This window comes from Spea bombifrons, chromosome 1, assembly GCF_027358695.1.
Source record: "Spea bombifrons isolate aSpeBom1 chromosome 1, aSpeBom1.2.pri, whole genome shotgun sequence".
NCBI lineage: Eukaryota > Metazoa > Chordata > Amphibia > Anura > Pelobatidae > Spea > Spea bombifrons.
Window position 1 is genome coordinate 110,330,415 of NC_071087.1, and position 120,654 is coordinate 110,451,068.

A 120,654-nucleotide genomic window follows, 5' to 3' on the forward strand; every position below is an offset into this window, starting at 1 on the left:
TTGTCAAAGTCGCTTACATCCTTACGCTTACCCATGGTTCCTGCTTCCAACACATAACATTTGAGAACAAAATGTTTAGTTGCTGCCAAATATATCCCACCACTGACATGTGCCATGATAACAAGATGTCAGTGGTCATAATGTTATAGCTAATTGGTGTAAGTGCGATAAGAATGATAAGAATGCAAACACATATAAGACTTTTTTTTAGCTTTTGGTAACTGGTATTTTACTGTATGTAATAATTATTTGATATGCGATGAAAAAGCAATGAATGGTCTATAAACTCTGTGTTCTTTCGGTTGGAGCATTGTGTATGATGGGCAGCCACAAAGGGACTATTAAGTATTCCCCTGATGGTTTCAGTAAACTATATGAACAGGATCCAGAGGTAGATTATGTACGGCATAATGTTGCAGCTTGATAGACTCAGACTACTACTGTCAATTGCACTGGGTAAGCAAGACAAATCAATGCAATCAATCAGGAATGTGATACAGATATGTGTTTTATGGTGTATTATGATTTCTCCTTTTGAGCAATATTGTGTTAAATTTGTGCAGGTTTATTTGACATAGTTATCATTTGGTGAATAAAAATATCACTCTATATTAGGTCTATGTTGTCTTGTTAAATGATATAGGATAAACATCCAAATGTATCTAATACTTACCCACCCTGTAGTTTTGTAGCCTAAGTAATATCAACATATGAAAAGATGAAATGTAGGAAATAAGTACGGGGTTATATTACTCTTCTATTCTGTTGGTTTACTTCTCAAGTGAAAGGATTTGATCTGCAACACCGGCGACAATAAATGTAGTGAGTTTCATTGTTGCTGTGCATTTGAACAATGGCCAGTTCCGACCTGATCACTTCACAATTATGATAACATTTTCCTGCAGCTTATTTATGGAAGACAACAGGGAAGAACTGGTAGCATTTAATTTGGGAGCAAGCCCACCTAACCATCCCAATAATATAATAATCCATAACATATGTGGCAGATAATGTGCCCAATACACAACATTAAAACCTAAAGGAATCCATTCATGATGCAAATATTCCCTAATGCCCAATTACTGTGTGGAAAATTGCATGTTGCAAAAAAAATCAAAAGCATTTCTTCAAGCACAGTGATGGTGAATGTTTTTGGGCCCAATTTTCTGCATGAAACCAAGTTGCAGACCTCACAGTACCGAGACAGCATGTTAATGTCTACCCCTGGTGTAATGCGCTTACATGCATTCAAGCACAAATTATCCTCCACACATGTATACTTACACATACACATACATACATGCATACGCAAATTTACATACATCACTCAGCTTGACAGATACAGTTTATTTTGGCAAATTATGTTGAGGAATTATGTTGAGGAATGCAGAAATTTGAAGAATAATCTGCATTATATAACCCTTTGTCATGACAAAGGGTAGTGGCAACAGCACCAAAGCCACCAAATACTTTGCACCAATCCTATTTAATCTAAATACATATACATTTGGATGCAAGGTGTTTGATGGCTTCTCAGATGGAACCCATCTGCTGCTGCCAATATCTCTCCCCTATCATCATATCCACTTGCCTCACTATCCCTTCCCTTTATCTCTCTGCATTTTCTTACTATCTTCCTCTTTCTCACTATCTATCCCCTTTCCTAATTCTTGTCATTGGCGCTCAAGATCTGTTCATACAGACCTTTGTTTCAATGCTCCATCATGATGCATGCAGGGGGACATGAACAGACCTCACACTCCCTTTACTTTGGGCTGATTTAAAAATGTGACCAGTTAGTTGTCAACCTGGCAAGGTGCCTGTTGTGGCACACATGCCATAGATTCCCCATCACTGTTCTAGCAGTATCTCAAAATCAGGGCTACCATCAGGGCGCATTGCCTAGAACAGTTACACAGCATCAGTTTTGTATGATGCATAAAGGCACATCATTTGGTGACAAACAAGGGCCATTTGTCCCCATTACTTTGCTCATTTTTGTTATATGCCTCCAATCCTCACTTGGTCTTGTCAGAACAACCTTATTTCTATACATGCTTAAATTCCTTTGCTGTATTAAGCTCTATCATTGTTGCTTTAAGGCCATTTCACTTACCCCTAATTATTTATTATAGTTATGAATACTACACAGATGTGAAACTAGTGCAAAATGTACACCAGCAATCATTTAAGATATAGATATATTATAGGAAGTTATCAAATATGCAGTTCCAATGGGTTGTTTACTGTAGTAAAATGAGGAGGCTTATTTTGCTTAACTTTTTTTTGCTTAAATTTCCTTTCAATACCTTGTTTGTATAATGACTTACTTAAACATGATCAAGAAACACTGTTCTGTGATGTTGTGGTTGATGCTGAAATCGTAAACGTCATGTATCCACACATACTGTACCGTGTTTAATGTAATACTAAATATCTAAATAAAGCATTACATACATCATTCCTAGCAATGCTGAATGGCAAAACCCTTCCCATATTGTTTTTTGAATCATGTAAACTTAAATACTTAATTGACATCAAGGATGTTTTTAATGTGGGATAAAAGGGCCTGTGGCAGGTTTCACTTGGACCGACTCAACATTTACCAAGGAATGTAGGTCTATATAGCCACCAGCACAGACTTCTACAATACTGACTCGTCTTTCCTTCTTCCTGTAGTTTTTCACATTATATCCCAAAGCCTGACATCAGGAGATGCACAAACTTTGAAAGAGGAATCAATTGTGTAGAAGGTCTGTGCTGGTGGCTGTATTTACCAACAATCCTTGGTATTGTAGGAGGCTGCCCAGATCTCCACTTTACTACAACGGCAGCACAACTGGGCTGGAGTGGCCTACTGGGAAAAAGCTTCTTAAAAACCTTTGGAAATGAGTGGTGAGATACAGACAGCACCTCAGCAATGGACAGCTGGAGAAGGCAGAGGAAGTGAGCATTGATAAGTAAGGGAAGGGGAGAGTGTATATAAGTAAAGTGTTAAGGATTTTCTTAAGAGCAACAACAATAAAAAAAGCCTTAGTTATTTTAACATACTAGAGAGTATAATTAATGTTTTGTTATATGGAATAGTACCTTCAAAAAAACAGAGCTAGGAATATACTATCAATAAAGTTAGCTTAATCTAGCACATGATTTTTTTTTGTAGTCCTCGAAAAACAATTTGGGTTGCCTTTTTGACTACTCTGGTGTGAAACGTAATAGTTGTATTTTGTCACAGTGTACTGAATCAGGTGACAAATACAGCAGTAGACAAACAGTGAATTTAATGTCATGTACATGGATTGTGAAATGTTATCTTACATCATACTTAACCTTCTTTATGAAGCAGATACAGAAGATGGGAATATGGACTTACAGAACACAACAAACATCCCTGACTTTATTTTGCTGGGCTTCCCTTTGCATCATGAGATAAAGAAACTTCTATTTACAATTGTCTTGGCTTCATATTGTATCACATTGGTAACCAATATGCTAATAATCATAGTAGTGAAGGTGAATCCCAAGCTTCATATTCCTATGTATATTTTCCTATGCAACTTCTCAGTGATGGAGATTGGTTACACTACCGTCATTATTCCCAAGATGCTGTCTGTGCTGTTGATTGAACGTGTCACTATATCTATGCATGGATGTCTGACCCAGTTCTACTTTGTATTCTTTTCGGGCTCGATTGAAAATGTACTCTTAGCTATTATGGGCTATGATCGCTACCTAGCAATTTGTAACCCTCTACGCTATTCATCCATAATGACCCATCAAGTTTGTTGTTGGTTGGCTGTTGTGTCCTGGATAAGTGGTTGCCTTATTCCTATAATGCCAACTGTTTGGGTCTCAAAGCTGTTGTTTTGTGCTGAACGAGAAATTGACCACTTCTTCTGTGATTTTGGTCCACTGGTGAAGCTGTCCTGCTCTGATACCTCAAAAGCAGTTACAACTTTCTTTGGCCAAGCTTGGATCTTAATCTTGAGTTGCTGTATGGTAACTGCCATATCCTATACCCTAATTGTGTCCACAATTCTGAAAATTCCAACAGTTAATGGTCGACAAAAAGCCTTTTCCACTTGTGCTTCCCACTTTACTGTGGTTAGCATTTTCTACGGAACTATAATTTTCACATATGTGAGACCATCAAACATAAACACATCTTACTTGGACAAAACTGTGTCTGTTTTTTATTCGGTGGTGACACCACTGCTTAATCCTATAATATACAGTTTAAGAAATGTAAGTATTAAACAAGGTTTGCAGAATATGGTTCAAAGGCATATTAATATACATTAGCATTTTTAAATTAGTTTGTATTTCTCAGAATTACTGTTGACGCCTCTTATAAGGTGAATTATGAGTTCAAAAAAGTAGATCATTAGTGATACAACGGTTGTATGTTGTCAATGTTTTTACAAGTACTAATAAAAAGGACAAGTATACACATAAATATATATGATGTCAGAGCTGGAAAATATTGGTGGTCTGTCTTGCTCTTAATACGTCTTTTCACCTCATAGATCTTTATGCATGAAAACGAGACATGAAACAGACCTAGAAAAACCAATGTTTTCTATTAAACTAATAATAAACCTACCCAAAATCACATACACTGCTTGGGGCACTGTATTAGCCATAATGTCACTTCTAACTACTAAAAAAAGAGTAAAAATAAGCAGTATTAGCTTTCTATGTACAAAAAAACTACTACTAAATGAGTTGTCATTGGGTGTAATGGGGTAGTGTTACTTCCTGTGATCTGGAATGAGTATGTAATGTTTTTAAATCTGAAAATGGATAAAGCTACTGCTGCTTCGGTCTTCTACCTCTTTTCGATTTCTCTTTTATCTTTTTTCTTCTATGTCTGCAGCTCCATGGAAATAACCTGGTGCGAACTTCTGCCAAAATGATGGTACTTCTGGTGACATGCTCTCACCTGAACCTTCAAATCGAGGGGGGCGTCACCAAAATCAGAGCAATTTTGGCTAAAGGTCACCTTAGGTCACCGCCAGTTTGGCCAGGTTATGTCCGATACTCCAATCGGGTGAGAGGGTGTCACTGAAAGTTCTGTCATTCTGCACTCACACGAACTTCTGCCAAAATTGTGGAGTTTTCAGTGATGTCCTCTCTGATTGGAGGATCATGCGAGAATAGGTTCCTGAAAACAGTTTTAGGTAACTGGATTGGCAGAGCTTGTAAAACAAATAGTAAGTGCAGCAATGCATTTGTTCAGTGGCATACCTTAAGGGGTTGCAGAGGTCGCAATTGTGGCAGGGCCCGCCTCTCTAGGGGCCTGGGTGACCCTGCAACCGCTTGTTCCCATCTCTCCGTCCTGCTGCAAAATTGTTCAGAAAGGGCCCTTCTGACCTAGACCAGTCAAAAGGGTCCTTTCTGAATAATTTGGAACTGGCACAGAGAGAGAGACAGACACGCATTGGGGTCACAATACGCCGGGTACCCCCATAGTGAAAGAAAGGCTGCTTGCACAGTGAGATGTAAGGAGGTTTGGGAGTGAGTGAGGAGGGTATGTATGTTTATATGTATATGAGCATGGATATCTATGTGTAAGTTTATGTGATCATGCATGTCTATATATAAGTGTATCAAAATAGAAAAAGGCTCCAGGCACTCAAGGGTTCCATCAGGCAGATTTATTGAAAGAGACGAACAACAACGTTTCGACCTCACGATGAGTCAGCACTGAAGTTAAAAGGTGGTCATTATATCATGCTCAACTGAGCATGTCTCTTGCAACCTTAGGAGCTGGAAGGGGAAGGAGGCAAATGCATGTGGTGGGATTATATAGAATTCTTCCATGCATTTGCAAGGAGAAAAAAAATTAAAGGGACCACTCAGATGTTTATGCATTAAAAGGCATATAATGGTTGGAGTAACCATTATATGCCCTTTAATGCATAAACATCTGAGTGGTCCCTTTAATTTTTTTTCGCTCGAGCAGGGGGTCTAGGCGCATGCCCAGTAAACATTAAAATACTTACAAACTAATTTAAAATGTATCCTTAGTTGTTGGGGTTCCTGGAATTTCTTTACTGGGAGTTTTCAGCTATTGTTCAAAGGGCCAAGGCCAAGGTAATCAATGACCAAGCAGTCACAGGTAAGGTCACCTGCTAAAGTTTTGTGATGGTTCAACATTTTTGTTTCTGTTTTTATAGCCATTATTTGCTTAAAAATGAATAAAAAAATAAGTTGCAGCCAAAATGGGCAATGACTTGCAACCAGCCCAGGACACAGGGTAGGTCAGCCACAAGAAATGTATCTTATTGTACTATTGAACGTGTTTAAATAGTTCCTGTCCTGTTTTCTTTCTTTACAAATGAACATGATCAATGTTGCATATATTTTTTAAATTGAACACTAATGTAAAATGTTTAAAGGACTTTTTTGTTTAATCTCATTCAATAAAGAGAGCAGTGAATTGCGTTCTTGTCTGTAAAGACAATATTATTGCCTTGATTAATGCCAAAAATGAACTTTTGTCACCATAAAAATACACATGCATAGTAGTTACATTAAATCCCACTGGCGAAGGCTCCAGGTCCACATATATGTCTGCGGTAATTCCTGACTTGTTCTCAGGAGAAGAAAGCTGCAGGAAGGCCCCAGAAGGGACACTGACAAGTATCCCAAGAGTTACAATCATCCTCTTTATCTCTCCTTGCCAGTCAGCCTTGCTTCCCTTGTCTAAGAGACGTGGAGAGAGGGGTACGATGTGTCAGAAAGGGAAGGACACAACCAGAACATGCAACTGATGAAAACAAACAGATCATACAATGCCATATTGGGAGTAAAACAGGTAGTGACGTATCAGTGGAAATATGAATGCAGATAAGGTTTTGTTGGAAAACTGAATTGCAAGCAGTCTAGCAAAGTATGATCTGTTTGACCCAGGTTCTAAGCATTGACAAGGTAACAAAAAATAAAAAAGTATAATTATAATAAAATTGCTTGACTTCTGAAGGAACTCATTAGTTAAACCTTTCCCAGGTGTGAGAACAGCATATATAAAATAAAAGGTAAATGCGCATTTTAAATATACTTCAGGTGAAATGTAAGCAGGTTCATTACATAGTTGGCATTACATGTTAATAGTTACTAGCAAGCATTTTAGGAGAATTGGTAAACTACAACTATCATAATCTTCACTTAACTAATCCAAACCAAAATGTTTAGTGAGGACCATAGGACTTGTGGTTCATCAACAGTTGGACAATTGTTACTCAAGTTACTTTAGTTACTACTTTTTTATCATTTTTTTTAATATATAGCCTGCTTGATGTTCATACATTGTAACTTAACATCACAACATCATTCATATAACATATTGGTATATGCAACACAGGCAGGAAATAAAATGTTGTTACTCTAATCAAGTCTATCCACAAATGTAACAAAAACATTTTTTTTCACTCAACACAAATATTTAATGTACAAACTATCTGCTTGTAATGTAACAAATTGTATTTTGACAATGATAAATATCATACAGCACTTGTTCAAATGGGTTTTACATTACACTGTGTTTCTCAAAAATGTGTTAGGTCAGCTAACAGCTATTTATTTTGTGATGGATATCATAATTCTTTTTATTTCTTGAATTTGTATATAGATTGTATTTTGGCTTTAATTAATAAATAATAAATTAACTATTGAAATACATTTAGTTAGGGAGACTAGATGCAACCAACCAAATAACTTGCTGTGGACCAGAATGTTATGTTGACATCCAGGTCACAGAAAAAATGCCTACTAAGCCTTGTTTTTTTAATTTAACCCCTTAAGGACAATGGGCGATCCCTAAACCCATTGATAACTATATACACCCACATGTATATTATGAAGTAGCTGTGCTTCAGCAAGTTTAATAATTATCAAGATATTGAAGTTTGTCCTTTTGCTATATTCTTCTTAGCAAACCTCAAAGTCATTTGTGCTATTGCCACCAAATGAGTCATGTGTAATGCTAAAGAATTATCTGAAATAACAAGAAATAAGGCCACCACTGGCAAAGAAATTTAGGTATGTTTTTATATTTTGATTTTAAACACAAATAATTGTTTTGGTTTTTTTTATTTCTTTATTTGACTGTGTAAACACATGTTCTGTAAAACATAATATAAACTGAAAAAGCAAATCAGTGTTTTTTTTTTAAATTTAACATATGTTATGGGTGTTTTTAGTTTAATTTTATCAAATATTCTGAAAAGGAAGAATTCAGCTGAGGGAAAGCGTGTGGAAACAAATTCTAAGGGTAAAATCAACTGGATTGCTTAATGACTCAACATACAGAGATAGAAAGAACAAAACAAGGGTATAAGAAATAAAGAAATCCTGGATGAACCATTGAAAGGCGAGTGTCATTTTTTACTATTATTTTTATTTTATTATTATCTGATATATATTATATATAATATTCTCACTCTACAAGGGGTAAACAGGACATACAAAAGTTGTGTATCATATAACAAGATGTGAGGAGGGCCCAGCTCAAACAAGATGCTTACAATATAGTGGATTTATATTATACAAGAGGCAAAAGTGCAATTGCTTGTTGATGGACCAGCCACATACGTGTTTCTCAGGGTAAACAGAGCATAGGATCAGCAGATTGACAAGGTAGGTGTGTATTTAGAGATAAATAAGGAAATGTAATTAGGGGAACTGCTATTAGGCACTTTGTAGGTGAAGACCAAGATTTTAAGCTGAGACCTGTCCAGCCAGCAGGCAGCCAGTAAAGAGGTCAATGGAAGAGGTGCTAGCAGAGCGATAAGCTTGGCAACAGCATTCATAATGGATTGTATTGGGAAAGACAGGCATGAGGTAGACCAATAACAACTTACTGCTAGAGCATAAGTTGCATCTTGTGTTAAGACCGGTTCAATGTGAATAGTTTTTGGAAACTATGTGAGGGAAAATGTATGTAATGCTGTACTATACTAAGACCGTTACTTCAAAATGATCTTTAGGTAAATGAGTTGCATCAATAAAAAATATACTAAAAGGAAGTTAGACAAAAATAAAAGATTAGAACATTTGTATATTTGATATTATTTGCTGTTATATAATGATTGAGCCATTCTATGTTTGAAAGTTTAAATTAGTTTTGGAAGAATAATTTAATAAGAACTCATCTAAACTTCTGCCTGTTAGAATATATTCTACTAGAACCCTTCCAATCTTAAAAATTGAAACAATACATTGGCAATCTTATGGATCAAGTATTTTTTTTGTTATTTAGTATAAGTGGCTGAAAGAAGATTTATTTAGTTTAGCATTTAGCAATTTAGCATTAGCTAGAATAGAGAATCACAGGCAAATTTTAATATATGCCTTAAATTATTTGTAAGGGTCTGTTTGGAATTGTTTGACTTATGGTAGACATAACCATGCTGACAGGAAGAAGACAATGGATAAACAGACCAATGTGACACAGTTCCTCTTGGTTGGGTTTGCCTTCTCACCTGAAATGCAGTTTTTTCTCTTTGTGGTCTTCTTTTGTATTTACTTACTGACTGTGACAGCAAATGTTGCCATCATTAGTTTGGTCCGTGTGGATACCAGACTTCATACTCCAATGTATTTCTTCCTTAGCCAACTCTCTTTTCTGGAGATATGGTACACATCATCCATTGTTCCCGGACTGTTGGCTAATTTGGCAGGATGGAAGTATGTTTCTTTTTTTAGATGCATCACACAAACATATTTCTATTTTTCTTTGGGTTCAGCTGAATTCTTTCTCCTTGGAGTAATGGCCATTGACCGTTATTTGGCTATATGCAATCCACTACGTTATCCCTCCATCATGAATAGTAAAGTATGCATACAGGCAACTTCCACCTGCTGGTTAATAGGATTTCTCTCTGTATTTTTTCTTATTCTTTTGATATCAAGACTGACATTTTGCCAACCTGCTATAATTAACCATTTCTTCTGTGACCTCCCACCTCTTCTTAGGTTGTCTTGCCAAGAGACTTTTCTAGAGGAGATTATTGTTTTCTTCTTTGCTTGCAGTATCATTCTCACTTCTTTCCTTCTTACTGTTGTGTCCTACGTGCTCATCATTTCCACCGTCTCTAAGATCCCATCTACCAAAGGCAGGCAAAAGGCCTTTTCTACCTGTGCTTCTCACTTCACAGTGGTAACTATTCTTTATGGAACTGTCATATTTATTTACGTAAGGCCTAATGTGTCATACCCAATAGATGTAAATAAGTTCTTGGGTGTCTTCAACACCGTGGTGACCCCCCTGCTGAACCCTATAATTTACTGTCTGCGTAACAAGGAGGTGAAAGACGCTCTGAGGAAAGTGATGAATCCAAAGTCATCATTAAGGAATGGAATTCACTCTGATTCTAAGTGATTTTGCGCACAAACTAATTATGAAATGATGAGTAGCATGGGAATAAAGTTTTACAGAAACTCTTCTTTATTGATATTGTTTCTGCTCTTATTCGATTCATTGCTTCTTATTTGCTAAAAACACAAATCATATGACAAAGAAAACAGAGATACAAACAGAATATTTATTAAACATTATACTATATTATCATACAATAATAGTTGCAAAAACCTGTAATGGGATAAATCTAGATTTATGTTTGATTAGAAACCATAGAACCGCCTGCAAGGATATATGGCAGGGGCATCCAACATGCGGTGTGCGGGCCAAAGGTGGCCTGCTGGACATTGGCATAAATTCTGCAGTGGTAGCCGCACTTCCAACTATTGGCGGGGCAATTGCATCCCATCAAGGTAGCTGGAGCAATGCTCCCAGAGTAGAAATAAAGAGGTAAGTCCCTGGACTCGGACTTACTGCCTAATTTCCAGGAAGAGACGAGGTCGAGTGGGCTTACGCAACAACACATTGAGAAACCTGCAGGAGTAGCACAGTAAACTAGATCAAAGATGGGATGAGGCTTTGCAAGGTAAGCTGCATGTGTGTCTTTCTTGGTATGCTAGTGTGTGTGTCTGGGTGTGTTAGTTTGTGTCTGGCTATGTTAGTATGTGTGGGTATGTTAGTGAGTACCAAAAACAAAAACTGTCTGCGCTTCTCACCCTAAAAAACTTTTTTTGTATACATTGTACAGCCAATACACTGTATTTGCAGCATGCTCATGCCTGTTTGGTAGGCCTCATACTACACATTTATATTATTTGAGCTTGAGACTAGCTTAGCGCACTGACATTTATTTTCGGTAGGCCTCATACTACACATTTATATTATTTGAGCTTGAAACTAGCTTAGCGCACTGACATATTTCTTTTCCCTGTTTGTTAGAGAGTGAACATGTGTTTTGGGGTATGTTAGTGTGTGTGTGTCTGGATGTCGGTGGCCCACCGACGTCAGCGGGAAACAGCCCCATTGAAAGGGAGCAGGGTATTGACACACCCTGGTCCCGCGACCCGGAGGATTCAGATCTTGTTAGTGTCTGTGAGAAATTTTAGTGTGTAAACATTTCTTTACCCAAGCATGTTAGTGTGTGCGTCTGGGTATGTTAGTGAAAGTGTATGTACGTTATTGTGCATGTGAGTGTACTTTAGTGTGTGGACATGCGTCTTTGGGTATGTTAGTATGTTTGTCTGGGTATGTTAGTGTATCTGTCTGGGTATGTTGGTGTGTGTCTTTAGGTATGTTAGTGTGAGTGCTTCAGTATGTTAATGGGTGTGTGTATGTGGTATTTTAGTGTGTGAACCTGTGTCTTTGGGTATGTTAGCGTGTGTGTGTCTGGGTATGTTGGCAGTATGTCTAGGTATACTATTGAAAGTATGTGTCTTGGTATGTTAGCAAACGTGTGTGTCTGAGTATGTTAGTATGTGTGTCTGAGTATATCTGTGAGTGTGTGTGGATATTTTAGTATGTGAACATGTGTCTTTGGTTATGTTAGTGTGTGTGCGTCATACTGCATATTATTGTGAATTGTGATACACACAAACATCGCACATTACTGTGAGCTGATCTAAAAGCTGTTTGTTGACTGCTTTTGCATTATTGCCAAATTAAACCTGTATTAACATGCATTACACAGCTAAAAAGCTGCATCAAACTGTCAGCATTTTGGACAATGCTATGCTTCCAACTTTGTGGGAAGAGTTTGGGCAAGGCCCTTTTATATTCCAGCATGACTGTGCACTGTGCATAAAACAAGGTCCATAAAAACATGATTGGATGAGTTTGGTGTGGAAGAACTTGACTGGCCCGCACAGAGCCCTGACCTCAACCCCATCTTTGATTGACCTCAACCCTACCTTTCGGATGAACTCGAACAGAGATTGTGAGCCAAGCCTTATCGTGCAACATCAGTTCCTGACCTCACAAATGCACTACTGGATGAATGGGCAAAAATTCCCACAGTGGAATCTGTTATGGCTGCAAAGGGGGGACCAACTACATAATAATGTCTCTGTATTTAGAATGCAATTTATAAATTATAAAAGTATGTTGGTGTAATGGTCAGGTGTCCCAATACTTTTGTCCATATATTTTAATATAAAGTGCATAACATTCAAAATCATAAAAGTCAGTAAAGTTAGAGTTAAGTCATGATTTATTATACTCAATCACCTTTATACTGGTGTTAGAATATTAATGGGTTATATCCAATTGTCTTATAGATAGACAATGCAAGAAAAAGCTACTGAGTTCTCATGTTACTATTTGTGAAAGTTCCGTTTGTATGACTCACAATCTTCATAATTTTTATATAATCTCCAAGTCAGGCTCTAGCAGGACTGGTTGGGAGCGTAGAGCATTGTGGCCAAGCAGGAGGCCAAGTACAAAAAGCGATGTCTGGGGGGCAAATCCGAATCAGGGCAGGCGGCAATAGGAGATAAACACGAAGTCCAGAAAACTATGCCAAAGTCTGGTGCTGGGAGGTCAATTGAATAGCATGAGCTGAACACGAAAGGGGCTGGGTCTGAATGAAGGGTGTGCAGGGTTTTTATACTGATCCACAGGTAGAGCTCCTCCCTCTGACTCCCAGGTGCTCCTGCCCTCCCCTGTGTTGCTATGCAATTCCCCTAAGGCATTTCCAGCCTCTCTCTCCGCCTCCCCTATCTCCACCAATGGGATAGGGTCCACACAGGCCAGTGGACGCCGCAGGTAAGAGGTGAGGGGAAGGATCTGGAGCCTGACACTCCTTCATATAAGCGTGCCTCTTCAATAACTGACCCTCTTTTTAGGAAAAGATAAAAACAAGTGTACATAGCTATTGGATGCCTGTTTATGGCTGCTTTTAACTGCCACTAAAATGTTCTGATATCCTAAAGCATATTATAGCATAACACGTTTGTGAAATCGAGAATGGGTCTATATACACCTGCCTCAGAGATGTACAGAACTATATTATATAGCCCTGTAGTTAAAATCAACTCATATTGATGGCTTTAAATTTACTGTTTCCTTTTATTCACTTTCACTAGTTGGAATTTTAATAAAACTTAATAAAGTAGCTAAAATCTTGATTGAATTTTGCACACTGGGCTACCTATAATAAAAAAAATCCTCACTAAAATTATCTACCACTTCTGGACACAAAAATACTAGACTTGTGCATTCGAACTCGTACAAACTTGCTTTTTTTAACGTAAATTGCCCATTCAGTGTGTTTGTACGAATCTCCGATAACGGGGAGAGACCTGAATAAAACAAAGGAAAACGAATGGCAAAAGTGCTGTTTTCTAACTTTGGTTCATTTGCTCACCCATGTACAGGGTCAGTTGCCAGTAATTACAAGATGCTACATTTTCTGGGGTGAAAGTTGGCCTGATTACCGTTTCTTGACATTTTAGAGCATTTTCTATACAATCATGTTACCATTATTTCCGTCAATAAAATCTGCATACTTAATTTACACAGATCTACACTTATTTTGGCTTGCTTATCAGATTTCTCATCTCCCCATAAGACAACAACTTTTAGCCAATAAGAATAAAGAATCATGTCATTCTAAGTAAGTAGCAATATATATATATATATATATATATATATATATATATATATATAGCCCTACAGCGGAAGCTGAAATTACATTTATTGTTCTGCTCCTAATCCTGATGGATGTTGCAGTACCTTTGGGATGTGACATGCTGAAGGGATAGTGAGAAGGTGAGAAATTATCTCTAGTTATGTTAACTCATTAATATAAGAAATATATATATATCTGTCTTACCAGTTATATACGGTACCTTGATATCAGCTCATGTAAATATGAAGTATAATACAAATTATTGCTAAAATGCACATGTAGGCATATCTGTGATATTTGTCACACAGACAGATTTAGGGAATTTATGTTAGGAAATCATGAATAATATAAATCAGAATAGAATTTCCAGAACAGCTTGAACTCCTAAATGAGAATAAGTTTGGCGTTTAGTCATCATTTGAAAATGAAAAGTTTAAGTCCCTTTTGGATCCAGTAGTTTATTGTTCTATAGTCTATATTATTAACTTTGAAGAAGAGGTGCCTTTCTTCATTTTGGTACCTTTTTTGTTTGATGACGACCAGACATTGGCAGAATCACAATGATTTTTTTTAGCACTAGTATTCTGCCATGCAATCTTATGCAAGTGTTTTTTTTTGTCTAACTGTCTGCCACAAAGAACAGCATGAAATAATCAACAATAAAATGCCACAGTAGTAACATAGCCAACATCCATTCAAAACCTTCTGTGGAATCTTTAAAAACAACAGGACACTTTTTGGACAATGGTGGAAAAAAGCAACATGACCAGTGTGATCAATACATTCCTTCTTTTAGGATTTCCAACATCTCGACCTGTTCAAATCCTGCTGTTTTTCATCTTTTTAGTTGCTTATGTTTTGATTATTGTGGAGAACATTTCGGTCATTGTCATCATCTGGACAAGTTCCAACCTGCACAAACCTATGTACATCTTCTTGGGACACTTGTCGTTCTTAGAAGTGTGGTATGTTACGGTTACCGTACCCAAGCTGCTCTCCATCTTTCTGACAGAAGGCAAGGAGATCTCACTCGCTGCTTGCATGTCACAGCTTTACTTCTTCATTGCATTGGTCTGCACAGAATGTGTCTTACTGGCTGTAATGGCATTCGACCGTTATGTGGCAATATGCAATCCCTTGCAATATGTCACCATCATGGACAGAAATACCTGCTTTACTCTGGCATTATGCTCTTGGGTCATTGGCTTCCTAATATCTTTGATTAAAGTTTATTATATCTCTAGTCTCAATTTTTGTCTTTCGGGACAAATAAACCACTTCTACTGTGACATCTCCCCTGTCCTCAACCTTTCCTGTACGGACATGAGGGTGGCTGAGCTTGTTGACTTTATCCTTGCTTTATTTATTCTTCTAGTCCCACTTATGACTACGTTCATTTCTTATACTTGCATCTTGACCACCATTCTTAGAATCCCAACCTCCACTGGTCGCAGAAAAGCTTTTTCCACCTGTGCTTCCCACTTAGCTGTGGTTGTCATTTTCTATGGGGCCACTTTATTCATGTATGCAAGGCCCAGCAGAGCACAGTCTTCTAATTATAACAAGTTGATATCTGTTATTTACACAGTGATTACACCATTGCTTAATCCAATCATCTACTGCTTGAGAAACAAGGAAGTGAAGGAGACTGTAGGGAAGTTACTTTTAAAACTTGTTTATACCTCACAATGCTAGATCATCTGCGCTAATCTTATTTTTTCTAAAAGCAATTTTCTATCTATATCAATGCCATAAACTGCTTTTGATCTGTTAGTTTCATGGGTCTTTCAAAATTACTATATTTTGGTAAGTAATACAAGGATTCTACAAAACATGTGCAGATTTCTCATGGTTACTCTTTATAAATTCATGTTATTAAACCTTTGGCATTCTGTGTTTGCCTGAATCATTTTTATTTATCTAGTTTAGGTCTTAGTTTTGGCTCATTCATTTGCATTTTATTAACCACAGTGCTTACACATCAACCTGGGATTTCAGTTCCTCTTGCAACACCAAATTGCAATGGTAAAATCAAAACATACCAATCATCTGGAGAATGTTTCACTTTGGGATTATTTTAGGCATATGCATATATAAATATAACTTAATATATTTTAACTGGGTCCAGACTGCTATGTGGATTCTAAAGTGTGGAATTCTGGTATGTATTAAATGGTCTTAAAAAATTATTTTTAAGGAAATTTAGAAAAATATCTGATGGCATCAGATAACCTTCCCAGTCCATATTTTTATTAAAAAATAACTATTATCGATGCACTTATCCCCTTAATGACAAAGCCGCATTGTTTTCAATGGGTTTTGGGACCGCCCATTGTCCTTAAGGGGTTAAAAAACAAAATGTTCATTGCCAGCTGCATTTTAATCCCTTCATGACACAGCCCCTACATGTACGGGCTCACAATGCATTGTTCGTAACGGGTTTAACGACAACCCATTTTCCTTAATTAAACTAAGCCTTTCACTTTAAATACTATTTGTATTTTTGTTAACGTTTCTCTTAGATTTCTTTGAAGTATTTTTAAAGGATATTCAATTTGATACGCCTCCTTCTCTTTTACAAAGGTATCCATAAAATGTAATAAACAGTTTTCTTATTCTGATGACTGATGGCAAATTACAGTCTTAAGCAAGTATTTTAGTTCAGAATAAAATATTCTAACTAAGCTCATAAGAAAAGATAAATGAATAAACACAACCTGATCAATCGTCTTTTTTATGAAAATAAACAGCATGTCTGCTGTCTACATAAAAATATGTAAATTATTAAAGGGGATGTTTTATTTTGCCAACTAAATGTGTATTACATTTCTTTCCAAGAAATAAATTAAGCAATATGTGTATTATAAATCTCTTTCATATGTATACCTTTAATGGTGCACTTTCTGTTCTCTGAATCCGAATGATTATTCCTCCTCAAAAAGTTATTGTTAAATTGCTGTTTTTTACATTATAATAGCATTGACTAAGACGATTAAATTGCAGTTACAGGTGGCCCCAAATATTTTCATACACATGATTATGAGCAAAATAAAACAGATTTATTATAACCCAACCTCTAGTAAATATATCAGCGATTTTGACTCTTTTACAAAGTAAAATGTACATTTGCATTTATGTGCCATCCCCAGGGATTACTTATTTTGCCAACTCTAAACAGAAAAAAATAGCACAATACAAACAATATGTGATACTTGAAAAAACACGATGACTGCGGATATAAGAATGCATTTCAATATCAGATGTGGTTTTCCTCTATATTAAAGTAGGCCTGTCATGCCAAATATATGTTTTTAACCCCTTAATGACAAAGCCCATACATGTACGGGCTCAAAATGCATTATTTTCAAAGGGTTTAGGGACAGCCCATTGTCCTTAAGGGGTTAAAATGGAACTCAAAGAAATACAATGTTTTTATTGAAAGGGAAAATGTATATGGTATACCTTCTTTAATCCCTGTCCTGCATGGGACCTTTGATGATATAACTAGAAGACTGCATGTATGCTTTTATGAATATCACTAAACATACAAACATATATATCAATGTGTGTATTTGTGTGCATGACCTCTCAACAGCACCAGTGTTGCCAAGACAGTGCCCATCCCGGTTAGAAGCCCCACTGTTCTATTTTTGCAGAAAGTGAGGATCATGGGTCAGTTGGGAAGATCATCTTATCTCCCTTGATTGGCTCAGGCTATCAAGGGAGTTAGGTGCTTTTAAAGCACAGACCTCCATTGTTGCGACAAGGTGGCTCGTCGATATGTTGAGAGGATGGCCATGCTTTTTACCCTGTCCATCCTGCATGTAGCTCTGGCGAAGCCCTTCTATAGCAGATTCACCAGCTGCCAGAGAGAAGAATCCAGGTCTCCTGCAGCGCTGCGGAGAAATCCTCCTCCTCCCGGTAAACATTTGCGGGATGCGCATAGACAACCTCCACTGCTGCCGCAGGTGAAGCAACGGAAGGTCATGTGATGGCGCTCAGTCATAGAAGCCCCGGCAGAACTGCCGGCAGCAGCAGAGGTTGTCTGCGCGCATCGTGCAGACGTCCACGGTCTGTCAGAGAGGAGGATCAAGGTCCCCTGAAGCGCTGCGGGGGATCTGGATGTTAGTCTTGTAGTCAATCCTCTATTTGAGGTCTGATTATAACATGAGGAGCATTTTCTCTGAAAAAAAGTGTCATATAATCAACCAAATACGATGTATACATATGTATATATATATATATTAGGGCTGTAACAGCTAATAGATAAAATCTATAATAATCGATAATGGAAAACATTGCAAATGCTATGAAAAATACCCCTCGATTTATAATCCCACCTCAAATAGAGAGCAGCAAGGCATATAGGGGTTATAAGGCATATCAGGGGGGCACAGATGCATATCTGGGGTATAAGGCATATTTGGGGGGGCGACTGGCATATTTGGGGGGGGCGACTGGCATATCTGGGGTAAAAGGCATATCAGAGGGCACTATGGCATATGGGGGGTATAAGGCATTTCTGGGGAGGAAGGAGTGGCATATCTGGGGGTATAAGGCACATAGGGTATATAAGGCATATGTGGGGAGGGCACAGTGGCATATCTGGGATATAAGGCATATTTGGGGGGTGACTGGCATATTTGGGGGGGCGAGTGGCATATCTGGGGTAAAAGGCATATCAGAGGGCACTATGGCATATGGGGGGTAAAAGGCATATCTGGGGAGGAAGGAGTGGCATATCTGGGGGTATAAGGCACATAGGGTATATAAGGCATATGTGGGGAGGGCGGAGTGGCATATCTGGGGGTATAAGGCATATGTGGGGAGGGCAGAGTGGCATATCTGGGGGTATGTGACATATCTGGGGGTATTTGACATATCTGGGAGGCAGTGTGACAAGCCTGGGCTCAAATGTGCATAACTGGGGGGGACAGGTTGGGAAATAAAAACAATAAATGCATTTTTCTCAAAGTTTTTTTATTCTGCTGTTTGTTTTTAACATCCTGTTTGTTTATTAAATTATTTTAAATAAATGAGAAATTTACATTTACCGTATTTCCCCATGTATAAGATGCATCTTTTTTCCAAAAATTTGGGGTGCAAAAACAGGGTGTGACTTTGTTTTTCATTTTTCCAGCTTACCTCTGTGTTGCTCAGTAGCGTCTCTTGTTCCGTCGAGGAGACTCAGGAATCCAGTGGAGTCACGTGAATGTACATCACATCACATGATTCCACTCCCTTCCTGCTCCCCTGGGCAGGACAAGAGAAGTTCACTCGGAGTTCGAGCAACACAGAGGGAAACAAAGTCTATGAGCAGCACCGGAAGATCTGCAGTTCAGGTAAGGGTGGGTGTATGAGTCTGCGTGAATGGGGGAATGAATGAATGAATATGTGTGTGTGATAGCTTGGCTTTGTAAGTAGGGGGGGCAGGGCACAGGGAGGCTGAAAGTTATGTACATGTGTTGGCTGCTTGTGCTTGATAGGAGTGTGATTGCTATATTAAATATACATGATTGCTGACAGCAATAACACTCCTATCATGCCCAGGCATACCCAAATTCCAGCACAGCTAACATCACACTCATCCTGGAACCTAGGCATGATAGAAGTGTAAAAATTAAGGTGCGTCTTATACATAGGGAAATACGGTATTTTTTTAATCTGATTAATCAATTAATTGAAAAAATAATCAGCCAACTAATCTATCTAAAATAATTGTTAGTTGCAGCCCTAGTATATACCGTATTTGCTCGATTATAAGACGAGGTTTTTTTCAGAGCAAATGCTCTGAAAAATACCTCTCGTCTTATAATCGAGGTCGTCTTCTAATAAGACCTCAAAATGTCCGCTGGGGCCATGCTACTTACCGGGCTTTGGTCGCGAGCAGCAGGAGAATAGGAAGCTAGAAGAGTGTCACATAACTCTGCCTCCCCCCTCCTTCCTCTGGGGGCGGGGACAGAGAAGTTGCACGCACAGCCGGGCCCCTGCAGAAGTCTTCGAGTGAGAGATCTGCAGTTCAGGTAAGGAGGTGGGGGGTTTGAGCGTGTGTGTGTGTGTGTGTGTGTGTGTGTGTGTGTGTGTGTGTGTGATTAATGGAATGAATGAGTATTTAAAGGTTTGTGAATGAGTGTGTGTTAGTATGGATGTGTAAGGGTGGTGGTAGCATGGCATAGGGAGGCTGTACTCACACTCCTATCATCCTCAGGTTCCAGCATGTACTGGCTGCCTTGGCTTGATAGGAGTGTGATTGCTGTTAGCAGTTTATATATATATATATATATATATATATATATACACCTCCAGAAATGCCTTTTAACCCCCTATATGCCACTCTGCCCCATGATATGCCTTTTAACCCCCTATATGCCACTCCGGCATATAGGGGATTAAAAGGCATATCATGGGGCAGAGTGGCATATAGGAGGGTATAAGACATTTCTGGAGGCAGAGTGACATATAGAGGGTTAAAAAGCACATCATGGGGCAGAGTGGCAAATAGGGGGTATAAGGCATTTCTGGGGGCAGAGTGGCAACCCTGGGGGCAGATGTGCATAACTGGGGGGGGCAGGTTGGCAAATAAAAGGAAATAAAAAAAAATATATTTTTCTCAATCATAGCTTGTATTAAATATGAAAATATTGTTTACATGAATTAATATTTACTAGTAAAACTTTTTTTCCTATAGGGTAGTCTTATATTCAGGCTTTTTGGTTTTTTCCTAAATTAATATTTAGATTTTGGGGGGACGTCTTATAATCAGGGTCGTCTTATAATCGAGCAAATACGGTATGTATGGATGTGTACTTGTGAGCATACATGCGTACTTCTGTGTGTGTGTGAGCATACATGTGTAATTGTATGTGTGTGAGAATGGATGTGTAATTGTGTGTTTGTATGAGCATGGATATGTAATTGTGTGTGAGCATGTATGTATAATTGTGTATGTGTATGTGCATGGATGTGTAATTGTGTATGTGTGTGTGAGCATGGGTGTGTAATTGTGTATGTGTGTGTGTGTGTATGTGAGCATGGATGTGTAATTGTGTATGTGTGTCAGCATGGATGTGTAATTGTGTGAGTGGGATGAGATGGAGTGTATGTTATTGAGTATGATTAAGTGTAATTTATGTGTGTTTACATATGTTGTATGTTGGAAGGGGGGCAAGGGGCAAATAAGGAACAGACCAGCTGTTGAAGTTGGGAGGCCTTGGTTTTGGTGATATCTCTGACTCTACAACTAAGATGAGTGACATCTCAAATGCCAGAATCTACATTTTCACCACATTTGTTTCATAACAATTGGGAAATTAATTAAAGTATACAAAAAATGTATTTGATAAGAAAGAATAAATTTTACTTCCTATTCTTCGAGAGATAACTTTCTGGATCAGAATTATTTTTGTATCTAAGAGTTAAACATGTGGCACACTCATTGAGGGCACACAAAATACTGGGTCAGCCATACAGGAATTTCTCAAGCAGTTGGATAGAAAATCAACAAAAGGTCTGATATTTTGTTGTTATGATATTATATTGCAAGCAAGGAGTTTATCAAACTATCTTATATGGCGTAATGGGAAGTGGAGAGGAGTACTATATTTGATGAAGCTGCATGCGGTGGATCTTTAAAAATATGTCTGGGATGTGTAGATCTGTAAGACATTGGGAGACCAGAACCAGAAGGTATTGTACAGATGGTACCTGGTGTATTGATAAGAATTACTGTATGCAGCAATATATATATATAAGATTTGCTGCAATCTAACTAAGCCAAGAAAGGTTTGTGATGGCACTGGAGAAGATTTTACAGATTTGGTGATATGGAAACACGGTTATATATTCAATAGGGATGTTCCATCAGATTGTTGCATATTTCAGGATAGAGACATTTTTAAAAAGAGATCATGAGCTTAATAGAGGATCTTTGTAGGAGTGGGGATATATTGAAATGTTGAGAAATAGGTGAGGTGGTAAGCGGTAAATGAGAAGTCTAATAGCAGTTTTTTTTGTGGAAAGAAACACAATACAGAGAATATTTTTTTGCTACATTTATTCTACTGTTGAATGCTAAAAGACGTGGTTAGATGAATTAGATAAGAAGACCAGGTATTGGAAAATTACAAAGAATGAAAAATGAGAATAAAATGCAAACTGTAAACTTTTATTTTGTTGTTTTTATCTCCTTTTGAACATTTCAGGCCTTAGGCAAAACTACAACCTCACCCACAACTAGTTTCCTGTCCTGAAATTATCTCTCTTCCTCACACCCACTTTTTTAAAGGATACCTGAACAACAATCAGCAACTTAACAATACAGGAGATAACTTAATGCAGAGGAATAATTATTTGACCCGTGAGATGAGGAAGTATACATATAATCTTGTTTTCACACTTTAGAACAAATGTAAACAATAACAAACAAAAAACAGACAATTTGAGGAGTTTACTGTGGAATCAGGCCAAACAAAATCATCAGTGAAGTACATTTTTCTGACCGGTGTCCCATTTACTAGCAGCAAGGCAGTTGTCTAGGTTTCCTTCAAGATAATACTTATTTGATGCTACCACACAATCACTTAAACACACAAAAACTGCAACTTATACACAGATAAAAATATACCTCTTAAAAATAAACATTTACTTTCATCTCAATGGTATTTTATACGCGTGATACCTCATTTATTAACTTGGTTACGATAAGGAGATAATTTATATATATTTGTGAATCCGTGATGTTTACATGAACAATAGCAGCCTCAAGGTTCACATTTTCTGGTTTAGCTTATTTATATGGTACCTGCCACTTGGACACAACATAAAAGATTTTACTTTCTTTTCAACCTTATTATAACCTTTCCTAAGGATTCCTTCATCTCCTTGTTCCTTAAACTGTAGATTATAGGGTTTAGCATTGGCGTCACTACAGTGTATAGTAGTGAGAGCACTTTATTGACATCTAACGGAAATTTAGACATAGGTTGCATGTACATGCAGGTAATAGTACCATAATAAATTATAACTACAGTCAAGTGAGAGGCACATGTAGAGAAGGCCTTTTTCCTTCCGATGGCAGAGGGGATTCTTAAAATTGTGGAGATGATAAAGATGTATGAAAGAACAGTTAGTACGAAAGAGCTGAAAATAAGACCAGAAGCTAATATGCTAATAGCCACTTCTGTAAAATGTGTATTGCTACAGGACAATCTGAGGAGAGGTTGAGCATCACAATAAAAGTAGTTCACTTTGTTGGGGCCGCAGTATTTAAGCTTAGCTATCAATACTACTGGAAGTACTGGTGAAATAAAGCCACCCAACCATGAACCAGAGGCCAGCTGGAGAGATGTTGCATTGGTCATCCGTGTGGAATAGTGTAATGGCTGGCATATGGCAAGAAATCGGTCGTAAGCCATGGCTGTGAGCAGATAACACTCAGATGCTCCAAGAGAGCTAAAGAGGTAAAGCTGAATCATGCAGTTGTTAAAGGAAATACTATTACCATTTGTCACAAAGTTTGCTAACATTTTGGGGACAATGACTGAAGTATACCAAATTTCCATAGCAGAGAGATGGTTGAGGAAGAAAAACATTGGGATTTGAAGATTGTAGTTCATAAACACTGTTAGAAAGATAGCAATATTACCTGTAATAGTAAAAATGTAGATACATAGGAAGATCAGGAACAGCACAGGATAAAGCTTCTGAAGGCTAGGGAATCCCAGAATGATGAATTCTGTCACAAGTGTTTGATTTAGATCTCCCATTATGTTTTCTGGCAGCTGGAAACAGTTCACCAATAAGATGGGATTTTTTTATGATACTAGACAAGTTTATAATAATAAACAACCTGCACAACCACAGGGATAAATCTATCTTAAGCTCTCATCCCTCCAGTTTTCATTTTAAAACCATGCCCTTCGCCACATGACTATACAGACAGAATGTTGTGATTTGGCTGAATATCAGAGAGGAGTTGCAGCATGCATCTAGACTTCATGTGATATCATGTCCCTGCACAAATGCATTGTATTGCAATGCAGGAGATCAATGCAGAGCAGTGATGGATTTCCTCATAAAGCTAGCCCAGCAGGAGTAACAAATAAAATTGATAAGTGGGTTTGTCCGTGTACTGTACAAGTGAGGCTACTACAGCATACCCTGTAATGATGAACCACATTGCAGTGCCAATACACCATATCATTTCGATAATGCCATGCCCCATTGAAATGGATGGGTCACATTAGCCTCACCCATGCTCCATCTATTCCTTGTCTGTTGGGGCTTGTTAGGTCATCTATTCCCCTTGGTAGCCCTGTATGGCCAAGTATAGCCTCAATTTACATTCCAGGGTCAGATTTTACAGATTGGAGGATTGGGGAGAGTTTGTCACCGGACACGCAACCATATTGTCCCAAGTTGACGTAAGAGCAAAATGACATCTTCTCTCTCCCAATTGGAGGATTGGGGAGAGGACGTCACTGCAAGTGCACCCATTTTGGCGGATGTTCCCACCGGGTTATGTATATATATGTGTGTGTGTGTGTGTGTATCCTATACAAAGCAGGAGAAATCCAAATTATAATTAACATTAAGTCGCATAGTCCTGAGGGGGTGAATCCAAAATCCATCCCTCTGGCATAGGTTTTGAAGTCGGTTTCCTCACATTTACAGGAATTTTCTCTATTCCCATAAAAATGAAACTACTACAGTTGTTACAGTATATGGATACCGGTTGGCCACTCCTTTTTTGTTGTGTCTTTTAAAGGAAGATACAGGTGGAAACAAGACAATATGAAATTATTATGTCAGTAAGTTGAATGGCACACATCAGCACTGGTTTTTCAATATATATATGAAATATATTCATTTATGAATATAAAATGAAAAACTGAAACGCTTACCTTATCAGCAGAGAATATTTTGTGGACATGTTTTAGTGGGTAACACCCTTGAAGGCTTGTCTTTTCGGTGACTTTCTAGATCAGTAACATGGAAAATTAATGTCATATCAGTTAAGATTATTAAATTATGTTTGACCTTAAAAAAAGTATTTTTATACTAACACAACCTTTGGTTTGATCCAGCTTTAATTAAATAATTTAAAAAAACTATTTCTGCTAAGTGACTCAATTGGAAGTGCTCTTATAAGGATAACTTTTTGTATGTACTTTATATGCCATAAAAAACTTTCGCAAGACACCTCTTGTAAGCCCCCGTGAGAAGCATATATACACATTATATATGCACAGGTAGGAAAACAGACACAATATACCAGTAATTTAATTTAACTATTCCAATACCGGCATAGGGATTGCATCATAAAAGAAAAACCACATGCTTAATCCTACCCTAAATTATATGCTACTAAATTACTTACAAACATTTTATTACCAAATTAAGTTCACCATTGCTTTCAGAGATGGCTATATATATATATATATATATATATATATATATATATATTTATATATATATATACACATACTGAGAAAATCCAAAAAAGGTTGAAATATGAATTTGCTACCAACAGCAATGTCCCTTAGAATTAAACCCTTGAAAGAACATTATAATACTCCACAGTCTCCAAGACACGTTCATCAGAAGTACTCCTGGTTAAGATGCCAATATCTGATGAATACATTATTTATGTTATTACGAAAAATTACTGCAGTTTTTCTGAAGTAATACTGCAGTTTTTTGGACATGAAAAAACTGCAATACTGCACTTTTACTGCAGTATTACTGCACATTTACTGCAGTTTTACTGCATTTGTACTTCACTGTACTGCAGTATTATTGCACATTTACTGCACTTTTTTTTTATATTGCAAACCTACAGTTGTACTTCAATGTACTGCAGCTTTATTGCATTTGTACTTCCGTACAAAAATAACTGCAGTAAAACTGCAGTACAGTGAAGTACAAATGCAGTAAAACTGCAGTAAATGTGCAGTAATACTGCAGTAAAAGTGCAGTATTGCAGTTTTTTCATGTCCAAAAAACTGCAGTATTACTTCAGAAAAACTGCAGAAATTGTTTCGTAAGGGTTTGTTTAAAATCATAACTATTAACTATATTGGTGGATAGACTTTATTAACCGCAAAAATATGCATTTGACACACCGGGAGACAACAGAAATCAAAACAAACATCAACAAATATAAAAGTATTCAAACAACTGCCACTGCTTGTTGTGGCAATGGACTGCCCCAATGTTTTTGCTAGCAGTTTTTGGACTTTTGCCCTGGGAGCCGAAATGCTTACATGGTAGTATAATTTTCATGTGTGCTCTCCATTATTAGCAAAAGATTTTAGATGATTCATTGCAATTTAACAGTGTATTGGTCTGCGCCGTAATATAAATCAAGTAAATGAAAAAAGAAAACAAAGAAAAAATCAAGAGAGAAAAAAAAAATCCCTGCAATTTATCAAGTGCATATATGGAGTCTTGAGTCACTCTTGCTTTTTCAACATCCTTTTTTTAGTTTTCAGCTGTGAATTAAATCAAAAAGATAAAATATTTATCATTCATTATATATATATATATATATATATATATATATAAATTAATTCACGTTTAGTAAACACATCCCAACTTTAGGATCTTCCTTGCATGAGAAGTAATAAAATGAATTACTAAATTTATCTTGCTTCTGCGACTCACAGTATTCAGTCATTTTTAAATAGATAAGGACAAATGTTCTCACTGGCATCTATAACATTTTCAAGGGGACATAACATAACAAGAGTAAAGTATTTGCCTTGTACAAGAGATGGGGCATAGGCTCCAGCCCTCTCCTGTTGATGCCCATGGATGTCCTCAGTAAATCAATCTTCATTATCCTGGGCTGTCTGAGTACTTTCGCAAAAGAGCTCAGCCCACTGCGAGGGAACATTGAAGAAGAGGTCTGTTTCTTCCAGCACACAGTGTTAGAAAACTCTGAAGCAGAAGTCTGAACAGACCTTGTGCTCCCTTAATTTTGGGGAGGTTAGAGGGAGATCCGAGATCTCCCCAACAGCCCCTACACCTACAACTGCCCAGACAGTTGGCAACTAGGTTATAGCCTTCATTCATGTAATGACTTAGCACTATGTTTAGGCATTTTAAGGTGTATAGTACAATTACAGTTCATCTGTATAGCAATGTAGGAATGAATGTATCAAACAATCATCTGGCAGTATCGCTATCAGTTATGACAACCATTCCTTTCTAATAGCATCCTTTTTTCACTGTGTTTATTTGTGATTGTGTTTGTCTGAGTGACTGGTAACTCCTCTGGTAATAGAGGAGGTAATTCTCTGAATCTACTCATGCCTGGTATTAGCGAGGTTAACATTCTATATCTACCTGTAATGTTTGTCTGTAATGAGTGTATGTATATTATTAAATCTGAAATAAACATGGTTTCCAAGGCTTCTTAATAATTAATATATATTAGTATATGTTAATCAGGGTGTATGTGATATATATATATATATATAATGTATTTTATGTGTATGTGACGGTGTGCATATGTGAATCAGTGTATAAATATATATATATATATATATATATATATGTATTTGTGTAATCTCATCTGCTTCATAGTGTGTCCCTGATTGGCAGAAAAAAAATGTGGTCACCCTAATGGGCATGTATGGGCATATTTTATAGTGAAGTATATAAGCTTTTATTAAATATTTTATAATGAAAATTATTTTTAATAAGTGCACAAATTTGTATGAACTATAACAGCTTACCTTGGAACGTTAAAGTTTTGCGCTTTAAGGTTTTCTCTCTGCCCCGTGTTAAATGTTGAAGGTCAGCTGAAGTGCATAGGGAGCTCTACCATATGAACTCATCTTGTAATCTTTGATTCTGGCTTTTTAACACATAGTCAGACTCTATAGGGCTTACTGTCTCTGTTGACTGGTACCCAGTGGAAACCTGTTAATAAAGTCCCATGACATCATGCACCTGTTGTTCCACTGGTTATGAGTCATTAACTTAATGTTAGAAAATAAAACGGTTAACTTTTAAGAGTCATCATTGCCTGATGGGCCTTACACACACTAACAAACCTCCAAACATTTGAAGTGGTCATTCTATTGAGTAAGGCATTCAGAAGAAGGCAAATTGAATTTCTTCACACAGCTTAGTTTATAAATCCATTTTCTGCTGTTTCTCTACGTTTTATTGTGGCTGAAGAACACTGTAATACACTTGTACCCAAAAAACATTCTGAACTATTAGATAAGAAAGGCAGCAAAGGAGATAAAAGGATTTCAGTCCCAGAGACGGACTGTCACTTGGGACACTTGGTAAGTATTAGGAATTTTGTTATCAATATAAAACCTTTGATTTGATGCAAATACATTATCTAGTCTTTTTATTTGAATATGAACCTTCTTCTGATAGTATCAGCCTCCATATATCAAAACTCTATCTATATTATGATGATTTATTTTTCATTTGTAATATTTGACTAACAGGTCAATTTGAAGCTACACAAGTAGCACAGTAGCAGTAGCAGTAGTTTATTGTGTATCCATTTATAAAAAAACTCCTGGAAGTCTTAAAGATTTTGCTTCAAACATATTACAAGACAGGTGTATGATTATATGCTTTATACAATGTTTGAAAAAGGCAAACAAACCATACACTGATACTACTCAGGCAAAGTATAAACATAATTACCTCTATTTACTGTACTGTAAGTACTGTATTTGCTCTAATATAAGACAAGGTATTTTTTCAGAGCAAATACTCTGAAAAATACCCCTTGTCTTATATTTGAGGTCATCTTATACTCAGACCTCAAATAATCAGACCTCACATCTGACTATAAGACTAAGATCCAGATCACCCGCAGCACTGCATGGGGCCTGGATCCTCCTCTCTGGCAACTTCCTCTGCTGCCGGCACTTCCTCTGGGGCTTCTATGACTGAGCGCTGGCATCACATGACCTTCTGGTGATCCATCATAGAAGCCCCAGCGGAAGTGCCGGGCAGAAGCGGAGGTTGTCTGTGCGCATTGTGCAGACGTTCACAGACTGCCAGAGAGGAGGATCTCCCACAGCGCTGCCGGGAACCTGGATTCATCTGCTGCTACCGGTTTAGAGATGGGATGGTCTGGGAAAAAACATGAAAATTGGGATTTTTTTTTCCCAAAGCCATTTGTGTGGAATATCGTCTTTTACAATGATAAATAATATGTTTATGACATGGCATTCAAACTATATTACATGAAGAGCTTTATGAAAGATGATATGTGTCCATATCTGACTGGCACAAATAATGTCAGTTACTTTTTAATTTGCAATTGGTGCTAAGGTACAAATCTCACTCTCCTAGTCCAGTTCATGTAGGGGATTAGAGGAGATATAATTTTTGTTGTGTTGATGGTTTCCTCCTTTATTTTGTTGCATTTGAGGGAAAGGGTGGGTTACCTGTTTTCATGTATTGTTGAAATGTTCTTAACATATACAGATTGTTGTTCTATTTGCAACAAAAATAAAGCAAATTTATTTTATTATTTACTGAATAAAGTTGAGTAAAGCTGTATCTTTATTTCAAGCATGATACTTTTATTTACAATGCATTTCATGTTCCCAGTTTAAATTTGTAAACACTGCATTTAAAAAAAAAAATTGTAAAATTTCCATTTTTTCCAGAATAAAAGAAGTTTTTTTCCCCCATAGCTTAAAAATTTACAGAAATTTTACATCTCTGTACTGGTTGCAGAATTCCTGCGGTCAGTAAGTGTCTGCTCATCCGTTACAACCAGTACCAGAGTTCTGCCTTTTCGCTGGTGTCCAATTAATTTCCCGCTGCTGATAGCAGAGTTCCGTAGCTACTTTTTTCACTTGTCCCCTGCTCTGCTCACTACTAGTTGAGCTACCTATTTCATCTAGCTGTCTTTAGACAGGGATCTGGAGCCGACAGCCTAATATGGTATGATCAGCTGGCATCTCCAATGCACTAGATACTGCAGACTGCCCTGCTGCCTCCAAGAGTCAAGGATAGACTGGGGGATCCATTCCTCCATATTCCTTACAGGAACGTCTGCTACTGTTGTTCTCTGGGAGGTAAAACGATTGCAGACCAGGGGCTTAAGCAGTGAAGCATGGAAGACACGAGGAATGCAAAGGGTCCTGGGCAACAAGAGTTCATAAGCCACTGGGTTAACCCAGCGAACAACAGGAAATGGACCAATAAACCGTGGTGCTAACTTCATAGAAGATACGCTGAGCTTCAGGTATCTGGTTGACAGACAAACGTCTTGAGAAATACCCACAAGGATGAGGAGGATTGCTGTAAAATGCCAGTTGAGAAAGGACTGCTCTAACCCCAGACTCAAAGGCATCTACCTCTAAAACAAAGGTTAATTGAGGGCCAGGATGTCCCAGCACAGTAGCCGTGGTAAACTTGTCCTTAAGGAGAGAAGAGGCGGAAATAGCCTTGGGTGACCACTCCGAGATGTTGGCCGTTAAGGCTGTTATAAGTGCAATGATCATGGAGTAATTGTGGGTAAAACGCCTGTAGTAAAGCTGCCGCTTGTACCTTGGTTGGATCCATCCCAAATCCCTAAGGGGGTTATGATATATCCTAAAAAGGACACCTTGCGAACCTCAACGGCACACTTCTCCAGCTTGGCATGAAGTCCGTGTTGTCGAGGACGAGCTAAAACACAAAAGCCCGGCCTGCGGTGGATAGGTTAATCTGATGAATAGATGAGGATGTCGTCTAGGTAAGCAACGACAAATTGCTAGAGGAAGTCTCTGAGACAATCATGAACTCCTGGAAGCCCGCAGGGGCCTTGCTCAACCCAAATGGGATCACTGTATATTTGTAGTGTTCAGAACGTGTGTTGAACACGGTCTTCCATTCCTCACCAGCATGGATATGAACTAGGTTGTAAGCCCCGCAGAGGTCCAGTCCAGATCCTGCAATCTGTCGGACAGTTTGGAAATGAAGGGAATAATATACAAATTAGGTCTGGTGATCCTATTCAGTCTTCTGTAGTCTATACAGGGGCACAATCGCAGTCCGGAAAAAGAAAAAACAGGCACCAGCTAGGGACGAATAAACCCAAGTTTCAGATTCTCCTCGATGTAAGACTCCATAGCCTTGGACTCCAAACGGATAACAGATAGACTCGACCTCTGGGTGGCATGGTACCAGGAAAAAGGTCAATAGGGCAGTCATAAGGTCTATACGAGGCAACTTCTCTGCCTCCTTCTTGTCGAAGACGTCTGCAAAGTCCTGATATGGCCTAGGTAGAAGTGTTGTCAAGGCTTTAGCAGTAGTCAACAAGGAGGCAAGTCTCAAGGTCAAACATGAACTGCCGAGGATAATGGCACTATAAGCAGAGGCGACCATCAGAGTGCAAGGATCTTAGGAAACTGGGATGTTTAAATAGGAACAAGAAGGAAGGGACGTGGAATTCAGTTTGGCGGCCAAATTAGTCAAAACATAATCTCCCATTATAAAGCCCTGTAGTTCCAGAGTCGACCACTACTGAAGCTTCAGTTGCAGGACATGACTACTGCAGGTAGTCTAATGTGACCGCTGCTGATTTGGCGGTCATGAAGTGAAGGAGGGTCTCCCTCTTCTCAGCACTGGCTGCTGCTGGGGCGATTGCGAGTTGGAGGAAGGTCTCCCTTTTCTCTGCAGGGATGCTCTGGCGGCAACTGTCAGGAGGAGGGGGTCTCCCCCTTCCTCGAGAAAAAGGCAGGGAACAGGAGCAGCGTGTATCTAGGTACGTAACACATATGTTATTCTTTATTGATAAATACATGTTGGTGACAAAAAAAAAACATAATTCCACTGGAATTGTGCACATCATGGCTGTTTTTCAGTTATTTAAAATTTAAAACCTGTTCCTGAATAGTTTAAGACAATTGCCCATTCACACTACCAGACACATTTTGTAGATAAGCTAAAATTTGTAATTATCTTTTTATCATATCATATATTAATCTTCATTGTCAAAAGCAGGCATTTTACTGGGCTTGCACATAGTGTGACTGTCTTTTTTAAAACTTACAACCTTTCCTGGGTAGTTTAAGACAACTGCTTATGAACATTCATTATCACTGGCGAGTACAAAACATTTAGAAAGTCTGTCAGAAGGAGTAATTCCAGTTTTAGTGGCATATTGGAATGTGGTTTGGCTGTGACATATACCAGGAGCTGTAAATTCATACCTAAATTAGAATTTGTGTAGAAAAACCCAAAAGAAACTACTACCACAAAATTTGACAAAGGTGGCAGCAGAGTTAGTCTATGGAAAGAGTTAAAAAAAAACATTTGTAATGGCCTAAGGTGCCCAAATTTCAAAAATATATGGTTTGTAGGGATAAATTAAATTGGTCTATTTCAATGATGTCTGAAACAGGACATGGACACAGGCTGACCAGATGTCAAAATCCCAAGACAAAAATACATATCTACCAAATGTGGCCCTTTAGCCCCTAAACAACCTGACAAACATATGCATGGGTGGTATCACTGTACTCAGGAGATATTATTTAATACACATTGGGGTGTTGTTTGACAGTGACATATGCCAGGAGCTGTATATTCATACCTGATAGACAAAGTGTCTGTGCAAGGGCAAAGGTGCCAGTGACATAGCTTGACATATGTTTCCTATTTTGTGCACATTAAACACGATTATATTAGCAAAATACATCAAAGTATTAACCCTTTCATGGTTATATTTAACACCCAATATATATATATATATATATATATATATATATATATCAAATAACAGATGAAATTAGTATCTTGAGATAATACCTTTTTATTGGACTAACAGAATTTTGGAATGACAAGCTTTGAGAGTTATCATCAGGTCTGAAGGTACCTTCATCAGGTCTCAAGATACCTCTTTTTTATTGCATGTTGTATTGAGAACATGTGTGTTTACATTAGGGAAATTATAGAGATAATTGGAAGTGAGATTTTTTTATTGTCCAACAGGAGTCAAAAAACAAGCAAAAAGAGTCAATGTTAATTTGACCTTCTTCTTGGGATGCAGGTTGTTTGTGTGTCCACACTTCTTCTTGCGGCAGTTTACAGCACGAGGGTGAAGACGGGCATAGCATTTGCGGCAGATCATCTTGTCACAGTTGTACAGTGGGGCAAAAAATTATTTAGTCAGCCACCAATTGTGCAAGTTCTCCCACTTAAAAAGATGAGAGAGGCCTGTAATTTTCACCATAGGTACACTTCAACTCTGAGAGACAGAATGAGGGGAAAGAATCCAGGAAATCACATTGTAGGAATTCATTGGTAAATAAGTATTTGGTCACCTACAGACAAGCAAGATATCTGGATCTCACAGACCTGTAACATCTTCTTTAAGAGTCTCCTCTGTCCTCCACTCGTTACCTGTATTAATGGCACCTGTTTGAACTTGTTATCAGTATAAAAGACACCTGTCCACAACCTCAAACATTCACACTCCAAACCCCACTATGGCCAAGACCAAAGAGCTGTCGAAGGACACCAGAAACAAAATTGTAGACCTGCACCAGGCTGGGAAGACTGAATCTGCAATAGGCAAGCAGCTTGGTGTGAAGAAATAAACTGTGGGAGCAATTATTCGAAAATGGAAGACATACAGGACCACTGATAATCTCCCTCGATCTGGGGCTCCATGCAAGAGCTCACCCCGTGGTGTCAAAATGATCACAAGAACAGTGAGCAAAAATCCTAGAACCACACGGGGGGACCTAGTGAATGACCTGCAGAGAGCTGGGACCAAAGTAGCAAAGGCTACCATCAGTAACACACTACGCCGCCAGGGACTCAAATCATGCAGTGCCAGACTGCTTAAGCCAGTACATGTCTGGGCCCGTCTGAAGTTTGCTAGAGAGCATTTGGATGATCCAGAAGAGGATTTGGCGAATGTCATATAGTCAGATGAAACCAAGGTAGAACGTTTTGGTAGAAACTCAACTCGTCGTGTTTGGAGGAGAAAGAATGCTGAGTTGCACCATACCTACGGTGAAGCATGGGGGTGGACACATCATGCTTTGGGGCTGTTTTTCTGCAAAGGGACCAGGAGGACTGATCCGTGTAAAAGAAAGAATGAATGGGGCCATGTATCGTGAGATTTTGAGTGAAAACCTCCTTCCATCAGCAAGGGCATTGAAGATGAAATGTGGCTGGATCTTTCAGCATGACAATGATCCCAAACACACCGCCCGGGCAACGAAGGAGTGGCTTCGTAAGAAGCATTTCAAGGTCCTGGAGTGGCCTAGCCAGTCTCCAGATCTCAACCCCATAGAAAACCTTAGGAGGGAGTTGAAAGTCTGTGTTGCCCAACGACAGCCCAAAAACATCACTGCTCTAGAGGAGATCTGCATGGAGGAATGGTCCAAAATACCAGCAACAGTGTGTGAAAACCTTGTGAAGACTTACAGAAAATGTTTGACCTCTGTCATTGCCAACAAAGGGTATATAACGAAGTATTGATATGAACTTTTGTTATTGACCAAATACTTATTTTCCACCATATTTTGCAAATAAATTCTTTAAAAATCAGACAATGTGATTTATGGACTTTTTTGTCTCATTCTGTCTCTCATAGTTGAAGTATACCTATGGTGAAAATTACAGGCCTCTCTCATCTTTTTAAGTGGGAGAACTTGCACAATTGGTGGCTGACTAAATACTTTTTTGCCCCACTGTATTTCCGGGCAAGCTGAAGAAGGGAAGGCTCAATAATGCCACCATGCAGACGCAAAACCAAATGCAAGGTTAACTCTTTCTACATGTGGTAGTCAGACAGAGTATGCCCATCCTCTAGCTGATGTAGGGAGGATAACTCTAGAAAGCTTATCTTTTAAATATGATGCTAGTCCAATCAAAACAGGTATAACCGCATACTTATTGCAGAGTCTGCGGTGATACCTTTTTTTATTGGACTAGCATAATAGTCATAAGAAGGTCAAATAAACGTTGCCTCTATTTGCTTGTTTTTTTTACTCCTGTTGGACACTAAAAAAATGAAAAAAAAAACTGTCTCACTTCCAATTATCTCTACAATTTACCTAAAGTAAACACAAATGTTCTCAATACAACATGCAATAAAATAGAGGTATCTGCAGACCTGATGAAGGGAGGATAACTCTTGAAAGCTTGTCATTCCAAAATTCTGTTAGTCCAATAAAAAAGGTATTATGAGAAGATACTTATTTCATTTTCAACCTCTACACTCTCTCTCTTTCTCTCTCTCTCCAATTCCCAGTGCTGTTTAATTGGTGTATCATTTCTTTTATTTCCATCACTTTTGTGAGTTTATAATTTATATTTTTATTATTATTATTGCTACTTTTTATCAGTAACCAAAAAACCATAATGCAGTGTTCTGACGCACAAATATGTTTTCCTTTTTAATTTACTGATATTTGCAATTAATTATTATATTGTCCTTCTCATATTATCCAATAAACCAATATTATCTGACTCCAGGCTTCAAAGCCTATAAATAGATCATTCATAGAAACCTCCGTAAAATTTTTCTAACTGACAATTTTACTTCCTTGTTTCTCAGAGTATAAATCATAGGATTCAACCCTGGAGTGATAACCGTGTAGAAAACTGATATAAATTTATTTAGGTCAGAGGAGTAGCTGGAGTGAGGGCGAACATACATAAATATCATAGTACCATAGTATATCAGTACCACCGTAAGATGAGCTCCACAAGTGGAGAATATTCTTCTCCTGCCATTAATTGACTGAATGCGTAGTATTGATATGACAATGAAAAGGTAGGACATGAGCGTCAGTAGTAAACAGCAAAAAAGCACAAAAAAGGATAACATAAAGATGGACATTTCAGTGAGATGAGTGTCACTGCAGGACAGCTCCAGCAAAGGTGGAATGTCACAAAAAAAATGATTGACTTTTCGAGAACCACAGAATTCTAATTGAGAGATAAGAAGAACTGGTACGAGACCTGTAACAACGCCTGTTATCCAAGAGGCAGCAACCAATTGGAGGCATGTTCTAGTGTCCATCAGACTGGAATAATACAGAGGTTTGCATATGGCCATGTAGCGGTCATAAGCCATGACCAATAGCAAATAGCATTCAGAGGCCCCAAAAGTAACAAAGAAAAACAGTTGGGACATACATCCAGCAAAAGAAACATTATTGTCCTTCAACATTAGGCTGACTAAAAGTTTTGGAACAATAGTAATTGTATACCAGATCTCTAAGAAGGAGAGGTTGGTGAGAAAGAAATACATTGGTGTATGAAGAGTTTGCTCAAGCCAAACCACAGTCAGAATAGTAAGGTTTCCTGTAAGAGTTAGAAGGAAAATAAAAAAGAAAGTAAAGAAGAGAGGAGTGCTAAGTTCAGGAAGATTTAGCAGTCCCAATATTACAAAATCATTAGCACTGCTTTGATTGGCAGATCTCATGACACAAGCGTAGGTAAACCCACAGTATCCATCCAAATGGTCTCTATAGAAAAAAGGTAACAAAAAGAGAATTTAAACATGCTTCCATATGTAACATGTAACATGTTTTTCATTGTCACTACATCATAAAGCACAAACCTATTTGGACTATAGTTTTCACCAAACATATAGCACAAAAGTTGAAATCATGTACACAAGCAACTTCACTACAGAAGAAGATTGTGACAATATGCATATTCATGTTTGATAATGTAAGCCTATGATAAGTCTAGGATTGCAGACAAAAATTAATAGAAACATTTGGTTTCTGAATTTGCATTTTGGTATGAGTATATTTGTTTAAAAAAAAATATCATGCAGATAGCCATTGTCTGTCTTCAGAGATATTTCCATTAAAGCAGTGGATGGACGAGAAGATGCATAGCTATTGTCTACAGAGATAGATTACCTTTGTGGTCTGTAAGAGACTTTTCATGTGAACAGGTTATATTTATACATGTGAAAAATATCAGGACAAAATAACAATAATCTGTTCCTTAGCGGGTCTAAAAATGAGGAAAATACAACCTCAGAAAAACAACAACACATTTCATATTACAAAATATCATGATTTACTTAACAAAAATAAAGCCAAAATGGAGAAGCCATGTGTAAAAAAACAAAGTACACCTTATGATTCAATAACCTGTAGAACCACCTTTAGCAGAAATAACTTGAAGTAATAGTTTTCTGTATGACTTTATCAGTCTCTCACAACATTCTGTCCCACTCTTTTTTACAATGTCGCTTCAGTTCAGGTATTAAGACATTTGTTTATGCACTGCTCTCTTAACCCCTTCAGCCCCCTATAGATATACCGGTTCGTCCATAAAACGCATCCAAAGAAACACATATGGATGTACCGGTACGTCCTGACCTACTTCTTGCAGCAGGGACACATCCCTGCCGCTATACGGGAGATCAGGCTGTCGTTTGACAGTCTTGACTCCCCTCTGTCAGCAGAAGCCATCACTGGCTTTCTGCTGCCAGCTTCCGGCGCGAATGTCGGAAAACTGTTACAGTTTTAAATGCCCAATTGGGGGATCGGGGGTACCCTTCTGGGAAGCGTCAGTGCTGACATCACCTGGAAGGTCATCGGAGGACAGGATATCCCCTGCAGGGTCTGATCACTCCGATGAGGCACTGATCACAGACATTGTGATCTCTATGCAAGTCTGTGGGCAGGGATCGGTGCAGGGGGATCCCATGCTGAAAATAAATCACTAAAATAATACAATAAATCATAATTAAAAAAACCCCAATAAAGTAAGCTAAGTGATGTCATTGTGACATCACTGGCATTAATAACATGTTCAAGAGGTCCCTAAGAGGACCTCTAACCATTATTTTAAAAAAATACAAAAAATAAAATAAAAAAACTATAAAAAAAGATAATAATAATAATAATAATAAAAAAGAGAAATCCCTATTGCCCTAACACAACATCTAAAAGGTATAACCCTCCTGCCCCCTTTCACAACCCCAAACCCGTTAAACCATAAGCATAAAAAATACTACCCTATAAGGTATTATATGTAAGGAATATATATGGCCCTCTACAAAGAAAACAAACTAAGGATGTGGGGTTTTTCCATAATCAGGAGATGCAGCTTAACAATTCTGGCCGGGTTTCTCTGCTGTAACACATACCCTGTGCAAATACATCTAAGCAACACAGAAGCGCAGGAAATCATTTCTGCGGCCACCTTTGACAGTGATTGGTAGCCAAATAGCTGCATGAAGACTGCCCAAATACCCCTGATAAGATAGTCTGGGTTGTCTGGTTTATAGAAGCATATACTTTTGTGGGTAATTTTGGTTTATTTGTTTAAAATTAGAGTTGCAATCCCATCATACCTAATGTAAAAATTCTACAAATAATGCACACCTCATAGTATGTTCTCTATAAGTGCTGGGAAAGTATGGAAATTTGATATAAATTAGGACACCTGAATTGATAAACTTGGAGGGGATTTTCCATCACTTTACCTAACTTTGTGAGGATTCAGAGGGGAAAATATATATAAAAAATGTGTTTATTTTTCTAATTTTTGCTAGTTTTTAGTAAATTTCTCATTCTAAGTTTTCAGCTAATTATCTAACTATAGTATCAAAAGAAACCCCTCTCTCTCTCCTTGAAAAAACCATATATAGTTTACATGGGTACACTAATCACAGGAAACCGACATACTGTGAAAATGGCAAAATTGAAGTACCAAAAACCACTGGGACTGAGGGAGTTAATGTCCCGCCACAGCATTTCAATTGTGTTGAGGTCTGAACTTTTACTGGGCCATTGCAACACCTTCATTCTTTTATTTTTCAACCATTCTGTTGTAGATTTGCTGGTGTTCTTGGGATGATTGTCCTGTTGTATGATCCAATTTTGGCAAAGCGTTAGCTGCTGGGACGATGGCCTCACATTTGACTCTAGAACACTTTGGTATATAGAGGAGTTCATGATTAAATTAGTGCATGGTTCCCAGGTCATGTGGCTGCAAAACAAGCCCAAGTCATCAACCTTCCACCACCATGCTTTACAGTTGGTATGAGGTGTTTGTGCTGATATGCTGTGTTTGGTTTTCTCCAAACGTGATGCTGTGCATTATTGCCAAACATCTCCACTTTGGTCTCGTTTGTCCAAAGGACATTGTACCAGAAGTCTTGTGGTTTGGTCAGATGTAACTTTGTAAACGTAAGTCATGCTGCCATCTTCCTTTTAGAGAGAAGAGGCAACCTTTCCAAACAAAACCATACTTGTTCAGTCTTTTTCTGTACTGTCATGAACTTTAACATTTAACATGCTAACTGAGACCTGTAGAGCTATAACTCTTGTTTTTTGTAATTTCTCTTAACATTACACACTGTGACCTTGGGATAAATTTGCACTTCTGGGAGGATTGGCACTTGTCTTAAATGTTTCCCACTTATGTAGAATCTTTCTAACTGTAGAATGCTGGACTTTGTTTGGAAATAGCCTTATCCTCCCTTCCCAGGCAGCACCAATTGCTTCTCTGAGGCTATTGCTGATGTATTTCCTCCTTGGCAGTGTGTTAACAGCAAAATGATAAAACTTTTATAGAGGTTATCACACTTGCTGATGATTAATTAATCAATGGTATTTGATTAGGAACACCTGTCTGCTACTTAGCATCGTTAATTCTTATGGAAGTAGTAAAGATGTACTTAGGTTTTGTTGAATAAATCATGACACAGTGTAATATGTCATATGATTTGGTGATCTGAAGTTGTATTTACCTTATTTTGGTCCTGCTAAGGAACAGATGATTGTTATTATGTCATAATATACCATATAATTAAACTTTCTTTTTTACACAACTGTATATAAAAAATATGACAAAACCAAAGTGATGACAAAGTGATGAAATGAGCTTATGAAATACTTTAAGTACAGGAGCGTGATTCTACTGAATGTGGATTAGAAACAGCTATATGCGACACCAGCATACCTATAAAACAAAATCGTGCCAAACATTCTATGAAACTCTGTTTTTAAGCTGTACTTACCTGTGAAGTTGCACAGAGAAGACTTTGTGAAGACACCTCTTGTATATGCAAAAATGTTGACGTTGGTTGTGCCCTTTCAATGAATGAGGACAGCTAAGAATTCCAGTGCTATATGACTACTCTGCTTGGCCCCGTGGGACATATTTGCCAGGTTCCCAAAAGCTATTCCCTGAATTGCTCCTGGTTGTTAAAGAGTCACATCTGAGACAATCTGTGCAAAACCTACCAGATAATGTTAGGAAAAACATTTTCATTTGTTGCCTATGCAACGAGTGATTCATTTTGTCATATGTGTAAATAGCTAAAAGCAAAATAACATTAAATTCTCAAGAGTTGCGTTAACTGAGTGAAGAATCAAATGAGAGAGGTATATAACATTTAAGATCACCATTGCTCCTTAAATTTGTATGGCATAAATGTTTTAGACACTTACATTACCCCCAAATATAAATAATTTAAAGAGAAAATCTTGAATCTGGTCATTTGAGTTAACCACGTGACTGACCACTCAACTTTTAGTTTTCATCTTACACCAAAGATTTTAATGCATCCGCCAACCACTTGGAGACACTGGAGCATGGGATTATACTGTATACAGTATATATATGAGCAGCACTATTATAATCCACTGCTATTGTGTATGGAGAGAATTTTGTTTTTCTTCACAGTTGGTCTTGATTTAAGGAAAGTACATAGACTTTACTAGGTTCCATTCGTGCCATAAGAGAATGCAATACATCCTTCAACAACTCGGGGCTGATGTGCATAGATTTCTTTTCGTACTGTCCATGTATAAAGGTACTGTCTTCTTTATTCCTCTCCAACTTGCAGATTCAGATATATACCTGGAATATATAACAAACAATTACCTTCAGAAAGTCCCGTCTAGCGCTTTTTCCATCCCCCTTGTTTTATATTAAGAACATAATTTGTACATAATAATAAGATTGCATAAGATGAACAATGGATTAGTTATCACCTCACGACTGAACACAGCATAATGGATCAAAATATGGGGAGGCAAAATAAGAGGTGTGGACATAAGTTGGTGGCTTAGCCAGACCACAAGGGGCAGGTTATAAGGCTTGGTCATATTACACTCCTGTACAATATTTTGAGTTGTAATAAAAATACCTTACCATGGCAAACCCATACTGGGATGCCTCAGGGAGGCAGTGGCTTCTGTCACATGTCTGGGTTGGGGGGAGGCAATGCAGAGAGTAGGGACCTCCTCTCCACTTACTTTGTGGTACCTAGGTGGCAGTTCTCAATGCCCTAGCGATGATGGCATCGTGGGCGAACTTTATGGGGGAATTCCTTGTTAGCGGTGGAAGTTTCCAGGAGGTCACACATAGTTTAAGTATCTGCCCTGGTCAAATTTTTTGAGAAGGCTAGAAGGACAAAAGTAGGAGAACCTTTGGGCCAAGGGGGCAACTTCAGTGAATTGTTGTATTCAATATTGTGGTCAGTGTTTTTATTTCAGAGAACATCAAGTCTGTATGGTCTGCATGAGGGTAGGGGAGTGGAATTGAGGAAAGGGGTAGAGTTGCAGTAAGAAGGATGGCAGCTCCTTCCACTGTTCCTCCTTAGGATTGTTTATCCAAAAAAGGAAGTAGGAAAGTTGCTTATTCATCACTTCCTCTTTCTAAAATATCAGTGAATGATGGGATTAACCCCCAGGTGTGCAAGGTGTCTTATTTTATGTCTTTTGACAGGGCTCCCTGTAGTGTAAGGAGATGCAGCAGAGGCAAAAAACAGGTGTTGACTCCACTTTTTACTTGTTGCTCATCCACTCAAAGTGTTTTTGGTTGTTGGGGTCAGTGGTGTGGGCAGTTTTTGTGGATTAGTATCTTCCCATGGGTTCTTTAATTACCTGTTCCCTTTTTGAGACTTTTAGGTGACATCTTTAGGTTGGGTAGGTTAGGATGTTACTGATTTGTCAACAGTTTTGTGCTACTTGGATGGGCCTTATTTGTGTATGATTTTGTTGAAGTTGATGCAGGTGATGATATTGCATTATTTTATCCCCAGAAAAAACTCACTGTACATCTACTAGGATCTATTTTTGGGGGATGGAGATTGATTCTTGAGGAATGTTTCGTAGATTGCTGGAGTATAAGCTTAATGATCTCTGGGAATTGGTAAATTGGTTAAAGGTATCTAAAAAAATTTCTTCAGCAGCTTCAGGCCCTACTAGGCAAGCTTAGTTTCGCATTATGCCAATGGGACATATACTTTGCAGGTGTTTGACTATGGGTACAATGAGTATTAAGGTTGCTATCTATGTTATTCACTTGAATAGAGATCATAAGGAGGATTTAGATGTTTTTAAGTGATTGTAATAACATTGATTATGGATCAAGAGATGTCTTATAGGGATTTGAAACTGAACTGAGGCTTTGGGGGTGGTAGGTTTTGGAGCATACTTTAAGAGCTCTTGGTTTGCAGGAGTTTGTCCGTCCAAATGACATTTGGTTTTACCAAGAAGTTACCATGGTAGTTGGAGTTGTTTCCAATTTTATTGGTGGTAGAGATATGTGGGTAGTAGACTTGTGCTTGCAGAATTTGTGTGAATTGCTAATTTAACCTAATTTGCATATTTCAACATGAAACCCCAAAAAATGAGTAAGATCCCCCACAAAACGAACGAAAACTAAGCTCTGAATTTTCTTTTACATTTCATTGGCTCATTCACTTTCACTCTCTTTTACCCTCTCTCACAGTCTCATTTTCTCTTCCACAAGTGTGAGACAGAGTGTTGGCATCAGAAACTAATTTTGTTTCCAAATTTCAAAACCCCATGATTGTTGGCTGAAACAAATGGACAGGAAACATAATTTTTTGTCCATTTGCACATGTCTAATGGGTCATGCCTTAAGAATAGGAGGGTCACTTTCCATTGTCACAATATGGGCAGGGTATAAGCGGTTAATAATGTACATGCTTTTGATTTGCCCAATACAAGATGAAGCTATTAAGCATGCAAACCATAGCTTGATTTAGCAAAAAAAACAGCTGCTCCATTTTTATAAACCAATGATTGCAAAGCATTGCACAACTGGTATCTAGCTAGTGATAGTCAGTAGGTCAGTAGATACCATACATGTATTAGATACATGAATCATTTCATTTGTGTTCCTTCATTCTGCTAGCTGTCACTAATTAGAAGTCCCAGTGGTTACAATTGATTTGCAGAACTTCAGGTAATAGCTCCATTTCTTGCCTCCCTCCTTCCTGTGTTTGTTATCAAATACAGTGTTAATGAGCATCACTGGGATACACAGGACATGTAGGATAATTAGCTATACCACAAAGCCGTAACAAAGCATTTGTGTGATTTTAACCTTTCAATGACCACAGTGATATAGTGAATTTGTATGAAAATCTTTGCCATTCATTCATTCATTCATGTGAGCTAAACCTGCTAAATTTTATCAAAAATTTTTGTTCAACTACTTCTTGGGTAACACAATAAAAAAGTTCTAAGTAACTAATTAAAGCAATTGTGTAAAACCACCTGCATTATACCATTACATTTAGTAAAACAAACTGTGTAAAGCTTAGATGAAAAGACATCCCTATTGAACATGGATGGATATTACAGGGATGCACTGAAATGATTGTTTCTGTATGATGTATTTAAATGATTGTCCTGTATGATGTATTTAAAGTGGACACTGGCACTTGCTCTTGGCAAGTTCTTGTTGTAGTGGTAGCACCAGGGGCAGTTATAGTGGTTCACCATAACATAGCTTACAAGCTATGTTCGCCCTGGATCCCACCAAGTCACCAACACATGAGTGAGTCCTTGGTTGTAAATAAAACCATGCCTAACTTTGGTGGGTGGGGTGGATAAGATTTCAGCACTCAGTAGTAGTAGGATATTCTGTACTACAGCTACTGCTTGCGGCTCATTTTACTTCCGCTTCTGACCACTTGGGACTAAATGGGTCACCTGACTACTTTTTCATACATGCCTGTCACCAGCTCTGCCCAGCCCTGGAAAACTGGAATCATTCATTCTTACAGACATCTCTAAATATTTTGTACTCGCTGGTAAAAATTAAAAAACAAACTCTATACCCCCTACTCAGGAATGTCACATACTCAAATGACAGAATGTGTCACTAACATCAATGAACTGAATATATGATATAAAGATAAGATAAAAATAAATTTTATGCTGTCCACAAATTAGAGGTTTAGCTGATAGCGTAAATGGGCAACTTTGAGCAGTTGAAATGCAAGCCACACTGTGCACAAGCCCAGTATGGGCACATGAGCTCGACTACGTGACAAATTATATGTGGCCAAATATTTCCAGGGCTGCTTTTTATTCCCAGTCTGGCCCTGCAGGTTGGAAGCAAACCCTCACACCATTGGATTTTTGGAAGTTTATCTGTCGGTTGCTCTTGTGATTGGAGATTCATACAAACGTATTATTTTTTTTTTGTTACAAAAATAAGTTGGTATTAATCAGAATGTACTGTTAAGATACATAAAGAGACCCCCTCGAGACTTCCTAGGCGGAAAGGTTTACATGACCCAGCCATACACTCAGGAAGAAACCCTGGGGAGGGGGTTTGGGATCAAATAACGGTCGGGGAAGCCGTCAGTATTAAGGAGGAGTCTAATTTCGGAGGGAAGCAACAGAGTATATATAGCTAGGAAATGTAAGATGGGGTCTGTTTAGTTGTTTTTGGAAGTGGCTTTAGGAGGCTGTAACGGGACAGTAGGGAGGAGTGGCACAGTTGGTAAAGTTTTATTTGGAATTTAGATGCTCACCTACAATGGCGGTGGTATGGGCATGCCCATACATTTTACTATTTCAAAGAGTGTCCATAATGTTATTGGCCCGACCCATTGTGTCAGGAGTTCAGAGCGACCAGTAGCGTTTGGCGGGGCAGGAGCATTGTCTGTAGATGCAGAGTTAGAATGGTTTATTGTAAGTCCCATTTTGAACAGGTTTGGGGCTTAGCTGACTGAAAAATTACCCAAACCATTCCATTTGTAATTGGGAGGATATGGAAGCCGTGTGCCACAGGATTTCCAGCTAGGGCGACTACTTCCTACTTCAGCTATGTGTTCCAGGACACACATGTATTTTACAAGTTCACAAACCATCAAATGTAAACTTTTTTTTTTTTTTTTTTTTACAGTATGTTGAATATGACTAACCAGGTCCCTTCTATGAGTTTATACAGCCCACAGTGTGCACTGTAACACTGTACATGTGCTGTTAAGCAACATGCAAAAAGTTTATGTATCCTGGGAAAATGGCTGATATGTTACTGGACTCTGTCTTCAGTTTTTTCTAGCTGTCACACACCTAAAACGAATGCCATCGGTACGAAATGGTGACACTCCCCCCGAATGCTCCTCGGGAAGCATCTCCTCCAATTGCTCCTTCTGTCTCTCAAAAAGTTGACATCTTGAAACACAACAAAATTTTACAACTCGCGCAGGACATTCATCTTGACTAATTAGTCTCCAGATCACAATCAGAAATGTTCCTCAAACTCCTTCATAAGGCATACCTTCCTCCAAAAATCTTCCCATTGATTGGCCCCATGAATGATCCCACCAATCTAAAATGCTCCCATCATGAGACTTACTACTCTGCCTCTGGTTCTTCCCCCAGATCCAACAATTTTGGAAGACTCTTCGCAAGTATATAATCACCTCCCTAAAGCTGTCTCTCATGTTGATGCCTTCATGGGCCTTGTATTGCTTGTTTTCATCAACTGATGTTCCCTGCCTAAAAGCCAAAGAAAAATATTTCTTGATAATAATAGCAGCAGTAGGGAAGATGCTGATTCTATCTGAATGGATCCAGCACGAGCCACCTACCTTAGACATGTCCCTGACGAGACTCAAATATATCTTTCAAATGGACTGCACATAATCCTTTCTACATAGGGAAGAGAAAGCCAAAGGGGTTTTTACTAGATGGTCCTCTTATATCCAGACCTTTGACTTGAACACTCGTTCCTCTCTCCTCCAAATGTTCCAATACACTGGTTGGTTCTCCCTCAGCATAGTGGGGGCAAACACCCTCTGCCAAGTGTGCAACGGGGCAGTTTAGAATAACTAACCCAAATTTTTTTGGGGGGCTTTCAACTTTTATAATCAGTTATAGGGCACTTTTAAGGTCTTCTTTTCTACTTCTTTTTATCATGTCAATGTATTCCGCACTGTATTCTGCGGTTAGCATGACTGGGGACAGCGGAGGGAGCTGTCTGTATTGTTGGATGAGGGGGGAGGTGAGTTACCTCTTCTTGTGTTGGTGGTAACCGGAGTTTAAAAAGGCCCGGCCCAGTATTTATGTTTGTTTATATTTGTTATTTATTGTTTATGTATTGTTTGGATGTTAAAAGGTTGTAATAATAAAATGATAGTCTAACACAGTGCATGTTTATGTTAAGCTGTGGCCTGTTTATATGCAATAAGTTGTGGTGTGTTTTGGGTTTAAAAGGGGGATATTAGATTTGTCCTTGGGTAAGCACGGTCCCCACTTCCATCATACATGTACGCTGGCACCATCTTTTATGTATAGCTCAAATAGTGAATGAATGTACAGTAACAGTGGCTGAAACTTTGGTGTGGTGTTACTGCTCATATCATATAGTTGACATAGATGACTGATCTTAGTGAAAATAGTTGAATTTACACGTTTCATTATTTTATTTAAGGATTATCTCTTAAGATAACACATAAAACATTTCAAATGGTGCAAAAAAACAACAAAATATACAAGTATTGGTATCCATGCTTAGCATACATGGCCGCATGGTGCCCCTGCTGCCATGGCGCCCTGTGGGGGCCCACACAGCTCGCACACCCCTGAGGCCGGCCCTGACCCTGAGCCCCTTAACCAGGGTTTGGGAAACATTTTTCCCTGGGAGGCTAGGACAATATTTTTTACTCTTGCTATTGTTACACTTAGGTGACAATCTTAAAAGTAGGTAAACTATAGACTAATTTAAGGGAAACTGTGTATCACACTACATGTTAGTAAAAAAAAAAAACCCTGGAAAAATTTCCCCATAAAGTCCAAAGCAAATATAACGGAGACAAGATATTTTTCACAAAAGCTTCTACATCCCCTAAATAAATTTAGTGCATGAAGGTGACTGTAGACAAAATATCATGCAATAGGCACATTCAATTCTAGAAACATACTAAAGAAACTTGTGGCACAAAATACACATGTCCACAGGTATGGCACCCTTTTTGGTCCACCTGCTTTTGATGGCTACAAATCATATCACCCATATTCTGGCTGAGCATTATGGAAGTTCTAATCCACAAAAGCTCATCCACCTAGTTATCAACTCAAAACATGTTCTGTCCCCACATGAAGGCGAATGAAGGTGTAACTGGTAGTGGCTGTGTGACTTTCCTACCTTCGTGTCCAAGCAGTGGAGCAGACAGGACCGGCAAAAGCTCAGGTTAGATGGATACACGTAGACACAGTGATTTGAATCAATGTGGGTTTATTTGACCCAAGTCAAACACAAACAATGATATAATACTGAAACCTTGGTGTTGTCTGTTGAAATCTTTCCTTAAGCTAACTGCTGGTCAAAAAACTGATGCCTTACGAGCCCAAGAGATGAATGTCCAGTCACACAGAAAGCAGATCCCTCACACAAGGGTTGCAGGAAGTGACATGGACCCAGGCTCCTCAAAACACGCCCAGAAAAAGAAAACTTTATTAACAAGAGCAGAGGCGTGCAGCATACAAATTCTGGCCAGCAGATTGCAGCAAAACAACAATACATATAAACAACATGGTGATGGAAGAACTGATAATATGGTGCACATTAAATAAATATGAGAATATTCCCGAGGGAATTTCACTATGACTAATGTACAAAAAATATATGGAACAAACCTGTAACAAACATGTTAGAATAAAACAGGAAACATTACAACATAGTCCTGTTTCAAACTTGGAATGGAGAAGATCCACGAAATTCAAGTTCAGTTCTGTTCATCCTGCAGATAGGCAACCGCTGCAATGGCTTCCGTGGAGGCGTCTGAGAACACGTGGAGTTCTTTCTTTATGCTAGAGGTAGATGAGGTTTTGACATGGCATCTCGGGATGTGGATCTCATCCAAGGCATACAAACATTGTTTCCAGGCTTCCCATTTTTGCTCTTTATCAGAAGGAAGTGGGGTATCCCAATCCTTGACGGTTTCAGAAAGCTGTCTCAGTAGGGATCTACCTTGTATGGTGATGGGCGCTACAAATCCCAGCGGATCAAATAGGCTGTTCACCACTGATAGGACACCACGTTTTGTGAATGGCTTGTCTGCACAACTTATTTGAAAACCGAGTCAGCCGAGAGATCCCACCTGAGGCCCAAGCTCCTCTGCACAGGTGGACTGTCCAGTCCCAGGTTAATGTCCTTGAATCCAGGTGCATGATCACCTGACTCAAAGGCTCTCATTACGGCCAGGCTGTTTGAAGCAATTTTGTGTAATCTAAGTTTAGCTTGGTACAACATTCTTTGAGTCCTCTTGAGCAGACTGATAGCCGCTTCTTCAGTCGGTAGTGATTTGAGTCCGTCATCTACGTAGAAGTCCTTTTCTACAAAGTCTCTCGCGTCTGCACCATACTCGGACTCTCCTTCTAACGCAGTTCTCCGAAGGCCGTAAGTTGCTACGGCAGGTGAAGGGCTGTTTCCAAATACATGCACCCTCATTCGATACTCCACCATCTTTGCGTTGGTGTCATTGTCCTTGTACCACAGAAACCTGAGGAAATTCCTGTGGTCCTCTCTGACTACGAAACAGTGGAACATCTGTTCAATGTCGGCAGTGATGGCAACAGGCTCTTTCCTGAACCTCATCAGCACTCCTACTAAGTTATTTGTCAGATTGGGACCCGTGAGAAGAACATCATTTAGAGATACACCTTGATGTTTGGCACTTGAATCGAAAACAACCCTAATTTGATTAGGTTTCCGTGGATGATACACTCCGAATGAAGGCAAGTACCAGCACTCTTCGTTCTTCCTTAAGGATGGAGCTGTTTCTGCGTGGTTGTTACGGAATATTTTATCCATAAAGGCGACAATGTGTTTTCTCATTTCAGGCTTGCTGTTCATGGTACGCTGAAGAGAGTTAAATCTAGACAGAGCTTGTTCCAGATTGTTAGGGAGTCTTAGCCTGGTAGCTCGGAAGGGTAATGGAGAAACCCAGTGATTGGTTTCGTCTTTAAAGGACTCACTGTCCATTATCTTGACAAATTCTCTGTCCTCTACTGACAAGGCTACTTTATCGTTCTTGGTTGTGTGAAAGACTGATCTCCCCAAGTCTTCGGCAAAGAAGGGAGAAATGATGTCAGGTGGCTGTATGAGGTCTGGAGACTTCTCTTTAACCTCATAGTGGTGAGGACACGGCTTAATGCTAGTTGCGCGTCCATCTCCACGCACGTACGTCTTGAAGGAGTCAATTCCTGGTTGATCTAAGCATACGTTCCCTATGACTACCCATCCCAAGTCCAGTCTCTGGGCGTATGGTGCATAGTCAGGACCATTACATTGTTGACGCACCTTGTGTACCCTTAGATTGTCTCTGCCGAGCAGGAGTAGAATCTCGGCGTTGATGTCCATAGGTGGGATTAGGCTGGCTAGGTGCCTTAGGTGTGGTTGGTGAAATGCAGCTTCTGGGGTAGGAATCTCATCCCTATGGTTGGGTATTTGGTCGCATTCGATCAGGGTCGGTAGGGGTATTTCGGTATCCCCATTGATAGGAGAAGCAATGAATCCTTGTGCCCTTCTGCCGCTAGTCTCTATGCGGCCCGAGCAGGTGTTTAAGGTGTAGGGTTCTGATGGTCCTTTGATTCCAAAGGCTTCAAAGAATTTAGGTCCCGCTAGGGACCGGTTACTTTGGTCATCGATGATGGCATACATTCTTACTGCCTTTTCTGGTTGTCCGTCTGGGTAAACCTTGATTAGGCATAGTCGGGCACAACATTTCTCACTCTGACTCTCCCCACATACTTCCAAGCATGAGCAGGAAACAGCTGTGGTGGTGTTGGCGTGATTCTGGGGCTCCCCGCCATGACTTGGAGTGGGACTAATGGAAACTGCAGCCGGTGAGTCTCTGGCGAGTGGGGTTGGGTGCATAGCTGAGGCATGTCTTTCGCTATGACACTCTTCACACTTGATGGCAGATTTACAGTCCTTGGCCATGTGCTCCACTGAAGCGCAGCATCTGAAACATACCCCAAGCTCGGTGAGGACTTTCTTGCGCTACTGTATGGTTTTGGATCTAAACCCTCTGCATTTGTTCAGTGAATGTGGTTTTTTATGAATGGGACATTCACGATTGAAGGACTTGCCTCCTAATGAGGTAGTGTACTGTTTTCCGGTGGGTACGGCAGGTGATGGTAGGTTAGTCTTTCTAACGCTCACGCTGCTCTTAAAGTCTCTGTGTTTATGCATGACACTTTCATACCCTGATGATGACGTCGCTGAGGCTATAGTGTTGGACCCCAGGAAGTCAAGGCTGGGGTCATTCCTCATCTGGGACTGTTCATCGATGAACCTACAGAAATGAATAAATGGGGGAAAAGTGACGTCATGCGCTCTTTTGTACCTTGAGACTGACGCTGCCCACTTCTCTTGCAGACTGTATGGTAGCTTCACAACAATTGGGTTCACTCCATGCGCTGTATCCAGGTAGCACAGCCCAGTCAAACGAGGTTCTCTTTTGGCTAGCTCCAGTTCCATGAGCAGATCACTTAAGTCCTGAAGCTTATGGACTTCCTTGAGATTGATCTTTGGGATGTTTTGCAGTCTCAGGAATAGGGCCTTCTCTATCGCTTCTGCACTACCAAAGGTCCGTTCAAGTCTCTGCCAGGCGGCAGCGAGACCTGCTTCTGCTTGTCCCACATAGACAGTTCTGAGGCTCTTGATACGATTTGTAGAGCCTGGGCCCAACCATTTGATCATGAGGTCAAGTTCTTGCTCTACGGTTAGGTTGAGGTTGGCAATGGCGGCTTTGAAGGTTGCTTTCCAGGCTCTATAGCTCTCTGCACGGTCATTGAACTTTGAAAGACTGGTGTTGATTAGCTCTCTGCTCACCATAAACCTGGCAAACTCAGACATATCTGATTTCTCACTGCTTGTTGCCATGACAACTTGTGATGCCCCTGGGGCGTATGGGCTGCTTGGCGTGAAAGGGTGAGATGCTACCGGGTAAAATGATGTTGCTGCAGGGTTGAGCTGTGGTTTAGCCTCTGTAGATTCTGATGACTGCTGCTTGAGCTGTGGAGGTAGGCCAGAAAACACCTGATCTTGCTGTAATAACTGTCCTTGAGTGGGCACATCCGGGTGACGGTTATTAGCTTGCTCAGGTGCTGTGGGTGGCACTAGCACCGTAGGTAAAGCTGGTTCGGAGGTTTCAGTGTTGTCGGCTTGTACAGTACTGGAAATAGGGGGTGGCACGGGTAACTGTTTCAGCACATAGTCACTGGTGCGATCGACTGGATCGTCCATTTCCTGTGGTAGCGAGCAGACTGGATCAAGACCTTGGCTCAATGCTTGCTCAAGTATTCTTACTTTGGCTAACGCAATTTCCTCATCCATCTCTGATTCAAAAATCTTTATCCGAGCTTCTGCTTCTGCCTTTGCAAGAGCTGTTTTCTCAATGAAGGTACGTCTCGCTTTGGATTGTTCTGCATTTATGCGGGCCTCTATTATTCTGTCACTCATGGCTGAGCTTCTAGAGCGCAATGATCGGTATGACCGAGAGGAATGTTTAGATGAATTTGATCTGTGTGATCTAGTTTCCTGCATATGAGAGATATGGAGTTCCGCTTTATCTTTAACATCCTGCACCATGGCGTCTCTTTCTCTGTCTAATGATTCTGCCTTGCTCAGTTCTGATGAGGCTTCATCGATATTAGAGTCTCTTAGAAAGGTTATATATCTTGTGGATAGTCCCTTGTATCTTTCATAAGCTGTGTTCAGCCGTCCAACAGCGACTTGTAAGCTGGCAGCACCACCTGAGGAGGATTTAAGTCCTGAAATGAGGGAGGAAACCCGTTCCCATTGCTCTTCCAGGTTATCACATAGCTCATCTTTCATGGTGTGATAGTTTTCAATGACCTTTATTGTCGGTTTAAGAGAGCGTCTTGGTCGTGCGTCTTGGTCTGCTGGAAGCGTGGGCTCTGCTTCCTGCTCTTCATAATTACCATTATCAGGTTGCATTTGCTTTGTTTTATCACTGGGGAACTCAGCAAGGTCCTTTTCGGCCATTTTGATTTACGGTGCACTATCTCTTTAAGAAAATAAACTTTTGAATTGGGGGCTGAAAATCGCTGCACGGTTCCTATAGGGCACCTGATAAGCTTCCTAAGGTGTTTTGAGTGAATTGCTGGGTTTTTGGAGTTGTGGAGGACTTCCAGGCGAGGGAGTAGATACTGCGGATGCACGTTGATTCCCCTAGGCTTGTCCAGACATATTCAGTGGCTGGGCTGATTTGCTGCACGTGAGCCTGTTGCTAGGGAGATTCCTGAGTGTGGTACTGGTCACTAAGGCAGTTTTTTGACTGTTCTGTCCCCACATGAAGGCGAATGAAGGTGTAACTGGTAGTGGCTGTGTGACTTTCCTACCTTCGTGTCCAAGCAGTGGAGCAGACAGGACCGGCAAAAGCTCAGGTTAGATGGATACACGTAGACACAGTGATTTGAATCAATGTGGGTTTATTTGACCCAAGTCAAACACAAACAATGATATAATACTGAAACCTTGGTGTTGTCTGTTGAAATCTTTCCTTAAGCTAACTGCTGGTCAAAAAACTGATGCCTTACGAGCCCGAGAGATGAATGTCCAGTCACACAGAAAGCAGATCCCTCACACAAGGGTTGCAGGAAGTGACATGGACCCAGGCTCCTCAAAACACGCCCAGAAAAAGAAAACTTTATTAACAAGAGCAGAGGCGTGCAGCATACAAATTCTGGCCAGCAGATTGCAGCAAAACAACAATACATATAAACAACATGGTGATGGAAGAACTGATAATATGGTGCACATTAAATAAATATGAGAATAGTACAGAGGACAGCACAAAACATGAAAACTAAATATATTTATATAAATCTATGTAACCTTGTCAGCTTTTCATTTCATGTTTATACTGTTTTTATTGGGTGTAGGGGATCTTTAATGGGGAAGGGCAAGGATCACATAAAAAAAAAAAAGACTGACAGTCACAGAAAAATCAGCAGGCTTCTCTACTATGAGGCAGCCCCTCTACATTGTCAAATGCAACACCATCAGGCAGCCGCTTTCCTTTCTCCACAAATGCTACCGCCCTTCCCCTATCCCTTGCACATCACATGATCCAGCAGCCCTTGTCCTTTCTGCACACTGTTGTATCCAGAAGGGCCTTGATGTGAATTTTCAGTCATGCTAAGCATGTTTCCATACACGTTGTATTTCAGGTATGAATTTACAGCTCCTGGTATATGTGACTTTAAAACAATACCCCAATATGTGTTCAGCAACATCTCCTGAGTACAGTGATACCACCCTTGCACGAGTTTGTCCGGTTATTTGGTTATTGTAATTAGAAAGCCCCATTGGCTTGCATGGTTGAATTTAGTACTTGTATTCAACCTGCAGGGGAGCTCTGAGTTCTTAGGAGGGTCTGGAGAGGCCCTCTTGGAAAGTTGTTTATTTTTTAACGGGTGACGCCATCTTGCGCGAGGCAAAATATCTCACAATGGTGCTCACCGGAGCGGTCACAGTGGATCCAGGGACGGGTTTTCTGTGTCGCTGAGCGCCTCACTATAGAGGCATTTCAGCAACATTTGTCTGCATGAAACTGTGATTCTTTGGCGTTTTTATATGTGAAATGACACCTTCAAAAAACTTAACGTCATAAAGAAGTTTGGTTGTAATTAATTTCTCCCTATAGAGAATGAAAGTATTCCCACTATGCTAATACAGACTACATATATTGTGCTAGGAGTGGTTAATAAAAGAATGCCTGATTCAAACACATTGCTTCAAACTGATTATTCAGCCATTACCCATAGCTTCTACACTCTATGTGTGGTCTTCCGACTGTGCTGCTTAATCATTCATAAACTTTGGGTCCTTAACCAATTAAATAACAGAATAGACAATGGAAGTCAGGTAAGTTTTCATTTCATGTTATTATGAATATTAAAACCTATATTAAAGTACTGAACTGAATTTTTATTCTCTGTAACTGTTAGTTTTGTACGCCTGAATTCTGTTAATTGTTTAACCATGGATTATAAAGAAAGTTGGGCAAAAAAAATATCTAAAATTTATAAACAATTATAACCTAATGTTTTTATGTGATTACAGATCGAATGAATAAAGGTAAAATGTTCTTATATTATGATTACAATCTATTTATTTGAAAGAGATCCCCTTTTAAGATTTAATAAATCTAAAGTCCGACAGCATCAAAAGGTTGACAGCAATTTTTAAGGAGAACGACGACTATCTATTTATGATTTTCTAATTGCGTTTGAATCTTTTGAATGAATGCTAACCAGTTGTTTTCCCCCTCATAAGATTTCAACCTTTAGAACCCCATCAGATGTTGCAAACTGTAAATATCACTGAAGAGGCCAGATTCATTCTTTTAGGATTAACAACAACTCCAGTACTACAAGAACTACTTTTTGTGTTGTTTGCCGCAGCTTACGTTTCAACAATGGCTGGGAATCTTATGGTCATCGTTGTCATCCGATTGGACTCTCGTCTTCACACTCCCATGTATTTTTTTCTGGCCAACCTTGCCCTAATAGAAATATTTTATACTACCACTGTCATTCCAAACACCTTAAATATATTTGTGAATGAAGACAAAAGCATCTCATTTGTTGGCTGCTTTATTCAGATGTTCATATTCATAACTTTGGGGGGGTCTGAGTGTGTTCTACTTGGCACAATGGCTTATGACCGATATGTTGCCATATGTCGCCCACTGTTATATACTGCAATCATGGACCGATCTTTTTCTCTCCAATTAGCACTGACTTGCTGGATTTTAGGATTTCTCAATTCATTGCTACACACCATTCTTGCCGTACGGTTACCCTTCTGTCATGACCGCCATATTAAACATTACTTCTGTGAGATTCCATGCATTTTGAAACTTTCTTGTAAGGACACTAGTATCAATGAAATGTTGATATTCCTTCTAGGAGGGGGTATTACTGTAGGTTCTCTCATCTTGACCCTGGCATCATATGCATGCATTATTGCTTCAGTGTTGAGAATCCACAGCTTAACTGGTAAACATAAGACCTTTTCCACCTGTGTGTCACACCTAATGGTTGTCAGTATTTTCTTTGGTACAGTCATATCCATATATATACGTCCAACTTCACAGACTTCCTCTGATCAAAATCGAATAATATCAGTAGTTTATGGTGTGTTCACTCCTCTATTTAATCCCCTTATATACAGCTTTCGAAATCAAGATTTTCAAAAGGCTTTCCTGAAAGTGCTATAATCCTGAAAAGTCCTCAGTGGACTATAATACATTCTAATTAATTGTATAACAGGAAGGCTTTATTGTAGAAGGAAGTAAATTGTGCAAATTTGATTGTAAGAAAATATCTAGATTTTTATATTATGTGAATTCAACGAAATTAATAAACATGTTAAATTAGATGAATAAAGCAAAGTTATATGTAAGTTGTAATATAGGAGGTGTCAAAAGCTTTATTAAGATGTCCAGTTACAGTAGTCTGATATGTAAATAAACAAAAATAAAGCTCCTAATAATAGGCACTGTATTTACCTATTAGATGGCAGCACAGGCAATCTATGGAGTTTCTTTTGTCAGAGAGACATTCTGACATATTTAATGTATTAAATGTCTAAGGAGCAGGGCCGGCCTTAGGGGTGTGCGACCTGTGCGGCCGCACAGGGCGCCATGGCAGCATGGGCGCCTGCCTGGGACTTAAGTTAAATGTGGACACCAGGCTGGCTTTGTGGTGTGCAACCTGTGATCTATGCTTGTAATTTAGGGGGGTTATCGATACCTTTAATGTCGAGTTTATATGTGAATTCCAATTGATTTATACCTGCAAAGCTGGGTGTGTGTTACTCTGTTGATCTGTATCTGGTACGCTCTGTTTCCATACGTTATTATTGTATACCTACAAATAGAGGGTTTGTATGTCTGATTCTGTTTATTTGATCTATACCTTCAACGCTGAGTTAACATGTGATTTTCAATTGAGCTATACATGCAAAGCTTGGTTTTTGTGTTGATTCTGTTGATCTATACCTGATATGCTATGTTTCCATACATCATTTATGCATACCTGCAAATATAGGGTTTGTATGTGATCTATACATGCAAATGCTGTTTATATGTGTTTGATCTATAGTTCACAGGGTGGAAAGAAAGAAGAGGTATGGCTTAGTGAATGAGGGACAAATGGACTGGAAATCATTGCAGGGGAGAAGATCTCTCAAAGTCATGGTCAGGGTGTTACAGCAGATAAGCAGTTTTTTCTTGTATTTAATGTTTATTATTGTTTCCAGTTATATATATTACTATACTTGTTTGCACTTGCACATAAACTATCTTTAATGAAAGCTAGTTGTTTATTACACGATTTTTTTCCTTTCTTTTTTTGGATGGGGGGGCGCCAGAGGAGTAGCTTAAGGCCAGCTCTGCTAAGGAGCCCAACATGCCATTATCAGTTTGACCAACGCTTATTAATTATGAGTTATGGAAACATATTTTTGAAAATTACAGGTCATCAATGTTTTTTTTTATTATTATATAATATGTTAAGGGTTTTGTGTTTTCTTATATTTTATTTTTAAGCTGCTCAACATTTACAAGATGTCACCTCTAGCGCTACAAAATAGGAAAAGGAAAAAACAATGGAGCGCTGTCACTTTAAATTTATAATAATAAAAAAGTATACTTATGTGCAGTCAGTATGGAGTGCTTTCTTCTCAATTCAGTTAATCTCTCGACCAGAATCACATAAAAGATAAATAAAACATAAACACCGTAGTGTTTTCCATATACCGTATTTGCAATATATAGGGGGGGCACACAAGATACCACAGTCAAACTGGGGGGGGGCATTAATAATTTCCACCATTAAATCATACCACTGAAAAAACATATATATATATAGCTATCTCTCTCTCTCTCTCTCTCTCTCTCTCTCTCTCTCTCTCTCTCTCTCTCTATATATATATATATATATATATATGTTGCCAAAAGTAATGTCCTATGGAATGATACTTTTGTTATTGGACTAGCATAATACTTGATCATTCAACATGGGAAGCCTGAAGCCACAATTTAGTGCAACTAATCCTTGAAATGAATATTATAGAGTAAATAACACAATACCTTAACTTTTCCACTAAATGATTTCAGGGCCTTAAACGTTTTGTTCCCTGAAGTCTTTACAACTTCAGGAGGGCATTTTATCTCTGGATAAGTATTAATGAAATAATTCCTACTGTAAGTTAAGTGCCAGGAAACAGATGACCAAACACACACACCAACACAGGCTCTGTCACACCGACATCCAGACACACCCACACCAGGACAGGCTCAGCCACACCAACACCCAAACACACACACCAAGGCAGGTTCTGCCACACTGACACCCAAACACACACACCAGGACAGGCTCTGCCATACCGACACCCAAACACACACATACCAGGACAGGCTCTGCCACACTGACACCCAAACACACACACCAGGACAGGCTCTGCCACACCCACATCCAAACACACACACCAGGACAGGCTCTGCCACACCAACACCCAAACACACACTAGGACAGGCTCTGCCACACAAACACCTATACACACACACACACACACACACACACACACACCCCAAGACAGGCTCTGCTACACTGATAACCAAAAACACACAGACAGCAGGACACAATCTACGTCACAGACATCTACATCAGGATGGATTTTCCACACTGCATTGTTGTTTATACCCCCCTTAGTGTTTTTGCCCCTTATGTATTGATGCCCCAGCCAGTACCCTTTTAGTATAGATTAATGTGCCCTCCACCCCCAGCAAGCCCCTCCCTTTATTATTGATTTATGTGATGGCCCCATCACATATACGCGTTAAACGTGCATTTTAAACTACATAATACGTACTTATCTCTTTGAAGTAAAGACTATGATTGAAACATGATTTCAAAATTACAGCTGAACTGGCAGTTTCGTTAATGTAAGCCCCTGCTACCAATATATATATTTACCAGCCCCTGCTGCTGCTATATATAAATATTAGCCCCTGCTGCCCATATATATTAATATTGCCCCCAGTTTCCGATATATATTAATATATTAATATTAGTACCTGCTGCCGATATATATATATATATATATATATATATATTAGACCCTGCTGCTGATAGCAGGTATAGATCAACACATTAACACACAAACCCAGCTTTGCATGTATAGATCATTTGAAATTCACTTGTGATCTCAGCACTGAAGGTATATATCAAATAAGCAGAATCAGACATACAAATCCTGTATCTGCAGGTATACAATAATAATATATGAAACGTGGCATTGCAGGTATAGATCAAATAAATACATGGAAACAGCATTGCAGGTATTAATCAACTGAATAAGACATCCAAACCCTGTATTTGCAGGTATACATAAATAATGTATAGAAACATGGCATAGCAGATATGGATCTACAGAATAACACAAAAACCCAGCTTTGCAGGTATAGATCAATTGGAATTCACATAAAAACATGGCATTAAAGGTATATTTAAAACCCCCTAAATTACAGGCATAAATCACAGGTTGCACACCCCAAATCCAGCCCTCGCATCCACACTGCCCACATAGAACCTGGCAAGCACCCATATAACACACACACGATTTGCCATCTTTCTCCCCAAATAGCCCAGCACAAGTCAACTTTGTCCCCAAACAGCCCGGCCTGTGCCATCTTTGTCCCATATACACCCTGCCTGTGCCATCTTGGTCCCCAATGCTCAAACATCCTGCTAGTGCCATCTTTGCCCTTCCACAATTATACATCTATGATACACACAAACCCTTTTACAGTCACTCACTAATTCACACTTTCATTCAGACAATTCATCCACACATTAATTCATGCTCTCCCTCTTTCAGACAATTCATCCACATATTAACGCATGCTCTCCCTCATTCAGACAATTCATCCACATATTAAATCATGCTCTCCCTCATTCAGACAATTCATCCACATATTAACTCATGCTCTCCCTCATTCAGACAACTCATCTACATATTAACTCATGCTCTCCCTCATTCAGACAATTCATCCACATATTAACTCATGCTCTCCCTCATTCAGACAATTCATCCACATATTAACTCATGCTCTCCCTCATTCAGACAACTCATCTACATATTAACTCATGCTCTCCCTCATTCAGACAATTCATGCCCTCCCTCATTCAGACACAGGGGCGGGCTGGGCCGGGGGGCAGGGGGGCAATTGCCCCCCAGGCCGCCCTGAATCTACATGAAACGGCCGCGCGGCCGCCCATTTAAGCGGCCGATTCGGCCACCCCAGGGCCGTCTTTAACGCCCCACACCGAAATGCCATTGCAGCCGATGTGGCTGTGACTCTTAAAGCGGCCAGCGTGTCTTACGGCCGCTTTAAGAGTCACAGCCACATCGGCTGCAATGGTTAATTATTAAGCGGCCGTAAGACACGCTGGCCGCTTTAAAATCATTAAGCGGCCAGCGTGCCTGCACAGTGCCGCCCAGTGTCCTGTGTGACTCCGCCCCCTTGAGCGGCACATCATATCGTCAATGTGATGGGCCGCTCAAGGGGGCGGAGTCACACGGAACAGCTCCTCGTGACAGCTAGAAGAGCACAGCAGCAGTGAAGGATGGCAGCAAAAACGTAAGTATTAAAAAATAAAAAAAATAGTTGGGGTAATAGGCAGAAGGGGAGCCATATTCAAAGGGGGGGTTGCATGCATTGGGACAACAATTAAATGCAAAATGGGGGTGGCTAGGGGGTATAAGTACACAACAGGGTGGTTGGGGCACCACATAAATCAATACACAAAGGTGGGGGGCTGGGTTCAAATTACATGGCTCAGTCATTAACAATGCAAAGGGGGGGCATCAATACACAAGGGAGGGGGCTGGCTGGGGACATCACATAAATCAATACACAAGGGTGTTGGGGCATAATATACAAAGGGGGCTGGCTGTGGGCACAAATCCACATGGGGCAATACACAAGGGGCATAATGTACAAAGAGGTCTGGCTGGGGGCACAAATCCACATGGGGCAATACACAAGGGTGTGGGGGGAAATACATTAAAACCAAAGGGGGGGGCTGGCTGGGCATCAATACACAAGGTTTGGAAAGCATTTTGGATGTGGGTGTCAGTGTTGCAGAGCCTGTCCTGGTGTGTGTGTGTTTGGATATCGGTGTGGCAGAGCCTGTCCTGGTATCTGTGTGTTTGGCTGTCTGTGTGGCAGAGCCTGTCCTGGTGTGTGTGTGTGTGTTTGGCTGTCGGTGTGGCAGAGCCTGTCCTGGTGTGTGTTTGGATGTTGATGTGGCAGAGCCTGTCCTGGTGTCTGTGTGTTTGGCTGTCTGTGTGGCAGGGCCTGTCATGGTGTGTGTGTGTTTGGGTGTCAGTGTGGCAGAGCCTGTCCTGGTGTGTGTGTTTGGGTGTCGGTGTTGCAAAGCTTGTACTGGTGTGTGTGTTTGGGTGTCGGTGTTGCAGAGCTTGTACTGGTGTCAGGGCAGGCTGTTTGGGGACAAAATTGGCTCACCCTGGGCTGTTTGGGGACAAAGTTGGCTCACTCTGGACTGTAATTTGTTAATGTTATCTTGGTGCTGCTCGGGTTCTATGTGGGCAGTGTGGACACCAGGGCTGGCTTTGGGAGTGTGCATCCTGTGATCTATGCCTGTAATTTAAGGGGTTTTATCTATACCTTTAATGCTTAGTTGTTATGTGATTTCCAGTTGATCTGTACCTGCAAAGCTGGGTTTGTGTGTTATTCTGCTATGCTATGTTTGCATACATTATGTATACCTGCAAATACAGAGTTTGTATTTCTTATTCAGTTGATCAATACATGCACGTGCTGTTTACATGTGTTGTTTATTTGATCTATACCTGAACTACCGGGAGTAAGTAAAACAGAGGTGCGGCTTAGTGAATGAGGTACAAAGGGACTCTGGGGATAATTACAGGCAGGGGCCCAAGGAAATGCCTAGGGTCCAATTTTTCCATATTTAAATTTTATTTTGTTACAAAGATTAGCAGTTTTTTAATGTATTAGACATAATTTTTTTTACTCCCAGTCCCATCACATTACATCAATATGCGTTAGAAAATCAGGAAAAGATGGGCATGTATAGTGGGCTGATGCGGTGGCGCAACGGGCCACTTGACTAGACTTGCCCCCCAGGCCTTAGGCTGCCAGCCCTCCCCTGTTCAGACAATTCATTCACATATTAACTCATGCTCTCCCTCATTCACACAATGCATCCACACATTAATTCACACTCTTTACTTATTGCAATATTCTTACTACCCTCTTCCTCACCATCTACCCCCTCTCCCTCCATTATCACTTTCTACCCTGTCTCCCCCCTTTCTCACTATCTACCCCCCTCTCCCTCCCTTATCACTTTCTACCCCCTCTCCCTCCCTTATCACTTTCTAACCCCTCTCCCTCCCCTTTCCCTACTCACTATCTACCCTCTCCCCCCTTTGTAGTTCTCTCACCTTTAGGTCCAGCGACGGGAGCACGAGGCTTCTGTCTTCCTGCTCTGCTGTGGTCCCCGCTGCTTCACTGCTGAGTGCCGAAATATGACGTCATATTCCGGCGCTCAGCATGAAATGCCGACACCGCAACGGAAGTAGAGGCCTCGTGGAGGAGAATGGGGGGCGCCGAGTAGTTGCTAGGCGCCCCTCTCTCTCCTCCACATCCCAAAAAAAAGCATTTAAATACACAGGATTTAAAGTCGCATTGCGACTTTATTCCAAATTCAGCGGGGGGCAACAGGGGGGGCAAGGAATAACCTAGGGGGGCAATTGCCCCCCCTTGCCCCTCTGTAGCGACGCCACTGATCACAAGCAATCTGAGGCAGAACCTGCCGAGTCTCTCCTGACCTTGAGTGACCTTCCAGTGCGTGTCAGCAGTCACGTCTACCGTAAGGTAATGCCTGATTGCGTGGTCGGGCAATTATTATATAACCGTCACCCACTCAGATCGTCCTCATAGCCGTTTGGCTTGCAGGGTGCTGACAGGGGGGATTCCAGGTTGTCAACAGACACCATCATCTCCTGTGCAGCGACAGAGAGAAAAAATGAAGACAGATATGTCCTAAAAGTAATCTTGCCACGGCTTTTGTGGATGTACATGTACGTCGATAGGGCAATGGACCAGTTAATTATATTAATATCTCATGTTAATAAGTATTGGTCATGCACGTTATAATGATACATGAGCTATCTGAAAGTGTATGTGACTTTTTTTTTCAGTAATTGTTTAATCCAAAATATGGCCATGATCTAATTGCTCCCTTTAGGCTCATTAGCACATTTGTTTTGTATTCCTCTAATAGAATAAAATAAGGTTTGTTTGTAATCATAATATGTTTTATTTCAAATGGATTCATCTGCCAGCTAATCAAAACTCATCATGGAATGTGACCTGTTCAAATGCTTAAATCAACAGCGATTCAATCCAGACTTAACTATGGAACATAGGTAACCATTTATTATCCAAGAAAATCAACACCCTAGCAGGCAGTTTAAATAACAGGAAATTGGAATGTATTTTGGCATTATTTAGCACCTTCTACCAGTCTTTGAATAGTTAGACAAGGTATTTTGCACACCTCTGAAACAAAGTAATTGAGCCATTGTAATAAAGCATGACAAATAGAAAGGTTGTCCTATGTCGTTCTATGTTCAGGACCAGCATGTGTGTTGATACATAAACCCCATATGATTAAATACTAATTAGAGTACCTGGGCAAGTTTCATAACTTTTTTTTAGTTACAGCCTCTGTAAAGTACATTTTGTATTTTTTCCTTCATTTACACCACTGTTTTTTTAGGTAGTTATAAAGTAGCGTTTCTTTTCAACTTTAGGATTTTCTGATTCATCATTCATAAAATAAATAAAATGTCAACAACTTTAAATGTATAACATGATTTGTGATTGTTGTTGGAAGCTTTCAAAAAGATTTAGTGTGTGCTGGTAAACTGCATAGACAAGAATGACTAAATCAGTTGCTATTCAGAGAGAAGATAAGGATGAATGGAAGCTGGCAGTTCTTCTTCACCAGAAGTTACCAAGGAAGATGCTGTCAGCTATAGAATATTACATCAGCATTGGGGAAACTGTTTAAGAAAGTTTAGTTGTTACAGTAAGTATCTGAAAGTCAAAGGCTGGTAACATTAGAAAGAGCATAGATTTACTGCAAGGGATTTTTTTCTTTTCATGTCAATTTAATTGATCTTCCAACTGAGTAATTAAATGATAGACTAGAATAGAACAATAAATAATTAATATAGCATATCTAGATTTCATTCCGACATCTATAAAATGTAATGTAAGTAATATTTACTTCACTGAGGGAGTGATATATAAGTGGGGCAGCAAAAGTGGTAAGGGAATTAAAATATGCATGTAAGCACACAGCTATTTTCAATACAAGACAAGAAAGGACCAAAAAAGTTTGAGGGTTTTACAGCAAGAAAAAAACTGGACAGAGTAGACCAGTTTGTATCTGTTTCTAAAACTGATATCTGAGCATTTTGTCATACTAGTAACTGCAATATTCATGGTCATGTATTGCTAATGCTTTCATGTAGTCGCCTTTCATTTTTGAAACTATCAAACGCCTAATGCAGACAGTGATTGCTTTTTTCTCTGAAGGTCTACAGAATTTTGATCAAGAATGATGCAAATGAAAAACATCACTCTGGCAGAGGATTTCTATCTCTTAGGCATAGTGACTGCACCAGCACTGCAAAAGTTACTTTTCATGTTGTTTGCGTGTATCTACATTATGACCATACTTGGCAATTTCATGGTTATTGTTATAATTATAGTGGACTTCCATCTTCACACACCCATGTACTTTTTTCTTGTCAATCTTGCCTTAATAGAAATATTGTATACCACAGCTATCACACCAAACAATTTAAAGAATCTTCTCCAGGAAGACAAAACAATCTCCTTTGTGGGATGTTTTATTCAGATGTTCATTTTTGTCACTTTGGGGGGCTCCGAATGTGTTCTACTTGGCACTATGGCATATGACAGATATGTTGCTATATGTTATCCTCTGCAATATAATACAATAATGGACCAGTCTCTTTGTATTCATCTCACACTGACCTGTTGGACTATTGGACTTATGAATTCATTGGTGCATACAATACTCACATCAATGCTAACCTTCTGTCATAACCATCTTCTTAGACATTACTTCTGTGAAATCCCACCCTTGCTTAAGATCTCATGTACAGATACTCATATCAATGAACTAATAGTATTCCTTGTTGGTGGCAGTGTAATTGTAGGATCACTTGTACTAACAGTTATTTCATACGTATACATAATTGCTGCTGTGATAAAGATCCCTGGACAAGGAAAAAGAAAAACCTTCTCCACATGCTCTTCACATCTAATAGTTGTTGTCACCTTTTTTGGGACAGTGATCTTCACTTACCTTCGCCCTGCTTCACACTCCTTCTATAATGAGGACCATGTCATCTCTCTGGTATATAGTGTAGTGACGCCTCTCTTAAACCCTATAATATATAGCTTTAGAAATAAAGATTTCCAGAGGGCCATGCAGAAGATTTTAATTAGTAAACTTGTTATATAAAAATTAAGATTTTCTAAATAAATACAAACATAGCAATTTAACAGAAAGTAAGAGGGAGTGATCATTTTTTATGTAGCAAATTTGGCAAATTACTACAAAATAGTATTATATAGTTGCATCCTTTGTGGCTCTTACATGCATAGTCTGTCATAGTTTACCAGTAAAGCCCTCTCCATCGGTGTTCCCTGTGCGGCAGATATGATGTGGCGCTGAGGTCCTGACAGAGAGTAAAGACTGCAAAGGGGCGGTAGACCAGCACATGTGCCAGTATACGTGAGTGTTAGCATATGTCAATGTGTGTATGTGACGCTAACTGTGAAGCAGGCGCTATGGGTGCGTATTATATACATGTATTTTATTTTTTCATACAAATTAAAGGTCACCTCGTACCTGTGTATTATACACAGGTGCATATCATATCTTAGATTTTATGGTTATTGTTTTATAAACAATAACCTCTAACTCATACTAAGTAAACACCATGACCAAATTTTCCAAAATTGATGTTTTAGAGATTTAAAGAAAGCATGCATGCATATTAATTAAAATATATGAATATGTGTGTATACACACAACCAGAACACACACATTTTGGTAAGAATAGAGAGGGGTTACATTACAAAAGGTAATATTGGTGCAATCCCATGTTTTTTTGTTGTGATAAGATATTATACCTTACTTCACTCACAGTAATACTTTCTTAAACACATAAAAACTGAGTTTGTGGTTTAACCTTTTCAGTGAAAAAGGCCATGTGTGGGTGGCTGACTCCTGTGGTCCACTTTACCAACAATACATAAAAGCAGGATAAAATGTACCTTCTTCTATTCATGTCTCCCTTGCACTATTATACCTGTAATCTATCTTAAAAATTTAAAAGCTATCCTGTCCAGAAAAGCCTACAATATATCCTTTTAGAGCCATAAAATTGTCGGAGGAACTGCAGGTAACGTTAGCTAAAAATGTGGAAAAATGTCTTCCCCATGCCTCAAGTGGTTTATTCCATATGAATAACAAAGTATAAAAAAACACAGAAAACAAGTATGTAAGCAGCTGCACTAGCTGCTTACATACTTGTTTTCTGTGGTTTTTTTTATACTTTGTTGTGTATGACAGACAAAACAGAGGCTGCATGCATTTTGAGTTGACATTACTCTGTCCAAATGTTGATAAGTGAGTAAATAAATGCACTGTATGAAAATAATTGGTTGCAATGTTTGAAATTTAGTTGCTCAGTATCCAAAGCAGGACTCAAAGCAGACGGGGCTGGGGGCAAAATTTTGGGAGAGCAGTGGGTTAAGTAACATAAGGTTGCATAATCCGCAGTAAAAAGTGTGGTGCACGTGCAAGTTCTCTCCCCGTGTTGGTCTTGTTATGACATCTCATCTTCTGTTGTCTGTAGCACAATATTTGGGTGACAGCAAAGCAGAATGTGACAGCAGATTCTTTATAGCTCAAGAGGTTAAGGGATGCTGCGCTGGATGCTGCAGTGGCCGGGCTTCCATGCCTCTAGTATTTGTGGAGCATCAGTTTTCCAGCCTTCAGATGTCGCTGTCAGACCAGTCGGCGTGGTTGTATGCTCAGACATTGAATTACTGGTTGCAGGTTGCTGAGAAGTAGTATGGGTTTCAGGAATTTAGGGATGAACGATTGACTGTGCTTCCTTATTTGCAGAGTCCAAAGTGTTGTGTAGTTGTGATATAGGTGATTCAAGAGGGATCAAGTTGGCGGAGGGTTCAGGTTGGCAATCAAGAAAGTTAAGGGTGTGTGGTACCCAGCACACTTAGCTACTGCCTTTCTTTAGGTTAGGCCTAGGATTGTAGGTCCTTGGTTGATTCATGTGGGTGGCCTTCCATTTACTCGCTTCCAATTTTCTAGCTTTTTTTTTGGTGTTGTGTGGCTGATCTGAAGTGTAGAAAAAAAATAAGTTCATGCCTCCTATGATAAATCCCAGTGTTGAAATATTTGTTAAATTCTGTGAGACAACTGTTGATACGATCAAATGGAATAGACATGTTACTACTAATTTGTATATACCGTATTTGCTCGATTATAAGACGACCCTGATTATAAGACGACCCCCCAAAATCTGAATATTAACTTAGGAAAAAAAGAAAAAGCCTGAATATAAGACGACCCCAAAGGAAAAAAGTTTTACCAGTAAATGTTAATTCATGTAAACTATTTTTTTTAATAAAAGCTATGATTGAGAAAAATATTTTTTTTGTTTTTTTTTCTTGTATTTTCCAACCTGTCCCCCAGTTACGCACATCTGCCCCCAGGCTTGCCACTCCAATATGGCACTGTGGCCCATGATATGCCTTTTAACCCTCTACATGCCACTGTGCCCCATGGTATGCCTTTTGACCCCCTATGTGCCACTCTGCCTCCATAAATGCCTTATACCCCTTTATCCCATTCTGGCACTTAGGGGGTTAAAATGCATATTATGGGGCAGAGTGGCATATAGGGAGGTATAAGGCATTTCAGGAGGCAGAGTGGCATTAAGGGAGTTAAAAGGCATTGTATAGAGCACTCTGCCTCCAGAAATGCCTTATACCCCTATATGCCACTCTGGCATTTAGGGGGTTAAAAGGCATATTATGGGGCAGAGTGGCATATAGGGAGGTATAAGGCATTTCAGGAGGCAGAGTGGCATTAAGGGAGTTAAAAGGCATTGTATAGAGCACTCTGCCTCCAGAAATGCCTTATACCCCTATATGCCACTCTGGCATTTAGGGGGTTAAAAGGCATATTATGGGGCAGAGTGGCATATAGGGAGGTATAAGGCATTTCAGGAGGCAGAGTGCTCTATTAAATGCCCCCTTAACGCCACTCCAGAAATGCCCTATGCCCCCATTTAACACACACACACACACACACATTCTCTCTCTCTCTCTCCTCCCCTCTCTCTCCCCTCTCTCTCCCCTCTCAGCCCTCTCTTACCGGTGCTTCCAGCCGGGGCAGCGGCTTGACGTCGCCTTCCGCTGTAGCCGGAAGGAGGTGGAGTTGGCAGCGGGGGTTTGTATGCGTCCGTCACGTATACTTTCCCTGGCTGTCAGAGATCAGAGTTCCCGGCACCGGTGCGGGGAACTCTGATCTCTGACAGTCGGGGAAGGTCTACGCGACGGACGCAGACAACCCCCGCTGCTAGCCACACCTCCTTCCGGCTGCAGCGGACGTTGTCTACGCGGATCGCGTAGACGTCAACCCGCTGCCCCGGCAATACAGCAGGAAGCACCGGTAAGTGTGTGTATGATGGGGGGGGGGTGAGACAGGAGGATCCAGGTCCCCTGCAGCGGTGCGAGGGATCTGGATCTTAGTCTCCTAATCAGACCTCTATTTGAGGTCTGATTAGAAGACGACCCCGATTAGAAGACGAGGGGTATTTTTCAGAGCATTTGCGGTACTAGGAACGTGCAACTATCAGAGCTCTGAGAGACAGTCCTGCTGTTATAAATAAATCAGCTGACAAAGGTGGGGGGATAGTTGTTATAAACCAAGCCATGTACAATATTGAAGCATACAAACAACTCAACAAGCATTATTCTGTACCACCTTGATTACAATTGACAGTCCAGGCACATCATGCACAAACATCCAGTTAGTGACAATTGATGTGCCAGGACCGTCATGGCTTTAAACGGGTGCAGAAAGTGATCAATGTTCGCTTTCTGCACCCAAGCGGTGTTGCTGTAATGCCACAAATCAGGGGCCATGTCTGGTCTCTCCCAGGTCATCCACGTCCGCCATACACTGGCGGCGGACCCTCATTTTAAAAGAGTTTAGGAGACAATCAACAATCGCCTCCTAAACTTCAATGGTGTCGCTGAAATGCTTCGACACGCTCCTTTTTTGAAAGGACGCGACGCCATTTTGCGAGTGGCAAAATCTCACAGTGGCGGTTGTGACCACTCTCCGGAGTGGTCATAGCACTTCCTGGGGTGGGTGTTCTGTGTCGAGGCAAACAAGAAGAAGGATAAGGAGAAGAAGAAGGAGAAGGAGGAGAAGAGGAAGAAGGAGAAGAAGGATAAGTTGGAGAAGGATAAGGAGAAGAAGGATAAGGAGGAGAAGGAGAAGAAGGATAAGAAGAAGATGATGAAGAAGAAGAAGGAGAAGAAGAAGGAGAAGAGCAACCGCTCAGTGCCCTTCTGTCTCGTCTGCTCCCTGTCCCCACCACCGCCTGTCTCAGCGCTGCCCTGACTCCAGTGGTGGGAGCGTGAGGCGTCTGTCTCGGGTGCCGGCGTCATATGCCGACGCTCAGCATAGAAGCTGTGCGCACCGCGGCAGAGCAGCGAGACAGAGGCCTCGAGCCCCCACCACAGGACTGCACGGTAAGTGACCTACAAAGTGGGGTAGGGAGAGGGTAGATAGTGAGAAGAGGGGGTAGGGAGAGGGTAGATAGTGAGAAGGGAGGGAGAGAGGGTAGATAGTGAGAATGGGGGGTAGGGAGAGGGTAGATAGCATGAGAAGGGGGTAGATAGTGTGAGAAGAGGGTAGATTGGGTTGGGGGGGCCCTTAACCTATTCACTGTGTGTGCAAGCTGCATTGAAGACAGGCTGAAGATAGAGAAAGTGAGTTGTGTGTGTCTGACTGGGTATGTGTCAGTCTTGGTTTGTGTGCACATCTAGGTTTATGTGTGCGTGGCTGGTTATGTGTGTATGTGTTTGTTTGGGAATGTGGTTATGTTAGTGTGTGTGTCTGGGTATGTCAGCATGTATGTCTGTATTGATGTGTGTCCGGATAGTGTGTGTAAGTGTGTTTTTGTGTAAGTTAGTGCGAGTGTCTGTGTGTACATGCGTTAGTCTGAGAGGTTGTGTTATTTTAAGTGTCTGGTTATGTTAGTGTCTGGATGTTCATGTGTGTTAGTGTGAGTGTCTGAGTACATAAGTGTGCATCTGAATAAGTGTATTATTCTTTGTGCACGTGTGTTAGTGTCTAGGCCTGTGTAAGTGTGAGTGTTAGTGTCCCTCTTGAAGTGAGGCTCTAGATCCACCCTTAATGGTAGGGGAATGAAATCCATCCAAGCACCTTTTGGGTGCCACAAGCGTTTATTGAAAAAAACACCAGGATGAGGGGTAGAGAAGGGAATTTTTTATATTATTTTTACGTAACCCCCTCCATAACATACTCTGTTAGTAGAATGGGCCCCGTCCATGTCTATGTTGTTTTCTTTTTTTAAAGTGACTTAAGAGCTCTGAAATAATAATTACAAATATCAGGAGATCAAGCACGTTTTAACAGTCTTATTTTAGAAAACGTAAGGGTTTGTCTGAATGTCCCCATAGGCTGTTTTAGTATTTCCTATTTTAAGAAGAAAGAAGGCAATATATTTCCAAAGATTCTTTGAATTGATTACAATCTGTGTGGGTTGGAAGACAGACATAAAGGAGAGGAAACAATGTAATATCTGCTTTATTTTTATTTATTTCAAATATATTTATAATTGACCTTCAAAACAACTGATGTACAATGCTGAAATAGTAAAGCATAACCCTGGAACAAAGAGGAGGGCATCTCTCCTTAAGGAATGGGATTTATATATATTGGTTCTGATAAAGAAAATACTGCATGATCATGTCAGAAATGAGTGCTGTGTTGCAGAAAGAACTATATTGATGTACCAGTAGCAATCTTTGTAAATGTGTTTAATGTGTGATATTGTAATAAAATGTATTTTTTAATCATCAATTTTAATTTTATTCTTGCAGGCTTAGTATATCCAATCAAAAAAACAGTCAACATGAAAATAAGTCCTTTAATGAAGTGTTTTTTCTTTTGGGAATGGGGACAACACCAGTAACACAAATACTGTTTTTTGTGCTATTTTTTCTTATTTACAGCATGACAACATTTGGGAATCTCATGGTCATTGTCATAATTAGACTTGACCCCCGTCTTCACATACCCATGTACTTCTTCTTGGTCAATCTTTCCTTCATAGAAATGCTCTACACTACAACAATTATCCCAAACAGTCTGAAGAACTTCCTTTATGAGGACAAACACATCTCTTATGAAGGCTGCTTCACTCAGATGTTTTTCTTTATTGGATCAGGAAGCTCAGAGTGTGCCCTTCTCTCTGCAATGGCTTATGACAGGTACATTGCTATATGCCTTCCATTGGTCTATTCTAATTATATGAATCATTCATCTTGTGTCAAGTTGGTTTTGGTCTCGTGGACAATTGGTTTCCTAAATTCTCTTGTCCACACTGTTTATACAGCTACTTTACCCTTCTGCAAGGACAATAGAATCAGCCACTTCTTCTGTGATATTCCACCACTTTTGACACTATCTTGCAAAGACACTAGACCAAATAAATTAGTGTCAGTTTTAGTTGGAGGAACTTTAATAGTGGGCAGCCTAATATTCATTTGTATTTCATATTTTTGCATTGTCAGAGCTATACTCAAAATATCCAGATCAAATGCCAGATACAAAACCTTTTCAACATGTGTATGTCACCTAACAGTGGTTGTGATATTTTTTGGTACTGTAATTTTTACTTACATCTTTCCCTCATCACTCATGTCTCCTGATCTTAATAGAGTTCTCTCTATGATGTATGGTGTAATGGCTCCATTTATCAACCCAATTATTTACAGCTTTAGGAACAAAGACTTTCAGAAGGCAGTAGGCATATTATATGGAAAAATGCAATATATTTAAAAATATCAAACCTTTGTGGCTGTGGTTAGAGTTAAGCAACAGTCTCATGAAAACAGACCCATAAAAATATAGGATTTTAAAATTCTTGGAATCCTTTATACATAACAAATTACACTAAGAAAAACAAATCCAAATTATTATATATTTATGCAATTAATACAAGTGTGTGTTTGATTAGGGTAGTTTAACATATACACTATTTTATAATAGCAGATGCATTTGATAATTGTAGTCATCATTTTACCAAAATTGCCCACAAAGACTACATATTTCTGAGCAACATTTATAAGATTCTTGCCTTTTTGGCATAGTAGAAGTTCTACATTAAAACCTTTTAGGGATTGTAAAGAATTTACAAATTAGTGAATTCCAAAAATTTGCCTGGACCTTAAAGGGAGTAGTATAATTGTGTAGTCAGTAGGGTACCAAGTAATTTGTGCTTGTAGATGCATATTAGGTGGAGCAGTGAGCTGGAGAAATGTATCTGAAGTTTTGCATGGTGTATATAGGCTGCTGTATCTAGATTCTTCACAGCTCTCTATCGTCGCCTCTCCTAGCTGGACTCAAACAGTGCAATACTCTCCTCTCACGATGTTAAAAATGCAATGCGTGAAGTCCTGTATTTTCAAAAATATGTCTGCATCATACAACCTTTTCCGAAATATGCAGTCTCGGAATGAAATGTTAAAAATAATTTGCAGTCTCTGTATTTACATGTTTATATTGCACACGGGGCAATAATTTCCTCTTATGAGTATGTTTCTTAAATCAAGGGTACAGTGTTTTAATATCGATGCCAGTATGAAACTTGTAGGTTGAAATATGTTTTGGGTCCCTATGTGCTAAGTGCCAATACTATGACTTGACTCATTATTTCTCCTGGATGCCAAATTACAATGTGTACTCCATTATTGTACTGTAAGTACTATCTGCTCATTTAATAATATGTGTGGGCTATTGCTGTTTAACCCCTTCATGACCAAGGGTTTTACTCCCCTTAATGACTTAAAGCTTTTTCACTATTTTTACCATATCTTTGTTTAATCATGTACTATAAAGAGAAATCAGGGCTTTCTCTTTATAGTACTTCTTTTTGCATAGTCTGTCATTTAGTATGAATGATATGGCTAAAAATAGGCAAAAATTAGGTTTACCAAACCTCTGATTTATGTTCAGCAAAATCCCCTGAGTAGAATAATAACCTGAATGCACATTTTATTTACGTTATAACCATATAAGAAACATGCACCCTTACATACTACACTTTAATTTGTGTCAAAAAAATAAAATAAAAATAATAATAAAAAAATAAAAAAGTAATAATAATAAAAAATACAGTATATATATATATATATATATATATATATATATATATATATATATATATATATATATATATATATATATATATATATATATATATATATATAGTAACCCATGACTGTGTGCACAGGTACGTTTAACAGGTTAGATGATTCAGAGATGACAATTTTACTCAGGGTGACAAAATCACCCATATAGTTTATTAACTGTGCAACTAGTCCTGCATTGGGAGACCCCAAAGCTTTATGCTGCTTCACAGTAAGAGATGGGCTGTAGAGTTAGGTGCCAGCCACCACAACCTGATCCATGGCATAGTCCTACTATTGCTAGAAGGAGTCAACTTTTGTATTTTTTAAAATAAATGAAAATCTGTAGTAAGTTGTTTACCAAATATCTATGTTAAGTTGTTAACTTCCATCTAGAAACGAAGACATGGCCACAATATGTTTACTTTATTTATTCATCTATTTATTTCCGGGTTGCGGACACTTAGATCCGCTTTTGTCAATGATTGGACAAGCATGGACCCACCTCCCTTCTCATCGGTACTACGCTTACAGCCAATTGGTCAATTACAAAGTCCCCTTTCTATGCTTGGTTTCTTAGTTTTCCTCTTGCATCAATAGTGATTGTAACGCCTTATGATTACAGCTGACATGCAGCATTTTTGACTAGGTATCAATCTCCACTGCAATGTATCCAATTATTGAACAGTGTGCCAGAGGTAAAGTATACCATACATGACATGTAGTTTCCATTTTTTTATTTTAGCTATTACTGTCCTTGTAAAAGGAAAAATTAGGGTAAAGACTAAAATAAAGTTTTGAATTCAAATTGTTAATATATTAATGCTAAGTATTATCAGTATTCAAAAAAAAAAAGAATCATGATTTTTTTACTTACTATAAATAGAAAATTAAGAAATAACAAATTAAATGTATTATGGAGTATAGTATATAGCACTCCCTAGGATAATAAAGAATACTCTGACTCTTAGAAATGCAGATTATTATACATGATGTTTTGTATATAGAGGGACACGTATATAAATTGAATCCTTCTTTTAGACCATCAGGGGGTACTGTTTTTAATGAATAGTACCAAAAGAATTCCCTTTGTAGGAGTTTTTTTATAACAATCGTGCCTATTAAGGGTTATCTTTATGCCTACAATTTTAAGGTATATTTTTTTGGTAGTTACAGATATGTCTCACAATCACTTTGTCCCATTTATGTCTACAGAGTTAACCTGTTCTAATGTTCTTCTTTGAATATTCTTAGAGGTCTAATAGTTTTTCCAACATCTTGTTTCTAACACATACACTTTATGAGATATATCACCCCAACCATGGAGCATTTAACAATTGCTTTGCAATGACCACATCTTAACTACCATATTGTTGGTGGTATCAGCCATGTCGTCTTTTGTGGGGTAGGTGTGATTGGTGAATGGACTAGCTTATCTCTTGTGTTTGGACCCCTCCCTACTACTGTAATAGACTGTTTTTCATTGGTAGCCTTGCACAAAGAGGGGTCAGACGTTGAATGGGCTAGTATTTGTTAATTATGTCCTTAACTACCAGCTACACAGAATCGTAGGTACCAATACATCTAACCATTCTGTCCTCCTTTTTTATGGGACTCACTTATTAGTGTCTCATTCTACTCAGAGAACGAATTCTACAAATAGCTCACGGGTGCCACTCCAAATAACGCCATCAATAACGCTCCTGGATTTTAATGTGTTATGTAAAAACTCAGATATATGTTTGCATAGCTAGTTGCACAACAAGTGCCCATAGCTGTGCATTTGAGCTGGAGGTAGCATTCCTTATTAAAAATAAAGTAATTATGGGTGAGGACAAACTCGACCATACATAAAATTCACTAAACCGATGAGATGACAGTAGATAAGTGCAACAGTCTTGCATGACAAGTGGTAGAGGCAAATACAGTGAACAAATTTAAACAAATATTGGAAATGCTTATGACCTCAGAGTCTAAGACCAAGGACTGACTAAGATTTGAAACTTTACAGCAGGAAAAATGGACATATTAGATGGGCAGAATGGTTATTATCTGCCGCCAGTTTCTAGCTTTCTATGTTTCCTGGGATTGAACCCCACAGGCACTCACCCATGTTCAGCAGGCTAATGTGCCATCAAGGGGAAGGCCCATGCCAAGAATGACCCCTTGTTAAATGAATTGTTTTTTGCTTAACAACACCAACCCCAGGTCAGCTCTTTAGTTTCACACACACACACATTATATTATATATACACAGTAGCATACCTAGCGGGGAGCGGGTTGCCGCTCATCAGGGGGGTGCCACCTAGGGTGACCACACGTCCCGGATTGACCGGGTGCCGGGCAGCCTCATCACTTTTTTTTTGATGCGGAGGAGAGAGAGGGGCGCCTAGCAACCGCTCGGCGCCCCTCAGTCTCCTCCGTGAGGCCTCTAACTTCATCCCGGTGCTGGCACGTCATGACGTCATATTCGGGCTCTCAGCAGTGAACCAGAGCGCGCCGCGGTAGAGCAGGGAGGCGGAGGAGTCGCGCTCCCACCGCAGGACTTCTGAATGGTAAATCCAAAACCTTTTTACCTTTAACTACAAGAGGGAGAGGGTAGTGAGAGGCGAGGGAGATAGATAGTGAGACAAGAGGGGGTAGATAGTGAGAAAGGGGGTAGATAGTGAGAAATGGGTAGATAGTGAGAAGGGGGAGAGGGGTAGTAGATAGTGAGAAGGGAGGGAGAGTGGGATAGTAGATAGGGAGAAGGGAGGGAGAGGGGGATAGTAGATAGGGAGAAGGGAGGGAGAGGGGGGTAGTAGATACTGAGGCAATGTCTTCCTAAGTATATAGTGATAGGTATTATGCTGTGCCCCCGTCAATGTCTGCCTCAGTATGTAGTGATAAGTGTAATGTTGTACCCCCCTCATTGTCTGCCTCAGTATATAGTGATAGGTATAATGCTGTAGCCCCGTCAATGTCTGCCTCAGTATATAGTAATAGGTGTTATGCTGTATCACCGTCAATGTCTGCCTCAGTAGATAGTGATAGGTGTTATGCTGTACCATGTCAATGTCTGCCTCAGTAGGTAGTGATAGGTGTTATGTTGTACCACTGTCAATGTCTGCCTCAGTAGATAGTGATAACAGTAATGCTGTACCACCTTCAATGTCTGCACCAGTATATAACGATAGAAGCTGTGCAGTTTTAAAGTGTGGGTGTGTATGTGTGGGGGTGTGCCACATACAGGATCCGCCCCAGGTGCCAAATACTCTAGGTACGTCCTGTATATAAACAAAAATGACAGAATTTTTTTTTTCCTGATCAACCAGAAAATAAACATATATGTTACCTCAATATATATTCAAATAAAATTGACAATAAATGAATCATTTTAAAACAATGTTGGAGGTATTGCAGTTGGCATAGACGCTAATTCAAATACCGTATTTGCTCGATTATAAGACGACCCTGATTATAAGACGACCCCCCCAAAATCTGAATATTAACTTATGAAAAAAAGAAAAAGCCTGAATATAAGACGACCCTGTAGGAAAAAAGTTTTACCAGTAAATGTTAGTTCATGTAAACTATGTGAACAATTGTTTGTTAATAAAAGCTATGATTGAGAAAAATATTTTGTTTTTATTTCCTTTTTTTTCAACCTGCCCCCCCCCAGTTATGCACATCTGCCCCCAGGCTTGCCACCCCAGAAATGCCTTATACCCCATATATGCCACTGTGCCCCATGATATGCCTTTTAACCCTCTAAATGCCACTGTGCCCCATGATACGCATTTTAACCCTCTATATGCCACTGTGCCCCATGATATGCCTTTTGACCCCCTATGTGCCACTCTGCCTCCAGAAATGCCTTATACCCCTATATGCCACTCTGGCATTTAGGGGGTTAAAAGGCATATTATGGGGCAGAGTGGCATATAGGGAGGTAAAAGGCATTTCAGGAGGCAGAGTGGCATTAAAGGGGTTAAAAGGCATTTCACAGAGCACTCTGCCTCCAGAAATGCCTAACACCCCACATTTAACACTCCCCCTCCCTCCTCCAAACTTACCGGTGCTTCTGAGTTGGGGGGGCGCATACCACAGGAGGATCCAGGTCCCCTGCATCTGAGTCCCCGGTGCTTAGTCCGGGCAGCATGTAGAGCTCCACCCGCTACACGCTGTCCGGACTAAGCACTGGGGACTCAGAAGCAACGGTAAGTTGGAGGGGGGGCATAACACAGGAGGATGCAGGTCCCCTGCATCTGAGTCCCCGGTGCTTAGTCCGGGCAGCATGTAGAGCTCCACACTCCAGAAGCACCGGTAAGTTGGAGGGGGGGCATAACACAGGAGGATGCAGGTCCCCAGTGCTTAGTCCGGGCAGCGTGTAGAGCTCTACGCGATTGTATCTACACGCAGCCTGCACTAAGCACCTATTTGAGGTCTGATTATAAGACGACCCAGATTATAAGACGAGGGGTATTTTTCTGGAAAAAACCTCGTCTTATAATCGAGCAAATACGGTAATAATGGAAAATAATCAAGAGCCTTACCAGAGAATTAAATCACATCATATCACTTGTTTACTCAACTAGTTAGTTAAATTAGTTATAATTGAATACAATATTGAACCTCCTTCTGGCTGGAGCGGAAGTTGCCTACGCGAATCGCGTAGACGTCTACCCGCTGCCCCGACCACATGACAGGAAGTCAGACGCACCGGTAAGTGTGTGGGGGGTGTTAAATGGGTGCATAAGACATTTCTGTATGCAGAGTGCTCTATGATGTGCATTTTAACCCCCTTAATGCCACTCTGGCTCCAGATATGCGTTTTAACCCCCTTTATGCCACTCTGCCTCCAGAAATGCTTCCGTGACACCTATTAACCTTCTATACACCACTCTGCCTCCTGAAATGCCTTATACCTCCCTATATGCCACTCTGCCCCATAATATGTCTTTTAACCCCCTAAATGCCAGAGTAGCGTATAGGGGTATAAGGCATTTCTGGAGGCAGAGTGGCACATAGGGATCAAAAGGCATATCATGGGGCACAGTGGCATATAGAGGGTTAAAAGGCATATCATGGGGCACAGTGGCATTTAGAGGGTTAAAATGCATATCAGGGGGCACAGTGGCATATAGGATGTATAAGGCATTTCTGGAGCAGAGTGGCAAGCCTGGGGGCAGTTGTGCATAACTGGGGGTCAGGTTGGAAAATAAGCTTTTGCTTAAAAAAAATAGTTTACATAGTTTACATGAATTAACATTTACTAGTAAAACTTTTTCCCCATAGGGTCATCTTATATTCAGGCTTTTTCTTTTTTTCCTTAATTAATATTTAGATTTGGGGGGGCGTCTTATAATCGAGCAAATATGGTAAATAATTATGCAATTGCCAGCAACACCAATTTACACAGATGTTGAACACAGCCACAGATACTACTAAAAGTTATTGAAGGCACTGTCTAAGGTGCCTAGCATATCAAGTTTGCATTCAGAAGACATTATGTGATTGCAGTGCAGACAGGAGTGGATTCAGGGCCTGGGGGAACTCACATTAAAAGACACACCAAACACTCACACTACCACACACCCATATCCAATTACTAACCATGCATAACTTAGACTAACGCACACAGACATTGACAGTAACACACACCCAGGCACCCACACCTACACACCAAAACACACTAGCATAACTGGGAACTTCTGGGCTCTGGCTACCCGGAGCCTTCCCTTGTGGGATGCGGCCAGGCTGCACACTGACGTCACGGGGCCACGGGGTGGGAGGTCCTGCCGACATCGGTGGGCAGTCCCGCTGACATCGGTTGACGGTCTCGCTTAAGTTAATGGGAGTTCCCGCTGATGTCGGAGGAGTTACCGCTTATGTCAGCGGGAACCACCCCCATTTAAGGAAAAGTGGGTGGGGAGTAGTGTGCTGACACATACACAGTCTAACACTGTTCCCTGTCATATAATGTACATATTTGAACTTGTACACTCTAACCCCCACACACACTTATTCTAACCCTGTACACTGATGCACGCACACACTCATTATAACCAAAGATAGCCTCAGACACAGTTCATGGTGCACATTTTCACAGTTGCTGGACTAGAAGAACACTATCAATTTTATATTTAAAACAATTCTAAATAGTGTCCCTGGGTTAAACATGTGCTAGAGTGAATCACTATATTCCCAGGCCTGCCCATACACTCATACATAAATTAATTTTATTTGAAGTATATGCAAATAATGATCTTCATTTTGGAGTGGCCTATTCACTGAACAATACACACTTGCTTTATAGGAACACATTTGACATTGTGGTGTATTGTATAGTATCCATTCTTTAGTGATTCATTGTGTTTTGTTACACAACTATCATCTTGAAATTGCAATTATTTATTCAATTGGTTATTGCACCATTATAGAACTTTATGGTTTTAGTTGGCTCTGATCTCACTTTTGTAAATGCTAACCTACATTTTCACTAGAACTTTAAGTGTTGCAGATTACTATTTATACTAGATTATTTGGTTTAAGCCTGCATCCTTATAGAAACAAGGGAACATAGAATTTGACAGGAGATAAGAACCATTCAGCGCCCTTGATTCACCTATTTTCCCTGATGTAGAGACTCAGACCTCTCTTCTTTTGCGGCTGAAATCTACCTACCAAATGAAAAAAAAATAATTACAAACGTATTATTTTATTACTCTCTATTGGGTGACATTTGTATTTTTTTAACACAAAAATGCTATATGGTACACAAAATGAGGCAATTAGTTTTCTTTTTCACACTCTTATCATAACACACATAACCATTAATGTATTGAACCCTGTCCCTGAATACAGAAGGCTGTTCAACCTTATTAGTGTTATCGCAGAATAGTATTGTTTTTACTACAATTACAGAAGGATTTTCTTTTCGCAAACTGTGAAATTGTTTCTTTAACTTCCTTGTTCCTTAAACTATAGATGAATGGATTAACAAGGGGAGTAAACACTGCATAAAACAGCGCCATGATCTTGTTGAGAGATCCTTCACTAGCAGTTGGTTTTATGTACATGGCAAACATAGTTGAGTAGAAAGTTGTGACCACTACAAGATGTGAGGCACAGGTAGAAGCAGCTTTTTGTTTACCGGTGGTAGATGGGATTCTTAGAATAGTTCTCAAAATATATCCATATGATGTCATAGTTAACAAAACTGAAGTTAGAATAACTGATGATGCACATACTATAACATTTAGCTCTTTGAAGTATGGATCAGAGCAGGATAGCTTTAACAAGGGTGCTGATTCACAAAAAAAGTGGTTAATGACATTGGATTTGCAGAAATGTAACTCAGAAATTTTAAAAATAGGAAATGAAGTGGTTAAAAAACCAAATACCCATGAAGCAGCAGATAAAATAATGCAGACTTTATGACTCATGATGCTTGAATAATGTAAAGGGTAACAGACTGCCAGAAAACGATCAAAGGACATTACTGCAAGAAGAATAGTTTCTGTGGCCCCCAAAAAAGTAAAGAAGAAAAGCTGAGTGAAACAGCCGTGAAAGGAGATACTTTTTATTTTCCTGGGTATATCCACCATGATCTTTGGTACAGTCACAGATATATAACCAAGCTCCAAAAAAGATAAATTTCCAAGAAAAAAATACATTGGTTTGTGAAGTTGCCGACCATATCGGATAAGAGTAATCAAAGATATGTTGACTGTTAAAGTGATGACATATATTATCAAGAAGAAGAAAAAAAGAACATTCTGGTATTCCTGAATTCCAGAGAATCCCAGGATAATGAATTCTTTTACATTGGTTGCATTTTCCATTTTTGGTTTGCTAGAGAAATAATCAAATTAGTCTACATTAAATAAGTAAATGATGGGATTTAAATGAGTATTGTCTTATGTAATAATGTAATATTTTTTTCTATTGATTTCACAGTAATTTCTTAATGGACTTTAAGGACTGTTTTTATTTTTATAACAATGCTAATCAGGAAACATGGCAAGTCAAACTGAGAATCTCTCGGAAGGTTGCAGTTTAAGGTGGAAGTGGTTTTGCAATTTTACCATACGTCTATTCAACCATGACGTTTGTGTACTCGTAAATAATAATTTTTTTAATTTTATAAAACATCTAGGGTGTTTAATGTAACTACTAAATACTAATTATTTATGCGGACTAGAATATAAAAAAGACAAAAACTGAAAGAAAGCTTTTTTTTTTTTTTCTCTTCAATTTCTTGAAATTCACCTCGCTCAGGGTGACCCTGCATTATACAGTGTTGTATCAGAGAAATTTGTTGGATTGGCCTTGTATAATGCACAGTGTGAAGTAGCTAAGTTGAAACTGCAATCCTTCTGCCAACTCAGGTTTAATTCAGTGTCGTCAGAGCTGAATTAGTTAATCATCTTGTAATAAATTTAGTTTTTTCTTGGGTATGTTTGAAGTTCCCTTCAAGTATTTCAACAGGTGGGTGGCTTTTTGGTAATGGTAATTTGTTTAATTTTGATTTAATCTAGGACCAATTAATCTAGCACCATGCACATTATTACTAACCTTGAGAGTAGGTACACTGCAAATCAAGTTTGTTTTATATTGAAAATCCCCACATAATATTGAGTAAATGACATTTATTCCCAAAATTATTTTCTATGGCTGCTGTTTCACTTCATTATTGTATAAATCTTAGCATATTTGTCATTTTATAGTTTTGCGTGTTATTTTAACCACATAAAAACACTTCGTTACAATTTCCTTATATGAGGCAAAGTTTATGTGACTAAACAGTTATTTATGAGAAATGTTTTAGCATTTAACTGTACAAGAAATAAGGTTTCTAATGCTGCATATATTTACAAAAATGTTAAATTCAAGAAACATAATTATTATTTTGCTGCCAGTACAAAGAAGTAAAGAAATACTTCCATAGACAATCAATGATTAGCATTCTTTTCGCATACATATTTTTACCAATTTATATATTGCTGATGTGATCGCAACTGAATACAGAGCAGAGCATGTCTGAATGTTCAAAAGCTTTCCTTAAACTAGTTCTTTGAAACTCAGGATTATAACAACTGCACACACTTATAAATATATAATTATTCATATATATATATATATATATATATATATATATATATATATATATATAATAATTTTATAGAAAGTTATATGAAGATTTTAGGAGATGTACATGCATCATATTTTTCTATTTCCTTGTAATTACATATTTGTGTTTATTATAACACACAATTTTAAATTCACACTGGGTATGTCCAAGGCATAACCAGCGGCAGTAAAGAAAAGGTGCAAGGGAATTCCGTATCAGGGATTTTAAATCTAATGGCATTGCAAATATTAAGATGAATGATAAAATATATGTAACAATACTTAAATAAAAGTTAGAGAAAATTATGTTTAAGCTAAATGTGACAAAACCTGTTTTTTTTTTTTTATAAAAAATAAAAAAGAAGAATTCTGAATAATTAATCAATTAGGAATTATATAGAAAAAGACTAAGCCTGCTCAAGGTATGCTAACCATTAGATAAAATATATAAATAGATCTAAACTGATATCCTATATTTATAGAGCAGTATATTGCACAGTCTATCTTAATAGCTCATATAAGCAGCATTAAATCTTTGCTAAGGAAATGTTATGTTATGTACTAGTTGTTATGTCCTCTTTACCCCGTATACAGTACTGTGGAATAAATAAGGCCTGCATACAAAACAACCTATAAGGACACTTAACCTTGATCATTATCCATCTATATAGATCAAGGAGAGCACACTGCTTATTTTTTTATAGTAGATATATATCAATGAATAATAGTAAAATGAACACTTGCAACTGAGTGCATTTGATTTAGGCATTTGATAATTAATAAATATTTACATGAAAGCAATACGTCATAAATTATACAAAGAAATACACTAAAATGTCAACACATATGCTCACCGTTTCTTTGAGTGCCAGCGTCTTACAAATGAAGTTCATTTTATCAGGTTGCAAGTGAAGTTTTATGCCTAAACTCTTCATGCTTGAATGCTATTGGATACTTAAAAAAACCCAGACACCAAGGTGATATCATATCCAATGAAACAACAGCACCAGTGGTTGCATGGTATGATGTATTTACATAACATAAATACCTTAATGCAGTTCAATTAACCCCTTTAGGTCCAGGGATTTTCCTGGTTGTTTAAATGTAATTTTTTCCCTTTAACGCACCCATACAAGTTATATGTTGTTTTTCTTTGGATATCACATACATATACATATAACTGCATTTTAGTATTAAAAATACATATAAAAAGAAAAAGCAATATTTTCCACACATTTTGACAGCCTGCTGTGTGATGCTGCAAGAAAATACCCCAATTTTTGTTCAGTAACATCCCCTGAGTGATACCACTCAGCATGCATAGGTTTGTCGAGTTGTTTAGGGAGCAAACCGTCACGAGGTCCAATAAATCATGTATTTTTGGAAACTAGATACTCCAAGTTATTTCAAATAGTGGTATTTTAAATGTTTCCATGCACCAATTCTACCACCAACATTTGTCAAAATTTGTGGTAGTCATTATTTGTGGGGTTTTTTTTCCCCACACACATTATACATCAGGTATGACTTTACATCTAAACAACCCCCCAATATATGTTCAGCAACATCTCCTTAGTACAGGGATACCATCTATTTATATGTTTATTGGCTTGTTTGGGGGATTAAAAGCCACATTTGGGACTTTTGCATTTCAGTTTTTAACTTTGAATTTTGACATTTGGTCATCTTGCACCTCCTTCACACTATAGGTATGTGGTATTTTGAACACAAATTAGAAATGTATTTTTTTGTATTGTTTTTACAGTTTTTAAATTATTTCTTATTTGTAGAGTTCCCAATTTAACAGCCAACTGTCATTTTACCAATATTTCAGTTGGTTCAGTCTGATATCAGCCAACACATTATACATACAACCCTGGCAGAGAAGGACAGGAATGGCAGCGATAGATAGACTCCTTCCTTCTGCCTCTTTTGTAGCACACTCTAATGCAGCATTTTAGAGGTGCCTTTTCATGTGCAATCATGGGAATTCTTTGACGGAAATTGGGTATATTGCCACTTTTTTATACCAGGTATTTGATTTGGGCTGCACAAGGTATGGTTTTATGGTTTGGTCTGCAAGCTCCACTCTCCTCATGTGCCTGTTGCACTCCAGGATGCGACATGTTTTTTTTTTTTTTACCTTTTTGGAAGGGTTTTTATGCTTCCTGGATAGTAGAAAAGCATGTACATGTCCTATTTGTCTTTGTACCTAAGGGTCAGTAGTCCATCCTGTCATAAAGAGGATGTTTCCCAACACCTTAACCTTGGGTAAACCAGCTGCTGGAAAAATATTTTCCTAGTTTTGTTCTCACAGTCCCACAGGCAAGTTTGACCAAGCAGTACAGAATTTTAAATAATTGTCTCAATGTCTGAGGCTGTTGCCTTGTCTGAACTGGATGTCAGAATGGCACAAGCTCCTCCACATTATTAACATATAAACTATAAATCTGTTTGATTGTATTTTTTGTAATCATTTGTTATAGCTCCCAACCCTTCCCATTCCTTACTGTGATCAGGAATGGATGGGAAGGCTTACGGTTTAATCAAATATATTTTCAAACACTCTGAAATTCATGAAAGTCTGTCACTCTCTGGATCAGTGTGTGGGTATAGAGGGTGACAAAAAGACTTTGTCATATGAGCTGCAGTGATCCCTGTGATTGGTTAGTCAGCTTACTCTATGATGACTGATTCAGGATCTCTGTTTTTCAAGTTGCCATACTCTCGTATTTCTTCTCACTAAATCCTTTCGTTTTCAGTGCTAAATAGTAAGTCCTCATGTTGAGGATGTTGTTCTCTTCAGTGATGCCATCCTGATTCTTAATAACATCGGTGGTGTACTTATAGGGGTTGTTGTCCCTCAACCGTCTCTTAGGAATGATCTCACGCCACATGTCTTCTCTTCTAAGTGCTGAGACATAATAATGTTGTTCTGCCAATGAAGAATGTATGGCACGGGGGTCAGCTAAGCACAGACCTCCACAATACAAATTGGCTGGTAAGAAGGGAGATCTTTGATTGCCCTAATTAGCCCACTGAGTAAGCTCTACAACAGGGAGCCTATTACGTGAAGCCGAGATCTGACCCAGTAATATGGCAGTCACCCTAGACCCAGACCTAGTGAGCATACTGTGTATACTAGAGGCCATACCTTCTGCTTAAGATCCACCTTCCCCTAGTACCATTAGCCACTACTCCACAATCTCTTTTGTTCATGACTCTACCCTCTTTTTCTGTACCTCCTACTTTCCTACCTACTGAACTACTCTACCCATTCCTACCCCTTTCCTGAAATGGCGTATTCTGGCCTAGGTCGACAAGGCTTACTTCTTAGTGTAATCATACAGATCATACATTTTCAGCACAAGTAGGACTTTCTTTTGAAACCATATTCATATATGGAAAATGTTATTTTGTGTAACTGCAATTTTTAAAAATGGCAAAAAGATGGAAAAAGACCCAAAATATCGTATTTGCTCAATTATAAGATGAGTTTTTTCCCAGAACAAATTCTCTGAAAAATATCCCTTGTATTATATTCAAGGTTGTCTTATACTTAGACCTCAAATAGAGATCTGACTACAAGACTAAGATTCAGATCCCCGCAGTGCTACCGGGGACCTGGATCCTCCTCTCTGGCACTTCCTCTGGGCACTTCCTCTGGGGCTTCTATGACGGAGCGCCAGCATCATATGACCTCCCGGTGCTCCACCATAAAACCCCTGGCGGAAGTGCCTGGCGGAACGTTCACAGCTGGTGAACGTTTGCGGGATGAGCACAGACAACCTCCGATGCTGCCCCACTAGACACCACGGAGTCTGAAGCACCGGGGACAAGTCTAGGGATGCACTGGTTAATCGGGGGGGGTAAGAGTGGCATGGGGGTATAATGATTTTCTGAGGAAACGGGGTTAAAAGGCATATCAGGGAGGCAGAGTGGCATATAGGGGTGTATAAGGCATACCTGGGAGAGAGTGGCAAATCTGGGTGAAGAGCAGCAAATAGGGGGTTAAAAGGCATGTCAGGGAGGCAGAGTGGCATATATAGGTGTATAAGGCATATCTGGGGCAGAGTGGCAAATAGGGGATTAAAAGGCACATCTGGGGCAGAGAGGCTTATAAGGGAGGCAGAGTGCCATTTTGGTGGTATAAGGCACTGCTGGGGCAGAGTGGCATATAAGGGGATATAAAGCATATCTGGGGGGCAGATGTGCATAACTGGGGACAGATTGGCAAATAAAATGAAATAAAAACAAAAAATGCATTTTCTCAATCATAGTTTTTATTAAATATGAAAAAAATAGTCAATAGGTATGGCTGAAAAGAAGGAGGAACGCTAATCTCTGCCTCTACTGTGGAGGTCCGGGTCACACGGCATACAATTGCCCTGCACTAGCCTCCAGGGGTAAGTGTACTCCACCACCGTCTCCTGTGTTTTTTGGAGTTCTTACAGTGGGAAGGAAAAAATATGCAGCATAACACTATAATTGATTCCGGAGCAAGTGAGAGCTTCATGGATCTCACACTGGCCCGAGCACTGGACATTCCAACCCAAACCAAGAAACAACCACTAACCATCCGTCTAGTAGATGGAAGTTCCATACAGTCGGGTATGGTCATCAAGGAAACCATACCCATCACCCTCACAGTTGGGACCGGACATCAAGAGACACTTTATTTCAATTTAGCACAATCACCCATGTTCCCTGTTGTCACAACCCCCACATCAATTGGGCTACGGGTGTGTTAACCTTTTCTTCTGTTTATTGTAACCATCTCCACACGGCTGCCATCATCGCATACCATTTCTTACACTGTATCTACTTCATCAACTGACAACTCTTGTATAATTAATTCATAGCAGCACTTCACTAAAGTCTTCGATAAGAAAGAGGCTGAGCAATTACCACCCCACAGATCCTATGATTGTCCAATTGATTTATTACCAGGTGCTGCTATTCCTGTTGATAGGATATTTCCTCTATCTGAACCAGAGCTGAAAGTGTTAAAGGATTATAGAGAAGATCACCCACGTAAAGAGGAAAAAGATTAAAAATAAATATCCACTTCCTCTGATACCTGAGTTGATGGATAGACTTCATGGGGCACATATTTACAGTAAAATAGATTTATTGGGTGCTTATAATTTGGTTCGGATTAGAAAGGGGGATGAATGGAAGATGGCTTTCCGTACACGCTATGGCCATTTTGAATATAGAGTCATGCCATTCGGGCTCTGTAACACCCCAGCCACATTCCAACACTTTCTTCATGATATCTTCCGAGATTTATTGGACTCCTGTGTTATCATTTATCTTTTTTTTTTTTATTAAATTTTGTGACAGAAAATAAAAAGACATACAAACATTCATCCTTATAATATACAAAACAGTACTGAAAGGATAGAATTAGAACATTCAAATACAAGACAGTATCGAGACCAAGTTGTTTACTATATCGTCTAGGGGGGAGAGAAGAGAGGGAGATGTTGATAGTATATGGATATTAGCATAATAATTTAATTAATATTGCCAAGATTATATAATAGTTTGATATGTATAGCCGTTTCCAGAAAGCCATCTTTTCCATGGAGACCAAATAGCTTCATAATATTTTATATTATTATGAATTCGATAAAAATACTTCTCCATTGTATACTGGTAATTTATTTGGGCTATAACTTGGGGCCAAAGTGGTGACTGATCTAATTTCCAAAGTCGAGCTATACAGATTTTGGCTGCTGCCAAAACATTAATAGCCAAGTACAGTTTCGATTTGTTTTTCCAAGGAAGATCAATATGAAAAAGAAAAGTTTGCGGATTCAAAACCATATCTGTATCAAATAAACTCTTAAATAGAGTGACAATTTCAGATCTAAGATTTAATAACTTATCACACTCCCACCAAATGTGTATCATTGAGCCCAATTCTAGTTTGCATCTCCAGCATTTGTTGGAAATAGTATTATGCATTTTATGTAGTAAGGTTGGCACAAAATACCATCTGTGAAGGAGTTTATAATACTGTTCTTGGAGATTTATACAATGTATTGCTTTCCTTACTTTATTCCAAGAATCGCACCATATATCAAGAGAATAGGAGACGCCCAAATCTCTTTCCCATTTCAAAATAGTGTTTGGTTTATCTAACACTTGCTCTTGAACCAATAGATTTCTTAATCTCTAAACTCTAATCTCTAAATTTAATCTAAACTAGTCGGAGAAGTTAATGGATTATTTTTAATAAAATTTCTTCTTCTTAGATAAGAAAAAAATTCTTTACTTGATAAGTTATACTTGAATTGAATTTCATTAAATGAAGCCAAATGGGGAAAAGTACTTATATCTGAAATTGTATCAATACCCTGGAGAAACCAGGATTTTAGATCTATATCCTTTATCATATGTTGTACCGCTATCAACAGAGAAGATAGCGAACACAGTTCCGTATTACCAAATTTTTCCTTAAAATTAATCATGTTACTTAATATGTTAGAAACAATTGGATTAAGAATATTTAGTCTTTGTATATCTTTTTTATTAAACCAATATAAAATGAATGGATCTAGATTTTGACATTTCCACCTCTCATAGTTGTACCAAGGTAGTTCCGATTTCCGTTTTATATCCCAGGCTATAAAATGATTAAATAAACAAATTTGGTGTAGAGTACACAAATTAGGAAAATTAAGTCCAGAACTTGAAAAGTTTCTATTAAGAATGGAGCGTGAAATTCTAGATTTTTTACCCATCCATACATATGATGAGAAAATTATTTCAAATTGTTTTAGAATTTCCAGTGAGACTGATAAAGGAATGGTTCTAAATAGATAAATAAATTTTGGTAAAATATATGACTTTAGTATATTAAGTCTGCCCATCCAAGAGATTTCCAAGTTCCTCCATTGAGAAAATTGATTTTTAAAGGAGTCTAGAAGGATCGAATAATTATTAATTATGATAGCAGAAAGATTCTGATATATTTTAATTCCCAAGTAGTCAATATATTTTTGATTCCAAAATATTGCAGATTTATTCTTAAGATACTCAAATCGAGATTGTTCCATATTGAACTCAATAATTTGTGATTTATCTAGATTTAATTTGTAATTAGAGTACAATGTATATTTATTAATACAGTTCAGAACCTCCGGAAGTGAGTTTTCAGGTGAAGCTAAAGTAAGTAAAATATCATCAGCATATAAAGAAATCTTATGCTCGTACGGACCAGTATTTATTCTTATGATTTTATTCGATCGACGTATTAGTGTCGCAAGGGGCTCTATTGAGAGAACATATAGTAAGGGAGCTAAAGGGCACCCTTGTCTTGTTCCGTTATTAATAGGAAAACTCGTAGAGTTTAAGTTGGGTCCTGAGATTTTTGCATACAAATTCTTATAAAGTGCCATGGTGAGAGTTAGAAATTGACCGGTCAAACCAAAGGTAATTAAAGTTTGTTCTAAGAAAGGCCAACTCACGCGGTCAAACACCTTTTCGGCGTCGAGCGCTAAAAAGATGGCTGGCGTTTTATTTAGATGTATCTCATGAATTAAGTTTAGTATTCTACGCGTGTTGTCTTCACCACTTCTGCCCAATAGGAATCCTGAATTAGCTTACCCATAACGGAACTAAGTCTATCAGCCAAAATTTTAGAGAATATTTTAATATCTAAATTTATCAGTGATATCAGACGGTAGTTCGTGACTTTAGTTGGATCTTTCCCGCTTTTCGGAATAGGAGTTATTATAGTCTGTAACATCTCAGATGGAAAATTATTCCTTAAAGATATTCCATTAAATAGTCTTACTAATAAAGGAGAAACAATGGGTTCCAAACTTTGAAAAAAACGAGACGAGAATCCATCTGGGCCTGGAGCTTTATGCGAGGGTAGATTTTTTATAATTTTACTTATCTCAGATAAATTAATCGGTAAATTTAATTCTTGTAGTTTTATCTCAGAGATTTTTGGTAAATCAAGAGTGTTAAGAAAGCAATTCATTTGCATTTTATCTTTCGTTAATACTGGTAGATTATATAGTGTGTTGTAATACTCTTTGAAGGCTTCACTAATTAATTTTGGAGTTAAAAATGTTTTACCATTTGACACTATCTTATTTATTTTATTTTTGACGTTTTTATTTTTAATTTTATTCGTTAGGTGTTTGCTAGCTCTACTGCTACTGTAGTACCACTCTTGTTTCAGAGATATTAGGTTTCTGTTAATCTTCTCCGTTAAAGCCTCCTGAAAGCCCAGTTGCGCACACGTCCCACGAACTGCAGCTCTCTGACCAGCCCAATAGACGTAGGAATGGCCCATGATCCAGGCCACCAAACCTGAAAAAACAAAAACAACAGTAAACAAAAAACCCCCCAGCAGAGCAGAGCTCACAACAGACCTTCAGGCCGGACATACGACCTGAAACGAACCGACTCCCAACGCCCCAACTTCTTGACCAGATCATCACCGAACCCCATCTGTGCTGCTACCGTAGCAGCCCCGATACGAAAAGAGTGTGTACCAAATTGACGCGGATCCAAACCCGCGCGCTCCAAGCATACACGAAAGATACGTAAAAATTGAAACCGAGATAAAGCCGACCCGTTCTCATGTAAGAGAAAAGGTCCCACCACAGCAGGGCGATGAGCCAAGTATTCAGAACAACCCCGAACTGGACACATCATGGACCCAGGCCACGGATACAATACGACATCACACCCCTTCCCAAGCACATCCGTCTTGGACCGCCGTAAACGAATAGACACCATGTCCTCGCTGACCAGCACGTCAGACCTCTGAAGACCCCCACCTCCAGCCCGACTCCTACTCACCAGCTCCCCTATCCGGAAGGCTCCGAAAAACGCCAAAATGAATGCCAACCCAAACAACCTGGACTCATAAACTGAAAAACACACCAATGGCAAAACATCCAACACTTTCTGCAACACCTGCACAGAAACCGGGCGCCTAGTGTCACCAACACCAACCCGCCTCCGAAATCCCTTTAAAGCCTGGCGAACCAAAAATTCCTTAATATGATCCTTCCAACCCTTAAGTTTGAACAAAAACGCCAAGGCTGACATATTCCTTCCCAAGACCGCGGAGGAAGCCCCCTTCGAAACCAAATCAAACAGGAACCACAACAGCACATCCAACTGCTCCGCTGCAGTACTCACAGACCCAACGCAGGAAACCACCCTGTCCCAATCGTCCCAAACCTTACCATAAGCCGACCACGTTACCGGCGCCAACGACGCCCTCACGCCTCCAGCAAGCAACTCGTCCCTAATTCCCACTGAAAACGAGACAGGGAATCCGCTATAACATTTAAGAAACCCGGGACATGCTCAGCCCGAAACACCACATTAAGAGACATACAGAGCAGAACAAACCTCCGTAACAACCGAACCACCGCCGTAGAAGAAGCCGACAGCCGATTTACCGCATGAACCACTGCCATATTATCCGAGAAAAACACCACCTTCTTATCACGAAACGAATCGCCCCACAAGGACAAGGCGACCACCAAAGGAAAAAACTCCAAAAACGCCAAGTTGCGCATAAGCGAACTATCCCTCCAAGAATCCGGCCAACGTTCCGCACACCAATGGCCCTGAAAATACGCTCCAAAACCAACACTCCCCGAAGCGTCAGTATAAAGTTCCAACTCTTCGGCGGACACCGACTCCCTGCGAAAAAACACCGTACCATTAAAATGTTGCAAAAACACCTCCCACACCTCCAAATCAGCTCTCATAGCTGCCGAAACCCGTACAAAATGATGCGCCAACTGGACGCCCGAAGTGGCCCTTGACAAACTCCGAATGAAAATCCTGCCCATGGGTATGGCCCTACACGCAAAATTCAAACGACCAATCAAGGATTGTAACTGCCGTAGGGTTACCTTCCGAACACCACGAAACTCGTGAACCACATCCCTAAGCGCCCGCAGCTTATCTTGCGGCAGCCTGCATTCACCCGCAACCGAGTCAATTTCCAAGCCCAAAAAACTCAAACAGGTAGTAGGACCCTCGGTTTTGTCCGCAGCCAGCGGGACGCCAAACGACCCGGCCACCCACTCCAACATCCATAACAAGTAACCACACTCCCCAGATCCGCACGGACCCACACAAAGAAAGTCATCCAGATAGTGAACCAAAAACCGACTCCCTGCCTCCATCCTGACCACCCACTCGATGAACGAACTGAACTTCTCAAAATAAGAACAAGAGATGGAGCAACCCATAGGGAGACACAAATTCTCAAAATACTGACCCTCAAAATAACAACCCAACAGATGATGACAATCCGGGTGAATTGGGAACAAACGAAATGCCGATTCAATATCGGCCTTAGCCATAAGGGCATTAGGGCCCGCCTTCCTAACCAACTCGACAGCCTGGTCAAATGATGCATAGGACACGGAACACAGCACCTCATCAATGTCATCATTCACCGACAAACCCTTCGGGTATGACAGGTGATGGATCAACCTGTACTTCCCAACTTCCTTCTTAGGTACCACCCCCAATGGTGACAGACGTAAATTATCCAGAGGGGGAGAAGAAAAAGGACCCGCCATCCCGCCCAAAGAGACTTCCTTTGCCAACTTGTCCCTCACCACCTCTGGAAACTCCAAAACCGACTTCAAATTCCGATTACAACTTCGAAATTGCCTAACAGAAAAAGGAATGTAAAACCCATAATGAAAACCGACACACAACAACTGAGCCGCTTCACGATTACCGTAACGGCTTAGCCAGGGCAGCATCGCGTTTAACCTCACCGGGGTTAGCCCCAGAGGAAGCGGCCCCGGACCCGGAAGACGTAGTTCCCGAGACTCCTCCAGATTTACCCTTCTTGAAACACTTCGTGAAACTATGGGCACCCCCACAACCGGAACATTCATGCTTGTACTTGCAAGCAGACCCCCACTTACAATGGCTGTCGTTGAACAGCCAACAAAAACCTTTTCTATTGACGGCCGACGCGGAACTGTGCCCGCCCGCGCCGGCCCCCGACTGAAAGGGCTGCGCCTTCTGCGCCATCATAAGCTTCATCCACAATGGCAGGTCCATCTGGTCCCACCGCATACCTGGATTAGCCGACAACCGCTGCCTAAACTGCTCGTCGTATTTCCACCACGCCAGACCCCCATACGTCCTATACGCTTCCCAGATACCATCCAAGTAACAAAAAAGAGGAGAGCACAAATTAGGCGACTTCTCCCCAATAACACTAGCCAATATACAAAATGCCCTCAACCAGTTACCAAACGACTTAGGAATCTTCCTGTAACGCTTTTTCTTTTCCTCCTCCTCCTTCTTAGCATCCTTCTTATCCTCCTCTTTCAAATCTATAAACTCCTCCAAAGGCAACAAAGAAAATATCTCCACAAAATCCCCTTTCCAAATCTTATCCTTAACATCCTGCTTCAGATGAACCCCCAGGGGGCCAGAAAAAGAAACATAGGCATTCTGCCTAGCCGAATCAGGAATCCCACCTGTCAATTCTGCCCTCTCGACACTAACCGAAGAAGCCCCCGAGACCAAAGCCTCACCACTATCCACTCCTTCCACTACTGGCACAACTACCGCACCGCCTGCTCCCACACCGGAGCCAACCGGAGACCACACCTGACCACAACCAGAACCCACCTGAGACCCCTTCTGCAGAGACCCCAACAAACCCTTCAAACCATCTAACAATTGTCGGGTTTCAACCATAGTGCTAGACTCACCACCGGAACCTCTGGCTGCAGCTCCAAGCCCCGAGGCTGCATCCTGGCCGCCGCCATCATGAGAATCTCTTGGCAAGGCCGCACTCCTATCACCCCCAGCCGCCGCAGAAGGACGTCGCTGAGGACCCGAGCCACGACCTCCGTCTGCACCGCAAGACCTAGAAGGAGATAAAATACGAGGCACAGAAAAAGATTCCCCACGAACAGACGAACCACGCCGAACAGGAATCTGAGACCGAAAACCACTAACATCCCCAACCTCCCTCCCCGGACTCCTACTGGGAGACCTAGACCTATCACAAGCCCTACTCAAACCTCTACCTAAACCCCCCGACGAAGACAGCGCCTCAATACTATCCCTAAGAAAAGCAACATCCTGCACCTGACTCTCAAACCCCAAAGTGCGGCCACCGCGACCCACCTGCCTAGAACTAGCCTCCTCAACCAACAACCCAACATCCTGCGTCACACGCTGTGCCCGGCCCAATGAAGTGGCCGTAAAACCGGAGACGGCACCACGGTGCCGCCCGAGGCCCGCCGCGAAACTCTCATCACCTCCAGTCAGCTGCTCAGCCGCTGAAACGGCACCTTCCCCGCACCGAAGGCCCGCCGAAAACGCTCGGGGGCTGCCACTAACCCTCAACGCTGCAGAAGCCGCTCCCTCCTCCTCCGACGAGCACGACGGAGAATTCCCGCCACTGCGCACCTCAGGGGCAGACGCACCGCCAACCACGCTGCCACCTGTCTCACCCCCCGCTGACCTAACAGCACCCCTCGACCTCCCGGGGCCCGCCGCACTCGCTTCCGCATACCTGCCAACGTAGCCGCGACCCACACCAGCCATGTCGACCTCCAACCGCTGCTGTTCCGCCAGGGCCCGTTGAAAACCGGGGGGCGCCCGCGAAGTACCACTCCGGAGGCCGAGTGCGCCGCACAGGCCGACCCGACGAAGGAACCTCCACGACGTCCAACACAGGTGCCAACTGCTCCCTCAGCCAACCGGTACCACGTTCCCTCGTAGCCATCCGAAGCCCCTCCAGAATCTCCTCAATTTCCCGCTCTATCTGCAAAATAAAGCAAAAGCCTCTCCGAACCAAATTGCTCAATACAGAACAACCAGGATTTGGATAAGCAGTTAAGTGACAGTTTACAAAATAGTTGCCACTTATATACCCTATTAATAACCCCACCCATAACAACTCTAAGCCAATTAAATTAAATCCTTCCTTTTTGCACACCACCTAGCTCTGTCAAGGCCCACTCCGCCTAAGCTGCGCTGCTCCATGGGCTTCATTACCAATACCTTTTGGAGTCTGTACATACCAAACTTAAAACTACCCATAACATATTTATGTGTGATTAGTTACTAAATGCTTGCTATCCTAGTCTGACATTGCAAACATAGTGTCACTTGGTGGGCTTGATCTATTCTACAAGGCTAGTTAACAAAAAAGTTTGGTGACTTTGGTAAATACTGTTTAACTCACACTTTTCCACAATCTCTGCTGTTGATTTTAGTCTAGGCTAGGACTCTCCTCTCTTTGTATTCTCCTTATTCATGGAACCTCACTCAATTTTGCCTCGTAAGGATTAATACACTGAGCAAACTTGACTTCAGTTGCATGTCCTTGCAACACTTGCAAAACAACTCACATATTCACTATTCACTTATCTAGGATTTGTTTGTGAGGGCGTGTGAGTGCCTGAGACTTATGTTTTGTGAGTTTCAGGTGAAGGCCTGTCCATGAAAATAAATAATTTCATCTGACAGGTGCTCAACCTGTTTCCACACTGTGTGTGGTGTAGGGTAGGCAGTAATTAAAGAGTTTGTCGGGTATATTGTTCTATATAACCCCTCTCCATCTCTTGCTAATGGGAATGTGAGGTTAAATTGAAAAAAAACCTTTGTGAGGCACAGACTTCCCAGCTGCACTGTACCCTCAAATCTCATCCCAATCACAGTGGGGTATGTGTTTAACGTGAGAAAACATCCTTTTGGAGGGCATTTTTGTCCCTGTCCCTCACCCCTGTTTTTGGTTAAAAAGGATAAAAAAAACATTTAGAGGTCAGCAGATCCTGTTTCTTTTTTTAAATTGTTAATTCTATTGAACTCAAATAACCTGGCATTTTAAGTTGCATGACCATGTATGCCCTTGCAAACAACATTAGAGAGTACGAGTGTTAGCATGTGAAGTCACTAGAGCCGAGTCTGGTCAGTCAAGTTATCCATTAACTTGATTGATTATTGACTTCTTAGTGAATGGACGAAAACAGTAAGGTATCTTTTTTGCAGATGATACAAGGGTCTGCAACAGGATATACATTCCTGTTGGAATAAGTCAAATGGCTAACGGTCATATAGCAGTTTATAAATTGAATACTGCACTTGAGATGTAAAATTCCAAAGGCAAAATACAGCATTAGGGGAACTGTTCTGTCAGCAACAACAGAGGAGAAGCAATTAGGAGTAATTATTTCTGAGGACCTAATCCTTTAACTGCCAGAGACCAGGCCAATTTTAGTAATTTTTGCTTTATGCATTTAGCTGATACTCCAATACACAGCTTATATGTATTTGTAATGGACTGGGACAGTAGGAATAAGAGTTGAGAAGTATTTTTAGCTACTTAAGTGGCTTCTCCAAAAAGGTAAGAATACACTTGTAAGGGAATTTGTATGTATAATTGTTTGATTTCCTAAGCACATTTTACCGCATTAATCTGTAAAAAGAAAAAAGGACTAGGTTGATTAGCTATAGGCAGGGCAGCAGTACCCCCCCATTGGCTACCAACCCCTCAACGTCATGCATACCTCCCAACACTGACAGCTTCCATAATGCTGGCTGAGCATCATGGGAAGTGCAGTTTACAGTAGATAAAGCTGCAGATGTTAGCTGTGAACTACAATTGCCATGATGCTCAGCCAGCCAGTTGTCCATGACTAGGCATCATGGGAGTTGTAATCCACAACTAATGCCTGTCACATCATCTGCTGTTAGCTACAGGTCCCTTGAGGCTCAGCCAGACATACTGCTTCCACGACGGGAAGTGCAGTCAACAGTAAAGCTGCAGATGTTAGCTGTGAACTCCATGATTCTCAGCCAGGTGTCCACCATGATGCTGGCTGAGCATCATTGTAAGAGTAGTCCACAGCTGCAGAGATTTTTTTTTTAATTAAATTGAGTGTGAGGATGAACTCATATCCTGGCGCTCGGCATCAATTGCTGGCGCATAGTGATAAGGGAGCACAGAAGCCGAGATCTGAAGTGACAGACCTCGCGCTCCTTAATGTTGGGCCAGTTAGAGGGTTGGTTGTGATCTTCCCAACCAACCCTTCAGGCTGCTGATCAGGCAGCTGCGCCCGAGGTGATTGCCTCTCTCTCTTCACCCTTCCTACGGCCCTGGCAAAGCAGGACAGAGGTAGGGACAGTCCTACTTGTACTATAGAGGCTGCCATGCCTATAAGACATGCCACGCTGGAAAACATATTCTTAGTGGGTGCAGTGACGTAAGTCATATCTCAGTATGGCATGTCTTAAAGGCACCCTTCCGCCTTTTAATCCCTACAGGATACTGTACTGGGTCTAGAGTGACATCCAAGATACGCACCTTGGGCTAGGTACCTGTGTTCCTTTAATTGTAATATATATAGTCTTGTTTTTTATTTCTATAGCAATAAATATTTTGCAGACATAGTAGTAGTAGTAGTGTTATTTTTTTAAATAAATACATGAAAAATGTATATTTACATACATAATTATTTATTTGATATAATAAAATATAGATTTTAAAAATAGTTTAGTAAACAAAGCTGTTTCCAAAGAACAATGGAAAATAATATTGTCAAAGTCATAAATCATACAGAATAAACCATTCATGCAAGCAACCATTACACAGCAGGCATGGCTTTAAAATATGTAAGTACCATATAGTGTATTTACCTGTCTAGGTAGTTTATATAGAACTTTTGTTTTACAACAAAAAATATAGGTGGGGGTGGGGGCGGGGGCAATGTTCCATCTAATTTTTCTTACTTGGCGTGTGCAGAAAATTTCTCTTGCACAAAAAGTTTCACAGAGCAAAAATTGTGTGTGCACAATATCCGCGCCGCATAAAGTTTTAAAAAAATTATTGAAGGGTGAGCATTACATTTTTATCTACATCACTTGGCATGTAAGACTATATAGACTCCTCTTCCTTGTTTCATGCACTAACTGACTAGTAAAGTGCACAAATTCTTCTGAATAAGTATAATGGGTTGACTGTATCATTAACAGTCAACTGTCAATTGATTTTGTAGTAATGATGGTGAATTGTGCATTATGAACCCTCCCCAAGCGAATCCGTGTCCCTTTTGGATGATGGATCAAATGGTGAAATTAACATAGCCTAAGCAATAGTAAGTACTTTTGTTTTGTGCTATATAATAAATTGTCTTTTGCTGACAACAAGAAAAGGATAGGGCCACATTTTAAGGAATTCATATGTTTATCACTATTCTTTACAATGTGATTTGTGCTTTCTTCCCTCTGTGACAAGAGTCATGACTACTGCTAAACCAGAGCCATATATTTCCTTGCACATACTTTCCTACTTTACATACATCATTGTTGGTAGAATGATTAATTTTGAATCAAGAAGCATTGTGTATTTCAAAATTCTTCACACAAAAAGTTTATTTTATTCCTTAATGTGATTTATACAAATTTACGTTTTGTTATTTTCAATAAAGCCAGCTTTACTTCCTTGTTTCTCAAACAATAGATAAAAGGATTTAGAAGCGGGGTTAGAATGGAATAAAAAACAGAGATCATCTTATCTTCCTGAAAAGAGTAACGTTCTTTGGGCCTAACATAAGAAAATATAACAGCACTGTAATATATTATCACCACTGTCAAGTGGGACCCACAAGTTGAAAAAACCTTTAAGCGACTAACAGTGGATGGGATTTTCATGATCACAAAAATAATGTTAATATATGAAAGCATGGTTAAGGAAAGACAACTAAATATAATCACCCACATAAGACTGAAAAAGTTTGATTTAAGAAAAGATGTGTCTGAGCACGATAGTTTAAGGAGAGGAGACACATCACAGAAAAAATGGTTAATGGTGTTTGCCCCACAAAAATTAAGCTTTGTCAAGTATATAATAGGAACCAAGGAACCAAGGAATATCCCCAGCCAACAGCCTGAAAGTAAACTCCAACACAGTGTGGTGGTCATAATTTTAGTGTAATGTAAAGGATGACAGATGGCAAGATATCGATCATATGCCATGATGGCCAATAAAAAATTCTCTATGCCTGCAAGAAAGAAGAAAAAATAACACTGAGCAAAACACGCATCAATTGAAATTTTGTTTGTTTTGACAAGAAAGCCAGAAAGCAGTTTTGGCACAGTTACTGTCGTGTACCAAATCTGTATGAATGCAAAATTACTTAAAAATAAATACATAGGGCGGTGGAGGTGAGAGTCAGTCTTAATAATGATGATGATAAGTAAGTTCCCTGCCACTGTAAGTACATAAGCAAAGGAAAAAAATACAAAGAGTAATTTCTGAAAATTATGCATTTCTGGAAAACCCAGAAGGATAAACTCAGTTACAGCACTTTCATTCGAACTTCCCCATGCTTTCATCTTAAAGTGATATTTAACCTGAGGAGAAATGAGAAAACATGCTTTAAAATAGCCAAAGGGTAAAGTGAATTATAAGAATACTAAATTATCTAAAATACCCTATGTGTGGAAATGAGGCATAAGAGAGAACAAATTAAGCATAGATGTATTTTCATTTCTAGAGAGTACATTAAGTAAAGTACTCTTGTGGTGTGTAATACTAAAGCTGAATAGCATCTAAATGAGAACACTATAATGTGACTATGAAAAAGGGGTTTCCCATCTATGTACCATAATATATTTGTCATGATCTAATGATAACTTTTAATGGTGCTTCATTCAGAATTATCCTCCAGTTAGACATCATTATATATATATAAAAAAACATAATACCATATACACGTATCTTAAATTGTAGCTTATATATACAGCAGCACAAAAAAATTGTACAAAAACTGACTAATAAGCATTACAATAGAATCCTCTATTTGACATTCCAGACACTCACATATCCTGGAAAATGTCCCCTCTTTAGACATATAGGCGATTGTAAAAAAAGATCTTCCACTCTTACCAAAAAGAGCTATACCAAATACTTCAATACAACAAGTAGATGCTCACAGAGGGAAAAATCTATCCATAATATCCACCACCTTACATCTCCACCCTCCTATCCAAATACCCCCTTCGCTCCACTCATGACCTGCGCCGCACCCCTCTCAGGATTTCACCTGCGCCGCACCCCTCCTGTGGAATTCCGTTCCCTGTTCCCTCAGACTTTCTGCCTCGTACGCAACTTTCAAAACCTCTCTGAAAACCCACCTGTTCAGGGAAGCGTACAACATTGCTTTACAGTACTCCCAACCATCATCCTAATCACAGCCATCGGAACAAACGGCTTCAACACATCAGAAGCAGATCAACTCATCCTCACCCAAGCTGTCCTCTCCTATTGTCTCACTCCCCTCAACCACCGACTAGTTTGTAAGCTCGCAAGAGCAGGCCTCTTCTCCTTTGCACCAGTTTGTTATTGTATGTGTTTCTAAATTTCCTTCCGACTGTAACAGCGCTGCGGAATCTGCTGGCACTTTATAAATAAATGCAATGTAATGTTAACACAGAATTTCACTGAAATCACTGTAACAGCTAGGAGGAGTTTCCAAGGTGGCAAAGACAATGGGCACTTTGCTGATGTCCTCTGCACATTCTGAGATAAATGGCACATATACTAGGATTAAAAAAGAAATGGGTCATAGTAATATAAGGAGAGATGGGAGGAAGAAAGAGAAAAGAGGAAACAGAAACTGGGTATAAGATGTGGGCATGTGGACACTGATGGAAAGATGGAGATGCCAAAAAGGCAGAGGGAAGAAGAAGGTGGAGGATAAACGGGAACTGTTACCTGCAGAATTATTTATTCTGTTGGTTTAAAATGAGCATTGTCAGCAAAGACAACATAGGCAATGAAGGTCTGCATGCTCTAAATTAAACTGAATTGCACAAATACATTAAAACAGTGACTCCCAAATTTGTCAAACTGCACATTTTCCCCCCCAAATACTATATAATATTCTTAAAGGAGTACAGTGCTAAGTATTTCAAAGGAGGATGTTTTATTTTTTATATAACATGAAACATGTACAGACATGAAACTTCAGGGAAAAATAGAGTAATAAACTCAATATATGTCCCTCCAAGGATATTACAAAACAAAACGATCTCTCAAGCTATATTTCAAATATTAAAAAATACTAAACAAGTCAAACATCATAGTAAAATATTTAAAAAAATTGTGTTTAGATACCTTTAAAAAATTTGCAATAAGTTATGATGAGAAAATTTGGAGGTTTATAGATCAGTCAAAGATGTAAGCTCTAGCTCACACGATCATTGTATAAATACGCCAGTGGAAATAGGGATCTGTTTTTTGCCAGTCTTGTTATATAACGTTAGGATTTTGAAAAAGCCTGAATGAGCTTTAAACCATAAGAGAATAAATCTAATAAATAAAATGATTTAAAAATATCCTTCTGAGAAATGATGCAACATACCTAGATACAATTTATTCAGCCCTTTGAGAGCCAGGGGGTCAAGGCCTCACATTTTCCCTGTAGGAGGCCTGGCTTATACTCGTGTTTTTGCTAAAGTTGCTGGCAATCTTAGAATCAGGTTACACTTAACCCCTTAAGGACAGTGGGCGGTCCCTAAACCCATTGAAAACAGTGCATTTGGAGCCCGTACATGTACGGGCTTTGTCATTAAGGGGTTAAACAAAGGAAACCTATTCCAAGTTATACCTCCCAAAGTTTTAAATGGCCAAAAAAAGACATCTTTGTTTAAGTACATGAGGTGTGGCTGGGGACTGAGCTTTAACAAGATTTTTTTTTGACTTTGTGACCACTAGATATTTATGTATGTAGCTGAACAAGGCATTCAAAAGAAGAATTACACTGGAATATCTCTCACCAAAAATTCTGAGATAATAAAAATAGCAACATCAGGGGAGTAAAGAGGGACACTTTAGAGATATGCAAAGTGATATGACACGGCAGAATTTTTCGGGTTGCAATGTCTGGAATAACAATTGCTATTGAGGCATTTCATTGACATTGTTGATTGCCTCCTAAGCTCTTTTAAATCCCGGTATTGCTGAATGCCTCAACATCAAGGCATTACAGCAACACTGTTTGGGAAAAGAAAACGATCATAAATCGCTTCCTATACCCAGGCACGTCATTTGTTGCCAACAAGATGTTTTATTCTGATGTACTTGGCACGTCAAGTGTCTTCAAGGGGTTAAGGGCTTCTTGTTTGTTATGCATGAAAAAATGTAGTCTCTGAGGAAACAATGGCAGTAGCGTAGATAGTAGAGGTAAGCCTTTTTTTTCCAGGACATATATAATGCATGCTATTAAAACATATTTGGATCACTAAAGATAAATAGAAGATTCTTATATTGACTTACGATGACACCTTGAGCCAATTTGTATTATTCACTGGAACCAACCTCCTACCTACCCCCTCAAAAAAAAATAACGAATAAGACAAACATGCCCCGTATTTGCAGTTATACATAAATAATGTATGGAAATATAGCATAGCAGATATAGAGCAACAGAATAACACAAAAAAACAGCTTTGCAGGTATAGATCAATTGGAATTCACACTAAACCTCCACATTAAAGGTATAGATAAAACTAGGGCTGCAACTAACGATTATTTTAATAATCGATTAGTTGGCCGATTATTTTTTCGATTAATCGGATAAAAAAAATGAATGTAAATTTTTCATTTATTTAAAATAATTTACTAAACAAATGATGTTAAATACAAACAGCAGAATAAAAAAACTTTGATAATGCATTTCTTGTCTTTATTTCCCAACCAGCCCCCCAATATATGCACATTTGAGCCCAGGCTTGCTACGCTGCCTCCCAGACATGCCATGCTGCCCCCCCACATTTGCCACGCTGCCTACCACAGCACTCCACGCTGCCTCCCACATATACCACACCACGCTGCCTCCCACATCTGCCACTCCACGCTGCCTCCCACATATGCCACTCCACGCTGCCTCCCACATATGCCACTCCACGCTGCCTCCCACATCTGCCACGCCGCCTCCCACATCTGCCACTCCACTCTACCCCCCACATGCCACTGTGCCTGATACGCCTTATACCCCCTGAAACACCACTCCATCCTCCCCAGACATGCCACCCTGCCCTCCCCACATCTGCCACTCCACAATGCCTCCCACATATGCCACGCTGCCTCCCACATCTGCCACTCCACGCTGCCTCCCACATCTGCCACTCCACGCTGCCTCCCACATCTGCCACTGTGCCTGATACGCCTTATATCCCCTGATACCCCACTCCATCCTCCCCAGACATGCCACCCTGCCTCCCAGACATGCCACTTCTCTACCCCCAGATATGCCACTCTACCCCCAGATATGCCTTATACACCCTGATACACCACTCCGTCCTCCCCAGACATGCCACACTGCCCTCCCCACATATGCCTTATATACTGTATATGCCTTATACCCCCAGATATGTCACTTCACTGCCCCCAGGATTTAGATTCCCCTAAATTAACCCTAAACTCCCCATTAACCATAACTGCCCCTAAATTAACCCTTAACACCCCCTTAACCACAGCATCCCCTAAATTAACCCTAAAGACCCCATCAACCACAGCATCCCCTAAATTAACCCTAAACACACCATTAACCACAACTGCCTCAAATTAACCCCAAACACCCCATTAACCACAGCTGCTCCTAAATTAACCCTAAACACCCTATTAACATAACTGCCCCTAAATTAACCCTAAACACCCAATTAACCATAACTGCCCCTAAATTAACCCTAAACACCCCACTAACCATAACTGCCCCTAAATTAACCCCCACCTCCCCTAACTTTCAGTAGCCCAAATATATATATATATATATATATATATATATATATATATATATATATATATATATATATATACACACACACACACACATTATATATGTATATATATATATATATATATATATATATATATATATATATATATATATATACACATATACTTACAGTTAGATGAGTGTCACAGCCATGTGGTTCTGGCCTGGAGAAGGAAGGGGCGGGGCCAGTTGTCACAGTGATTACAGGGAGTAGGAGCTGCTGCTGTGAGACGGTGAGTCAGACTAAACGGATTATATAATGAGGGGGATTTTTCAGAGCGTTTGCTCTGAAAAAACCCTCATTTTATAATCGATAATAATCGATTCAACTAATCGATAATGAAATTCGTTGCCAACGAATTTCATTATCGATTATTATCGATTTTATCGATTAGTTGTTGCAGCCCTAGATAAAACTTAAACTTAAATTTCAAGCATAGATCACACGTTGCACACCGCAAAGCCAGCCCTGGCGTCCACACAGAACCTGACCAGCACACAGATAACACACATAGGATTTGCAATCTTTGTCCCCAAACAGCCCAGCATATGACATCTTTGTCCCCAAACAGCCCACCCTATGCACAATTCTTTCACACATTAAGTCATTTATTCTCTATTTCATTTACACAATTCATACACAAATTAATTTGTTAATTCTCTCACTCATTCTGACTTTATTTCAATATTATGACCCTCTCCCCCTTTTCACTATCTACCCCCTCTCCCCCTCCTTCTTACTATCTACCCTCTCTCTCTCCCCCCTTCGTAGTTCACTTACCTTCAGACGTCCTGTGGTGGGCGCGCGAGGCTTCTGTCTTCAGTGTCTTTGTCACGGTGCACGCTGCTTCACTGCTGAGCGACGGAATATGATGTTCTATTCCGGCGCTCAGCATGAAACGCCGGCACCGTGACAAAGACACTGAAGACAGAAACCTTGCGGAGGAGAGTGAGGGGCGCCTAGCGATTGCTGAAAACTTGAGCGACCTCTAGGCGCCCTCTCTCTCCTCTGCATCTAGAGGTCTGACAATGAGATCATTGGTGTGATGACAGAGCATGTGTGTGTTAGTGGGAAAGTGAGTGTGTAATAGTAAGTGTGTTTTTAGCATGGGTGTGTGTTAACATGTGTGTAAGAGTGTGTGTAACATAAAGGTGTATGTGTGTTAGTGTGTAACAAAGTGTGTACATATGTGGTAGAATATAAGAGCGTGTGTTAACATGAGTGTGTATGTACATGTTATTGTGTAAAAGTGTGTTAGTTAACATGAGTGCGTGTGTTCAAATGTTTGTTTGAACATGCATGTGTACGTGTATGTGTGTGTTAGCATGAGTGTGTATGTCTGTGTTAGTGAGTGTGTTAGCATGCATGTATGTGTGTTAGAGTTGATGTGCATTAGTTTGAAAGTGAGTGGATGTGTAAATGTGTCTGCTAGTGCAAGGGGAAGGGGCTGCCTGGCTTTACCTGCCCTCTGGGCCTGAAGCTGCCAACCCCCAACCCACCGCACCCCATAGACGTGTGTCTGCAGAGTGAGTACTAAGCATGCACTCAGCAATTTTCAATCATTTGGTTAGCATTTTTTTTAACATTGTTTGGCAGTTTTAAATTTAACTAACATATTTACTTACATGTCTATTCTATTGAGATGGTAATTAACCCCCCCATAAAGCTACCCTGCTCCAACTGAATTTATTTTTTTGTAACTTTTTTTAACTGCTAAACGTTGAAAATGCCAAAAGATATTAAGTTGTACAAGAGGTATGGTGAAAGGTTTTTTAAACACAAATATTGTAATGCCATGTAGTAGTTATGTAGTAAAAACAAACGCAAATGCACACATTTTTACAACTTTTAAATTGTATTCCATGATTTTAATTATTTTCTCTGTGAAAAATAAAACTCTTTTGTAGTAGAAAGAACTGTCCTACATTTAAATTTGTCACAATACATATTTTATAAACGTTTGTAATTTTGCAGTTTATCTCTTATACGGCACTTTTTTTTATTTCTATATGAGTATTAATAGAGATTATTGAACGCTCAAAATGATATAAATAAGCTATGTGCATGTCATCTTAGCAGATGCCAAAATTCTTTCGAAATATCTTCTGTATGGATCCTTGAACCTCCTTATTCCTAAAGCTGTATATTACAGGATTCAACATGGGGGTCATAATTCCATAAAGAACAGGAGCCACCCTGCCTTGGTCAAGTGAATATTTAGATATTGGACGAATGTAAGTAAAAGCAATCGTCCCAAAGTAAAGTATAACCACTGTTAAGTGAGAAGCACAAGTGGAGAAGGCTTTAAGTCTTCCTGACATTGTCTTAATCTTTACAATTGTCGTGACTATGAAGATATATGATATAAGGGTCATCAAAAAAGACCCGATACTTACTAAGACCCCTACAGTATATATTGCAATTTTATTAGCAGTAGTATCAGCACAGGATAGAGCAAGGAGAGGTGGAATGTCACAGAAGAAGTGGTTGATAGAATGAGATTTGCAGAAGGGCAATCGGAATGTGAAAATGGTGTGAGTAAGGGAATTAAGAAGGCCAATAACCCAGCATATTGATCCTAGCAACATACACAATTTCCAACTCATTATTTCAGTGTAACGCAAGGGCATACAAATGGCCACATAACGGTCACCTGCCATGACAGCAAGAATAATACATTCAATGCCCCCACAAGATATAAATGAATACAGTTGTGCCACACATCCCATAAAAGATATTCGTTTCACTTCTGATAAAAAGTCCATCAGCAGTTTTGGCACAGTGGAAGTGGTATAACATATGTCAACAAAAGAGAGAATACGTAGGAAGAAGTACATAGGAGAGTAAAGAGAGGGAGAAAGGGTAATTGCCGTAATCATTAAACAGTTTCCTAGTACTGTGATTAAATAAACCACCAAGAAGAACACAAATAGGAACAGCTGAATTGTACTGTTGTCTGTTAGCCCCAGCAGTAAGAATTCAGTAATCCTGGTTGATTGGTTTTTACTTCCGATGTTTCTTATTGAATTCTCATGTAGGAAAACACTCATTTTGTGTTAGCTATGTCAACTGATAATTGAATCATGTAATAATGTAATGTCTTCACAGAATGTTGTGCAATGATTTAATAGTAGTAAGTTCAAATATCTGTATTTAAATTAATAAAAAGGCATCTGCGTGATATACGTCCTTGAAGATGACCTGCGAAAAAGGAAAAAAATCAATATAACAGAATTCATGTTGTATGTAATGTTTCGCCAGCAGCCTACTAGCTCTGGAACAGGCTGTGACCGCGCACACAAGCCCATGTATCACAGAGCAAAAGGAAAGGCAAAGAAGAAGGAGGCTAAACAGTTAATCAGAGTCTACCTTTTGACCAAAAGCCTGGTATCTGACGGTCCCTCACTTAATTCAGAGCTCACAGGCAAACCGGTTTGAGAGCAGTGGATCAGCTTGGGCTGCTATAAATAATGTTGACCTACTACATGGCAGGGGCTCCATATTCCCCTGGTTAATCCAGCTCTATATTCAGTTTTATGTAATAAGGAAAACTGGGAAATATAAAAACCTGCTTTGATTCATGTGATTGACCTAATATTATATTATTATATAATAAGACAAGATCTTTTTTTTTTTTTGATGTAGCTTACATACATTTAACACTGGTAAAGCATAAACTGCAAACGTATGACTTCTTGCCAAGCCTTTCAAGCTATTAAACTTTTTACCAATATCTTAAAAGATGAATAGCCTGCAAACAGTAAAAGAAATGTAAGCAAAACTAAAAAAAGCCTTAGCTAAAATACTTAGCAGAATAATTATACTTTCCGTATGAATGGCACCATTCTAAAATACAATATACAGGACGGTAAACAGCATCTGAAAATAATTTAAGGAATATCCTATATTTATCCTACAAAGAAGTTGAACTTGCAATAAACTGTGTAATAATCTGAGAAAATTACCTATTAAGAGGTAATGCACTAGAGAGATTCTTATCTGATGAAAATACATTTCTTGGGATCTTACTTCCGAAGAACCAACTACATGAAATTAGAAGGGGTATTTATCCAGAGAAAATGCCTCAAATGTATTATGAATAAATATCTTCTACCTTTTACCTTTTACCACCTTTTTAATGGTTTGAAATATTTGCTACTTGTTTTATATCCATTCAAAGAGGCCCACTGGGCCAGGAGAGAGCGAGAGAGAGAGTATCAGGCTCATCATATTGCAGCCCTTAACTGGATGTTGGAGTCCAGAGCGCAGGCGTGTAAGAACGCAGTGATTGAAACAAACTTCACAAAGGACACTAGCAGAATGTTTGGTTATAGGTTATACTACAAAAGCAAAGCAAGGCATCTCACCAGAAGCAGCAGAGTAGGAGGCATATCATGCTGGGGAGTATGAGAGTAGAAAAGTCCAGGTAAGTATTCAAAAGGGTCTGGGACAGGTAGCAAAAAAGGGGGAATCCAGTAGGCAGTCCAGGTGAAAGCGGTAACAGGCAGGGAGGGAGAGGCAGGCAGAGAGGGAGGAAGAGGCAGGCAGGCAGGGAGAGGCAGGCAGGCAGGCAGGGAGAGGCAGGCAGGCAGGCAGGCAGGGAGAGGCAGGCAGATTAACTAGACAAAGACCGTCCTCTACCTCTTCTTCTAGCTGGTCTACTCCTCTTCACTCTGATAGCTGCTTCTTCACAGACACACCTAAGCAGAGACACAGTTTGCAGGCTGCAAACACAAAGTAGTTTTATTTCAAACATGTATTGCAGCTATAGCTACGTAATGCTCCAACTCCCTTAATTCTCAGCCAGTCAGGTATGTTAAGCATCATTGGAAAGTGAGTACAACTGGAGTCAAAGTTGCTGCTGTGGAATGCACATCTCATGACTCTCAGCCATCCATTTAGTTTGGGGAACATTATGACAAATTTAATAAAAGCACTTTGAGTGCCAAAAGTTACCACAACTGCAGGGAAACTACCAAGTGTCCTACTTTGGTTCCAAGCCTTTATGTCCCTTTTGTCTACTCCCCTTTAGCTTCATTTTCTTTGTAAAACCTCAGAATACTACACAACACAACACACCATAAACTTTTCTTGATGCAACTCCTAGGATGTTGAGTTAGCAATAATAGGAATAATAGCTGTAGATAAGTCTATAGTAAAAACACTATCTTTTATTGACTGTACCTACAATGATATTCAGCATCAATTCTGCTGGTTGAACTTCATGGGAATCGTAGTTATAGACTGTGGCTGTGTTGGCTTACACTACACATTAAAAGTAGCTCCCATTACATACAGTCAGCCATTACAGCCTCAACACCATTACCTCACATTAGAGTTATATAGCGCCAGCAGATTCCATAGTGCTGTTACAACAGGGTCAACAAAATAACGTACAATCACACACAACAATCTGGTACAAAAGGAGAAGAAGGCCCTGCTCTGAAGAGTTTACAATGTTGACCGCAGTAGTTGTGGCTAATCTACCACCCCGGCTATTGTAAACTAAAGGTCTAATGTTGCGCAAGTTCATGATGATCTGTTAGCTACTACTACCATGGTCATATGATTTTTCTTAATAACTAACATTTGCCTCCCACAATGAAACCCTTCTCCTGAGCCAACAAAGATAGGCAATGATTATATGTCTCTTTGCATTTTCTTAGCAATAAAAATGTAATTATGAAATGTACATCAAATAGCTACTGTTGCAACTGCTTTAGTCACTAGGTTCATTAACAAAAAATAATAAATAATAATAATAAATAATAATAAATAAATGCATATTTCCAAGTATTGAAACAACTCGCATTGTCTGCATGATATACTTGCCTAGATAGTAGTTTCCTCTTGCAATAAAGCTGCAGCGGTACTGAGTTTTTATAGGTTTTTCAGTCTCCCAGAGGAGAACTCCCGATGCAGTGAGCCGATGTATGCAATCAAAGCATTTGCCTATTTTACCATTTCTATGTTGTAAGTTACATTTCATAATGTAATGGCATTTTCTATAATGCAAACGGTGGTTATTCATGTAGGTCATAACTGTAGATAATATGATCGTCAGCATTATTTTTGTGTGACTACCTCCTCCATGTACCGTCCCGACTTGCTTTCAATGCTCCATTTAGCTCCACTGTCGCTAAAGCCCTGGGGCTGCAGATAACCCTCTCCGCTGCATACACCGCGTCCACCTCCCCTAAGGGACAAACTGGTGGAGTCCCGCCACTCTGGACATCAGAGCCCGACGTACCGGCAACCACGCTGCCCTCTGCCTCGCCCACCGCAGACCTGACAGCACTCCTCGACCTCTTGGGGCCCGCCGCATGCGTTCAAAATTGAGCCAATTAAATTAAATCACTCCTTCATGCACACCACCTAGCTCTGTCAAGGCCCACTCCAACTAAACTGCGCTGCTCCATGGACTACATAAAAGCTATTGGAAAAACCTGCTAAATAGATTCTACTATTTGTCCTGGGTGTAGAAATACCCAATGTTTTTATATTGTTTTGGTACTTCAAAACCATTTTCCCAAACCTGGTAATTCTGCCCCATGTGCTATTTGGGACATCTTTAAAGCCGGCCAATGCAATTTACCCTATCAAACCATATAGTTATGAAAACTAGACACCCCAGGGTATTTCAAATGCTAGTATTTTAACTCTTTCCGCGCACTAATTCTACCACTAGTCTTTGTCAAACTTTGAAATAGTAATTTTTTTGCCTCTTTTTCAAACACATTTTACTTCAGGTAAAATGTACTAATATAAATCTAGGGGGAGTCATTCTCCCACAGTGGAGAGGCCCATACTAAAGCTCTTTCAGATAATAATGAGATGATGTATCCCACCTTGGCCCGTTCAGAACAAAACATCTGAGGTGATAACTCAAACATTGATTGAGGAAACATCTCCAGTGCATCTCCACTGTAGCGACTAGGTGCAGGAAGTTTCAAGGAGACTGGAGCAGAGGAAGCTACTGGTGGAGTAATACCAGTAATAGTCTGTAATAGTGGGTAATAGTCTGTGCAGGGGCAGTAGTGCTGGCAGAAAAGGTCGTAGTGCTGGCAGAAAAGGTCTGATCTAGACAGCAGGATCTGCATAGCGTGAGAAAGTTTCTCCATCTTGTCCTCCATACTTTGAAAGCAGACCTTGTGTGATTGCAGCATCTGCCCTTGGAACGATAACGCCTTGCCTAACTCTTGTGAAATGTCACGAACCTGTACCCAGGCACCCCGTTCAGTCGCGACTTCTCCCCGAGAGATACCGAATGGGGATGGCCCCAAAGGGACACCCAGGCAGGAGAGACTCTAGGCAGTGAGCAGGCAGGGTATAGGTTATATATATATATATATACCGTATTGGCTCGGATATAGGCCGCCCCCGTATATAGGCCGCACCCTAAAAGTTTGGTGCTTTTTTAAAGAAAAAGTTTTTTTTTCTTTAAAAAAGCACCAAAAAAAACATGCTGCCACTCTGTCCCCCCCCCGAGATATGCTGCCACTGTCCTCCCTCCCCGAGATATGCTGCCACTGTCCTCCCTCCCCGAGATACGCTGCCGCTGTCCTCCCTCCCCGAGATACGCTGCCGCTGTCCTCCCTCCCCGCGATACGCTGCCGCTGTCCTCCCTCCCCGAGATACGCTGCCGCTGTCCTCCCTCCCCGAGATACGCTGCCGCTGTCCTCCCTCCCCGAGATACGCTGCCGCTGTCCTCCCTCCCCGCGATACGCTGCCGCTGTCCTCCCTCCCCGAGATACGCTGCCGCTGTCCTCCCTCCCCGCGATACGCTGCCGCTGTCCTCCCTCCCCGCGATACGCTGCCGCTGTCCTCCCTCCCCGCGATACGCTGCCGCTGTCCTCCCTCCCCGCGATACGCTGCCGCTGTCCTCCCTCCCCGCGATACGCTGCCGCTGTCCTCCCTCCCCGCGATACGCTGCCGCTGTCCTCCCTCCCCGAGATATGCTGCCGCTGTCCTCCCTCCCCGAGATACGCTGCCGCTGTCCTCCCTCCCCGAGATACGCTGCCGCTGTCCTCCTCTGCCCCCCCCCTCCTCGACTTACCGGAGCAGACTCCCGGGTGTCTTGCGGGGCCGGCGAGGGACATCTACGCAATACGCGTATGCAACTTCCGGTACCGGTACCGGAAGTTGCATGCGCGTATTGCGTAGATGTCTCCCGCCGGCCCCGCAAGACACCCGGGAGTCTGCTCCGGTAAGTCGGGGGTGGGCAGAGGTAAAACGCTTAGATAACCTCCCGTGCCGGCACCCCCCCCCCCGTGGGAAGTGCTGGCAGGGGAGGCTGTCTGAGCGTATCGGGGAGAAGGATGCAGGTCCCCTGCACTGCTGCGGGGGATCTGTATCTTAACCCCGCTGCCTGTGGGGGAAAAAAGTGCGGCCTATATTCGAGCCAATACGGTATATACCGTATTGGCTCGAATATAGGCCGCACTTTTTTCCCCCACTTTAAGTTTTTAAAGTGGGGGTGCGGCCTATATTCGGGGTCTAGCGCCCGACACCCGGGACATGCAGTCCCGGGCGCCGGGCAGGCAGCGGGGTTAGGATACAGATCCCCCGCAGCGGTGCAGGGGACCTGCATCCTTCTCCCCGATACGCTCAGACAGCCTCCCCTGCCAGCACTTCCCACGGGGGGGGGGTGCCGGCACGGGAGGTTATCTAAGCGTTTTACCTCTGCCCACCCCCGACTTACCGGAGCAGACTCCCGGGTGTCTTGCGGGGCCGGCGGGAGACATCTACGCAATACGCAAATGCAACTTCCGGTAACGGTACCGGAAGTTGCATACGCGTATTGCGTAGATGTCCCTCGCCGGCCCTGAAGACACCCGGGAGTCTGCTCCGGTAAGTCGAGGAGGGGGGGCAGAGGAGGACAGCGGCAGCGTATCGCGGGGAGGGAGGACAGCGGCAGCGTATCGCGGGGAGGGAGGACAGCGGCAGCGGATCTCGGGGAGGGAGGGCAGCGGATCTCGGGGAGGGAGGGCAGCGGATCTCGGGGAGGGAGGGCAGCGGATCTCGGGGAGGGAGGGCAGCGGATCTCGGGGAGGGAGGGCAGCGGATCTCGGGGAGGGAGGGCAGCGGATCTCGGGGAGGGAGGGCAGCGGATCTCGGGGAGGGAGCGCAGCGGATCTCGGGGAGGGAGCGCAGCGGATCTCGGGGAGGGAGCGCAGCGGATCGCGGGGAGGGAGCGCAGCGGATCGCGGGGAGGGAGGACAGTGGCAGCGTATCGCGGGGAGGGAGGACAGTGGTAGCGTATCGCGGGGAGGGAGGACAGTGGCAGCATATCTCGGGGAGGGAGGACAGTGGCAGCATGTTTTTTTTGGTGCTTTTTTAAAGAAAAAAAACTTTTTCTTTAAAAAAGCACCAAACTTTTAGGGTGCGGCCTATATACGGGGGCGGCCTATATCCGAGCCAATACGGTATATATATTTATATATTGTAGGGGACAGCTCACGCATGGGGCGGCAATGACAGTTTCACACAGGTTTCAAACGAAAAAGCGTGTTTATTTAGATGTTGTAGTCACAGAGCACCTTGTAAACAAAACAAACTATAAGCCTGTCCGGCTCTAACCAAACAGCAGGATACCGCTCTAGCAGCCTAAGGTCTGGCGCAAAGCAAAGTAACAAGTTTTGCATGGGGTAAAGCTTCATACCTGGTGGGCTGCAGCGCTGGCTGTAGCTGCTCCTTCATTCAGTTTCTCCTTTTTCTTCAAGCCTAACAGCCCTCTCTTTTAAGGCTTCCTCCCCAGTAACGAGCTTAGGAAGCCGCACCTGAGGGCTCCTGGGTTAGCTACCGTGCCTGGCTGAGGAAACCAGGTGAGATATATATCCAATCCACCACTCTCCCATACACTTTACCACAATATATATAAAGGCAGTCTCTGAGGAAACAATGGCAGTAGCATAGATAGTAGAGGTAGGGCAAGATCTGCTAAATGGAGCATTGAAAGCAAGTCGGGACGGTACACGGAGGAGGTAGTCACACAAGCCAGGATACGGCACATGGAGAGGGTAGTAAGCCAAGCCAGGATTCGGTACACGGAGAGGGTAGTAAGCCAAGCCAGGATTCGGTACACAGAGAGGGTAGTAAGCCAAGCCAGGATTCGGTACACGGAGAGGGTAGTTAGCCAAGCCAGGATTCGGTACACGGTATAACAATAAAGGAACTAGCTGCAGCACGTCTGGAAACGAAGACCACACAAGGGTAATGACAAGCGGGGCTGCAGGACTTTTAAATCCTGCGCCACACAAAGCCACACCCCCAGATTGGAACTCAGGACCGCCCAAGCAGGAACACCTCCTGTCAGTTCTCAGGACGGGAGGGACGGCGTCTAGATGAACCTTCCTCGGAAAGGTAAGTTGTGACAGTAAAAATCAGTGAAAGAAAATCACTTTAGCCATTTTTTTCCAGGATATATATAATGCATGCTATTAAAACATATTTGGATCACTAAAGATAAATAGAAGATTCTTATACTAACTTACAATGACACCTTTAGCCATAAAAGGAATTAGATCAACGTCAAGTTCAAATGGAGTCAATTACATTCAGGTTGACAGCTGAAACTGTATGCAACTTGAGAATTTCAATTTACCACCTCAGGTAACACACCAGAAGAGATGGCCCAGCACTCACAGTCTCACGCATTACCCCAGCCCTCACTTTCCTCCGCACTCACACTTTGCCCCGCACTCACACTTTGCCCCAGCACTCACACTTTGCCCTGCACCCACACTTTGCCCAGCACTCACAGTCTCACGCTTTACCCCAGCCCTCACTTTGCCCCGCACTCACACTTTGCCCTGCACCCACACTTTGCCCAGCACTCACAGTCTCACGCTTTACCCCAGCCCTCACTTTGGCCCGCACTTACACTTTGCCCCAGCACTTACACTTTGCCCCAGCACTTACACTTTGCCCCAGCACTTTGCCCTGCACTTACACTTTGCACCAGCACTTTGCCCTGCACCCACACTTTGCCCCAGCACTTTGCCCTGCACCCACACTTTGCCCAGCACTTCGTCTCACACTTTGCCCTTGCACTCACACTTTGCCCCAGCACTCATACTTTGCCCCAGCACTCAGCAATCACAGTCCTGCCCAGACATACCCAGGTTCCAGCATGTACTGGCTGACTTGGGATGATAGGAGTACATGCTGAAACCTGGCTTGCTGCCCCCCCTTGTGTATTGATGCTGCGCCCTGTGCCATGCTCCTCCCCCACTTACACAACCATGCTATCACACACACTCATTCATATACTCATTCATACACCCTCCTTCACCCCCTTACCTGCACTGCAGATCTCTCACACGCAGACTTCCATAGGGGCCCTGATGATTCTCTCTCTGTCTCTCTGCACGAACTTCTTATGTCCCGCCCACTGGGAGGAGGAATGGAGCAGTCATGTGACATGAGATTAATTCATGTGACTCCTCTGGTTTCCTGCTTCCTGTGGCCAGCACAAGAGACGCTGCTTGCACAGTAAGACACACAGTTAAGCAGTGTGGCCCCTGCAGGGATTATTTTCGGCCATTTTTTTTATTTCGGCATTTTGCCGAAGATGTGTTTCGACCACCGGTTTGGCTCACAAACACCTAGGCGGCAGGACAAAATTATCAGTCGCCATGGCAACCTGGCGCCTGGGATTTGTCGAGCCCTGCCCTAACACTTAAGATGTTCACATTGAGACACCTTATTTGGGAAGAGTTAAACAGGGTAAAGCGTGTGTGAGCCTCTAGAAAGAAGGCTTTGGAGAAAGTAGAGGTCTGGCAATGAGATGATTGGTGTGATGACACAGCATGTGTGTGTTAGTGGGAAAGTGAGTGTGTAATAGTAAGTGTGTTTTTAGCATGGGTGTGTGTTAACGTGTGTAAGAGTGTGTGTAACATAAATGTGTGTGTTAGTGTGTAACAATGTGTGTTAACATGAGTGTGTACATCTGTGGTTATTGTGTAAGAGTGTGTTAGTTAACATGAATGTGTGTGCAAATGTTTGTGTGAACATGCATGTGTACGTGTAGGTATGTGTTAGCATGAGTGTGTATGTCTGTGTTAGTGTCACGCGAGCCGCCGCGGCACTTAACTCGCGTGCTTGCGGCAGCTCACTCCGTCCTGCCGCTGACGCCGCACGGTCACGTCGGGGTCGCGGCTCCGCCCACGCCGCGAACCGACATCGGCTGAGCGTCACACACGCCGCCGCAGCACACACAGCAGGGGATCGCGGTGACGCGCCCGTCGATGACGCCGTACGGTCGCGGCAGGGTCGCGGCTCCACCGCCGCCGCCGCGACCGGACGCTGGCAGGGTGGTCCTGCCTCCACGTCATCGCTCTGGCTTGCGCCTGCACGCCGGGGACGTACAGGCGCGTCACCACCTCTCACCATCGGGATCGCGGATCAGATGCCTGCCGCGATGACGTCACGCGACGCACGCCGCAGCCTCATTGTGAGTACGAATTCCCTATTTAAAGGCCATTTGTTGTCTCTTCTGTACCCGTTCAAAGTATTTTACTTTTTGGGGTGTGCTGTTCCTTGTGATATTTTTCTTGCCTCGTGTACCGACCTTTGCCTGCTCTTTTGACTATGATTCTGATCTGCCTGCCCTGACCTTGGACCCCTTATACCGTTTTGCCTCTTATCTGCCTGCCTCGACCTCGGACCTGTTATACCGTTTTGCCTCTTATCTGCCTGCCTCGACCTTGGATACGTTTTGACTACGCTGTTTGCCGTTGCCCTTTTGATCGGACTGTTTTCTGGACTACGCTACGTCCTTATATCTGCATAGTTGGATCCTCCTTTTCTACCTGACCCCGTGACAATTTTGAACGGGTCATACATGGATCCCGCGGATATGGCACGGCTGCAAGCACGTCAGGAACTCCAGGACCAGCGTCTCACCGCCCAGGCCGCTCAACTTCAATCCCTGGAACAAAAGGTCGACGCCATGACAGACCTGCTGCGTTCCTTGACATCACTACCTACCGTGAGTTCTCCTCATCGCAGAGACACCTCACACGAGGACACAGGGGCCGTCGCAAGGTTTCCTCTGCCCGAAAAATATTCTGGGGATCCGAAGGAGTGCCGTGGTTTCCTCAACCAATGTATGCTCCACTTCTGGAACCATACCCAAGCGTTCCAGACGTCCTCCAAAAGGGTCTCGTTTATTATATCGCTACTTAAAGGAGACGCATTGCTGTGGGCATCCCCCCTTGTTGAACAAGAATCATACCTCCTTGAGGACTGTCCCGCTTTTATGGAAGCTATTCGAACCGTCTTTGACGCTCCAGGTCGTAAAGAGACTGCAGAGTCCTCGTTGCTTGATCTCCACCAAGGCCGCAAAACCTTGGCTCAGTACACCGTGGAGTTTCGCACCCTAGCCCATGAGACCAACTGGGAGGAGGGCGCTCTCAAAGCCGCCTTCAAACGTGGTCTCAACGAGAAGATCAAAGACGCCCTCGTCTTCCATGACACCCCCACGGATCTCGAGGACCTCATAGCCCTGTGTCTAAGAGTGGATAAACGTATCCAAGAAAGGTTGCAAGACCACAACCGTGGAAGGAAAACTGGACTATTCACCTCCGGTCTCGCAAGACCTCCATCCACTACATCCCCCTCGTCCGTTGCCGATGAACCCATGGAGATGGGGACCGTTCGTCGACTCTCCGAGGCTGAAAAAAAGCACAGACGGACACAGGGACTATGTATGTACTGTGGTCAAGCCGACCATCTTTTGCCCTCCTGTCCTACCAGGCCGGTAAAAGACAACGCTTAGGATGTACCGGAGAAGGCACCCTAAGCACATATCGCTTGACTTCTCCTCCCGCTACTCGCTTGACGGTGCCCATCTCCATCCGCTGGGAGGATCATGTGGTGACCACCCGCGCCTTTATAGATTCCGGAGCTGCGGGCATGTTCATGGTTCTCCAGTGGGCTAAGGACCACCACTTACAGCTTCGCACCAAAGAAACGCCTTCTCTAGTGGCATCCGTCGATGGCTCTCTTCTGGGATCAGGACTCGTGACACAGGAAACCATACCCCTAACCCTACTGGTGGGGGTAACCCACCAGGAACAGCTCACGTTCGAAATAATCAAGTCTCCTCATGCCTCTCTCATCCTGGGACATCCCTGGCTACGTCAGCACAATCCTCACATCTATTTGGACAAAGGAGACATACTGGCATGGAGCAACCGGTGTCACGTGTCTTGTGTCGTGCCCTGTCGCCGACTCAATCTCGTCCTTGAGATCACACCCACAGACCCCAGAACCCTGGTACCAAAACACTACTGGGACTACTTGGATGTGTTTGTTTTCCAAAAAGGATGCGGAGAAGCTACCTCCCCATCGGCCCTACGATTGTGCCATCGAACTGTTACCTGGTTCCAACCCACCAAGGGGACGTACGTACCCTCTCTCCGAACCGGAGAACAAAGCCCTTGAAACATACATCAAAGAAAGCCTAGACAAAGGCTTCATTCGCCCATCCTCTTCACCTGCAGGGGCTGGATTTTTCTTCGTGGCCAAAAAAGAAGGGTCCCTAAGGCCATGTATTGATTACAGGGGTTTGAACCGTATCACGATTAAGAACCGGTATCCGCTTCCCCTCATCACAGAGATCTATGACCTCTTGAAAGGAGCCACCTATTTCACCAAACTGGATCTCAGGGGTGCCTACAATCTGATTTGCGTTAAGTCCGGGGACGAGTGGAAGACGGCCTTCAACACCCGCTTCAGACACTATGAATAAAGAGTCATGCCCTTTGGGTTGTGCAACGCTCCTGCGGTCTTCCAGGCCTTCATTAACGACGTCTTCAGAGATATGCTTTTGTCCCACGTCATTGTATACCTGGACGACATCCTCGTCTATTCCCCTACGCTCGACGCACACCGGCGTCACCTAAAGGCTGTTCTGCAGAGGCTACGGGAGAACGGCTTGTACGCCAAGGCCGAAAAATGCGTCTTCGAGAAGACCCGTTTGCCCTTCCTTGGGTACATCGTCTCCTCCGAAGGTCTTCACATGGACCCTGCTAAACTTGAGGCCATAACCGCATGGCCCCTCCCACAAACACTCAAAGCCATCCAGCGTTTCCTGGGCTTTGCCAATTATTACAGATGCTTTATAAGAAATTACGCTACCATAGCCGCTCCAATCACTGCTATGACTAAAAAAGAAGTTGACCCATCGCTGTGGACCACACACGTCCGACAGGCGTTCGACCGTCTCAAGCAAGCCTTCATCTCAGCCCCCATATTACGGCGGCCGGATCCTTCCAAGCAGTATCTCCTAGAGGTTGATGCCTCCGAAACCGGAGCAGGGGCAGTGTGATCGCAACGTCATGACCAGACCACGAAATATCATCCCTGTGCCTTCTTTTCTAAAGGTTTCTCCGCGGCCGAACGGAACTACGATGTTGGGAACCGCGAACTCCTAGCCGTCAAAATGGCGTTCGAGGAGTGGCGCCACCTGTTAGAAGGCACGGAACAACCTGTAGTCGTCATGACTGACCACAAGAACCTGTTGTACATCGAGAGCGCCAAAAGGTTAAGTCCTGACTCCAAGAGAACACCTCCTCCGGCTTACCAAGGTCATGAGGAGTACCTCGTCGACAGGATCCTTGATTCCCGTAGGGTTCGCAACGGCTTGCAGTACCTTGTGGCCTGGAAGGGGTACGGTCCTGAGGAGCGGACTTGGGTGCCGGTTCGCTTCGTGCACGCTCCCCGTTGTGTCACCCGTTTTCACGCGTTGTTTCCCTCTCGTCCGGCTCCGTCGCACTCGGGGCGCGCTCCTGGCGGGGGGGGGGGTACTGTCCGTCCTGCTGGATGACGCCGTACGGTCGCGGCGGGGTGGCGGCTCCGCGACCGGACGCCGGCAGGGTGGTCCTGCCTCCACGTCATTGCTCGGGCTTGCGTCACCACCTCTCACCACCGGGATCGCGGATCAGATGCCTGCCGCGATGACGTCACGCGACGCACGCGTGCCTCTTATCTGCCTGCCTCGACCTCGGATACGTTTTGACTACGCTGTTTGCCGTTGCCCTATTGATCGGACTGTTTTCTGGACTACGCTACGTCCTTATATCTGCATAGTTGGATCCTCCTTTGCTACCTGACCCCGTGACAGTTAGTGAGTGTGTTAGCATGCATGTATGTGTGTTAGAGTTGGTGTGCATTAGTTTGAAAGTGAGTGGATGTGTAAATGTGTCTGCTAGTGCAAGGGGAAGGGGCTGTCTGGCTTTACCTGGGCCTGAAGCTGCCAACCCCCAACCCACCGCACACCAGTGCCGTCGGCAGGGGGGGCCAGAGGGGGCCATGGCCCCCCCCAAAATCATGCTGTGCCCCCCGGTGTGCCCCCCCGGCTTTTTTTTTTTAATAGACCCGGAGGAGAGAAAGAGAGGCGCCGAGCGGTCGCTGAGGATTAAGTTCTCAGCAACCGTTCGGCGCCTCTCACTCTTCTCCGCGACCGCGAGGCCTCTGCCTTGGTCGCAGTGCCGGCATTTCAAGCCGGGCGCCTGTATATGTCGTCATATCCGGCGCCCGGCAGTGAAGCCGCGCACACTGCAGAACCAGGGATACAGAGACCTCGCGATCTCACCGCTGGACAAGCCCAAGGTAAGTGAACTTCAAAGGGGGGTAGAAAGTTAGGAGGGGGTTAGAGAGTCAGAAGAGGTAGATAGGAAGTGAGAAGGGGTAGATAGGTATAGATTGGGAGGGAGAGGGGGTAGATGGGATAGATATGATAGATAGGGAGGGAGATGGGGGTAGATGGGATAGATAGGGAGGGAGAGGGGGTAGATG

The 120,654-nt window shown here is 40.9% G+C and overlaps 11 protein-coding genes across 11 annotated transcripts; 6 read left to right on the forward strand and 5 right to left on the reverse strand.

Annotated features, from left to right (window-relative positions):
- Positions 1 to 3,294: 3,294 nt before the first annotated feature.
- Positions 3,295 to 4,324, forward strand: LOC128463584 (olfactory receptor 6F1-like). Its single transcript, XM_053448033.1, has one exon. The coding sequence runs from the start codon at positions 3,295 to 3,297 to the stop codon at positions 4,300 to 4,302; it is 1,008 nt and encodes a 335-aa protein (XP_053304008.1). The 3' UTR covers positions 4,303 to 4,324.
- A 5,075-nt stretch (positions 4,325 to 9,399) lies between these two features.
- LOC128463743 (olfactory receptor 6M1-like) lies at positions 9,400 to 10,384 on the forward strand. The gene has a single exon (XM_053448045.1). The coding sequence runs from the start codon at positions 9,431 to 9,433 to the stop codon at positions 10,382 to 10,384; it is 954 nt and encodes a 317-aa protein (XP_053304020.1). The 5' UTR covers positions 9,400 to 9,430.
- Positions 10,385 to 14,732: 4,348 nt separating this feature from the next.
- LOC128463903 (olfactory receptor 6B1-like) lies at positions 14,733 to 15,683 on the forward strand. The gene has a single exon (XM_053448056.1). The coding sequence runs from the start codon at positions 14,733 to 14,735 to the stop codon at positions 15,681 to 15,683; it is 951 nt and encodes a 316-aa protein (XP_053304031.1).
- Positions 15,684 to 22,816: 7,133 nt separating this feature from the next.
- Positions 22,817 to 23,752, reverse strand: LOC128498852 (olfactory receptor 6N1-like). The gene has a single exon (XM_053468516.1). The coding sequence runs from the start codon at positions 23,750 to 23,752 to the stop codon at positions 22,817 to 22,819; it is 936 nt and encodes a 311-aa protein (XP_053324491.1).
- Positions 23,753 to 35,481: 11,729 nt separating this feature from the next.
- LOC128464065 (olfactory receptor 11L1-like) lies at positions 35,482 to 36,411 on the reverse strand. Its single transcript, XM_053448068.1, has one exon. The coding sequence runs from the start codon at positions 36,409 to 36,411 to the stop codon at positions 35,482 to 35,484; it is 930 nt and encodes a 309-aa protein (XP_053304043.1).
- A 17,715-nt stretch (positions 36,412 to 54,126) lies between these two features.
- LOC128464224 (olfactory receptor 8I2-like) lies at positions 54,127 to 55,494 on the forward strand. Its single transcript, XM_053448080.1, has 3 exons — positions 54,127 to 54,137; positions 54,549 to 55,103; positions 55,296 to 55,494. The coding sequence occupies exons 1-3, from the start codon at positions 54,127 to 54,129 to the stop codon at positions 55,492 to 55,494; spliced, it is 765 nt and encodes a 254-aa protein (XP_053304055.1).
- An 8,464-nt stretch (positions 55,495 to 63,958) lies between these two features.
- Positions 63,959 to 64,894, forward strand: LOC128464383 (olfactory receptor 5V1-like). Its single transcript, XM_053448091.1, has one exon. It carries the CDS (start codon positions 63,959 to 63,961, stop codon positions 64,892 to 64,894), a length of 936 nt encoding a protein of 311 aa, XP_053304066.1.
- A 5,844-nt stretch (positions 64,895 to 70,738) lies between these two features.
- Positions 70,739 to 71,534, forward strand: LOC128464544 (olfactory receptor 6N2-like). Its single transcript, XM_053448103.1, has 2 exons — positions 70,739 to 71,387; positions 71,503 to 71,534. The coding sequence occupies exons 1-2, from the start codon at positions 70,739 to 70,741 to the stop codon at positions 71,532 to 71,534; spliced, it is 681 nt and encodes a 226-aa protein (XP_053304078.1).
- An 8,250-nt stretch (positions 71,535 to 79,784) lies between these two features.
- LOC128464703 (olfactory receptor 6B1-like) lies at positions 79,785 to 80,741 on the reverse strand. Its single transcript, XM_053448115.1, has one exon. The coding sequence runs from the start codon at positions 80,739 to 80,741 to the stop codon at positions 79,785 to 79,787; it is 957 nt and encodes a 318-aa protein (XP_053304090.1).
- A 17,722-nt stretch (positions 80,742 to 98,463) lies between these two features.
- Positions 98,464 to 99,405, reverse strand: LOC128464862 (olfactory receptor 226-like). The gene has a single exon (XM_053448127.1). The coding sequence runs from the start codon at positions 99,403 to 99,405 to the stop codon at positions 98,464 to 98,466; it is 942 nt and encodes a 313-aa protein (XP_053304102.1).
- Positions 99,406 to 105,923: 6,518 nt separating this feature from the next.
- Positions 105,924 to 106,901, reverse strand: LOC128465021 (olfactory receptor 5V1-like). Its single transcript, XM_053448138.1, has one exon. The coding sequence runs from the start codon at positions 106,899 to 106,901 to the stop codon at positions 105,924 to 105,926; it is 978 nt and encodes a 325-aa protein (XP_053304113.1).
- Positions 106,902 to 120,654: the final 13,753 nt, after the last annotated feature.

Coding starts and splice junctions, on each gene's coding strand:
- LOC128463584 (XM_053448033.1), top strand. CDS start 3,295: ATGGATTGTGAAATGTTATCTTACATCATACTTAACCTTCTTTATGAA.
- LOC128463743 (XM_053448045.1), top strand. CDS start 9,431: ATGGATAAACAGACCAATGTGACACAGTTCCTCTTGGTTGGGTTTGCC.
- LOC128463903 (XM_053448056.1), top strand. CDS start 14,733: ATGGTGGAAAAAAGCAACATGACCAGTGTGATCAATACATTCCTTCTT.
- LOC128498852 (XM_053468516.1), bottom strand. CDS start 23,752: ATGGGAGATCTAAATCAAACACTTGTGACAGAATTCATCATTCTGGGA.
- LOC128464065 (XM_053448068.1), bottom strand. CDS start 36,411: ATGAGATCTGCCAATCAAAGCAGTGCTAATGATTTTGTAATATTGGGA.
- LOC128464224 (XM_053448080.1), top strand. Junction 55,104..55,295: donor CATGACCGCCATATTAAACA/TTACTTCTGTGA, acceptor GACCTTTTCCAC/CTGTGTGTCACACCTAATGG.
- LOC128464383 (XM_053448091.1), top strand. CDS start 63,959: ATGATGCAAATGAAAAACATCACTCTGGCAGAGGATTTCTATCTCTTA.
- LOC128464544 (XM_053448103.1), top strand. CDS start 70,739: ATGACAACATTTGGGAATCTCATGGTCATTGTCATAATTAGACTTGAC. Junction 71,388..71,502: donor AGTGGTTGTGATATTTTTTG/GTACTGTAATTT, acceptor AATTATTTACAG/CTTTAGGAACAAAGACTTTC.
- LOC128464703 (XM_053448115.1), bottom strand. CDS start 80,741: ATGGAAAATGCAACCAATGTAAAAGAATTCATTATCCTGGGATTCTCT.
- LOC128464862 (XM_053448127.1), bottom strand. CDS start 99,405: ATGAAAGCATGGGGAAGTTCGAATGAAAGTGCTGTAACTGAGTTTATC.
- LOC128465021 (XM_053448138.1), bottom strand. CDS start 106,901: ATGAGTGTTTTCCTACATGAGAATTCAATAAGAAACATCGGAAGTAAA.